Source organism: Pantherophis guttatus, chromosome 3, assembly GCF_059756535.1.
Source record: "Pantherophis guttatus breed Tessera chromosome 3, ASM5975653v1, whole genome shotgun sequence".
Classification (NCBI taxonomy): domain Eukaryota; kingdom Metazoa; phylum Chordata; class Lepidosauria; order Squamata; family Colubridae; genus Pantherophis; species Pantherophis guttatus.
In genome coordinates this window covers 179,140,693-179,249,310 of record NC_142065.1, presented here as the reverse complement: position 1 = coordinate 179,249,310, position 108,618 = coordinate 179,140,693, and the positions used below count along the sequence as shown (strand labels likewise).

The 108,618-nt window shown below is 37.3% G+C and overlaps 1 protein-coding gene across 7 annotated transcripts; it reads right to left on the bottom strand.

Annotated features, from left to right (window-relative positions):
• Window positions 1-1,464: 1,464 nt before the first annotated feature.
• Window positions 1,465-103,878, bottom strand: SULF1 (sulfatase 1). Of its 7 annotated transcripts, none has more exons than XM_087890663.1 (23): window positions 103,335-103,878; window positions 100,846-100,900; window positions 94,727-94,784; window positions 91,484-91,641; window positions 57,711-57,947; window positions 53,478-53,717; window positions 45,739-45,890; window positions 44,051-44,220; window positions 29,884-30,034; window positions 25,885-26,060; window positions 25,183-25,311; window positions 24,861-24,917; window positions 23,315-23,444; window positions 19,564-19,780; window positions 18,377-18,668; window positions 17,248-17,344; window positions 16,191-16,285; window positions 15,590-15,658; window positions 11,978-12,150; window positions 11,092-11,234; window positions 10,054-10,177; window positions 8,073-8,106; window positions 1,465-3,898 (listed from the first exon to the last, which is right to left on the bottom strand). In XM_087890663.1, the coding sequence occupies exons 5-23, from the start codon at window positions 57,880-57,882 to the stop codon at window positions 3,868-3,870; spliced, it is 2,652 nt and encodes an 883-aa protein (XP_087746789.1). In that variant the 5' UTR covers window positions 57,883-57,947; window positions 91,484-91,641; window positions 94,727-94,784; window positions 100,846-100,900; window positions 103,335-103,878; the 3' UTR covers window positions 1,465-3,867. The 7 variants fall into 7 exon arrangements, with proteins under 7 accessions (XP_087746789.1, XP_034285830.2, XP_087746790.1 ...); XM_034429939.3 differs by having other exon boundaries at window positions 103,235-103,666; XM_087890664.1 differs by lacking the exon at window positions 103,335-103,878 and adding an exon at window positions 102,205-102,804.
• Window positions 103,879-108,618: the final 4,740 nt, after the last annotated feature.

Sequence of the window (108,618 nt, the reverse complement as noted above, 5' to 3'; positions counted from 1 at the left end):
GTATCTGATACATTTTTGCCACTTATTAACCAATCACTAATGGAAATATTTATGCAATATTTCATTAAACTGTTTAGATATAATTGGATGTAAGCTGGTCAGTTATTTGAGCCAAATACCATGCAACTGATCATTTCCAGGAGATGGTTTAATCATTTTCACTCAGTTTTAAGTATTTCTGTTGTTATTAGTCTTGAGGTTCTTCTAGATATTTCCAAAACTTTCTTTTTTGTTTGGTTTTCCATTTTCAGCATTTCTATTGCCATTTATACTTCGGAAGAATCACCTCTGGTCTGATTCAACAACCAATATTGCTTAAATTGAATGATTCATACTTCATAGTGCTCAATTTTTCCAGCTATTGCTGTTATTTGTTGCTTTATGATTTCCAAAGTTTCTTTAGTTTTTCTTGTGCTAAGCCAGTACTTTTAATTAGGCTTGTGTTGATCTTTATATGCTTCCATCTTTTTAAAAATTATTTGCATCTGATGTTCTACTTTGGGATTGAATATCATTTTGCATTTATTTTATTTTATTTTATTTTTATTTGATTTATATGCCGCCCTTCTCCGGAGACTCAGGGTGGCTTACAATGTGTTAAGCAATAGCCTTCATACTTTTGTATATTTATACAAAGTCAGCTTATTGCCCCCACAAACTGGGTCCTCATTTAACCTACCTTAGAAAGGATGGAAGGCTGAGTCAACCTTGAGACTGGTAAGATTCGAACCTGCAGAAATTGCAGGCAGCTGTGTTAATTACAGGGTGCATTAAACCACTGTACTACCAAGGCTTTGATTTTCTAATTCCAATACCCAGTTCTGTACTGCTCTACTGCAGGGAAGCTGGTTGGTCTATTGATAAATGTTCATCATTACAAATGCCTTATTTACACCCTTCATTATAGGTGTCAAGTCTTCTTTGGCTCTACCAGTGCTGGCAGTATTGTCTTTCTACTGTTTTTTACATATGCCAAAATTTTTCTTTTAATTCTTCTTGGCGATGGTTGATCAATTCATGGATTCTTCTAGTGCTGGCCTGTAGTGATTCTTTTAATATTACTTCTAAGTTATTTCTATATATCATATCAGCTTTTCCTTTGTATATGTTAATTGTATTTGTTATTCTACTATTGGTTTTTTAGTCTTTCCATTTTCACATTTTTTCTGATTATTATTATTCTGGTTCGCCTCACAATGAGCCAGATGTTCAGACTGGGTTTGACATTATTGTTTACCTATTTAATCCTTTTCAACAACCTGGAATAGGCAGATCTGGACATTTGCTGATGTTACAGATATTGTCGCAGGATGTTAATGTCTACAACTTGTATCTGAGCTTAGATAGTTATTTTAAATCAAATAACTGCAAAATATTACATAGTAAAACATTTCTTATTAGTTTATAGATGAATATATTGAATTAAAATAATTTAATACCTTTATGAAAATTTGACTTGATTGATTTCTATAAAACAGGTAAAGTATTTTTTTATTTGAAGAATTATTGCTTCTAGACTTTCCTGAAGCCAGAATTGTTCTATAAAAGTACTGCAGAAAATTCTTACATAAACAGTTTGTAACCTAATGAAAATCTATATAAAAATTCATTCACATTGTTAAATAAATTTGTTCTGCCATTCAGCTTGAGACATGTAAATGATAAATATTCATGTTTACAGAATCTACTAAAAGCTTTTCATGAAAATTACTGAAATGCCTTCAAACAGTAAGTAAATGTTACATAAACTATAATACAACAAGGAGCACACAACTGAAAATTAATACATAAATATCAAGACAATTGTGTCTGAGAGAAAATGGAGCAATTGCAAGTTTGTACATAAAAAAAGAGAAAGTAGATTAATTTGTATACCTTGGTAAAATGTGTATTAAATGAATGGAACTATTTTTTAAAGATGTGCAGATGTTGGTAGAAAATATATGCTGTATGGAATGAATGACAGAAGAACCAAAAATGGCTGTATATGAGAATGTGCTTGTCCCCACATTGTTATTTGGAAATAAGGAAAGCTAGGAGTAACCTAACGGTAAGTTGAAATTGGGAACTGAGTACTGCAAAGTGTGTGAAGAAAAAGAATGAAAGAAAAGGTCAAAAGTTAATATATTCTGAATGTGGATTGAATGCAACTTCCCTGATGTTTCTGTGAGCAGCATTCATTTCTTTGAAGAGTAGAGAAGCACTTTTGCACATAATATTATTCCCTGTGTACAGGACATTGCTGTTTAAAAGGTATACCTACAATCCAGTATTCCATATGGCTACATACAGATATGGCAATGCAATTTGTAGTCTTACCTTAGATTGTGTTTAAAAAGGGGTATGTGTTGTACTTCTGCAAGTGTGCCAAGATGCAATATAATATATAGCATATTTGTATACAGAACCTTTCTTTGGACTAGATTTTATTCTAAAATGACTAGAACTGCTGTGAATACATTAAGACCTTTTGCAAAGTGGAAATCAAACTTTCCTGAAAAAATCTTAATAACAATTTAGTCCCTATCTACTGGAAAATGAACTCACTTTAACTCTTTCTGTTAAGTTTCCTGTTTGTTATATCTAAGAAAAAAGTTACTGTGAATTGATTGGAAGATAAAGATTTTAAATCAAATATGAAAATCTGCTCAATATACCAATAATTACTTTTTACCATCCATGTATATAATGTATTCTCTATCAACTTCTTTTATTGTTTTGTAAATTACATTCCATTAGCAAAATTAAGAACATGTAGACGAGTCAGATTAATAAAGACTATGGCACGATGATTACAAAAGGGCATGTAAATTTACTTTGACAATATGAAATTTCAATTGTTCAAATTAATAAAAATTACTCAAATGGGATAAGAATATTTGTTATGAGAACAGAAAAACAAGCTTATTTCCTTTGAAGGTGCGTTTACACTACTTTAAAAATAGGGCTCTGCTAAAAAGTCACAATGGTGCCTTTTTAATTCTCGGATTTTAATAGCTGTAGCCATATTGACAAGAATGTGAATGTAAAATATACACTACTGGAATTTTGCTGTTTTGTTGTTCCATTTGCGAGCTTATTAATAGTACCTGACTTGCTAACCCAGCCTAATTTGAGGAGAGTGGATTTGAAGCACTGCCTTCTTCATTCAGAAACTGTGGAGATTTCTGGAAACCTTCCCTTTTTCTCAACATTTCAGTTTTATGCTGCACGACAAATGTATTTAAAGCCCAGCTGATTATTTTTGTAGCAGAATTCATGGGAAGGTAGACTTGCTCTTCAAAAATACCCTGTGCAAAATCTTTGTCTGTCATAGAGGCTTTCTGAATAATGTTAATTGGTTGCAAGATGAAGCTGTGTCTGGACTCCAGTTCTGTCAAATCGTTCCCACTAAAATCCATTTCTGAATTAACTGGCTCTTCAATCTTCAGCCTTGTTTTGGCTTGGTGGCCATTTGTACTCCTTTTTGCAGGAATATCATTGCTTAATTCAAGTCTGCCATCCTTGCTTGACACTACTGTGCTCAAGGTCAGGTCTCCATAATAGGTTGGGATGATAGGTTGAGCCTCTAGGGTTGTCAACCCACTCGAACCTTCATCTATTTCAGCAGAGCTCATTCCCAGCAAGGAAAATGATGTGGATGATTCATCCAAGTCTCCACTCGTATTAACAGTGGGAGTCTCTGCTCTTTGATTTTGCTTAGAGTAACTGTTCAGCAGTGCAAAGATTCTATCTACATCCTTCAAGTAATTTCTCCAGTCATCAGAATGAATGCTGTAGTTGTTTCTGGTTTCATATAAACTTTCATTCACACTGTACAAATCCTCCAGTCCTTGCCAGCTGATACTTTCTGTAAAATTTGGGAACCTAGCCTTCCCATCCATGCCATAAGTGTCCTCTGTTAAAAAGAAAAAAAAAAAGAAACAGTAATACTTGTAATATTGGAAATCAATCATGTGCAGCTTAGCTCGGATCTGATTCAAATTGCTTTGGTTCAAATCATAATTTGGAAAGTCAAATCCATTCCATTTGGCACTTCAATCTGATTTTCCAAATTGATTCAAGAATATATAGTTTGATTCAAAGTGATTCATAGATACAGAGTGATTCAAAGTGATTCATAGATACAATTGAAAAACCAGTGATTTGAATTAAATATCAATCTAATCTTTGCACAGTCGTATTTAATAATTGCCTTCTTCGAAATTGAGTAGCACAATACAGGAAAATCCTTACATGCTCTTTTTCAGAATTTTAGTATATTGGTTGCAATGATAAAATACCAACTCTTTTAATATTAGGCGGGGATATGTAATCAATATTTTACGCAAAGAGCTCAAGTGTGACATGAGTGGATTAATACCAGGCAGCAACATTTTCTTGCATTTGTTCATAGCAGGTCTCATTCAATATGATGAAAGTGAATTTGCTTTAGAAATTCTTCCAAAAAAAGAAAAGCATTACAGAAACATTCACATGGATTTCTTGCTGTTATAGTGATTGACATTTAGTTGCAAGATAGCCAAAGCATATGTATGAAGAGTCATTATACACTCATTTCTCCATGGCTTAATTAAATCCTAGGGAATTATAAGGAAGCTGCTTTTATTGGAGAGTACTTCTAATTTGATGTTACCAAATCTTTACAAAACATAGGGCTTATAACAAGATGCTCAAATATAGTGAAATAGTTATAAGGTAAAAGTAAAGGTTCCCCTCGCACATATGTGTTAGTCGTTCCTAACTCTAGTTATATCTTTAAGCAAAGCATATGGTTCATAACAAAAAAATCAATTTCTAAGCAGTAAATAAATAAGTTGGTGAATATGTTCAACAATGCTTTTTTCCCACAGCACCTCCCACCTTCAATTGGGGCACCACAAGGCGCTTCTCTTGAGAGGATCTTCTGAGATGAGGTTAATCTGATTGGTGGCCCTGCAGGTACCTAGGGACCAAGCCATATAGAGAATTCCTCTTTTCCCTGGAGATGTGGATATATTAAGACAAAGCAAGAATCGGCTTAACTTTTTTTTTAACTTAAATAGAAACATTTTAAAAAATTAAATGCAGTAGAAGAATCACTTAAGAGTAAGTGCTGTTGTACACTTCTATAGTGTGTAAATTGTTTTACGTTTACATTGCAGATAATAAACTGTTAAGCTAATTCTTGCTTGTCTTCATAATATTTCTGAGCTATATTAACCTAGCTTTGCTTTAAATCTGTCCAACGTCTCTGGCACAAAACTGGAAAAGCTATTGATGCTCAACTCCAGAAAAAGAATGACCACATTATCTAATCCTGTACCTTTCAAATGGATTGAGCTACAATGATTGTCAATAATGAGAATATACATGGAGAAAAAATGGGTTAAGACAGAAACATAGCAGGCATTTTCCCACCAAAAGCACACATTTGAAAATTTCAGGGAAGTTCTCATGTAAGGCATAATAATTGATACCAAGAGTTATTTTATCTCTGTGTTATTCATAATTGTTATAAAAAGAAATACTTTTGTGGGGCATAATAAGATGCTTCAAGATCTATCCATGTTGCCCAGTTGACTTGTCTTCTGGAAAACTTCCATAAGTTTTTAGCTCCAGTCAGTAATTGGGACGGGTAAAGAGTATATTTGTTTTATATATTTTTTTGAATGTAACAACAAATGGAAAAACAAATGGCATTTAACTCATAAATATTCTTATAGGCAATAGCAATATTACCAATACTCTGAATTCATTTGGGTGCTCATGGAAATAACATCACTAAACTAGCTGATGAGGACTTATTATAGACACTAATTGAAAATATGGTTGCATATACGGACTATACAGGGGAGTCACCCAGAAAGGCTTGCTTCAAGAATCTCAAAATCTGTGAACAAATGCCTTTCCTATCAAAAAGGAAGCAAATATTATACAGTGAAGATTCGGTATGCCCAAATATTTGGGGAATTGGAAAGAGAAGCAGAAACTAATTTTCAGTGCTAATTCTACAACATTTAAATGATTTAATGCTAATCCCTTTATTTTCAACAACATTTCCTGCCTTATCAGGGAATGCAAGACAGTTTAAATCTTTCTATCATTAGCCTCCCAATTCATGACCAGTTGACCAAGAAGTTGACTTATTGATTTTATTTTAAATGATAACAGAAGCTTTGGTGAATAACTAGCTTATTTTAGTTTCCTATTGATTAAAACTGTGTCTCAGTTTGATCTGAAGGCAAGTTGATACTGGCCCTCAGTCACCTCTGGCTTAGCCTGAGGCAATCTGATCTTTGGTGAAAGTCATCACTGAGCCATCAATTTGAAGTGTGTAAAGACTGGTAATTGTTGCCACCAATACCACAGTAAGCAGAGGCAACTTGAAGCAGTTTGACAGAGTAACAATCCTTGTGAAATTAAGGAGAAGAAGATTGTAAATGCCAAAAGTGAAACAATGTAAGTGATTATTTTCTATTTGACTCTAAATATGTAACAAAGCCCAACCTCTTACTGAAGTTCTGCAAAACAATCCAATAATCCTAAGAGTTACTCTTCTTTGAAAATTGACTTAATAATTATTATCTCATAGCATTCTATATCATCTGGGTCAGGGGTGAAATGCTACCGGTTCGCTCCGGTTCGGGCAAACCAGTAGCTAGCTACCGGTTCAATTGAACTGGCAGTTTAAAAAGCTGCCGGTTCCTCCAAACTGGTATTTCCGACGATCAGTTGGGCAGTGGGGTTTAGCTTTGCTAGAAAGCAGGAAATCCTGCTTTCTAGCAAAGCTAAATCGCGCACCACAGCTGATCCCCCACCCTCGTTCTACTTACCTTTCCAAACCTCCTTTTGGCGTGTACTGCGAATGCGCGGGCACAGCTCGTGCCAAAAGGAGGCTTAGGAAGATAAGTAGAACAGAGGGGGGAATCAGATTTAGCTTTGCTAGAAAGCAGGATTTCTTGCTTTCTAGTGAAGCTAAATCGCATGCCACAGCTGATCCCCCCCGCTTCTACTTACCTTCCCAAGCCTCCTTTTGGCACATACTGCACATGCGCAGAATGCACATTTGGTGCGCACTGTGCATGTGCACGCAGCACACGTTTGGCATGCACTGCAAACGCACACAGCACATGTTTGGTGCACATGCGCGGCCAGCAAACTGGTATCAAACTGGTTCGGATTTAACCACTGATCTGGGTACTGATCCAGTCCACATTGCCTTAACTTCAACAGCTTTATAACTGGTGCAGAATTACATAACCCTTTTTTGCATTTTATTTGGGAAATGTGCATAAGTGTCTTATAGACCAGGTCGCTATCTTGCAAGCTGATATCAGTTTTATAAAACATAAGTTCTACAGGAGAAAAAGTGAACAAGTATCCAATCATGTTTTATAGGAGAAAAAGTGAACAAATATCCATTCAAATATATGAACATCTACATACAATGTAAGCTCAATTGATTTTGCTTTGCTGTGCAAAGGTAAACATATTTAAGCACCCTCTTTCGGGCATCATGACCTACAATACATACAACAGTACAAGAATGTATTCTTCATTCCAGGTTGCCTAAACACATGGAGATGCCTGATGCCCACAGAGAGTGATATGTAAATGTTCTAGATCAGGGCTGTCAAATTCCCGGCCCATGGGCTGGATGCGTCACACGCTGGCCATGCCCACACCCAGTTTAGCTATGGGGGAAACAGTTCCGATATGTCACGTGATGCTGCCGTGACAATGTGAGTTTGACACCCCTGTTCTAGGTGGAAAGACAGATGTGGGTGGATTGGTGAATAAATGGCTGAGCATTCTTTCTGCACTATACCTTCTCTCCCTTCCTCTGCTTAAATATGAGGATGAGAGTGAATTTCCTAAGGTGGAATAAAATAAAATGAAATTTTGATGTAAAAATATTAAATGTCATGTGAAAATGTAAACACCAGTGGTTTCATGAACAGCATTAGCGCTTGCATGCAGCAAAAGCTATATGATGTGCAGCAGGCAAAGTAGAGGCATTAGTTGAAATGGACCAGGTCATGCAATTATTTGGAAAGAAGCTGCTGAGGAGAATAATAAAGTGTGGATACCTGTGTGGATCATAGCTTCCTCCATCTTTATTTCCTGATATAGGAAAATACAAGAGTAACTTTTGTTAGTGTTTAGATTTGGTAAAATCATTCACAACGTAGCTTTCCATGCACAGCATCTAATTCCTAATAATAATTTTATGGGGTTATAATCAAGTAAAGAAGCAGTCCAACAAAGATACCTGAGTAAGGTATGTTCTGAAATAACTGAAATGGGACAAAAAGATGATTAAGTTACAAGAAAAGGGAAAATGTTTATTGTAAAAGAAATGAAACCATAAAAAAAATGGGAGATAAATCTCCAAGGAACAAACCCATGATTTCTAATTATATTACAGATGATAAAAGAATGGACATCTTGCCCCTTTGGGAGGAAGTGAGAGCTGACTCAGCTATGCACGTCTGTAATAGGAGTTGATGTTGTGCAAGACTGATGCCAATTCAAATTCCTTTCTCCTATTGGCAAGTTCAGGTTGCTATTGCTATGGGATTGAAACCCTCCTGGTGGTCACTGTAACTTCATCAGGACATCTGATGGGCCTATTTGCTAAGAATCCCATCCAACCCTACTGCATTCCTTCTTTGACTGAGGGCTTTTCTGTATAGTTCTGTACAGAATTCTGTGCAAATAAATTTGTTTAATAAGTAAAAGTAAAATCTACTAACCATAGGTGGAAAATATTTTATTTGTATCAACAAGAGTTTGAAAGCACATCACATTCAACTCATCCCCATCACAACACAGAGGCTGCCTGCTTTCCTGCTGTGCTTCAAAAAGAGTGTTTTCCAACTTATTGTAGCACAACCTGGTAATGCTGTTTGAGTTGCTGTGTTTGATCTAGGTCCGTGTGGCGAACCTATGGCATGCATGCCAGAGGTGGCACGCAGAGGCCTCTCTGCTGGCACGCGCGCCGTCGCCCTAGGTCAGATCTCCGTGGCGTTTCTTTCGTGAGCGTCTGTTTCCCTGCAAACGACGAAACAGAAGCTCACGAAAGAAAAAGATCTTGCCATGCTGCAGTGTTGGGGTGCCCTGGCTCCTGCGGCCAGCTGGTCTTCAGGTCTCTGCTGCGCATGCCTGCCTGCCTGCCCATGCGCATGTCCATGCATGCACACCTTTTAGTTTGGGCATGCGCGCGCAGTTTGGGCACTCAGTGTCTAAAAGGTTCGCTATCACTGCTCTAAGATATGTAAAAAGAGGCACATTTCAGGCTTTGTCCATCTCCAGTAGATTTCCTAGTCACCAAAAAGCTCTAAAACCAGCTAAAGAAAATATTTTAATTGACAATACAGAGGATATGCAACATCAAACTAACATTAAGGAACACATATTAAGGTCTCATAATCTAATCATCTTAATGGTTATTTGTATAATAAAAACATGACCACTGTAGGTCATTTATTTTTATTTTATCATTCTCGTATCTCAAATTCCCAATGGATTTTTGAAGAAAATAACCTAGCTTAATTTATTGATAATGGGTAATTATTATTTAAGGTAGGGATGATTTCTTAAATCTATCCTAGCTTATATTGACAAAAAATAAAAATAAAAAAAAATGCCCGTCTGTTAGAAATATGTTAGAGCAAACATATGGGTAAATAAGGAAATTGCAGGTTTTTCTACTCCTTAGATGATTGAGCCAATCACTGTCACTCAGTCCAACCCACCTCACAGGGTAATTGTTGTGGGGAAAATAGAAGAAAAAAATATTAGATTGGTTTGTCACCTTGGGTTATTCATAAAATCAATAACGGTGGAATATAAATGAATAAAAATAAAATATTTTGATATGTATTATTCATATGTTCAATGAAGTGCATTTTTTTCTTGAGCTTTCCTTATCTGAAAGTCATTGTCAGGATCCATATTTTGATCCTTGAATTATTGCACAGCAAGAGGTTTCACAGACAACTTAGCTGCTCCTTGGACTAATTAGGGGAAACAAAACACAATATGCCAGTTTTTAAACCATAGTGTTACCTGTGTCAAGTCCCTTAGGTCTTGGATTGCACTGCTTATAACCTTGACAACTTCGTAGCTCCATTAGCTGAAGATGTAGCTGGTTCAAAATGCCTCTTTCTACCGTATGAACCGAATTTGTTAGCTGGGCAGGGAAAGAAATAAATGAATGCCTGCATCTGCAAAAGTTGTGAACTTTAAATTATTATGCTTATGTATGTGGACTTTCAGCAAGTTATAACTGCTTCTCACATTTCTTTTGTAGTTATATTAATCTCCTTGGAAGACCCCTTGGAAACCTGGCTAGGTGGCTCAGTGGCTAAGAGGCTGAGCTTGTCGATCAGAAAGGTCGGCAGTTCGGCGGTTTGAATCCCTAGTATAGGTCTCCTGCGTGAGCAGGGGGTTGGACTAGATGACCTCCAATGTCCCTTCCAACTCAGTTACTTTTACATATGCAAGGATGTACAATAATCCTTGATTTACAGCTCTAATGCAGTCTGCCTCTGATGATCATAAGTTGTGATGGTCATAAATCAGGTCACCCACATGACCAATCCAATCTTTTTTGAAGTGATCATTACATGAGCCAAGGGGCTGCTTTTGCCAAAAACTGGAAGTAAATGCCAATTTTTGGCAAAATCATCATAAAAGGCAGTTATGTGACCATGGGAGCAAAGAGCTGCAAATGCAGGGAGCTTAACATACAGCTATATGACCCAGTTGGGGGGACAACAGCTTTCAAAACTTTGGAACTGGGTTATAAGTACCCCAGGGAAGTCTGTCATAACTCTGAACAGTCATTAAGCAACTGGTTTTAAATCAAGTGCTACCTGTAATATTTTCTCAGTGCCATATCCACCATGTACTAAGAGAACTGCAAAATACCCATGACTGTATGCTTGGATCAAAACCTGGATGTTTTGGGGGAGTTTTTGGGGAGACCAGCTTACATTATTTTGAGTTCCATCAAGATATAAAATGGGATATAATTGAAATGTATTAATAGTGGCTTAGCTAAGGTAATGTTCCACAACTGTATCATTTTTAACATACATTTACCTGATAGGGATCAGAATTCATATCAAAATACTCCAAAAATCCTGTAGCAAATTCACAGAAGAGGAAGTTGTGTGTTTCATTTACTGTTCGCAAACACCAGTAAGTGTTGTTGTTGGAGCTTGTACAAGCACAAAATGATCCCACTGTTATAGGGAAAAAATAAATTTAAACATGCATGTATTCACTTCACTTGAGCAAGGGCAATCCGTTGATAGTTCCATAAGCATATCACAAGCTTCATGCAATGATATTGCATATTAATGGACGATGCTTGCACAAAGTACAGATATAGCTGTTACAAGTGCACAAAAACATTTCTGCAACCCATCTTATAATGTTAGAAAACAACCTCCTGATGATAAGACCAGTTTGGAATTCAAATTAGCCAGCAGGAGAATTTTCTCTCCTAGGAATTCTTCAAAGCAGAGCCTAGGCAGCCCACCACTGGATGAGTTTAAGCTCTAGATTTCTTGAATGGAGCAATTGATTGGCCCGTTTGCCTACGAGACCTCCGCCAGATGTATCACTAAATAGATAATGGGCACTGCTAGGTTTCCTAGCATTGTCACATATGTTGCTGTCCCTTTTGCCCTTTTGCACACCATCTATTTAATCAGGCAAATCTTTATACTCCTACTGAGTCACACGAGATCTCTGGTTTCATTTACTTGGAAACTGTTTTCACTCAGAAATATGTAAATTAAATCTAATCAGTTCAGCTCTAAATGTAATTCTAGTTTGAATTAACATACCCATTTTTAATGAGCTCATTGTCTTTTCCTCTCCTCTCCATATGAGATCCAGAACAAATATGCCCTCCAACTCCCTAAGAGCTCACATCAATTCTTATTCCCATGAGCATGCATCTACTGGAAGTGGTTCTCACAGTTCCAGAATGGTGCAGTCTGCCAGTGATTGTTGTCATGAGTAAAGCAAGTGAGTCCAGGAAGGCTGCATTCGTCTCCTTTCTTCTGGCGCTTTTTCCCTTTCCTTTCTTTTTTTCTCCTCCGATTCTCTTTGAAGAGCTGAAGTTTACCATCCACCTCTTGAGCAGCTTCCCTAATCATTCAAGAATATTTAATAGATGTTAAACAATAGCATACTTTAATAATCGAGGCTACAATAAACTAAGTCTATGTACATGTAGATTTTTGACATATGAATTGACAACTATAATTTGGCTTATAGTCTAGAAACATTATGTAGTATATTTTCCCTAGTTCTGGAAGAGTATCATCAGTCACATTGGCTAAGCTCACTACTGCTCATGAGAACTACCGTGTTTCCCGAAAATAAAACCCAGTCTTATTTTCTTTTGGGCCCCGAAATAAGCACTGGGGTTTATTTTTGGGGATGTCTTAATTGTTTTGAGTTCCACCTCTGAGAGGTGGGGTGGATCTGCCTGACGCACACACTGGCTTACCTCAGGGCCTCATGGCTCCAAGCCCCGACAACTGCCTGGCAGCGGCAGCACCAACTATATGCAACAGAAGCCCATGTCATCGCTGGCTCACTTCTTCCAGCATCAGTGCGGCACCAGAACAGGAGACCAAGCAATGCAGCCAGGCAAAACACTCTGTTCCCAAGCGACCCATAGACATCCAAATACTTTTCACCAGATGGAAAAATAAGGGAGAATCAAAGCTTTATCTGCTTGCAAATGGGACACTTTGAAACAGAGCATCCCACTCACAAGCAGACGAAGCTTCATCTCCCTCTGGGCGAAAAGTGCATGGCGGAGGCTGTCTCCCACCCACCTCTGCCTCTGTGCTTGGATTTATAGGTATCTGCACTGCACCAAGGGGCCAGTGGGCCACGTCCATTCCCCTGAGCTTATTTTTGGGGTAGGGTTTATATTAGGCCCACTCCAAAAAATTCAGGCTAGGGCTTGTTTTCAGGGTGGGTCTTATTTTTGGGGAAATGCTGTATTATGCAAAATATACGGATTGCACCAGGTTTTGAGAAGTTAATCTGTTTCATCCAAGGGTGGGTTCTAACCGGCTTTACTACTGGTTCTCTTTGTACATGTGCTTCGTGCGTGATCGCCTCTTCGGTCACGTGCTTTGCGTGCGATCATCGTGTGGATGCTGGCTTCGCTCGCATGTGCACCAAACTTGCGCTTTGTGCAAGCGCATTGCGAATCTGCCAGATGAGGTGTGGCAATCTGCTCTGCCGCACCTCTCAGGTGGGTGAAAAAAGAAGAAATATAAGGTTGGAATAATGTGGGGGCGGGTGGGAGGGCCCAGCTCCCAAAGAAAGAGAACCGGTTCAGTGATGTAATAGCGTCACCGCTACCGGCTCGGCCGAAGCAGGCCAAACCGGGAGCAACCCACCACTGGTTTTATCTAACCTCTGTGATTTTAGTTTTGCTTTTGCTTTTTGTTTTTCCCCCAGAAAAGAAGAACTAGCTTATTTCACAGTGGAACACAGATATTACTTCTCAGCTACTCAACTCTATCATTAAGAATATAAAGACATAAAATCATGTTCGGAAACCTATATGCTAGAAACCTGACATAAACAACGCTTCCTGCTGTTATAGTCTGCTTTGTCAGTGCTGGAATATGGTTACTGAGGTTTATTTTCCTATTCTTTACTTATGCATCTATCAGGTAGTTAATAACTTAATATGCATTTTTAACAATGGTATTATGCTTCAGAATGGCCCTCTCTAAAATTTAGGCTGATTAACTCAATAACTTCCTCTTAGAAGCTGTGAACCCTGAGATCTTACAGATGATGATTGGGATATGATACTTTGCCATATAATCACCATCAGTCAATTGCAGCTTTACTTGGAATAGCCTGCATCTTGCAATGATATCCTTAATAGCATCAAACAACACCTGCCTATCTCAGGTCCTTGGAAACAACTTGATCGATAAAAATACCAAATTCAGGTCTAAACATCTGTCTTATTGCAATCAACCATAATAATAAAATCCATTGAATTGAGATACGTATATAGAAAATACAAACAAAACACATTAAAACCTAAACAGCTTTAACCCTAAGGGAATAGTGGAATACAAACAGATAATCACTTTCTTTAAAAAAAGAACACATAAACTAGACCCTGTAAAACCTACCAACAAATTTATAACTAATTAAAAGAAAGTGGACAGCTTATTTGAAGCTGTTAAGTGAGGCCATCTGTGTTTTGAATCTATATCTCTCTTGGTTGATCTAGGCTTCCTGGGAGATGATTTGCAGTAGTGGTGAATGAAGTATTATGAGATTAGGTGGTTTTGCAGGCTCTGAAGGAGACAGTGGTCTAATCACCCCAATAAACTATGATTGGATCCTATGAAACAGACAATTTCATCCAGTCTCCAATCTTCCTTTTTTAGAAGGAGGTTGTGTTTCAGCAAAAGGCCCTGGAGAAAATGAATTAAGTGAGAGCTCTTTCACTTGGTTCAGCTGGAGATGTAACCAGAGGTGGTTTCAGCAGGTTCTGACCAGTTCTGGGGAACCGGTAGCGGAAATTTTGAGTAGTTCGGAGAACCGGTAGTAAAAATTCTGACTGGCCCCGCCCCCATCTATTCTCTGCCTCCCAAGTCCCAGCTGATCTGCCCAGCTGATGGGGAGGAAATGGGGATTTTGCAGTAACTTTCCCCTGGAATGGAGATTTTACAGTATCCTTCCCCTGCCACACCCACCAAGCCACATCCACAGAACCGGTAGTAAAAATTTTTGAAACCCACCACTGGATGTAACCCTTTTTGATGAACCTATTGTGTGTGTGTGGGGGGAGAGAGATATCTTCCTTCTGACTTTCTTTGATCTCTCAGTAACCTTTAATACCATCAACTACAATTTTATTGGGGATTAGGAGGCACAATGTATGGTGGTTTTCCTCCTATCTCCAGAACTGATTCCAGCTGGTTTGCTGAGGAGAGATAGATCTCCATGGTGGGGTGGCTTAGTGATCCACTCTCTTCCACTTTTCTTTAACTTAAGTTATATAAATAAAATTGCTAGATGTGGCCATTCATTGGCCTAGCTTAGGGATCATCTGTATGCCTTGACAGTAAGTTGAATATATCCATCCTGATCAACCAAGACAAGTGATGCTTGGTTATAGTCCTAGGAACATGGAGTAATTATAGGCTCATTGTATTGTACACAATTATGATATTTAACCTTGTAAGTTTTAATGTGCGTCTAAGTCACCAATAGAAATAGATGGGAATGTACTGCATTCAGGTAGATTGAAAACAATGTATGTTTAGAAACTGAACAAAATTGAAGTAAAAAGAATTGGGTACATCACAATTCCAGTGAAATGAACAAAAAGTTAAGCCATCAATATGAGATACAACAAAAAAATTGAAATGTAACTAAGGAATTCTTTAAAGCTATTTACTTATTCCAAATTCCACATTATTAAGTGAAACATTTTTTTTGACAAACTTCCCATAGTATGTGAATGACAAGATGATTGGAAGATAGATCTCATGAATATATGCTGGAAAGATAATAAATTAACAAGACTCACTTGAATGGATGTAGATGACTTGTCTTAAGCTTTTCTTGAACTTTTGCCCCCTTTTCTTTGTGGTAATAGCTATAAAGAAATATTATAACATAAAAAACTTTCTGTAAAATGCCCATTTAAAGCAAAAACATGTCTGATGTTTTAAAATCTGATTATGAGCAGCACTGATACAGTGGGCGTCTTAAAAAAATATGGATCTGGAGTAAAAATTTCTTGGATTTCAGAAGCATTTATTTTGACCAGAAACTTTTTGGTCAAAGTTTTTTTATATTAACAATATAAAACTTAATATATATTTTTTTATATTAACAATATAAAAGATCTGGGACTATAGCAATATGGTCCTAAATTTTGTTTTAAAAATGCCTCTAAGATTACTTACTTCAAAAATCTTCTGAAATTCTACTATATAAGTAGAATTCCATCAAATAATGAAATTATATAATGAAACAAAATCCAATAAAACAATACTTTGTCTAACAATACTGTATGACTTTTTTTATATGCTGTCATAGTTAGTTACAAAATCAACTTAAGAACAATCAGTCATGCTCCCAAGTTAGATGATAATACGTTAAGTTATTGAGAAAGTTTTATATACCTCTTTTTGCTACAGTCACATTCATCTGGTTTTCGTCTTTTAAGATGTCCTCTTACTTCTCTTAAATTTTTAATTTTATCCTGGAGAGCTTCAATCTGAAAAAAGAATGTCTGGTTTAATAGCAATATTATATGCCCAATCCTTATATTGTTCCTGATAAATCTTCCCATTAAACTATTTCATATCATTGCTAAATGTATATGAAAATTATTATTGCTTTTTAACTCTTTAAATTATTCATATATTACAAACACATCTTGTAAATCGTTGTGTATCTACACATGCCACTAGAATAGCAAGTTCAGATGTGGTGAACTGCCACTAAACAATTATTTCCAAAGGCCATAGAGTGTTTAGAATGTTCTTTAATGTGATGTGGATTATCAAAAGACATTGACTACTTTCAGTCTATTTGTTTAGATTCTGTAGTTTTCCCATGCTCCATTTCTTATATTAGTTTTTTGAAGTGAACAGAATTGTTGTTACACAATCCCAATCAGTGGTGGGTTGCCGCCCCTGGTTCGGACCGGTAGTAAAACTGGCAGGAGGCCCTGCCCACTGCTCCGGATGTCGTCATCGGCGATTTGCATATGTGTGAGCGAAGCAAGCGCACGGGCGCAATCCTGTTGCGAACTGGTAGTAAAAGTAGAACCCACCCTTGATCCCAATGTGTTTAAAAGTTTCATGTGGGGGAAGACTGGTTTAGGGAATCAAACCCAGAAACATGGCCCATTGTCAGAAGCTGCCTTGTTTGTATCATTATAAATAGGACTACAGTTTGTCCAAATTAGCATTTTATAAGAAATCATAGTGAATGACAGTGGGGATCTTCCATACAAGAAAAGATACTGGAAAAGAGAGAACCACAGATAAGTTTCAACACTGAAACAATAGTTTACCATTACCTCCAAGAACATATATTGTGCATATCAATATGCAGAAATTTCTACCCTATTCCAATATCACTCCAAATGTTCATTCAATATATATCTTCTGATAAATTATTCTGTCTCAAAATACCAGTTCTAATTCTAAATTAAGAAAAAGACCTTCCAACCTCCTTATCGATGTAGGCTTTGTGATCTTTCCAAGCTCTGGCTGAATGATATAGCTCCCTTTCACAATGGATGGTGTCATTTGAAAGAATAAAACATCTGTAAGGAAAGAATGAAGAGAAAAAATAATAAAGTGTGATATCTTTGAGACACTTTGCCCAGTCTAAATTCTAGGACTCTGCACAGCAATAAAAAAAAGCAAATAACTCTCATGGCTTTAACAGTTAACTGTGGTAAGTGCTTGGCCTAAAAACTTTCTATACAGAAAGCAATACCAATGTTTTAGGAAGTGTATCTAAACATTAAATCTGAGCTTATGAACACTTAAGTATACAGACAGTTCAAGAAAAGGTATTTGCTTTCGAATGTATCTACCGCATTTCCCAGGGCTTAAATGATACAAAACTATCCCTAGAATTGTTATTTTTCTCCTTCTATCTCCATCAAATATTTATCCTACCTTTTAAAAGCTCTCCATAATATTCTCCTCTTTATTATACAAACTAGTCCTATTTCAAATGTGCTTTTCTTGTCCTCTTGGTTCTCAAATATCCTGTATTAAGCATAAAATGCTCTTGTCCAGATTTGAATAAAATCCTCCATGCAATCATAAACCTGTTTCATCTTGAATTTTCACTCAAGTAAAAATAATTTCAGACCTTCCTGCTCAGTGAGGGAAGTTGAGAAAAGAGGGAATGGCCACACAGGGAAATTGGCAGAAGGGCTTCTGTGCTGCTGTAGCTTTAATGTTTCAGATCTTCTGTAGTTCTTCTAGATCAGAGGTCTTCAAACTTGGCAGCTTTAAGACTTGTGGACTTCAACTCCCAGAATTTTCCAGCCAGCTATGCTGGGAATTGAAGTCCATAAGTCTTAAAGCTGCCAAGTTTGAAGACCTCTATTCTAGATAAACCAAAAGCCTCTTTGGCTTTAGTATTTGATATTCATCCTAAAATGAAAAGCAGACATTCTTTTTGCTCAAAATGTATCCCCAAAGATCTTCTCTCAAAGATCTTCTCTTTTCTATCCCTGAAATCTGCCCTGGAGCTATCTTTACTTCTGCTACCTGGGATAACACACATAGTAGATGGTTCTAAATAAATAATGAAAAGCAATTAAGTAAAGCACTCCTACTTATGAGTAACTTTGACAGAATCTGGCTGGCCAACTGTGTTAGTCCCATCAGCAAGCATTGCTTTAATTCCATCACCATCTTCTGGATGATCTTCCTCTGCTTCCTCTTCTTCCTCTTCACTGTAACTTCCATGCCGCTTAACAATGCTTTTGGACTGAAGGATGTGCAACTCCTCCTCCTCTTCCTCCTCCTTCTCCTCTTCTTCCTCCAGATTTATACTGTATATTTCCCCTTCAAATTCCACAGATAAGGACCGAGTTTGGCGAGTATGGACAAACCGGGGTTTGTATTCTGCATAAGATCACAGATTCATCAATAGGAAACTATAAAATGCACACCAAGCTAACCAAGACATTGGAACTAGGCCTGACATTCTTACAATGCTGATGTCTATACAATCCATATAAATAATATAAATAGTGATAGCTATTTCCAATTCTGCATTTCAGGGCAAAGGTTTTCTAAAGATGGTTTGCTACATTTTTAAAATTATTATTTATTTAAAAATAATTGTAATCCTTTCCAATCTTGACAGACTCTCGGTGGCTAACAGAAAACAAATATCATTTAAATGGAACGTGAAAATAATGAAAACAACGATATATAAAAATAACTATAATGGTTGTCTGTCCAGAATCAGTTAGGACCATACCAACTTTCACTAGTTTGTAAAATGCAAAAAAGACTGAGCCCCTTAACCATCAGAAAGATATTCCACAAAGGGCGAGCTACCACTGAGAAAGGCTATGATCTCATCCATATCAAATGTACATTGCAAGGAGGCAGGCCTTTCTGCAGGGCCTCTCTAGATGGCTGGACTGGATGGGCAATTTCAATTCAGTTATGTCTTTAAAAGATAGCTAGTATTGAAAGAATATGCTTGTTTTATGCAGATAGAAGAATGAACTAGTAAAATGAATTGCACAAATTCTGCAGGTGGGAAATTTAATTTTTGAATGCTCTGCAATGTAAAACTAAGACATTCTTTATAAGATTTTACCTTTGCTCTTCCAGATTACCACCTGAATATTTTTTTAGGATGATAATTCAAAGATGTGATTCCCATTCTAACAAGTGAGTCTGAATACAGTGGCAGTTTTTTTTTTTCAACCTATAAGGAACAAATGATTCTTTAGCATTGCTGCCCATCAAGATCTCTGGCTTTTTCAAATCTATCATCACCTACTTTGTACACTGGATGTCCTCATGAAGCCTCTTTGATTTTTCCTTTGGGCCCGACTGGTCTGATAATCAGCCTCCCCGCAATCACAGTCATTTTCTTTGCTGCTATATCCCTGGGAATGTATACTCCGTGTTCTTTTTCTCATAGCAAGAATGTCACTTGCCCCTTTGCATTTGTGAATACGTAGTTTTCCAGACGTGTCTTCAATACACTGCCATTTCTGTGTGAAAAGAAAAAGACAGTCCAGTGAAATACAGATGGCAATAATAACCTAGAGAACACTTATTTCTTTTTGAATCTTGTTAAACATTAATCTGTGTACTACAGTGACATTCATACTAGCCTCATCTTACCATTACTGCATAGATATTCAGGATGCTGCTCTCAAATACCAACCCTGCTACAACATACAGGTTAGCAGATTGTGTGCAGCAGTGCTCAAAATTTGTCAGATGATGACCAGTGCTACAAACTATGGTAGATTTAATGAGCACCTAGTTAGTTATATCATAATGCTCTGTAACTTGACCTAGACTTCCACATACTGTATTAACATTTTAAGGTCCCCTACACCTCATCTAAAGCATCTTTTAGATTTTTGTTTCTATATATACTTTGTTTTTTAAATTCATATACATTTTATATTTTATAGCTTTTAAAAGTATAGAATTTTATTTTTTAACTCTGATTTAACTTCTGGTTTTTAAATGACTATACTCCACCCTTCCTATGACAATAAATAAATAAAAAATTAAATGTTTTTAGGCAAATTAGTTTTTAAAAAAATGAAATGCAAACAAGGTAGAAATCCTTCAGGTGAATTTTGTTGGGAGAGGATACATTTATAATTTGCCAAATTCAAAAAGTACTTGCCTGATTGAGGCTGCACTTCTTGCTGTTACCAAAAGGGGTCGGCAGAACTCTGCTCATAATTTAATGTTTTGAGATGCATACAAAGTTTCTTTATTCTGAGAAAGATATCCACAGCTACTAGTGGAAAAATAATTCTAGTAGAAAAGTAGTAATCTGTTTTATAAAGTTACAGCTCTATTCAATGAGAAGTGTTTCATTCATGATAACCAGGAAGCTACATCATTAACAAGAAGATCGATCCATCAAGTCATGTCAACTCTCAGTGACTACATAGATACATTTTCTCCAGGGGGATTTATCCCTAACTTGGTATTTCAGATCTTTGAATGGTGCACCTGTCACCACTGTTAGTTAGCCCAACAAAAGGACTAGAATAACTACAATTTATAGCATCTAATCTGGTGCTTAGCATTTCTTGAGTTAAATAGATAAAACAACCCTCTGTTGACTTCATCCTTGATGAGGAGTCACCCTGAGTATACAGGATACCTCACTGAATATTGAAGCCACTACTTGAACTGCCAGAATTCTATATATAATTTTCAGAAAATAGACAGGTAATTAATAAGTAATCCCATCTTTATGTTTTTACACTCCGATATAAAAGTAATACACTCATCTCAATCATGGGAGGACTACTGGGTAGTTTTATATTGTAATAGGAGGATGTAGAAGTGAGGAAAGATAATTCCCGTACCAAAGTGATAAAGCATGTGCTATTTGCTAAAATTTGAATTTATTTATTTATCATTGATTTTTTAGAACGCCTGTTGGAAATAGGCAAATTATTCCTATATTATAGACAGAGAACCACATTTTGCCCAAGATCATCCATTAAAATAGCAAAGAATTTTACTGATTTTCTCAGACACTTATTGCTTAATTCTGACCGTGAAACCTAAACAATTTATAGATGTAAGAATATATAGGCATGTTTATCTTGACTGTATGTATAGTAGCTTTCTGATATTGCTGTGTTTTCTCAGAGTAATCCTGGACCTTGTGCTTCCATCTTCCTGCTACATTCTTTTCTAAAATTATTTTCACAGACTAAGCTATCTGGAGAAAAAAAAACTTTTCCTGTCTGTTGAAGAAATTACAGAGAACCAATGGTGACAAACATAATTCTGGAAAGATTTGCAATAAACCACATGAGGTAGATTATGATGATCTCCCTTTATTGGTTTTTGTAAGAGTGTTAATGTAGCTTTGTATTCAACATCATTAAAGTGCAATAAATGTCCCTCTGAAGTCTAAAAAGTGAACACCGTATATTTAATATGCTGTGACAGCTTGAAACAGCCACAAAAGCCTTTCGTGTAATAAGGAAATTAATTACATCGTCTACAAAATATGTCTCAATGATAGGCACGCCTGAAGGTTAGGGAAAGAAACATTGCCAGCTGACAATTCAAGCTTTAAATATGCTGGAAAGTTTGACTGCCAAGACATAAAAAGTGCAATACGGAGTAAAGAACTTATTCATAGGCTTCAGCAAGACTTAAATTTCCTCAACGTGGTAAAAGAGGGTAGTTAAGAATGAATAGATGCTGAGTGAAGGTAGTTGGAATACACAGGCAGTCCCTGGTAACAGGCATTCAATTATGACTGTTTAAAGTTACAAAGGCACTGAATGAGAAGTGGCTATGACCAGTTCTCAAAGTTCCAGCACCCCCACAATTACATGATTATGATTTGTGTGCTTCGCAACTGGCTTACGATTATGACAGTTGCAGCAGCCACCTATGTGACTGTAATTTGCAACCTTCCTTGCTGGCAAAGGAAGCAAGCGAAGTCAAGGGTCAAGATGGTAGGGTAGACTGCAAATTGTTGGGGTAAGTCCTCCCCACCAATGCACCCAGCCCCTTTGTACTGCCACCATGTCCCCTGGTCACTCACACACCATCACACACCTTTGCCCATGTGGCAGCAGCCACCCCAACCCTGCTGAACTCCTGCCATAGCTCTTTTGCACACTCTTGTGCATTTTTCTTGCCAGCAGCAGTGATCTACTTAACTGCCAGCCTGCTTATAAGATAAGTGGGACTTGCAACTTCTTGTCAGATTCCCCCAATGCCATCATAACTCAACCTTTAAAAGTAAGTGATTAGAGGAAATAAATATGTTACAATTGTTTGATTTTACAAGGAGAAGAGGATTGACTTGTGACTGTTTATATATATGAAGGTTGGGTAATGGGCTGAGATGAAAGGGAAGTCTGAGAAAGTCATGGTAGGATGGAGTTGATAAAACTCATAATTGCTAGGTTTATCAGGAACCTCTTTAATGAGTCCTACATACCTTAATTAATTGACTCACAAAAAGTTAATCTCTTTTGTTTGTTTGTTTGGGTGGTCTATATCATCCTTTTTTCATTTTATATTGACCCAAATGCATTCAAGACGGTTTTCATCATTGTTTTGCTCTATTTCTGTAGATAAATAATTATTTCTTATATATAATGGAACTCCACCTCCTCTTTTATTAGGTCTGTTTCTTTCATCCCTCTAGCTGTATATTCCATTCATGGGTTTCATCCCACCAAGTTTCCATAATGCAACAATAGCATATCTGCCCTCATGTACTTGAATTTCTAGATCACCCTGTTTATTTCTCATCCTTTGGCATTTTTGAGTGACCCTGTATTTACTTTCTACATACCCTGTTTGTATCTGAGTTCTCCTTCTTTCTTACCACATGTTTGATTAGTGCACATGCTATGGCACACACTATCAAAAGTTTGATTTTACTTGGTAGTAAAAAGTCCCTTAAAAAGCTGGTTCATATGACATGTGCTATCAAATCAATCACTGCATTATCACATCAGCTCTTAAAGAATTATGAGGTATAATTAAATATTATGTGATTATCTGCTGATTACCTGACCAGGTTGCTCACAAGCTGTTTGGTATCGCGTTTGTTGACATAATTCTTTTACTCTCTCATATTTAGGCAAATGATTTGATTGCTGGGTATTTTTGCCCAATTCTTCCTTCTTACGCAAAAATTTGCTTTAAAAAGAAAAGAGACAGTACTTTTGAGAATGTATGAATAATATACATGAATCAAAACAGAAGTGTCTCTATAAGGTGGAAGTAAATCAACAAGGACTGACAATTGTTTATCAGAGAATTAAAATGCAATGCATTTTAAACACAGGTCAGGGTGAGGCATGAGAAGAGCTTTAATCTAAAGCAGTGTTTCCCAACCTTGGCAACTTTAAGATGGGTAGACTTCAATTCCCAGAATTCCCCAACCTGCATGGATGGACTTCAACTCCCAGAATTCTCCTGCCTCCACACTGAAGTCCACATATCTTAAAGTTGCCAAAGACTGAGAAACACTAGCATAAAGAGATCTTTGAGCAGTCTTATATGATTTATATATGTTCACCAGGATATCTAAAAAGATCTTCTGCATGCTCAGTTCTTTCCATGTACAGATTTCCAAATTTTGCAGGGAGATCCGAACACTGGAGGGGGAACATATTTTAGTGTAGAACGTGTATATATATATATATATATATGATATATTTGTCTATGTTGGACAAAGGTGACTGGCAGGATTCAATGCTGCATTTCATGCAGTTGTTGTCTCCTAATGAGAGAATGCATGGATGGAAGAAAGATATATGTTCTACATTAAAATATGCAGGATAAACTTAAACAAGGATATGACATTTGCAAAACCCTTTCTATCATTTCTTGGCAATGGCTGAAAAAACAGGGCAGAGTATGAATTGGCATCTGGCCTCGCCTTTAGTACTGCACTGGATGATCTCCCTAGGCTTGTTCACTACAAGCTTTTAACATGGAAGCTGTCAAAGAGTTGGAAGGATTCCTTCCTCAGCCCATATACTTTGGCAGGCCCCTTCTTATGTACTTCAGTTGTGATAATATCTGACTGGGGCAAGGATGAAAAGAGACAAACCAGCAGTATCTTTTGTCAAATGACAAAAAAAAAAAAAAGAGAGAGAGAGAGAGAGAGCGGGGGGTAAAAGAACAGATTCTCTTCTCTAGGCATGCTGGTTTGTGAGGGACAGTGCAGTCCTAAAACCAAACCAATTTCATTCTTATTAAAATGTTGGGTTTTGCTATTTTGTTCCTTTCCTCAGTTCCTAAAGGGTGCCATTGGGAAAAGTTTGTATTACTAAAACTGAGGAGATGGAAAGCAGCTCACACCCAGTGAGATCTGGGAGGAAAAAGCCCAAATATTGTTCCCGTTTTGCCTTCTTCCAAATCTCTAAAGCATCCAAGGAGATTTTCTTTTACAATTCGGGTCAACCTGGCATGGCAAGGAATCAGCTTCATAACCTGCGCTGTTAATAGTAGCAAAACAAGGTTGAACAAAGGAAGTCTTTGCATACAAAATTAAGAGGATTGCCCACCAGGCAATTTTCCTAGAACTCACTCAACTTCAATAATTACCCTCTTTCCACCAAGAATGTATCACGCCAGACTTTGGTTTTCTTGTTTGTTCGAAACCTAAAATCAAAATAACAATAATTTACTGTTGGCATTCATGGCTATGTTTGGCTATGCAATTAAAGATGACTAATTTATTTTTACTCCAAGCAAATTATTTGTTCACAACTTCCACAATTTTATAAATATGATCTTTAAAATTGTTTCGTGTGCTGGGAAAGCAAGGGTCACTTATACTTGTTTAGACATGTTTCATTTTCCATTTGCTTCACAATCTAACTCAGGCACTCCTGCCAAATAAGCTTCAAGAAAGTGTTCAGCTCACCTGTTCCCTGGTTTTTCAAGGTCCAGAAGTTTAAGAATAGATTTGCCATCCATATCTGGAGGTGTCTCGAGTCCTGCAATATCCAAAACTGTTGGAGCAAGGTCAATATTCAGCACCATGTGAGATACTCTGCAAATGAACAGAAAAGGTCGGAGCTGTATTATGCACATTAGAAGAAACATCTTAAATCTTTGTAGAATTAAAAGAATCTGAGTGTCATTTTATACAAGTACAGCACCTTAAAACAATATTGTATGCAATGGCAGTTTCAAGTTTCTTCCAAGTTTCCCTTACCGGACAGTGAATTAGGACAAGGCACACTAATTTCATGATGTACTAAGTTATGCAATGAGATAAAGCAGCCATGCTATTTGAGCCAGCAGACTTGTGGCTAAATATTTATATACCCCATAAAGCCACAGTAAATGAAATATATCCTCACATGACCCCATTACAGTCTTAGCAGCAAGCTACAAAATAACTGTCCAAGACTATAACAATAAAAAAGGAATATGCCATTATATTTCTAGCAAAGTTGGGAAAGAATAACATTTACAAAGTAACAAAAAAGATGCTCTTCTTTGTTCATGCTTTGCAAATAATCTTGATGAAATAAATCATCCACAAGAATGACAATCAAATGTGCTTACAAATATTTTACATTAGGTACAACAGCTGTGCTGCAGACATAGGAGAACGTACACTGATCCCGGCTCTATACTTGGACCACGAATAAAGAAAGGAACACGAATATCAAAATCATATGGCATTGACTTTCCCTTGACCAGTCCAAACTGTCCAATATGGTAACCATGATCAGCAGTGTAAATAATGTAAGTATTCTCCAGTTCTCCAGTTTCCACTAGCATATGATATAACTGAAATGCAATAAATGGAAAAAAAGATCAATGCAAACCAATGCTAAATCAATCATTATAAATACACACAAAGCAGTATTTACAAATTTTACATTTAAACAATTCTGTTAGGGCTATATCACTAAAACCAATTAAAATCCAGCTATCATGAAACATTCACCATATGCTTCTAGAAGAGATTATACAAATTCCATCAGATGTAAAGCAATATTGAAATGCCACATTTTAGAGCTTGAAGTTTCAAACAAAATGCATGCATTTCATCAGTGGTTTCCAGATTGGAACAAAGGGCAGTAGTTTTGTCATGATTTTGGAAACGAACTAGTTTGTTTCAAAGTTGAAACAATTGAGGCTTTCAACCATTATAAGAGTGACAATTGGACTTCGGTGCCGAGTATTTATTTTTTCTCTTTTTAATTCCTAGCCTCCCAATTCAACAGCAGGATTTTGGCTTGACTGATCTGAAACATTCTAGGCCACTTAAGGAAAAGTGGCCATTCATTTTGTAGGCCCAGAGAAAGAGGGGAACTGCTGCAACTGACCACCTGCAACAGGGCTGCTACAGCTGTCTGCCTTCAAGGCAACCCCATCTTCCTGATCCATCCTACTTTAGCAGGTTGTTGCTTTTTAATGAGTTTATGCTTCACTACAATGTACTGTAGTAAGCATTAGATGGGGAGATTGATTCTCCCTCCCCTTAACCCTGCTTTTCGGTTAACTCACGCACATAAAGAAACAACTTACAATGACGTGAAATCCTTTCTTTTTGCTTTCTTTTTCTTCCACCTTTCCTTTACAGTACCCCTCCAGTTTAAGGCTAGATAACTAGATCCAGTTTATCTGCCCTATTAAATTCTACTCCCCAAAGTCATGATAGGAAGAAGCAGAGGAATAGCTAAAGAGAGAGATGCTAATCAGAAAGAAGAGAAGGACCAAGGCAGAATTTGCTGGTCAGGGTGGGCAGAAAAGAACTGCACAGAGGCCTGACTTAATAATACACTCTTCTTGTGCTACATCAGCTAGCATCATAACAGAACAAGCCAAGACAAAGCCCAGGATCAAAGAATAGGCTCTTCCCTCTTCACAAACAGAAAACTCCATTAGCAAGCCACTGGCCTGATCATCATTCCCTACCCATATATGGTTATTGGTGCTCCATGAAAGCTGTTCTTCAGATACCAATTCACTTGTGTCTAGCACTAGATGTAGAGGGTGGAAAGAAGAGCTGCTACCAAAAAACAGAGAAAAGGAGCCTGAAGCCAGGCCAAGAATTTAATGTGAATAAAAGTTTAAAACAAGTTCTTCCCTAGCTCACATGAAGATAAAGGGAAGGATGGGAGAATACATTCAGACTTGTAAGATTCTATTATTGCACCTTTACAATAAAAGTAGTACTGATCTATGAGGCATTGGTTTCCTAGACTGATCTACTTTGAAGGGAGGACTATATTCTTCCCACCCTTATTGAGAGTATTCAGTGGGACCCTGATTGCTAATTATCTTGCAAGATAAAATGCACTGGCTCTGAGACCACACACACTTTATTGCCTTAAAGACATAGACATATTTCTTGCAGCAGCCACAGCCCAGTCAAATGAAAAAGACAGCTAACACAATGTCTTCATGCCTTTGCCTGCCTATTTGGTAAGTAAACTATTGCTATTTTTAAAATTAATTCTGTTATGGTGAAACTTAAGTTCATGATATGGATAGTAGGCAGGTAAATACAAAGTAAGTGTGTTTGTGAGAATGAGGCCTTGTGAAGTAATGTTGCTGAGATTAATTTGCCTTGAATGATTTGTTGGGCCTATTTGGAAGTGGGCAGTCTGTGCAAGCTGTTATGATTTGTAGAAGCTGAGTTTCCAGAGTGTATTCAAAAATACACCGACTAACATTTGGAATTGTTTGATGAACTTTTGATTTCTCTTCTGTTTAACTTTTGCTGATTCGGTTGTGGTTATATGAGTGATATATGTTTGTGAATATACAATCAAATGCAAATAAACACATGAGTACATAATTGTCCCGACTATTGCTTAATCAGAGTTTTCAGAAAACATTCTGGTCTTGTTTTATACTCAACCAATATTCTGTATTTTTTCTGCGAGAATTATAATTAAGCATTTAAAGTAGCAAATGGTACTTAGTTTAAAAATTATCTGGAAAGATAACAACAAACCTGATAGGTAGCACCCATAAAAAAATAACTTTTTGTCTATGTCTGCATCTGATTACTTACTTATAGCTTAGCTGGTTGGTTTTGTATTTGCAGGCTGGCTGTTAACTGTTGAATATCAATGAGTCTTTCTAGCTTCCTCTCTTTGGTTTGTATTGTGTTGTTGAGCATCCCAGGGATGTGTTTAATTGAAGGCTTTTGTGGCCTTTCCTGAACACCTTAAGGATTTTTCTAAGTTAATGGTTGGGTGAAAATGCTTTAATTATGATTTTTATAAATGTTTTTATTCGCCACTTTTCTCAACCATCATGCGAGTTCATTGGCCAGCCCAGCCATCACCTACTTTTGTGGTCCTGGGCCATAAAACAAGCCAGCAGCAACAGCACTTAGACTTACTGTATATACAGCTTCACAGTGCTTTACAGCATCTCTAAGCAGTTTACCCAGTCAGCATATTGCCTGCAACAATCTTGAGTCCTCCCTTTACGGACCTCGGATGGAATGCTGAGAAGGCAGTCAGGTTCTGATTCCAAGTTCTTATTCTTCTCTTGGAATCCCAGAGCATACAATTTATTTTAAGTTTGATATGATGAAGACTGAATCTGGTTTGAATTTTATTCTGTTTGATTGTTTCAAATGGGGCTGTTTGTTTCAGGCTCGAAACAAACCATCTTTTCCATTTTATGTACACTCTGGGAAGCTTTTGTAGGTCTCTGCAATTCTGATATTCTCCAGGTCATATTAATCTATTTGGTTGCAAAACAAGCAACTATGACTGTATAATTAAACTTTAGAGACTATCACTGACACAAAGTCTCTTGAAATGTGTTCAAATACAATTTGTTTAACTTTTCTGTCTTTTCTTTTTCATCAGCTAAAATGAACCTATCAAATTATTTGCAATGAATATTTCAAACAACCCAAGGAAGCTTCTATTATATAATGTTTTCAATTAGTACAGAACACAGAGTGACTCATACAGGTAGTTCTCGACTTACAACTATTTGTTTAGTGACCATTTGAAGTTACAACAGTGCTGAAAAGTGACTTATGATCATTTTCCCCATTTATGGCCATAACAGCATCGCCATGGTTACATGATCAAAATTTGGGTTCTTGCTTACTGGCATGGATTTATGACAGTTACACCGTCCTAGGGTCCTGTGATCACCTTTTTGCAACCTTTCCAGCTGGTTTTTGACAAGCAAAGTCAATGGGGAAAGCCAGATTTGCTTAACAACCACACAATACACTTAACAACTATAATGATTTAGTTAACCACTCTGGCAAAAAAGGTCATAAAATGAGCTTAACACTTAACAACTGCTTCGCTTAGCAACAGAAATTTTGGGCTCAGTTATGATCATAGGTTTCGGATTACCTGTACACTACAATGCTTCACTAAACAACCCTTGTGCATATACTGACTATTTTACCAGATGAAATTGTACCCTTTTTCATGCACTTGGTTTGCCTTTTAATCGGTACTGTTGAAAGAATCAATGGAATAAAAATTGGGGTATTCATATAAAAATGGAATGTACTGGTAAGTAGAATTCTGGGAGAAGGATTTCCTACCACAGCAATATTCAAAACAGAGCAGAATGTAATACTACAGAATGGCTTTAAGCATTTTTATTTGCTTACCCTTTCCATGGAATCATCAACTGACAGCAGAGTTTGAAGTCTTTTGCGTTGCAAGGTATTCGTAAATTCCATATGGATGGGAAGCATAGGCCCTGTATACTGCATGATCCAATGCTTATCCATATTGGGTGCATAGTTGTAACTAGGAGTTCTACAGGAGAAGATAATATAGATTAAGCTCCAGATGCAAAATCTGCCCCTTTTGCTATTATCTACTGCACATCAAAATAACTTTCAGAAAAAATGCAAGGTTATGAAATGCATTTATAAATTACCAGTTGAGAGTAAGCAATCATAATTAAGTAGGTAGTTTATTTCATACAATTCTGAGATCTGACTTCCAGCATATTATTTATAATCCCAATATTATAATCACCTGATCTTTTCTGAGGCCGACGTTTCGCTTCTCATCCAAGAAGCTTCTTCAGCTCCAGAGCTAAAGAAGCTTCTTGGATGAGAAGTGAAACATCTTCAAAGAAAAACTAGAAAGTCCAGTTGCCTCTTGAAAAAACACCTTTGGGACAACTATGACCTGGTTGACTGAGAATCTCCATAGACATTAATTGATGTTTTAAATAATAAAGGCAATATGCTCCTAAGAATCAACTTTCTCGGGATATGAGTGTTGTTCTGTGTGACTCCCAAGGTCTAAACTAATCTCTTCCTTGAAAGCCATAGACTAGTGTTTTTCAAACTTGGTCACTTTAAAAGGTATGGACTTAAACCCCAAGAACTGCCCAGGCAGCATGCTTTCAACTCTCAGGCTTGCTGGCTGAACCACAGCAAGTTTTTTTCCACTAATTTCTGAAAATTAACATTTTTGAAATTAATATATAGGTAAACGTCTGTACTATATGTATATCACAGTCATGAGAATTAGGAAAATTAAGAATAAATATTATTTTCCTTACTCGATAGCAAAAAGAAAATTTCCTACTGGTGCAAGAATGTCATGTAATTAAGCAATTGCTTAATTAACAGACATTCCTCATTAATAGACACTGTATCATAGTTCTTTAGTAAAAATGATAATTTTTCATCTAACTTTTGCCAAGTTATCAAGCAACATTTGTTCTGCTTTCCATTCTTTGCTGCAGACAGCTCCTATGGTTGCACAGCATCACAATTTCTGCCACTCGCATAAATAAACAAATAAAATAAAACTAATACCATGCCACTGTCTGCAGCACTGTTATCTTGATTTCTGTATAACTGCCATGATTAGAGCTAGAAAATAGTGTTTATCTTCCGTTTTGATTACTAAAGAGTCTATTGATGTTTGGATGCTGTCCACAGAAAGTCAAGCTGCCCCAGTTGCCCCTAAGACAATGGCTGCAGCCATCATTACGAAGGATGTTATGTCTGTTCTCATTATGATATGGGAGAATATAACACTAATGCTACTGTTTGTGCTGTAAATATTTCATTGGGTGTTGCTGAAAACAGAATGCCCCGAGTCAAAGATTTTAATGTCCTCTGAGACATCCATAACTGAATTATTGAAGGCTAATACTCTTCAGGCCATAATAATGTCTTTCAAATCTCAGTCTCACCAGTGTAATTTACACATGGTTGGAATTCCACAACGAGCAGAACATATTAGGTGGGATATTAGCTCTGCCAGAAGATTATCAGTAGAAACCGAGAGGGGTCCCTGCATTCCACCCTTCCTTTTTCTATAGCTGACAAGCCTTTGCCATTTATTGGGAAATATCTCCGACTGAGATCCATATTATGTTCTGTCCAAACTACCTTAAAAAATTATAAGAATGTAAGAAGGTTTATTTCCCAAATCGTATCTCCCAATACGATTTGGGAGATAAATTTTAAAATGTTATTGAATTTTCAGTCATTTTTGTTATCTGTCAAGCTAAGGGCATCCAGAAATCTTGTGGAAGCAGGAAAAAGCAAACTGCATTTAAAAAAAATTTCACTAGCAAAGTCACATTAATGCAGGGCTGTCAAACTCGTGGCCCATGGCCAGATGTGTTACACACTGCCCATGCCCATGCCTGGTTTAGCGAAGGAGGAAAAAAGTCCCTGATATGTCATGTGATGCCAGTGGCAGATTAAGGCTCACTGGTGCCCTAAACACTGACAAATCTTGGTGCTCCCCTCCTTTGTACATACTATACAAATGAAGCCCAGCTTAGGCTACATAAAACTTTGTGGTACCCCTTTGGGCCTAGTGCCCTAAGCACGTGCTTAGTCTACTTAATGGCCACTGTGACGCCACAAGTTTGACAGGCCTACATCAGTGGATTGAAAATTTTCCCCCTTTTCTACAGAATTTATTTCTAACTTCAAGCTCTTTCTCTCTAATTCATGATCATACATTTGTTTGTTTTGCATACTGTTAGAGTTTGGAGCTACAAGGAAAAGTTAATAAACTGTAGTCCTTTTTAAGATGTAATTTATTTTTTCCTCTTTGCTCTTCTCCTTTTTCTTAATCTTAATCTGGCCTTCCAAAAGATATATATTCAATGGCAATAAAAAGTTTACTTCATTTTTGTCTCCTGTTCAGTCTGTATAAAATTAATAATAGTAATATAATTTATTAATGTGTTTAGGGGAAATTAGAGATGCTTCATAATACTTTTAAGTTTGACGCAAGTTGAACCATTTTTAATTTTTTTTCTCAGAGATACTGTGTTTGCATATTTACAACAGTCAAGTCCTTTGTATCCTGTCTTAATTAATCCTTGTGGCACTTCTCTTTGATTGAACTTTTAGGGTCTAGATCAGGGATGTCAAACTCACGTCGTCATGGCAGTGTCATGTGATGTATCGGGAATTTTTCCCCCCTTCGCTAAACCAGGCATGGCATGGCCAGCATGTGATGCATCCAGCTTGCAAACCAGGAGCTTGACAGCTCTGGTCTAGATGATCTTTATATAAAACTCATATAGTTACAAGCAATAAATAAGTCCTACATAAAGCTTGGGTGAGGGAAATATATATATGAGACAATTCTGAATGTGCAAGGAACGTTGCAACTTGATAGATTTTTTAAAATAAGATTACTTTTATTTACAGTGCATCTGATGATCTGATGATCTTAGTGGTTTATAGTCCTCCATTCAGTACAAAGATTAAAAACAAAATATAATAAAATGATGTAAATAAAATAAAAACTTTTCTTTCTCTTCCTTCCAATTTGGTTTCAGAACATCTCACTACTTAGAAATTCTGAAAAAAGTAGATGGATGGCAGTTGATGAACAGTGGTAAGATTCTGTGGTGTCCAGATTATAAATTACATTTCTTACAGGAATAAGAAACCTTATTGTATATGTCTAGCTGCATTTTGCCAGTACAGGTAATCCTCAACTTACAACAGTTTGTTTAGTGACCATTCAATGTTATAGTGGTACTGAAAAAAGTGACATGAGCAAGTATTCAAAATTTGGCAACTGACTCATACTTATGATGGTTGCAGTGTCCTGGAGTCATGTGATCACCTTTTGCGACCTTCTGACAAGGAAAGTCAATGGGGAAGCCAAATTCACTTAACAACTGTGTTACTAATTTAACAACTGCAGTGATTCACTTAATGACTGTGGCAAGAAAGGTTGTAAAATGAGGCAAAAATTACTTAACAACAATGTCACTTAGCAACAAATTTTGAGCTCAATTGCTAAATCAAGGACTATCTGTGTATTTGTCTGGTATCCTATCTGGTTATTCTGAATTGCATTAAATCAGCCAGAAGTAATTAGGTTTCAATAAAAATATTTACATAAAAATATTTAGGCTGTATTCTGAATTCTTTATTTATCTTGCTATAAAAATTCCATAGAAGTTCAATTTAAATTTGTCTGCAACTTCAAACAAACATAAGAATATCTAGTTCTCAGACTTGGAGGTAAAATTAATATTATTAAAATTAATTTAACTCGAAGATGATTTATATTTTAAAAGAACTTTCTATTTATATTCCTTTTATATTATTTAATAGCGTTAATAGCTTACTACACTATTACATCTTCTAAAACACTTTCTCGTATGCTTTAAGATTTTTACTGTGTTAGGATTCAACTGTCTGCTGACAAAGATCATTTTCAAGCCTATTATTAGGTATTTTTTCCAGTTCTGGGCACTGTATAGAATAAAGAATTGCAAAATTCAATTCCTTTTGGGCCTCAGTTTCAAAAGTTCTATTTGACCTCAGTAAAATACTGATGAATATTATCTTTATTTGATTTATCACTTTCTTACTTGCATTTAATTCTGCAAAGTACAGTCATGTGGAAAATAAAGGACTGTGGCTAAAATTTTGAAGGTCTTAGCCATGAACAAGTTATATTATTTTCCCAATGAAGTAGCAAGGAATAAAACTTTCAACAATTTAGTCATTTTTTATATTTCTTTTGTACATAATATATTTTTTCTAGCCTTTCAATCCTTTTGTCTTTCATTTTAATATTACTTCCCATTGTTAACATTATACAAATACATTTGTTAGTCTGACTTAATACAAACTAAACCAAAAAAGAAAAGTCAGACAGCTTAAATTTAAACCCATTACCCAGAAAAAAATGGTACCAAAATATATTTGACCACCAAAAGAGAAGAATCCTCAATAGTTAAATATTCAAATGATGACACTTCTTACCAAATGATTATATTACTTTTGCCATTATTTTCATGAGCTATGCCAAAAGAAAAGTCAGGCAGACATTGGATTTTTCCTTTGTTATCTGGCCATGATAAGCTGGCAGCATATTAAACTGCAGAAACCATTCCTTTAGCAATTTAGGCATGCAAACTGGCAGTTTATCTTCCATTTCTTCTTTTACTCCTCCAGATAAAATCTTACTCTGTTTAGTCTTTCATTATTAAAACAACCTGCAGCAACCACTGAATAAAAGTTGTATAATACTCCCAGAATTTCAAGACAGCTGGGTTGGGAGAAAATAGTGATTTCTGATTTGTGCTTTCACACTTTTTATAATCAGTTAAGCACAAATAATTTTGACTTCAACTATTACCGTACATATTTGCAGGAATGCATACGGAGTTTAACAAAAGTTTCCAAGGTTACCAAGTTCAGATATTAATATCATACAGTGTTCAGTGCAGACGAAACTTCTCTCAATCTCCTAATACAGAAGAGTGGAAGTGGCTGCTAAGTTTAATGCTTGAGAGCCTTCTTTGATCATTTTTAAAGTGAGCACAGATTCCACATGCAAAATGCGGGCAAGGGTGAAGACAAACAATTTAACTCTGCTTTGCCCTCCATCATTTCCAACAGGTAACAAGCCACTCACTGCAAAAGAGGGCTTCCTTTGTCTATGAAGACCTTTCATTTAATTGGAAACCCTGGTCAATCAGAGCTCTCAAGTGTGCAGACAGCCTCCACAGAGAGTGGAGTCTCTCAGCTGCAGACACCCCCTCCCCCATATGTAAAGGGCGATGGGAACAGTACAGCTTACATGCTTTAAAAATGATTAAATGGGGCTATTACTTGGCCTTAGTTTCAACCACTCCATGAAATCTGCTTCTAATTAAATTTTTAGAACACAGCCATGTCTGAGAGGCTTCAGGCAAGTTCTCCCTCCCCTTCCTTACTCCCCTGCCTCATCCTGCTATCCTGTCTGCTACCCTGTTTATTTTTGGGGTGGGGGAAGAAACGTTAGCTGCTGAACTGATAATGCATACTTTTTTAAGAAAGTCAAAAATTTTAGAAAGTCAACCTTTCAGTATTTAAAAAGTAAGTGCTCTGGCCTAAATAGAGCTGTTTGCCTTTCCAGTGGTGGTGATCAAAGACTCCCTGCTAAGAGGGACCATAGAAGCAATCTGTTGGCCCAACAGTCTGTTAAGGGAGTGTGGCCACAAAAACTTAATAGAGAAGATAAGCAAAATGCGGACTGGATTTTGATCCCAGGAGATGGATACAGAACTCATTACAGTTATAAACCTCTATGTGCCTACAAGAGTGGCTCTCAGTCAAGCGGAAAGAGGTGTTGAATGGTAACACTACAAAGATCCCAGGCTCTGTATTGTTAATATATTTATTAATGATTTGAGTGAGGTCCTAGAAAACATAACGTGGGTGACATATACATAGGGTAGATAGCGAATTATTGCAGTTTCAGAACTTAGGATGGTACTGACAAGCTGCAATAATAGGCTGAGAGCAACAAGATGGATTTTAACAGGAGAAAATATGTAGTACTTAATTAATTTGGAAAGGAAAAATCAAAGGCGTAAGTGTAGAGTAGGGAAGACCATGTTGGGAAGCAATATTCCTGAGAGAAACTGGGTGTCTTGGTGGATTACAATTTGAACATGAGCCAACACTATTGATGGAAATAAAGCGAATGCAACTCTAGGTTGCATCAACATAAGTACTGGGAAAATATCAAGTCATTTGTGCTCTCATTTCTGGGCTGATGGGACAAAGTCTGACACATTGGAGCACATCCAGAGAACAATTACGATGATTAAGAGACCTGGAAGAAAATCTTTTAAGAGAAAACAATTGGAGGAGTTGTGGATATTTAATTTGAAGAAGTCTGTGGGGAAATGTGATAGTTGTTTTCCAAAATCCAAAGAATTCTAATGTAGAAAATGGAATAGTTAGGAAGCAAATTTTGATTAGATATCAGGAAGTGTTTCATAATGCTAACAGCTGTTAAACAATGGAACAAATTGCTTCAGGAGATGGCAGACTCTTATGGGAGGTGTTTAAACAGGGTGGACAGCCATCTGTCAGAGATAGCTAATGCAGTAGATTCCTGCACTGGAAAAGGAATTGGACTAGATGACTCTTTCTAACCATTCGGTTCCATGACTGCATGACTATGGTTGGTTCAGCTTATTTAGGTTGGGAAATTTTTGTATCTTAAAATTAGGTTTGTCTGCAACTTCAGTCAACCAGTCTGATATATTTGGTATATATTTATGTACTGATTATTTGTTAGACATTTGGTGTCTCAAAACTAGCAATAGACAAAAATAAATGCTTGGAAGTTGGAATGTCCCAATTTCAAGTACAAAAATAAGCTCTTTTAATTATTTTGAAAGTATTTCAAGCTAGAAACAGAGCTAGTTTGAAGATGTTTTGCACCTGAAATATTCAAAAATGATGAATTTTACGAAGTTTCACTTAAAACAGTTTAAAATAAAGCACTTCACAAACCCTTAAGAATTGTGTCTGTCAGATGTAAATGCCTTATTCCCTAATGTGTAAATAATGTATATATGGGATATCAGGGGTTAACTTATTCTTTGTTTCTTAATGTATTCATAATTCACCACTCCCACTCTTGGCTCCACCCTTTGTATATATAAGGAGCCACTTTCGCCATTTTTCCTTGCTTCTATCTGTGAATATTCAGTGAATATAGAATGCCTACTATGATTAAAGAGAACTATATTTGAACCTCTAATTCTAATTATTATTATTGAGTCTGATCCTAAAAATATTGTAACAAACTGGTAGCAGAGGATGGTTAATTGACTCAATAAATAACTAAAAATGTCTAAGAAAGATAGGCCCAACACCAGGGCCTACAGCAAAGAAATAGAAACTGAACAAGAAATAATCAACGAATCCACAAACGCGATTTCGAGAGAATCCGAAGAATACACCACTGAAGAAGAAGAACTAATAAATGAAAATGATGGCCAGGAAGAAATCGAAATAGAAAATAACGAACTCAGGTCAGAGATACTAAAGATTTTGAAAAGCCAGAAGAATGATGAAAGCCTCATCGCGAACCTCCAAGAAATGCTGAAGAACAGCGGAGCAGCGAGAGAGAAAAACATCGCTAAAGAGGAACCCAAAGAACAAAAAACTGTGAGTGATATGACTACAGAGAAAGTCGTTACGAAAAAGAAAAGATGTGATCCCGCGCGAAATTTTGAATGGCAGCCATCTTGGTTTCAACAAGCCTCCAAAGTGAGCGAAGCAGAGCCAATCAAAATGATCAGTTCAAAATTTCTGGCGCGAAAAACGTTATCAGACAACAAAAGTGAAAAGGAGGATTCAAACTCTTCGGAAGAGCCAGAATCAGAAAATGAAAACGATTTAACGAAACCACAAGTAAAGTCAGCAATGAAGACGCTTTTTGCCGCATTCGGGCCAAAATTAAAAATTTCCAAAGCGCCAACGAAGAAGCAAGCAAACAAGCCGATACTTCAAGACCTGCACGCTCCCATCCTGACTTCGAGAACAACGACGCCCGAGCCCAGAGAGCCGTGTCGATTCCGACCTACACCGCAGACCGAAGCAAGTACCAACGCACCCAAAAGAAAGAGAAGAACAGTCGCCGCCATCAGAACTCCTAAGACCAAGCCAGAGACCGACTCATCTGAAGAGGAACGGAGCGAGCGAGCTGCGACGGAGAGAACCTTCCACGACGAAGTCAAAGAAGAAATGAACAACGCGCATGTGCGAAACTACGTAGACGGTCCGGAAAGACTTGAACTGGCCAGAGAACCGCGCAGACTCGTTGCGAGCATCCCCTTGCCGTTTTGCAATTTTCTACACTTGCGAGACCACGGACTGCCTCAGGTTGTAAGTAATGGACAAAATTATGTGGGTAACTTACCCAGTGACTTCCCAAAACTTAGAGTTGATGGCATTAATTTACAAGAATGGTATCAACAGCTCCAGGTTGTCTTTATGAAAGAAAATTTACTATTCTTTATCACTAGTCCCCCAAGAAGACCTTGGACTTTAAAAATAGATTGTTTACACCATAAGGCATTTTTCTTAATAATATCTAGCGTGTCTCCTGCAATGTATCATAGCATCAAACCAAATCTAACTGTCTCAGAAATAATTCAATGCATGTTTAATTTGTTTCACAGCGATAGTGTAGCTACCACCACAAGAATGTCTAAGGACTTCTTTTCTTCCAGAGTAAAACCAGGGGTTTCCATAAGTGAGCATTTAATATCTTTAAACAAAATAAGAGCTGAACTGCATTTGAGGGGGGAAGTGATTTCAGATCAAACAATGAAAAGTGTCATTATTAACTCACTTGATTCATCATGGGATAGTTTTATGTCACACTTAGACACCATCAATCTAGGATATTTATCAGTAGAAAGTCTGTCTAACAAATTGATAGCAGAAGACAATTCAAGAAAAAATCGTTATAGCAATCACACAGAATACAAACCTTTTAGGAAGGTAGCTTTCCAAGAAAAATATAATGAAATCTTTAAATGCCACAATTGTGGGTCCAGAGAACACAATAGAAGAGATTGTCCCAAAATTTTGAAGGAAAGACACAGGTCAGAATATAGGAATAAATACAATTATAGACAGTCTTCCACAGATAGACATAAATATAGAAGCCCACCAAATTACAGAGAAAGTAGAGGGGGCAGGGAAAATTCAAAAGAGAGAAAATCTGGTTCATTGAATGGACTAAATAAACAAGATAACACCAAAACGCAACCAAATGAGAACAATAATTGGCTTATTGATTCAGGAGCAACTAATCACACCACTAATAACAAAAATATATTGTCTTCATTTACAGAAGATAAATTTGTAATAAAGGTAGCTAATCAAGAAAAAGTTCAAGTACTAGGCAGAGGGAATGTGACCTTGCCTGGTCTAGGAAAAATAGAGGGGGTATTGTTAATACCAGAAATACCTCATAACATACTAAGTGTCATAAAATTAAGCAGAGATTCTGACATCAATATAGTTTTCTCAAAGGGAAAAGCAACTTTAGAAAAGAATAAAACAAATGTAGGCACTGTGATGATTAAAGGAGGCCTACCCTATCTGATAACAAAAGAAAGATGGTTACATAACATTGATTCAAATATGGAAGATTGCATTGAGGCAGATGATGAAAATATTAGTAACAGTGACAATGATGAATGTAAAATATCTCATGATCACACAGATACACACAATGAGAAGAAACCAAAAATAGGTAAACCAATTCATGACGAGTGTGCTCATATCTTACATAGGAAGTTAGGACATGCAAGTTTTCCTGTAGTACAAAAAATGACTGAACACGCAGAAGGTGTCAAAATAAAAAATTGTGAAAATTATTTGGAATGCTCAGTATGTAAATCTACTAAATTAAAGACTAGTCCCAGACCAAAAAAATCCACCAGATCAACTAACAAAATTTTTGACTTAGTACACATGGACTTAGTTGGTCCATTAACTCCATCAATCACTTATAGAAAACGTTACTTCCTAACAATAGTAGACGATTACAGTCGCTATGGTTTTGTTTACACATTAAAACACAAGGATGAAACCTTTCAAAAATTTAAGGAATTTTACAAACGCATAGAAACACAACATAATATCAGAATAAAACAAATTATGACAGATAGGGGATGTGAATTCATGTCTAAGGAATTCTCCCAATGGTTAAAGGATAGAGGAATGTTACATTACACGTCTAGTCCATTTTCTGCGTTCCAAAACGGGATTGCAGAGAGAAAGAATTCCACATTACAAACCATGATTAGATGCACATTAGAGGATGCTGGTTTAGGCAAACAATTTTGGTCAGAAGCCCTACATTATTCAAATTACACTCAAAATAGAACTTGGTCCAGTATTGTGAATAAGACACCATATGAGGTGATGTATAATAGGAAACCAAAATTAGCACACATGCACATATTTGGGGTCACTGCAGACGTACACATACCCAAACAATTGAGGAGAAAAGGAGAAAACGTATCCAGAAGATTAAGATTTATGGGATATGAAACTGGCACCAAAGGGTACAGATTCATTGATAATAATAATAAATTTATAGTTTCCAGAACAGCTGTGTTCCATGAACAGGCCAACTGGTCTAAATTACATCTTAATGAAATATTTCCAAGTAAATGCAAGGATACCAAATCTCGTGAGGAAGGGACGATAGAAAATCAAAATATTAATAAAAGTAAAAGAAAAACCAAAACATGGACAAATAGCCAACACAAAATAAAGACAGACACATTAACAAAAAAGGAAGCAAGATATTTACATGACTACCATAGCAAACCAGAAAGAGCTATTAGGAACAACAGAAATCAAATACCAAATAAATACAAAGATTACATAATGCACATGGATGATGAACAAATAACACCTAATACATATGAGGAAGTATTAAAACTACCTCGTGAAGAAAAAGAAAAATGGGAACTAGCTATGAAAAAAGAGATGGAGAGTTTGCAAGGATTAAATGTATTCACACCTGCGATTGCACCCAAGGATAAAACAATTATTGGTACCAGGTGGATTTATAAAATTAAGAATCTAGAAGGAGGCAATACCTTATACAAAGCTAGATTGGTTGCACAAGGTTATGCACAAAAATATCCGGAGGACTATACTGACACATACTCCCCCACAGTAAGGACAGAGAGTGTGAAAACAGCTCTAGTAGTAGCATCCACTCTCAATCTTGATGTATTTCAATATGACATACAGACTGCGTACCTACACGCAAAACTAGATAAGGAAATATACGTAAGAGCACCTCACAGTCAATACACTAATAAAAATGAAATTTGGCTATTGAACAAGAGTTTATACGGGTTAAAGCAATCTGGCAAAAGATGGTACGATTGCTTGGTAAAAGTACTTAAAACCATGGATTTCAACGCTACCACTGCTGATAACTGTTTCTTTGTCAAAAAGAGTGATGATCACGTTGAGTTTGTATTGATTTACGTAGATGATATTTTATATATAGGAAAACACAGAGAGAGAAGAGAAATCTTTGTAAACAAGTTAAATGAACATTTCTCGTTAAAATCTCTAGGTAAAATAAACAAATACCTTGGTGTACAAATTAACAAAACTAGAAGGGGTTTCAAACTTACCCAGAAAGATAAGATTATTGAACTTCTAAACAAATGCAATTTAAACAATGCCAAACCCTGTGACACTCCTATGCAAACTGATTTCCTCAGAAATACTGATGAATCTTCCCCTGAATTCAAGGATAATACATTCTATAGATCAGTCATAGGTTCACTTCTTTATATATCCAATTGGACCAGGCCAGATATTGCATTACCACTCAATTTATTATCAAGGCACGTTAGTAAACCAACAATGTACCACTGGGAAGCTGTCAAAAGAATTTTAAGATACCTGAAAAATACATTAGACTTTTGTCTAGTATTAGAGCCTAGTGATAACAAAGAACCAAGACTTACATGTTACGCAGATGCGGATTGGGCTGGAGATACATCATGCAGAAAAAGTACTTCTGGTTATGTTTTCCTGTTAAATGACTGTCCAGTTTACTGGTACACTGGTAAACAAGAATTGGTAGCCACTTCAACCACAGAAGCGGAATATGTTTGTTTATCCAAAGCTGCAAATAACCTTGTATGGTTTAATGATTTAATTTCAGATGTTTGGAAAAAACCTGCTTTGCCTTTTGTTATGCATGAGGACAATAAAGCGGCCATTGAAATATCTAGGTCCGATGCCATTGGACAAAGATCTAGGCATATAGATATAAAATTTAAGCATGTGAGACAATTGTCCCATGATGGATTTATCAAAGCAGTACATTGCGATACCTCTGAACAATTAGCTGACATATTGACGAAGCCTTTGCCTTCTAAACAGCACAAATACTTAACTTCCAAATTGTATGTCTTATATTGTCCTGAATCTGAATGTAATTGGTGTTGTATAGCGAACCGGCATTTAGAGGGGGATTTGTCAGATGTAAATGCCTTATTCCCTAATGTGTAAATAATGTATATATGGGATATCAGGGGTTAACTTATTCTTTGTTTCTTAATGTATTCATAATTCACCACTCCCACTCTTGGTTCCACCCTTTGTATATATAAGGAGCCACCTTCGCCATTTTTCCTTGCTTCTATCTGTGAATATTCAGTGAATATAGAATGCCTACTATGATTAAAGAGAACTATATTTGAACCTCTAATTCTAATTATTATTATTGAGTCTGATCCTAAAAATATTGCAACAGTGTCTTTTATCCAGATTTACTACTCCGACAAATTTTGGTCTGAATTCATCGCATCAATTAAGATATCAAAGCAAGAGCAGAGGAGTTGTGGGTGGGATGGGATGTGTGTATAGATGTCAAAATATAGCATTTTTTTTATTTATTGTTTTAAAATAGTGACATAAACTGGCTTTTTTTCTTGTGCAACCATTTATCTCAGGCATAGCTTTATACATAAAGCATAACCTGGGGGAATTATGAAATATATTTTCTGAATACGTTTTAGGCTACAAATGTGTCTACCACATTATAAACACATTAGCAAATACATCAAAAGAAAGATCACCGTTATATTAATTCATACCCATTTTGTAGATTCTACTCAGTGGTTTTTAACAGAGAAAGCATGAAAATATGTGATCTGCATCTACCACCATGAATGGGTAAAATCTATTGTACAATACCAAGACTTTACTGTTTCTCTTCCATCAAGCTTTAGTGCAAACTTAATATCAATTGTACAGAAATGAGACAAAATGTTCAGAGAGAAAATTGAAAGAAATCCAAGCAACCCCAAGGAGAAAAAAAGAAAGATGGAAGAAAAAGAAGGTGTTCCAACTGCTTTAGGCATCTATAGTCCAGACACCAAGCCAAATGACAACTCAGTATTTCTCACTGCCAAAGGTGTTTACAAAGCTTTCCTCAAACAAAAAAGTAAATATTATGCTTTTCAAAAAGTAGAAAATATGGGATCCGAATATGGAATATTCTAGAGCAGCGATGGCTAACCTTTTCTGGACTGAGTGCCCAAAGCACGTACGTGGCATGCCTGAACCTCCAAAATGCAATGCACGTGCAGCCCCCACGCATGCGCACGTGCCCCCCCTTTCATGCACCCTGCACCCGCACATGTCCCACCCCTGCAGATGTGCAACAGAGACCTAAAGACCAGCTGGCCAGCAGGAGGCACGTGCACATGTGCAGCGGAGCTGAACTGGAGCAACGGCTAGCGTGCCATCAGAGAGGACACTGTGTGCCACCTCTGGCACGCGTGCCATAGGTTTGCCATCACGGTTCTAGAGTATTTCATTGAACCTCAAAGAACTGAAGCAGGGCAAGGAGGTAACTGGCTGAGGCTATGCAGGACATCATCTTTCCATTTCATTACACACCTGAAAAGGGCAGTCAGCAATGAAGTGGCAAACCCCCAGCATTTTCACAGTATAAAGTTTCACTTACATGTGCTGAGAAGCGTTTGCATACAGCTCAGAGAATTGTGGTGCAGAGTCTTCTGGGCCATGGGGAGCTGCATGGCTGATCACCATCATTATAGGTCTATGGGGATATGTCCTCTTAGACATTTTGAAATAATTGATACTGTCGTTAGTGATTAAATCTGTAAAATAGTCCTGAAACAAACATTCAACATAAGTGACAATTTGCCAACTGCATCCAATATCACAAGGTCATATTATAGTGGCTTAGTCCAATAGGCTTTTAAAGGATATCTAGTTTTAGAGGCTGGGCACAGTTCCCAGATCAAATATATGCAGATGAATGGCTGCATTCCAATAAGCTTATCTGTGTAGGTAAGGAGGAATAACATCTTTTAAGTAGAAGACAAAGACTTAGAAACATTTAAATCACACCCAAGCTCAGACACTATAGCCCCTTGTCTATAATTGAAATTAAAAACGAATATTTGCATTTCTAAAGAAGTCAGCTTATTTTAGAACAGCACAGCTACTAATGTCAAAATCCAATCATACCAACTAAGCACTTAACCTATAGCCAATAGTAATAAAATGAAAAATCACACACACACACACACACACACACACACACACACAGAAAGGAAAAGGACTTTTTTTTAAAGTTAGGAACTAAACTATCTGCCATCTCTAGGTTTGCAGAGTTTTTGATCAAATAACTGGCATGTACTTCAGTGAGGAGTTTCAAGGTAACATGAACATACAATTTCAACCATTTCCAGACAAGACTAATCAATCAGATGATGTGGACTCAGGGTCATGAACAGCTGCAAAAGCAACAGTGAAAAGAAGTGCAGGATTTTTTTCACATAACACTATTAGGGAAGCCCAAACAGCTGTGAACACTTTGTCCTCATTCCAGGATGGTTTCTCAGACTTCTAACGCCAAAAGTACTTTGCAGATACATGTGAAAAAGTATGAAAGAAAGTATGTCATAATTCTAGAGTAAGAAGTCAACTTAAATGTTGTAAAAGAAAACCATAATTTATTTCTTTATATTTCTTTTTCTCTGAGCTTTTGGCTTTGTTCTTTATATTTTTAAAAAATTCTCACCTGACTTATTAGTTTCAGTTAGTTTTTATCCTACTTGTTTAAAAATTTAATAAAGTTATAAAAATCAGTATGAAAGATAAATTTCACTGATTTTCAGATATGTTTTTCCATTAAGCCACTCACACTAGCACTTCTCTCAAGAGTGAAAGACTTACTGGGGAAAAGGTATTTTCTGAAGGAGGAAGGTTTTTTTCCAAATTTCAAATGCCAAAATATTACAAGTAACATAGAGTCATAGACAGTACTGGAAATGAGAATCTTTTGCAAATTATATCTCTCCCAAAAGATAAAAAGATAATTGCTTTTTATGGGAAACAAATGTGCTGTGTAATTTTTGTTGTGTGTGTCTGCATGTTTGTTTGTTGCCACAGTCAAGTTTCCAGGATTCAGTACCTTTCATTATTTCTTCTTCATAACCAGAAATCCATAGTGTTAACTGACCTTCTATGAAGATTATGTGAAAAAAATTCTGACCGTGCAGTAAGAAAAAAAAAATTAAGACTATTATTTCAATGAAGTAATTTTAAAATATCATTTCTTCTATCAAGAATAGGTTTTACCTACAGTATGTGCATAATAAGATAAATGAGATTATTCCTTACCTTTGAATATTCAAATCCATGCTTCTCTTTAAGGCCATTGCGACAAACAGTGTAATTATAGAAACGAGAATTTTTTATTAATCCAACCCACTCTCGCCAGCCAGGGGGGATATAGCTGCCATTGTATTCATTGAGGTATTTTCCAAAAAAAGCTGTGAGAGGAAAAGAAGCCACATTCATTGGCACTTGCTGAACAGTGGTGTTTTATGAATAAAGAAGTTGGTTACAGCAAGGGTTGGCAACATAAGGACCCACATTTGTGTGTAACCCAGGGGTGAAATGCTACCAGTTCGGACCGGTTCAACTGAACCGGTAGCGATGGTGGTGGGTGGTTCAGTAGCAGTGGCAGCACAAGGCTCTGCCCACCCACATGGTTATTACTTCCTGGTTTTAACCAGGAAGTAATCTGTTTTTTACCCTCTGGGCATGCGCAGAAGGGTTTGTGCATGTGCAGAGAGTCCAAGTGTGCACATGAAACGCGCACGCACAAACTTCTGAACCGGTAGGGAAGATAAGTAGATTTCACCCCTGGTGCAACCCTCAATTTTGTGGCAATTGGAGCGTTTTCTATCTACAAAACCAAGAATTGAGGGCACATTCTTCATCATTTTGAAGCGGATGATACACAAATATGGATAAATAAAGAAAATAGCAAATCAACAAATGTGGGTTCTTTAACCCTTTCCCTTTCTCCATAATGAGCCCATCCCAGTCCTTGGTTCTTGGGGAAAAAAAGCTAATCTTACACTAAAGATAATTCTTGCTACCTATTCAGTGCGACAAGGAGTGGGAATGGTGAATGCATGCTTGAGAGAGGAGGTGGTTCTGCCAGGTTTTTAAAAAAGTGTGGTCAATCCTGTGCTGTAGCCCCTGTCCTTTTGAACAGGGGTCTCCAACCTTGGCAACTTTAAGACTTGTGGACTTCAACTCCCAGAATTCCTCAGCCAGCAAAGCTGAAGTCCACAAGTCTTAAAGTTGCCAAGGTTGGAGACTCTTGCTCTTGAATATTCTCCCTTCAGATATCAGAATGACCTGTGCCCTGTTGGCCTTTCACAAGGCTGTGAAGACTGGGTTGGGTGCTAAGGGACCCATTTTCTGTCTGTATTAATGTCCATAGTAACAGTTTTATTTGGTCCCATATTTTGTATTGTTTCATGATGTGTGCCACCCAGACTCATTTGTTGAGCTAGGCTGATACAGAAATAAAACAAAACTAATAAATTTCAGGACAGTACTATATTGTACTGTCAAAATAAGAATTAGAAGGATGTTTTGAAAAAAACATTAGAAGCTAAATAATTAAAATAGATTTGAAACTATCTTAGTCACTGTATATAATGGCAATAGTTGCAATAAAAATGTAATATCAATTAATCTGTGATTTATAATATCACAGAGAGTTAAATGCTCTACAGATGTGTTGACTTTTAATCCTCATAATCCTCATACAAAACCAAGAAAAACACTCCAGATGGCTGCTCACATCTTTGCACTATTTAAAATGCCCCTGGCCAATGAATGTATTTAAAAACAGAGGCAAAGAAAATTAGGAATTAATTTATGTATAATTAATAAGCATACAAATACAGCTGAATTAATAAAGTCTCATTAAAAAGCAATATCACTGCCCATCTTTTCATTATTGTAACTAATGGTGCCCACAGGAAGAATTTTAATTTGTAAATTCTAATGAGATAGAAAAACAGTCGGTACACAGAGGAAATGGTGAGCAAAAAACCTCCACATTTTCATCTTTTTCTGCCTTAGGATGCTAACATGTTATAGTTGTTTTCATGCTATGATTCAAGCAGTCAATAACCTCCCAGTATCATTCTGGTTTTTGTAGACACATCCTCTGAATCTGAGAATGTGACCAATTTTCGCGTAAATTCTATTCATCTATCCTCAACCTCGTGCTCACCTGATACCTGAGACTTCAATGTGTATTACCCTGTTGAAAGATTATGCTGATCTGGCAGATGCTAGAGGGCACCATATTGACTAACACCATTTTAATGACAATACTCCAAATATTTTTAAGTCTCTCTTTTTTTTTCCAGAGGTAACACAATATCTTCAAACCAGGGCTTGCTAAAATTCAGGCATTGGTGAATTAACTAAGAAAAATGTTTTTCTGGATCTGCCTTGTCCAGTGAAGTGAAGTGCCTTATGAATATCTGAACATCCAAACATCAAAAGACGTGTATGCGTGAAAGTAAAAGTCTCCAGTATTTAAATTAACGTGGCAAACAATCAAGGATATGTAAGAATATGTCTATAATTGATGGAGGTGATTAATGGCAGTTGTAGTCACAAACCTGATGATAGCAATGATGATAGCAAAATGCAAAAATGCATCAAGGTAACAACAGGCAGACTTCTCTGTTTGGTTGGTGGAATGGTAATATGGATCTTAGACCCAATGCATGGGTCTATCAAAAATTCTTAAGATGGAAGGTTCTGAAGAACCTTTAATGTCTTGAAGGGATATACATACATACATACATACATACATACATACATACATACATACATACACACACACACACACACACACACACACATAGTTCAAAACCTTTGATTTATACATGTGCTATCTATTTCTACTGCTTTTTTGTTGGTTGCTTTATAATTTTATCCGCAGTTTAAACTGGGTAGCTGCTTATTGCTAAATAACTGGAACTGTATCTGGATACTTTATTGTAATAATTGTAACCTGCTGAGAATTTCTTGACTATGGTGGGCCTAAACCAATGAACAAATATTTGGACTTCTGAAACAAGACACCCAACCTTGTCTTGAGAGGGAAGTTCCTTTGAAGTTGGATGGAAAAAAAGAATAGTAATTCCCATTACTGCCTTTGGTTTAGCTTACAAGCTGTCTGGAGGTATTCCAAGCCATAGTGGCTTGTCCTTACCTCCACAGAATGTTGAGCCCTTCCAAACAAGTCTCAAAGGCCAGGTTCCAAAGGCCATCTTAATGGGCAAAAACTCCTTAACCCAAATAATGTAAGACTTTTCTCCAGAATGGAGTAGAGGTAATTGACGCAAAGTCTCGAAATGTTTGGAGTTTGTAAGAGAATGCCTTTGAACAATTTTAATACCTGAGGAGTTGCCAAACCAGAAAGGTTTCTATCTTTATTAGATCCATCTGAAGTCTTTCTAGTGAAATGTGAAGGCATAGAAAGTCAATAGTGGCTACTTGAATTTAAGTTTTTTAATTTGATCTATAGATAATGCTCCTGAACCCACTGTAAACTGCCTCAACATGACATGTGTATATCTCAAGGGAGAGAAAATAAATTAGAGTGTAATCCAAATAAATAGTATCAAATTGTTCCATGAAATCCCACAAAATATCATGCCTTAGAGCAGAGGTGGGCAACTGTGGCCCTTTTACAACCTGTGGACTTGGCTTGGCTGTCTCAGGAATTCTAGGAGTTGAAGTCTACAGATTGTAAAAGGGCCACAGTTGCCCACCCCTGCCTTAGATGATTAAAGACAGAAGGGATATTGAAAAACCTGAAAGCTATTATGTATTTTCAAAATAACTATACAGAGTACAAAAGGAAGTTTTCTTTCAAAGGCTATTCTAGATACTTCTGCATAGCATGGTATCCTTCTGCCAAAGTGAGAGTGGCCTGCCATGCATTTTCTGTCTATGGGAAAAGCATTTGTATGGCAGAAAATGGTTCTGGCGATGTCACTCCCTGTGAAGGAAGCATAAGGAATACCCCTGTCATTGTCCATTACTGCCTCCTTCTCTTTGGAGTTCAGCTCATCACTGGCTAACCAAGTGATGCTGACAAGGTCTTATTCCAGTGGCCTAAAAGCTACTGGGATCCTGGATGGAATCCCTATTATGGATAGATTGGGGGTCTCCACGTTGTTGGACCCATGTCCATCCTGGCTTGTTGCGGCAACCAGAGAGGTGACCGGTGACTGGGTCTGGGCGATTGTCGATGATTCATTGAGGGACGGGGTCTTCCCTGCCACCCTTAAGGAGGCGGTGGTTCGACCCCTTCTCAAGAAGCCAGCCCTGGATCCGGCCATTTTGAACAACTTCTGTCCCATCTCCAACCTTCGCTGTTGAGTCCGTGGTGGCACACCAACTCCCATAATTCCTGGAGGAAATGGATTATCTAGACCCATACCAATCGGGTTTCAGGCGCGGACACAGCACGAAACGGCATTGATTGCTCTGGTGAATGATATCTGGCGGGCCCGGGATGGGGGTTATTCCTCCATCCTGGTCCTACTTGACCTCTCAGAGGCTTTTGATACCATCGACCATGGTATCCTTCTGCGGTGACTTGGGGGGTTGGGGGAAGAGTGCACCGTTTTACAGTGGTTCTCCTCCTACCTCTCGGTCACACGCAGTTTGTCTGGGCGGGGGACAGAGATCCTCCCCGAGGTCTCTCATTTGCTTTTGTCATTTGATGGACTCATGGAATGGACCTTCTCTGCCATTGTGCCTAGCTCTGAAAATGTACTCCCAGATGATCAAATAACCATCACCTCGCTCCTTTTATATGAATCCTTAAAATCTGAGTCTTTTCCCACATTTTGCCTTAGGATTGGTAGTTGGCTCCTTGAGAATGTGACTGTGATAGAACAGGGGTCTCAAACTCAAATGAATAAGTCAGGTCACATTACTTTCAATGTGCTAACTGGTGGGCTGTCTGCAAAAAATGCAAGTACTATTAAAACGAATTGAAACTTATTTTTTGATTTAAAACCTGTTGGTTAACATGTTTATACAACATGTTCCTACTGTAACAGGAACCCACATTTCCATTTGTCCACTGACTATATAACCTATCAGCCAAACCAGACACATTTGAGAGTGATGGGGCACTAAAATAATAAAATCGTGCAAAACTATATGATTTTTTAAAAAGCATTTATTATTCCCATTTCCCTTCCTTTCTATATCAGCAGCACCCCCTGGCAGTTTGATTCTTTATGCCATTAGCAGGCAAACTAGCTGGCTCAGATAAGGCAGGGGCACATAAACTGGCACTGATTCCTGCTATTACTTCCTCCTTGTGAGCTCCCACCTTCTCCCCAAAGCACTATGTTCTCCTCTCTTGTTTTCCTTCTGCCCTGGTAGCACCAGTTTCTGCAGAATTGGCTTTTCCCCTATGGTGCCTTGCAAGCCATTTAGTGCAATAAATGCACTTAGCACTGCACACTGGCACTATGGGAGAACAGCTTATTCTGTAAGGAAGAAGACAGTGGGGTACATTTTGCCTAAGACTTGAAAATCTAGGACAAATTTAAATTAGGAATGTACAGTCACCCTATTGATAAGTTGCTGCTTGGCATGGCCAAATATGTACAGGAGAGAAGCTAAGACAGCAGCTCCTGAGAGGTAACCACTAAGGGCTGCACATGGCCCATGAGCTGCAGGTTTGAGACCTCTGGAATAGAAGACTATGTCGTTTTCCTTCTCATTTAATTATTGTCTTTTACCGATTTCCTTGTTTTCTTTCCTGTTTTTATTCTTGTACACCATATGGAGTCACCTGTAGTCTGATCATCTTATAAATATGCTAAATAAATCAATAAATAGTGATAAGGTACTACGCTGTGGATGGCTGCTTAACGCAGGCCAAGTCGTCAAGAATTTGGTCTCCAGGTCTTTATGGAATGGATCCGTTCATTCTGCTCCAAGTCTTGTCAAAAGCAGGAAGTTATTTAAAGGTTCTGCCACTAGGTGGTGTCCTTGTTGCAGCGTTCTGATCTGGTGATTGGCAGATTTAATGGGGTGCTCAAGTATAAGGCAATAGAATTGCACATTTGGCCACTGCTCCTACTACTTTCTGTCTACTTCGTTAGATAATCTTCAGGGTGTTGCAAATGTTGGAAACTAGTTGTGACATCCCTCAAATTTTTCAAGTATGGCTACTGAACATTTGTATCATGGAGGGATTGAAGCCGTCAACAGGTTCAGCTGCCATGGCAAAGCATCAATCAGAGCAATTAGCTGGAACAGCTGGGCTCTCAACTGAACATACTCTATTTCAGCAGAAAAAGCTGAAAGGAAGGGGGCCTTTAAGGACTGGCAACAAATTCTTCTGTTCAAGGTAGAGCTGAGAGCAGGTGGGAGTAAATTAGCATCTAGGTTTTAAGTACTTCAATTACTTTAGCCATAAATCAGTTCAATGCATAAATAGAGATAACACACAAGCTGATGGTTGTAAATCAAACTGAGCCTTACACACAATGGGAGGCTCATTGACAGAATCTTGCCTATGGATTAGAGTCTCTCTGTGGAAGTAATGGGGGGGAGATAAAACCTGAATTATTTAGACAGAAGTCCAGAGCCAGTGGAGTCCAAAAACCAATGTCAGCCCATCGAGGTCAGGAAATGGATGTCACAAGAAATGTACTTTAATGCAGTTAAGCTTTTGGAACAGATCTTGAAAGCCTGCCAAAATCCCTCTTTACTTCAGCTTGTATCTAACACAGTCAAGGCAGAGTTGTTTTGAATTTATTTCTACACTTTCTATTTTTCCAAGACTCAGATATCTTTTCTGTAACAGCCTAGAAATCTCCTCCCCTGTCTTTGAGTCAAAGCCACATTCCTTCACAACTGAAAACTGGATATCAATCCACAGGGCAAAAAACTAGGAGGAACTAGGAACTTGAAGCCAAAGAAATTCAGATTAGGAAAGCAGGAGTTGCTTCCAATAAAGGAGGTTAGAGAATGTTTTCTATAGGAAGAGTCAGCAACCTTAATTAAGTTGACATCCTTTCCTCTTTCAGGGTGACACAGATATCTACTGCTCAGCTGTTTTTAACTGTCACCTTGTTATAGGACTTAATATTCAACCAAAATCAGGATCCAACTCTTTAATACCAGAGTCAGTACCCTATATGTGCCAGGAACAGTCTCATTTGGCTGAAAACCCCAGATAAATGCTGGCAGCCCAATAGATTCTCTTCTCCACTTCCTTCATAACAAGATGAGGGCCTGGTATCCAGTGGTGCATTGCTCCTGGTTCAGTCTGGTTCTATAGAACCGGTAGTAAAACCGGCGGGAGGCTCACATCACCCACATCATCATGGGTGATCTGCGCGTGCGCAGAAGCGCGCGGGGTCCCGTTGCGAACCAGTAGTAAAGGTAAGTAGAACCCACCCCTACTGGTATCTATCTGCAGTTTGCATTTTCAAAAAATATTCTATTTGTTTCAATTTAAATTTTAGGACAATGCAAAGGACAGATAATTGGTTCTATGATCTGGAATACAAGGATTAAAAGGCAGGCTCCTTATTAAGAAAAAAAAATCCTGTATTTTTACTTGAAGACCTTCAAATTAATATGGGTCCAGGTTGACTCTCTAAACCACGGGTGTCAAACTGGCCATGTCATGTTGCCATCACGTGATGTTTCACCATGTTTTTTCCATTTACAGAGCTGGAATGGGTGTGGCCTGTGTGTGATGCATCAGGCCCATGGGCTGCCAGTTTGACACCCCTGCTCTAAACTCTGCTACCACAACTTCCCTCTATCTACTAAAGCTACTACACTTTAATAAGTTTAGTAATTGGTCTTTTATACAGCTTTCTGCTGATTTCCTACCCACAAATTAACAAGACACAGTACCATTAAGCTTTGCAAAATTGCTGCATCAATGTTCCAAAAATAATTCTGTTATTAACAGCATTAACAGATTGAAAACAAGCAACTTTTTAAAAATCAAAATGAAAAGAGTGTGAAAACTAATTCCTTACCAGTTCTATATCCAGTATTGTTGAGATACACAGCAAAGGTGCGTGGCTCATGTGTTGCTTGCCAGGACGGAGAAGAGCAGTTCTCATTGTTAGTATAAACATTGTGATTGTGAACATATTTTCCTGTCAACATCGAGGACCGAGATGGACAGCACATTGGAGTGGTTACAAATGCATTAACAAAACTGGCACCTCCATTCTCCATTATCTTCCTGGTTTTATTCATCACTTGCAAGGACCCTAAACATCAAAAGCAAACACATAATTAACTCACATACGGCACACATTTAAAGCAGGGGTGAAATCTAACAGGTTCTGGAGAACTGGTAGCAAAAATTTTGAGCATTCGGAGAACTGATAGCGGAAATTTTGAATAGTTCGGAGAACTGGCAAATACCACCTCTGGCTGGCCCCAGACTGGGGTGGGAATGGAAATTTTGCAATATCCTTCCCCTGGAGTCAGGTGGGAATGGAGATTTTGCAGTATCCTTCCCCTGTCACGCCTACCAAGCCACGCCCACCAAGCCACACCACGTTCACCAGGCCATACCCACAGAACCGGTAGTAAAAAAAATTGGATTTCACCACTGATTCAAAGTTTATATAAACTATGATCTTGCTCCCTGATATTGCTAAATACAATTTTCAGTGTTACATCTTAATTTATCCCAAGAAATTTCCATTTATTAAAGTATTTCTTGTATATACACTATTGTTTACAATGAGTGTGATTTAATTACTTGATTGTACATTTCTTAAGTTTTTTTCTCACAGTAATATAAATCTCATAAAGCAAAACATTTTTAGATTCCAGAAAGATTAAGAAATTTGAAAAGATATTTCTGTCTGGAATTAAACTGAAACAGTGCATTTGCAATAGGAAGGCTTTTGCCCCCAAAACCTGAGCTTTATCGAGAAGAAAAGAAGAATCTGATGGGAAAAAAATGGAATGAGCAATGGGCACAAATGAATATAGATGTGGCTGTCTGAATAGGAGTGGGAAACAGCTGTTACTCATGTTTTTTTGACCTGATGAGTTTAAGCCTTTTATAATACCTAAGAAGAATTCCTCTTTTCCCTCCCCTTTCATCCCTATGGCTAACTTAACAGGAGTTGAGTTACTTGGCTACCATCTAAGTGTTTGTCCAGATATTGGATAATATTGTCAGATACTAATCTCTGGCAAATCTGTGGCAAATAAAGCTATGGCAAATCTAGACAGCATACTAAAAAGCAGAGACATCACCCTGCCAACAAAAGTGCGTACAGTCAAAGGCTATGGTTTTCCCAGTTTCCCATTTATGGCTGTGAAAGTTGAACCATAAGGAAGGCTGAGCGCCGAAGAATCGAGACCTTTGAACTATGGTGCTGGAGAAGACCCCTGTGAGTCCCTTAGACTGCAAGGCGAAATAACCGATCAGTCCTGGAGGAGATCAACCCTGACTACGCTTTAGAAGGCCAGATCCTGAAGATGAAACTCAAATACTTTGGCCATCTAATGAGAAGGAAGGACTCACTGGAGAAGAGCCTAATGCTGGGAACAATTGAGGGCAAACGACGAAGGGGACGACAGAGAATAAAGTGGCTGGATGGAGTCACTTAAATGGACTCCGGGAGATGGTAGAGGACAAGAAGGCCTGATGGGGTCGCGATGGGTTGGACACAACTTCGGACTAACAACAACAACAATTGATCTCTCTCGCACCCACAAACATACATAATATCCTTGGGTGGAAGATAAATATCCTGGATTGGTTTCAACTGGAGTTGGAAACTTTAGGTTGATAATGTGGGTATTGCACATAATTTTTGTCTGTTTCATAATCTTTGTTTGCTTATTTTCTGTAGGAATGTTCAACTCAAGTGTTTTCTTTTCAATAAACACTACATTCTTTTTTAAAGTTCAGTAATGATAAATATGCCATCAGTTTTTAACTGAACAAGGAACAATTTAAGCTTTTAAAAAATGTCTTCGAGCACTACAAACTTCCATTCTTAACATTTAATTTCACAGGGAAAACTATATTCCATACTGTAGAAGCTATATTGTCACATTTTATTGCTTTGAGGTAATAGCAAAGTATTAGGTTTAAGCCCAGGAGCCTTGTAATTAGTCGCTATTTACATATAAACCAAGTGCTATTAAAAACATGCAGTTAATTTTTAAACAAATGCACAACCGAATGGCAATCCCTCAGGGCCATACTTTACATATCAACACTGTTCAAAGGGATTTCTTTCATTTAAATTCTGTGTTCAGAATTTGAACCTTTTTGGTATTGGCCTATGATATACACAATTGCATAGAAGTCCCAGTTGCACTATTCCTAAGTAAATATAATCCACTTCCCAAAATAAATTAGTATTTTATTCTTGATCTCAGTTCAAGAGACACAAATTATTAATCTGTAATCAAGGATTTCAGAGTAATTTTGAATCTATCTATCTATCTATCTATCTATCTATCTATCTATCTATCTATCTATCTATCTTTCTCATCTATCCATCCTACCTAATACTCCTGCCTCCTATTTTCTCCATAACAGCACTATGAGATTGTTTGACCTGACAGAAAGTAGCTGGTCCATTATATCCATTTATGTCAGCCCTTGTGGTTCTTGTGAACCAAAGTACTTTGGTTCATCTCTTGAGGACCATCGTCATGAGCTAGCAAAAAAGATGAAACGAAAAAGCTCAATTCCTTGTAGATGTAGTGAAGAATAAACAGTTAAAAATGATTCAGACAAATGCTATAGATTCAGAGATGAGCAAAATGGATAATTAGAGACTAGATCAAGACATAAAAAAAGAGTGCAAAAATGGGAAAGTTTAACTTTAACAGAAGAAGACTAAGGAAGGATAATACTTTCCAAGTACCTGAAAAAGTGCCATACACAAAAAGATCAAGGCACATTCTTGTTCCCATTGTTTGAGGGGCAGGACATGAAGTAATGGCAACATCTGATTGACTTTGGCTGATCTCAAAAAGATAAGCAAGGTTTTGACATGTTTGACATTTGGTTGAGCTGCAGGCCATATTGGAAAATTGAAAGCAAAATCACTTCTCTATTATTGTCAATAGATTTCATGGAAGAACCCATGAAATCCCTGACTGTTAAGCTCAACTCAAAGCATAATTTACTTATTCACCATTTGCTTACTTTCCAGAAAATGTTGATTCCCAGAGGGCTAATTGACCCCACAGGTGGAATACTTTATCAATGCCAGATTACCTTGGGATCTATATTGTCCAAAATGAGTCTGACTCTACTCTTAGATCACTGAGTCACATTCTGCTCTATGAGTGATTCTCCTGCAAAATCTGTCCCAGTTGTGACCCCAATTCATGGAATACACTGACCTTAGAGATATGCTTGGCTCCTTCATTCCAGACTTTTAGGAAGATAGCAATAGCACTTAGATTTATATACCGCTTCACAGTGCTTTACAGCCCTGCATACAACGGTTTACAGAGTCAGCATATTGTCGCCAACAATCTGGGTTCTCATTTTACCCACCTCGGAAGAATGGATGGGGAAGTCAACCTTGAGCCTGGTGAGATTTGAACTGCCAAATTGCAGCACCTGGCAGTCATTCTTAAGATTCTTAAAACCTTCTATTTCAAACAGTTTTTGGTGCTCTTGTGGGCCTCACTGGCCTTTTGATTGCTTTATATTAATTGACAGATTGAATTTTGAGACTTCTTCCTGAGATACTTATATAGCTAGAGTGAAATTGGGCCATACAGACAGTGCATAGTAAATATTAATAAATATATAAAAATAATCAGCTTTTAATTGTATACACAGATAAAATAGAAGTATAACTGCATCCAAGAGATTGTGTTTTCAGTGTTCCAGATATTTAATGTTTTACACACATTCATGAATGGCCATTATTAGAAAATTAACAGCTGTTGACAGGAAACTTCCTCTTTTCCTTTGCCACCCAGTCTTAAACAATTCTTCATTTAATCAGAGGTAGCTGAACATTATCTCAATTCTGCAGTTAAATAGGAATAAGATATATCACGTTGAAGCAAAAAACCCCAGATCATTTTGTTTCCTGGGAATGGGTTGTCCAAATCTGTCAAACAGTTACAATAATGGACAGGAAACGCTGCTATATAGAAGGATTATTTACAGAGCAGAAAGTGATTTTCAAAAGAACAAAACAAAGCCAAAGAAAATGGTGATGGTGGTAAAAAGACGCTGCAATTCAAAACAGACTTACCAAGCTCCACATCCTGGTCATCTGTAAGCACAAGTATAATATTTGGCCTAATATTTTTTCGTTCATGCTGCACCCGACCTCTGAACCTTGGGGATTTGACAGGGGTACCAAAGCTCCTTAGTAATTCAGTGCCAAGCACAGTGCACATAAAAGCAATGTAATAATGATTCATTGTTATCAGTCCAAGGCCACCGTTAAATTCTTGAGCAAATATTGCTTTTCTTTAGTTGTCAGATTCTGTACAATAAAAAAGGGAAATGGAGAAATCAATTCAATCGAAAACATAACTTTTAGACAAAGCAGCCAGAAATCTGCAAGATACACATGAAAAAAAAGTACCAGCTAGTCAAAGTGTTATGTCATTAAACTTCTAAGTCTAGGATAATTTATTTGGGAGGAAACCCTATACAATGAGACTTACAATTGATATAAGAAAAAGATGAATGGATGGAGTGATAGCATCAAAAGCTGGTCTTGAAGCTTCAGATTGGTGTTCAGAACTGAAGCTAATATTCTTCAACAGCAATATGTTTTTCTTTTGCCAAATGTCCATAACTTTAACTGATCTGAATTTCGTGTGTCTGCATGAACAAGTCCATTTTGTTTATGGGAGAAATTTTTTAAAAAAATAAAGCTATTTCCCTCATAAATTTAATAACATCATTTTTAAAAAAAATCCATTGTATTTTCCCAAGGTATTATTTGATAGCAGTCTAAGTATTCTTAAAAATGCCTATAAAGATAAACTCTTAGTTTTCTGTTAAAAAAAATAAATTTCTCATCTAGCATAATGAACTTCTATATTGTACAATAAGCATGCACCCTCATTGGAACGATTCATATTTTCTTAAAGGGAGAAAATGAGGAAAATAAGTGTTTAAATAACTCTCCTGAGTTTTATTACATTTCTTAAAACCTTCCAAAAGGGCAAGTGCTCCTTTGAGTCCCAGGCTGCCCATTCAGCATCCATCCTGTTTTAAGTAAACTCACCTGCGTTTCCCATATCGAAGGAGATGGCTTGGCTGCTGGTCTTGATATGCAGCAGAACATTGATGTGTTCTATGATGAGTTTTATTTTTCAATGTAAACAGTTTGTTCAGATGATCCTACTTACTGCTATGAATGCCTGCATTACTATCCTTCTTTGGTCAGTAATGGGACTTAGTGCATCATCTATTATGCATAGAAGCTCTGAGAAAACCCTTGTCCCCAATTCTCTGCTTCCAGATTCGGCTCACTGAGCCTATCAGAATCATTTCTCAGGAAATGTCAATCAAATAGCATTGCTATTGTGAGCCCTAACGTACTCTCAGGAGTCTCTGTGCTGCAGCAGACCTAAACCCACAACAGAAAATGATTGATTGGCCTTTTAACTAAAAAGGTTAGTTACTAGCATTCTCTGACTTGTTGACAGACACATCACCAGCAGAACTAAACTTGCAACGGGGCTAACTTAATTCCCAGTTTAATTGTCTGTATTTATAAAACAACTGAAGACTCATTGGTCAACAAAGTTAGTAAAATCTGGTCCCATGGGAAAGTTTACTTGAAAAGGATGCAATACTAGATTTAATGAGAATGAGATGCAACTCATTAGACCACTGGTACTCCCACACCTGAGACTTCATATTTAGACATGCAACATTAACCAGCAGGAGATAAATCAGCAGAACTAATTAAATGGAAGCATAGCAGAGCAGAGAAGGGGTGGTGGTGGATGAGGGGAAAATGGCCCCATTGCTCATTGCAAAATACAAAAAACAGATAGGAAGATAGATAGATAGATAGTGATAATGTGTGAGTTTTCTTTGTCCCCCTCTTACTTTTCTTTATTCCAACTTGAAGCTTCATAACATACCCTATAAATGGTGTCATGTATCTCACTCTTCAGGCAGATAATTGCCCCAGGAGACTGTGAACATTTCAAAACAAAACTTCAAGCTCTAAGCAGAGAAATTTTGGCTCCATTGTCTGAACAAACATTCCAATCTCTGATTGACAACTCAGAAACTTGTAAGCAGGATGCTGGAGAATTCAACATTCTGAGTTAAATGCCACTGCTCTGACCAGTGAGGTTTAGATAAGCAGATTGGACACTGGTAATTAGTTTAGGGAGTTCTGGATTTCCCCCTTCTTTCTTAAGAATGTTTTGGGCTCAGGAGAAATAAGATAGACCCAATAAGCATTTTATTATCTAATATTACACTGAGACTACCTAAATTTACAGGGTGGAAAAACCCTAAACAGACATTTCTCCCAAGGTTGTTCTTTAAACAACCTTGTTGATGATGTGTACTTTAGGGCTCACAATAGCAATGCTAAACAATAAATCTTAGACAACTCTTGCCAAAAGGAAGAGCATGTAAGAGTAAAAGAAGCAAATGCTTAACATTTCCTGGATCAATTATTTTGCTTAGAAAAGTTTCAGATCATGTTGTCTCAGCAAAATATATTTTCTAAATACACCGAGCCAGAATTTCCCAGCTTGGTCCTTTCCAGATGTGCTGGGACGCATCTTCCAGAATTTACAGCCAAAATTGGAGGAAGATTATCGTAAGAAAATACTGGGAAAAATCCTAAGGCTTCAGTTTTGTCATGGGATTATTAAGTAGTACGGTGAGGTTCTCTTGCATCCATGTACCTCAGTTGGCTTATCTGCTGCAATATTCTCAACAGCTAGCTCAATGTCTCCAATTTAATTTCCTACAATGTCCTCAAGTTACTTTATTTTAGGGCATTCTAGGAGATCTAAAATATGTCAGACTGAGTCACTCAGTACTGACTGAAGCTTTATATGCCGGGGGGTGGGGGATTAAATAAGACCCAGGTGTTAGCTATGCTCAGTTGTAGCACTGATGCCAGCCAGCAAAGAAACAAATTTTTAATTCCGAACATTTCAAATTAAAGGACTTCTTGCACTTGAGTATACTGAGGACTATCCTAGTAGTTATAAATAAACAGATGACCATTTGCGTATTAGCATCCCTTTTCCAGGAAGAACCATCGTTTTCCAGCATCTAAATTGTAAACAATTCTTCCTTTCTCTGTCTGTAGTTTTGTTGCAAATAAAAGTACTGTTTAGAGGCTGACAACATCATTAGTGCCTAGTAATATTTGTCTTCTCCCATGATATTACTTCAAAGTCTGTAAGAACTTGTTACTTTATCATAGCATAGAATATTATTTATTTAAAAAGATTTATGTAGTCACCCATATTGTAATATAACTCAGAGGAATGGAGAATGTTGTTGAGAAGTGGATGCTTTTGGCTTCTCTCCATATCTTCTATTATTCTCCTTTCTTTTTCTCCCTCTTGTTCCCTATCTGACCTTCCGCGTTGGTTCTGCATCTTCAATTTAGGTTAAAAGCTATGATAATTAGAGGATGAATCATTTTCCGTATTTAGAACAGTGTGACTATTGCAGAAAAAATATCTTTGTGAAAGTACCCAAATGCCATACAAACTGAATCCTATACAAGGTATTTTCTATTGGCATTAATAAAAATACAAATTAGGAGGCATGTTATCAATGGTTAAAAGACTTGGAAAAGATGAAGACTGGAACACAAACCTCACCATATTTATAATGACAGAGAAATGAACTTGTGGAGATATATCTATAGATTCACATTAATTCCAAGTCATGGAATGATTTAATTTTGAATTGTAGCCACATTGTTTATTCATTACACTAGATATTAGTCAAGGAAGCCATACAGTATTACAACTTAAAGCAATGTCTGAACTCAATATCAGGCTTTCCACCACTCATACCTTGATTTCCTTAGCCTTAGCCTATAGTAGTGATAGCTAACCTTTCCAGACTGAGTGCCCAAGGTGCGCACATATGTGCACAAATGCATGCACGCATACCTGAACCCCAAAAATGCATGTGCACCCCCTGCACATGCGTCCCATCCCCCATGCATGCGTGCACACACACCCGTGCATGCACCCTGCCCACGCATAAGCACGCATGCCTCCCACACGTGCCCCACCCTCACGCATGCATGGCAGAGACCCGACGACCAGCTGGCTGGTGGGAGGCACGCCGCATGCACAGTGGAGCTGAACTTGGGTGATGGCTCACGTGCCCACAGAGAGGACGTTGTGTGCCACCTGTGGCATGTGTGCCATAGGTTCACCATCATAGGCCTATAGAATTCATTTTCAGTAGGGTCCCCAAAGATTCAGTATCAACTCCCAAGGTTTGATAAGGTTACTCATTATTGTTACTATTATTATTTGTAACATTATGAAAGTAGCATATATTAAATTATTTTCATATAAGGCAGGGATGTCAAAATTGATCACATCACGTGACATATTGTGACGTTTTTTGCCTTTGTGAAGCCGGGGTGGGCGTGTGATGCATCCAGCCCACAGGCCACCATTTTGACATCCCTGATATAAGTGTTTGGCGATGAATGAACCATATGAAATTTCATGAAGAGCTGGATAAGCTGAAGACTTTGGTAACCCCTGGTTTACATTGTAGATGAGCATCTCTTGCATGATCACACATCCTGAAAAAAATTGGTTTTCTAATGACATGCTTAAACAGGTAGGGCTGTATAGGACATTTTTTTTAAAAAAAAAATTGATTTATATGCTGCCCTTCTCTGGAGGTTCAGGGCGGCTTACAATGCGTTAAGCAATAGCCTTCATACTTTTGTATATTTATACAAAGTCAGCTTATTGCCCCCACAAACTGGGTCCTCAATTTACCTACCTTAGAAAGGATGGAAGGTTGAGTCAACCTTGAGCCTGGTGAGATTCGAACTTACAGTAATTGCAGACAGCTGGTGTTAATCACAATGCTATCAGTCTGCTGAGCCACCAGGCCCTTGGGCAAAGAATGACAAAATAGCCTGCTACATGGATTTGTATATATTCATTTCTCCTATCTGTTGTTATTATTATTTATTTTATTTGTATACCGCCCTTCTCCAACAGGACTCAGGGCTATGAACAGCCATGGTAAAAACACAACATATAAAATTTAAAAACAATTTAAAAAACATTAAATAATTTTGGCCATCAATTTAAAATAACCCAATTAAAACCAATTATAAATTTAAAACCGCAAGGATGGGGTCAGGCCAGCCCGGCTAGATGGAATAGATGTGTTTTCAGGGCCCGACGAAAAGTCTGGAGGTCTGGTATCGTGCATATCTCTGGGGGTAAGTTGTTCCAGAGGGCAGATGCCGCCACAGAGAACGCTCTCCCCCTGGAGGTTGCCAGCCAACATTGTCTGGCCGACGGCACCCTGAAGAGGCCCTCTCTGTGTGAGCGAACTGGCCGGTGGGAGGCTATTGGGGGCAGAAGGCGGTCTCGTAAATGTTCAGAAAAAAGCTACGGTTTCATACAAAAACAAAGAGTTAAATGGCACAACCTACCATGACACATTTTTCCGTTGCATGGGGATTTCTCTATTCAACAACAAGCTCTTAAAAATGTGTCACCTCTTTGCAACCTGTCTCCCACCTCTTGAAGAAAATGAAGTAAAGAACCACTCCTAAAAAATCTAAGGCTTCACAGTGGAAACAAGAATAGAGTATGTGCAAGTGTTCTCAGAGACACTGCAATTTATCTTTGAGAAACAGTCAAAAGCTGGAAAAATTAAAGAGGCCTTTTTCCTTCACACATGGTATATTAACATAAAATATTGTGCGGTGTCCAAGATTCAAGAAAAGACTACAAGTTGTCTTTCTTCCCCAGGGTAAATGAAAACAGATTTAAGTGTACTGAAAAATATGCTACATGGAAATTGTAAAGGTGTTTTTGTAGAGACGAGCAACTGATCTCAGATGGAAAGAATGAGAGTAGTTCCATTTTGAGACCTTTCACTGACAAATATTCCTTTGCCGTACACATACTACATCTCAAAAGATCAGATCTGCAGCAAGTCCTAAGAAATCCAGATATTTGATGTATTTACACAGGTCCACATCCAGACTGAGCCATTTTTGCCCTATAAAACTGAACAATAGAATGAGACTAAGCAGAGTCTATTTTATGAAGACTGGCTTGAGTGAGAACATTAGAGCCTTTAGCTGAATGCTGCCAGCACTGCCCAATACTGTGGTAGTTTTTTTAAAAATGCTTAAAGCAGAACTCTTTTTAGTCCTACCTAAAGATTCCAGAACTTATAATTGGGACTTTTTGCATGCAAACCATGAGATCTTTGATTGAACTATGACCTAATCCTATGAATCATTACAGTTCAAATTGCATTATAAGCTTTTCACCCATAGACGAAAGATCTGGGAAGTACAAATCTGAGAATCATTATGCTATGTCAATAATTTTTGTCCAGGATTTTGTCTCTTTTTTTAAAAAAAACTTTATTGTAATTTCCACAACGTAACCCAATCCACAACAGATAAAGGGTTTGATAACTTTCAGTTTAAAGCACAATGTGAAGAAATTATAACAGACCATTGAAACATCTGTAAAAATCAACTGATCTGATTGGGACTTTGATGCATGATATTGATCTGGAAGCATAATTTATTACATTTATTCACTTTGGAATTTTGTTTTTGAAGAAGTATTGCTTGAATTGAAGCTTTTGTCTTCATTAGTCATTGTAGCAGGTAAGCACCAGGGGTGGGTTCTACTTACCTTTACTACTGGTTCGCATCGTGCCCGCGCATGCATGCTCGTTTTGCTCGTGCGCACACACTCTTCTACGCATGCGCAGATCACTTCTGATGACGTCTGGGTCAGTGGGCGGAGCCTCCTGCCGGTTTTACCACCCGTTCTATAGAACCGGTCTGAACCAGGGGCAACCCACCACTGGTAAGCACACAGAAAAACATTTCCTAATACGTGTAGCAATTGCAAAAACCAAGTTGGTCTGAGCACAAATTATCTGTAAGCAGTTAAATCATACATTGTTCACAATTTAATTGGTTACCCAAGAATATCAGGACTGGATAAACTGATGCAATAAATGACACAATAGCCATTTTCTATCCCATATGTCTAAAACAAGTTTTTTTTAAAAGGCATTTTTTTATAACCAAGAGAGACTTGCCTTCCATAAAGCTCAAAGTATCAGATTTCAGAGGTTTTATTGATTTATGTCAGTTTTTTTAAAAAAATTGGAATTAATAACCGGTATCTACGATTATGTGAAGTAATTCAAACATATTTCAAGGTTGCAATCACCGGCTTGTTTTCCACAATGCAATTCCTTCTGCCAAGGTAGTTTGTAATGTAAAACCCTAAAGACTTACACACACACACAGTACCTTCAGAATGAGTTTGAGAGAAGAGGAATCTAATTTTCCTGCATGAATAGCTTCTACAGATTTTAAGTGAATTCATTGTGAACAGGTGCTCTGTTGGAATCTAATTTAAGGTTACATATAGTTTTGAAACATTAAAAAGACAAAAACATATACAGTTTTCTGTTGAATTTTAATCAAAAAATGTCCAATGTTTAGGACAGTTCCTTTTGGAAATGTACAGTTATTGACAATCAAAAGTTCTGTTCAGTCACAGAAAGTTCAAAATATACTGAATGTCAAATCAAAATTAAAAGGGAGCAATAATGCTTTTAAGATCCGGCATTCATATTGCATCTCTGAAAAACAGAGATAATAATCTTTTCAGCAAATCAGGAATAGCACAGTGAAATTCCATTTCATTACTCAATGGGGTATCCGGCATTTACCCATGGAAAATGCATTTACAGTAAAACAAAATCAAGAAACAGCAGGATCTATTGCCTCCTCTTAAAGGTTAATCCATTAATCTTAGTTGTAAAACATTAGATTTATACTGAATACAAAGAATGCAGTTAAATGTCTAAGTCTAGCACTTATCTCTCCGATCTACATATTTACCAGTCAATCAGAATTATTTGCTCTCCTCCAAACATAATCTCCCTATAATTACAATGTTTTAACCCATGCCTAGGGATAAATCAATGCACCTACCAATTATAATTGGTTAGACTCCAGGCACAAGAATTTGTAACCTCATAATAAGCAAATTATAATTTACATAAACAGCAATATGCAGGTGATTGACACATATGCTCCTTTGAAAAACAATTCCTACATGAACAAAAAAGCTCATATGTTTTAATCTATCATAACCATGTACATACCCAGCAGTATCATAAATAGCAAAAAAATTGAAACCAATTTTTTAGTACCAATGGTGTTGTTTTATACACCTTTAGGATATAAAAATAGTTTACTCTATGTATTTGTATACCAGAATTACCATACTGTATCATGTTGCTACTTTCCAAATGGGCTGAGACTACCATTTCCAAATTTTTTAATTGGCACTGTTAAATAGCATATAATGTGGAATTCATTTGTTTATTAGAAAGTTATATTGGTACTGCATTTGCATTCATTAAACAGTCTGAATATTTTAAATAAAAAATTCTGAAGCAGTTTCCAAGAAAATAATCAAAATATAATAATCTAATGCAATTCTATTATTAAATCAATAAATGAAAAAAAATAAAATTAACATTTTTTTAGGTATATTTGCTGATTATCTATTTAAAAGAATACTCCAATAAATAAGTTTTTCCTGCTATAAGAAGCTTCAACATTGGGAACTGCAAAATTTCAATAAAAGATCATTGTATGTAGCAGGTATAATTCAAATCTGCTAAACATCCACTAGTTCAGACAACTGTAATGGCTGTCAAAATATATTGTTCAAGATGGTACTGTTCATTTACTGTTTTTAAATTGTTTCAAGGTTTGGGGCAGTTAAATCTTTTTAGTCTTAGTCTCTCAGATGAAACCATATTAACAAGCCAAATCCAAATTGTATTTTATTTCTTTACAAAAGCAAAGACTCATTCAATGATGGTTCAGCGAAGAATGTTCCACGGTGCCAGTTTATTGAAGGCATGATCAAAAGTTAAAACATATCAAGATTGAGGCTTATATTAACCACATGTCACATGAAACAATTCAAAGGAATGTTCCAATATGTATCTTTCAGCAAAAGGAGCTTTTACAAACAATTCTGGCGTAAGCTTTTAACACGCTCTTTCCCAATCTTGTTTTCTCACTGTCTAATTTGCTTTGTTTCAAAGCTTCATATTTCAGCTTGTTAAGGATTGCACTTGTCACACAAAAGGATGTTGATATAATTAAGCCAGATGATGTGCCCCACAAGTAAAACCAGCCATTCATGAAAGCTGGTCATCAGAGGCCATTTCAAACAATGCATATTTCAGGGTAATCTAAAGTAATCCCTTCTCTCTGCTGATTTGGTTTCCAGGCAGTCTTAAGTACATATGTGGAGCAAACAGGAGTCTTATTAAAACCTGATGTTATATTGGAGAATGTAAAGCAATGGACCTATGATTGAATTCAGTGTTTCTTACCCTTCAAATCAAAAATATCAGATATGGAGATGTTTTAAAATGGAGAAGTGAAACCATACAGCAAATGAATTCTTATCCACTTCATTAAATAAATGAGCACTTTGAACTTTATGGGAAGGGGAAAATAAAAGAAAGAACATCATAGCCCGATTTAGCCATTATCAGAAAATCCATGGCAAAATTCTCCCATGACTTTTGCAGCCATAAACAATGATCTCAATGTTTACAGGAATGTAGGCTATTTTCATATTCCCTTTGTAAACCATGTCCATTTGCTATTATTCTCTCTGAACTGCTCAGCAGTGTACAACTGACGAATCTGAAGTCAGGATATCAAAGCATTAAGTAACAAAGTGATCCTTTTTTATATTTTACAAAATGCTAAAAGTTTGGGGAAGGTGGAGTGAGGAGACACTTTAAAGATCTTCCCCAACTGGTGCCCTCCAGAAATGCCCTCCAGACTACAACTCTCAGATTTCTACTGTTGCATGCCTTCATACCGGTAGATATGATGTATCCATGACATTTTTTAATGATCTTTTTAATGTGTAAAATAATAAACTGAGGCAGTTTGATGTAGTAGTTAAGACAATGAGTGGGCTAAAAACCAGGAAACCACAAGTTCTTTCTTAGGGTGACTTTGAACAACTCACTTTCTCTAAACTCTAGGAAGGGAATGCAAACCACTTCTGAAAATATTCAGCATTTGCCAGGAATCAAAACTAATTTGGAGGCATCAATTTGTTTGTTAAATTGAACTTCCATTAAAGATGGAATGTCTTGGGATAAGAAACAGCCATGGAAGAAAATCCTGCAGTTTTATTTTAGGAATTAATGCCCCTTATTATTTGTCACAGATAAAACTTCTCCCATTGAAAAAAATCATTTTTAAAAGTTAAAGCTTGTATCTGCTATACGTTTTGTCTGCAATCCTGCTACATTAAAATGAGAATCCTTTTTTATTATATCCAATAATAGCAGAATTGTACCTCTTTTGAGACCAAAACATATTTAGGGAAAATACCTGGAAGTCAAGATGAAGGGCTCTTTTACTCTTTATAATATATGTACCAGGGGTGGGTTCTACTTACCTTTACCACCAGTTCACAATGGGATCGTGAAGTTTCTGCACATGCGCAGATCGCCGATGATGACATCTGGGGCAGTGGGTGGAGCCTCCCACCGGTTTTACTACGAGTTCTTGCAAATCAGTCTGAACCGGGGGCAACCCACCACTGATATGTACAGATGTAATTTTCAAAAGTATATTTTGCATCAGTCCCCCACTAATATATTTCTATCTAAATATATTTATATATTTATAAAATACAATATTTTATAAAAGTTTACTGCATAAATCCCCTATATTAATTAATTTATTAATTTATTGGTTCGATTTATATGCCACCCTTCTCCGGAGACTCAGGGCGGCTTACAATGAGTTAAGCAATAGCTTTCATACTTTTGTATATACTTACTTAGTAGGGCTTTCGATCCCCTCTAAGCGGTGTTCTTTTTTATACAAAGTCATCTTATTGGCCCCACAATGATTTATATTTATCAGAATTTTTTTCAAAGTAAAGTATTTGTCTGCATAAAAGTCCATGCAAACAATAAAGAACTCATAACTACTTCAAAGGACAAGCTCATTTTAGCAAACTTTCTTAAGAGATTGAGTTGGGGCCAGAGATTTGGGGAAATCATTTGCATCTTGAAGTCTGTATATTTACTCCACTCTTCTCTAGGTTCTTAAACCCTAGGCGAGAGCTAAAAGTTCTGAAGCTGGCAGTCTGCAACCAATCAAGTAATTACAAAGACCATTGGCAAACAGTGATCATAGAACACATTTGTTATCAAATAGTGATTAGTACACTTACTAGCAGCAGCATATAAACACTATTTGGGTAGAGAAAACTGGAAAAATTGTATTATAAATATTTTTCCTTTGGTGTTCCACTGCTATTTGACAAAGAGCTAAGAAAGAGCCAGCTAGAGACTGCTATTTCTCATTTGTTTTTCAGGAAACAAGGGCCTCTTGATTTGCAATATCTGTGCGATCACATCATAAAGCCACTGAAGTTTAGCAGTGGTTGATGAATAAAATCAGTTGCACCTGAACTGATCTGGCTGAAATTGATTTTATAAAATCTGGTGTGGAGATTTTATATTTAGAACATTGCTTTCACCTCTTATATTTTTAAACTTTTGAAACCTAAGGATTAAAAAACCTTAAAGGCTTTTTTACATGTAATATACAGTAGAACATTGCCCATCCTGCGTGTGAATTCTGTCAGACATGGACAAGGATTATGAATCCTTGATCAATAATTCTTGAGAAAGAACCATTACATCAATGGCATGAAATATTTTATACTGTAGTCATTTTTTTGTTAAGTGCAATTAATACTTTAATGCCCATTTATCATATTGAATGATATAAAAAAAGAAAACAACTTCTCAAATGCAGGCATGATGATTATTTGAGTCTATTCCACTCCTTTACCAGGACAGAAATATATTCACTTCAATAAAAATCTTACACTTCAGCTGCATATATAGTGTACAGTTATATTAGTCCTCCTGTAAATTTAGCACATTTTCAGTATACTTAATCAAGTAACTAGGAGACAGGTTTTTTTTAAAAAAAATTAAATATGAATGTGTTGACAGTAAGGCAACTAGTCATATTAGCTGACTAGTTAGCTAATAGAATACCTGCATCAATAAAGACTTGAAATGAAAACAAGAAATATGTGTTATAGTACCAGTTATAGTGAAATGTAACTGATACTGTCAGAATGGAATGATGGCCTTTGGTCTAATTCACTATAAGTCTGATAAAATGACATGGAAATTCATCATGTGTAGAATGTGGTGGATAAAGTGTTGGTCCAATCAGAATATATTCTACAAATTGTTTTAATTACCAGAGAATGCTTTCAGGGGGTTTTAAGTATTTTAAAGTTATACTTTAAAGTACCGTCTGGGAGTTACAATTTTAAAAAATACTTCGACAGCCAAGAGATGGACTTGCAAGGAATGCATCTCCAAAGTCAGTAAATCAGGGAATATTGGCCTTTGTCTTTGCTACATAGTTGTTGTAACATTTATACTTTATCCTTGGGTGTTATTTGGCAGTTTGGGTGGATTTAATATTGAAAACTGCTTCTAAATACAAATATCAACTCTAATAGTTCAATTTATTACCTGTGACAAAAGATATTTAGATTAAGATTTAGCGGATGGGGAGAGATGATAGATGATTTTTTAATAAATAAATGTTTACCATGTCAGAAATCAGATAGATTTATTCCTCAAATGTAATTGTAGTAACTTTAAAGATGTTAGTCTTTAAGTTTAAAAACATATCTAAACCTGACCAGATCTTTTAAGAAAATTTTCATAAATAATTTATGGAAAACAGATGTTTCAGTACTCTGTTCCATAAAAGCTATTATTATCCAGGAAGTAACTGACATAAACATATTGCCATTTGTAGTGAATTTACTTATAGATGTTTTTTTTTTTGTTGTTAGTCAAATTAAACTTCCAGAATGACCCATTTTCAGAAGTTTTCAGAATAATTCAATATTAGAACTCTTATCTCCATACCCTACATTGTTGTAGTTCTTTCTGTGCTAAAATAAGTTTACTGTTTAAGGTAAGTATAATCTATCAATTTTGTGAAGAAATATCCCATGATATGGAATTATTCTGCTGAAATAAATACAAGAATGTATCTCCATTATAATCACACTCTACTGCCACAAGATATAGCAGGATTCTGAACCTGGACAGTGGAATAGTCAATATATATGCATAAAGAAATTCTTCATTTCAAATGTTCCAATTTATACCACCTAGCATAGATGTGTCTTAAATTGGGCACATCTTCTTTGAAAGAATTTAGGTTGCCTGAAATCTCAGTGTTCTGTGCCTTGTTGAAGCACTTTGTCATTAAATTGTAAGGCTTTGATATTCAGGCTTTTTCTAGCACCCATACCATAATTTTTAAAAAAAGAAGTCATGCTTTTCACCAGTGTTTACCAGCATCAATACTTTATTGGGATCAGGATGGCAAAGTACAATCTCCAAGTGTTCATAATTACAGAGAAAAGTTTGGTATTTTAAATGATGTATGATTTGAAATAGATTGAACTCAGGCTTTCACCAAGTCTGACTGTTTATTAACTGTGACAGGCAGCTGCTCCCAGGAGATTTTAACAAAAGACTTTCTTTTCCTGAAAAGCTTGCATACTATTTTGTAAACCCTGAGTTTGCCTAATAAATGTTTTGGCTCAACATAGAGTGACACTTCTTTTCCCCTCAAAACCCACAGTCAATCAGGGAGTCAGCATGAGGTTACATAAAGGTTATCTGGCTAAATATGAGACAGCTTATTATGTATTTGTGCCTTCAACAGGGATGTATGATATGTTTATCATTAAACAGAGATATGTTTCTCCCAGGAATTATTCTACTAAGAAATGCAACATTGTGCCCACAGGTCTCAGAGTTTTGCAGAATCTCCAGGTAATGGTAGTTCCACAGACCTAAATTTTAAAAAGTAGAATTTTTGAACTGCATTACATTTTGGCATTTTGGCATGAGATCTCACACAAGAATATTGCCATTTTGCAGGCTTTGGAATGGAAAATCCAGAGCATTACATGAGATCACACAGCTGTACACAGGTCCAGAAAAGCATGCCAACTATGATGTTATACTTTTAACAGTCATTATCTCGATATGTAGCAGCACCTGGCTGATCTAGTTTGGGTGAGACCAAATTAGTATTTGGGTGGGGAAACTACCAGGGAACGCTGGGGTGTAGGCTAGAGAGTGAAGTTGAAAAATATTCCAGAGGAAAGCAGTGGTAAACTGCTTCTATACTGCCACCCAAAAAATATCATGGGGATTAAGTCACAGACAGTGAGCTAAACTCATTGGATGCTGTGCCTTTATCTTTCTCTCATAGGCTGAACACATCACACATAATGGCATATTTCCAAATCTTTCTTGAATGCCATTGTCCAGAACAAATTTTTGGTGCATTTTTTCCCCCAAGAAGCTGTTAAATTTGTTACATGATGCATATCAAGTAACATGCATATCAGACCTGGCTTGCATTACGGAAACCTGGTTGGGCTCAGAGGTGTCCCTCTGACTGAACTTTGCCCACCAGGTTTGTGGGTCCTGCACCAACCGAGGGCCCAGGGAAGGGGAGGCGGTTGTTATCAGGGAAGCCCTTAGTCCGCGGGAGGTCACTGTTCCGCAGATAGACGGATGTGAAACCCTCCTCATGAGATGGGGTCCACAGGGTCAGTTGGGCCTGCTGATCACGTACCTATCTCCCAGCTGCATGGCAGCGGCCCTGCCTGGCCTACTCGACGCCCTGTTGGGGTTGGTGGTGGAGCTCCCCAGGTTTATGGTGCTGGGGGACTTCAACCTGCCTTCCCTGGGGGGGGATCGGGGGTGGCATCCATGGCGGCCATGGACCTGACTCAGATCATTCAGGGACCGACTCATGAGGGAAGGCACACACCCGATCTTGTTTTCATCTCAGAGCAGTGGCGTGTTATGCTCGGAGGGGGGGGGTATTTGTCGTTTCCCCCCTGTCATGGATTGACCATCATCTCCTCCAGTTGACTTCCAAAATGCTGCCCCGCCTTGCTGGGATGCAGAACAGACCATCTGGTTCCGCTCCAGGCGCCTGATGGACCCTGAGAGGTTCCAGACAGAGCTTGGGATGATTCCTCTCTCTCTCCCACACCCTGGTTGAGACCCTGGTGGAGGCCTGGGATAGGGCGGTCGCTGGGGCTCTTGACTGTGTTGTGCCTTTGAGGCCTCTGACCCGGCGCAGACCCCGGCTTGCCCCTTGGTATACTGAGGGCTCCGGGGGATGAAGCGCAAGAGGAGAGGCCTAGAGAGCTGTTGGAGGACTAGTTGTTCCAAATCTGACCGAGCCCAGCTAAGATCGTTCACACGGTCTTACCTGGAGGTGATGGCGGTGGCGAAGCGTACATCTCCGCCCTCATCGCGTCCGCAGATAATCGCCTGGCTGCCCTGTTCAGGGTATCCTGCTCCCTCCTGTATCAGAGGGCAGGGGAGGACCCTTTGTGGGGGCGAGCCGAGGAGTTTAGCCAACATCTGCGGGACAAGATCGCTCAGATTCGGGACGGCTTGGACTCTGACTGGGCAGGGTCGGACAGTGGGGAGGCGACAGGTCTTGTTGTCTGGGAAGAGTTCGATCCTGTTACCCTAGAAGAAGTGGACAGGATCATGAGGAAGCTGAGTGTGACCACTTGCATACTGGACATGTGTCCCTCCTGGCTGGTTTATGCAGCTCAGGAGGTGACACACAGTTGGATCCAGGCAGTGATAACGGCATCCTTGGATGGAAGGAGTTTTCCCGCCGCCTTGAAGGAGGCGGTGGTTAGGCCCCTCCTTAAGGAACCTGCCTTGGACCCAACCATTTTGGGTAACTTTCATCCGGTCTCCAACCTTCGCTTTTTGGCGAAGGTTGTTGAGAGCATGGTGGCACATCAATTTCTGGTGGCCCTGGATGAAGCAGATTACCTCGATCCGTGCCAGGCCCAGTTACAGCACAGAGACAGCATTGGTCACACTGGTGGATGCTCTCTGGAGGGCTCGGGACAGGGGTCATTCCTCGGTCTGGTCCTATTAGATCTCTCGATGGCTTTTGATACCATCGACCATGGTATCATGCTGCAACGGCTCGAGGGGTTGGGAGTGGGTGGCACCGTTTTATGGTGGTTCACCTCCTACCTCTCAAGTCGTATGCAAGCTGTGTTGGCAGGGGGGCAGAGGTCGGCCATGAGGCCCCTCACTTGTGGGGTGCCCCAGGGGTCGGTCCTCTCGCCCCTTCTGTTCAACATTTACATGAAGCCGCTGGGAGAGATCATCTGTGGTTTTGGGGTGGGGTATCATCAGTATGCTGATGATACCCAGCTTTTTATATCCACCCCGAACCAGCCCAGTGATGCCCTTGACGTGATGTCCCGGTGCCTGGAAGCAGTACGAATCTGGATGGGGAGTAACAGGCTTCGACTTAATCCGGCCAAGACTGAGTGGCTGTGGATACCGGCATCTCGGGCCGAGCAAGAGGTTCCAATGCTGTCTATTGGGGACGAGGTGTTGCCCCCCCCCGTAGACAGGGTGCGCAATGTGGGCGTCCTCTTGGACTCACGGCTGAGTCTGGAGGATCATATCACGGCCGTGACCAGGGGGGCGTTTGCCCAGGTTTGCCTGGTGTTCCAGTTGCGCCCATACTTGGACCGAGATGCCCTACACACAGTCAGTCAAGCACTAGTCACCTCCCGGATCGACTACTGCAATGCTCTCTACCTGGGGCTGCCCATGAAGACCACCTGGAGGCTTCAGCTGGTGCAGAATGCGGCCGCGCGGGTTGTTGTGGGAGGGACCCGATACTCCCATATTACACCACTCCTGCATGGCTTGCATTGGTTGCCGGTTGCCCTCTGGGTGAGATTTAAGGTGCTGGTGTTAACCTATAAAGCCCTTCATGGCTTAGGTCCAGGCTATTTGTCGGACCACCTGCAACTAGCACCAACTTCCCATCGCCCGGTACGCTTTCACAGAGAGGGCCTACTCAGGGTGCCGTCGGCTAGACAATGTCAGCTGACGACACCCAGGGAGAGAGCCTTCTCTGTGAGCGCCCCCACCCTTTGGAATCAACTTCCCTTGGGGCTCCGGTTGATCCCTGACCTTCGTACCTTCCGCCGTGAATTGAAAACTTGGCTATTTATGTCCCCCAGCCTGGACTAATGGGGTAGTATTTTTTAATTTTTTTAAAATACTTTTCTGATATTTTTTATGTATATTTGTTGGTTTTAACAGTCGCTTGGTCGATTGTCGTTGTGAGCCGCCCTGAGTCCTCGGAGATAGGGCGGCATACAAATTTTATAAAATAAAATCAATCAATCAATCAATCAATCAAGACCTTTTTTTCTTCTCATTTTTGTGCATTATTGTAGACTTTGAAACCCATGTTTCAAATGGCCGAGCTGAGGACTTTGTACAGTATCTGGATGATAAAATAACTCAGATTCGGGAAGACTTGGCCGCCGACTGGGTTAGTTCAGACGAGATGACTGAGGCAGGCCTTGAGAGTGTTATCTGGGAGGAATTCGATCCTGTGGCTCCCGAGGACGTGGACAGGATCTTGGGATGGCTGAACGCGACATGTTTATTGGACCCGTGTCCCTCCTGGTTGGTGCTGGCTTCCTGGGAGGTTACACGAGGCTGGCTCCAGGGGATTATCAACGCTTCTTTGAGTGAGGGTGTCCTGCCGGCCGCCTTGAAAGAGACGGTGGTGAGGCCTCTCCTCAAGAAGCCATCCCTGGATCCGGCTGTTTTGGCTAACTATCGTCCAGTCTCCAACCCTCGTTTTATTGCAAAGGTTGTTGAGAGTGTGGTGGCGCAACAGCTTCCCCAGTACCTGGATGAAGCTGTCTATTTGGATCCACTCCAGTCCGGCTTCAGACCTGGGTACAGCATGGAAACGGCATTGGTCGTGTTGGTGGATGATCTCTGGAGGGCCCGGGATAGGGGTTATTCCTCTATCCTGGTCCTATTAGACCTCTCAGCGGCTTTTGATACCATCGACCATGGTATCATGTTGTGCCGGCTGGAGGGACTGGGAGTGGGGGGCACCGTTTTGCGGTGGTTCTCCTCCTATCTCTCCGACCGGTCGCAATCCGTGTTGACAGGGGGGCAGCGGTATACCCCAAGGCACCTTGTTTGTGTGGTGCCACAGGGGTCAGTCCTCTCGCCCCTCCTGTTCAACATTTATGTGAAGCCGCTGGGTGAGACCATCCGTGGTTTTGGGGTGGAGTTCCATCAGTACGCTGATGATACTCAGCTGTACGTTTCCACCCCAGACCATCCCAACGATGCCTTGGAAGTGATGTCCCAGTGCCTGGAGGCCGTGCGGGTCTGGATGGGGAGAAACAGGCTTCGACTCAACCCTTCCAAGACTGAGTGGCTGTGGCTGCCGGCGTCCCGGTAAAGCCAGCTGACGCCATCGCTGGTTATTGGAGGTGAATCATTGGCCCCCATGGAGAGGGCCCGCAACTTGGGTGTCCTCCTGGATGCACGGCTGTCTTTAGAAGGGCACATGACGGCCGTGGCCCGGGGGGCTTTTTATCAGGTTCGCCTGATACACCAGTTGCGCCCCTTTCTGGACCGGGACTCCCTACGCACGGTCACTCAAGCACTCATCACCTCTTGTCTGGACTATTGTAATGCTCTCTACATGGGGCTCCCCTTGGGGTACACCCGGAGGCTCCAACTGGTGCAGAATGCGGCCGCGTGGGGGATTATGGGAGTGACGGGGCGCTCCCATGTGACTCCTCTCCTGCGCGAGCTGCATTGGCTTCCGGGTGCGCTTCAAGGTGTTGGTGATCACCTTTCCAGTGCTCCATGGCTTAGGGCCGGGGTACTTACGGGACCGCCTTCTGCCACCAATAGCCTCCCACCGGCCGGTTTGCTCCCACAGAGAGGGCCTCCTCAGGGTGCCGTCGGCCAGACAATGCCGGCTGGCGACCCCCAGGAGGAGAGCCTTCTCTGTGGTGGCACCTACCCTTTGGAACAATCTACCCCCAGAGATACGAGTGATCTCCGACCTCCGGACTTTTCATCGGGCCCTAAAAACTTACTTTTTTCAGTTAGCTGGTCTGTCTTGATTTTAGGATTGGTTTTAAAATTTTGATACTGATTTTAAATTGACAAGTTTTAAATTATGGGCCAAATTTATTAATTATTTTAAATCTATTTTTAATTGTAATGTTATGTATAAATGTTTTTATTTTGGCTGTTCACCGCCCTGAGTCCGAAAGGAGAAGGGCGGTATAGAAATTTGAATAATAATAATAATAATAATAATAATGATAATAATGATAATAATGATGATGATGATGATGATAATAATAATAATAATAATAATAATAATAATAATAATAATAATGTCCTTGTGAAATGATCATAAACAAGATAATCTAAACAACTTGCCCATTTGGTACTCTGAGGGTATTTGTTTTCCATGCTCCATGAAATATTTTAATGTGAGTGGCTGCAGAAGTGATGTGGTCTATGGCATGGATGCTGCTTGCTAATTATGTGTGACATCAATTTTTGCCAGTATAAATACAGCAACCACTAAAAGGCTATAAAATTAATACAATCAGGTTTGCATATTAGGTTGCTGAAACAGTGTTTAGCTTTTATTCCCAGTCAGTCTTTATTTTTCATCTTGTGAAAAAAAATAAAAACTTTATGGTTAAAACAAATCTTTATCACTCTAAAGCAACACAATCCATTGCCATGGAAAAATTCTACCATCCTCATCTTTCACCTGCCAAAACAAATATAGGTCAAAAGTTCCTGTTTGAATATATTTAAATCTTATTAGTCATATAGTTAACAAGTCTGGGGAATAAATACATTTGAAGTCTAATGCACAACACTAGGATTTATTTATTTTTTCTTTGGGTTGTTTTTTTTTACCACAGAAAAATTTAGTATCAGAATTATCTGAGCTTAGATACAGATTCTCTGATCCCAGAAGAGTATATGTGTAACATTTCTGTGAGCTTAAAACAGCATATCTATTGTGAGTAACACAAATCAATATACAACAGTAACTGCACAACTATACCTAATGTCTTAACATCATTCTTTTTGTACTCCATATCATGAGTGTTCAATTTGAGATTCACTCACTGCCCCTCAGAAAAAATAATACATTTGGATATTTTTTTTTGTCACTGAATTTTAGAAACCTGGTTTTTATTACAGCTGGGAAGTTCCATGTGCTCACAGGCTACCCAGCCCCTTCTTCTCCATATATTCTATAAAACAATAAATTCTCATATGACACAATCAGGCCCAGTAATAGCACTTGGTACTATGGGACAACACTGGAACTACAACAAGAAACAACAGGTGGAAACTAATCAAGGAGAGAACCAAACTAGAACTAAGGAGAAATTTCCTGACAGTTAGAACAATTAATCAGTGGAACAACTTGCATTCAGAAGTTGTGAATGCTCCAGCACTGGAAGTTTTTAAGAAGATATTGGATAACCATTTGTCTGAAGTGGTGCCTAAGCAGGGGGTTGGACTAGAAGACCTCTAAGGTCCCTTCCAACTCTGTTATTCTGTTTTCACAACTCAAACTAGACCTCCTGGTAAAACAGTGGCAACAAGTATAAAATTCTAGAACTGTTAAAGAACAAAATGCCAGTATGCCAGAAAAATCAGGAAGTGGCCAATACTCTTGAATATGAGAAGTTAACAACATGAAGTTGATTTTCAAGATTTATTATTTTTTTGATATACTAAATCAGCATATAAAAAGAACATGAAGAATTCTAGAGAGTCTAGATTGGAGAAGGCTAATAAAGACTGATACAGTGCCTTAGCTAAGTTTAAATAAGAAGCAAAATTGGTAAAGCTTTGGATTCTGGATTCATTTACTACCTTTTTTCTCCTAACCATGACTTTACTTCCATACTGTCAGAGTCAAGCATGTTTTTATTCAAAAACACTTTATTTTTCTGCTATATTAGGTCACTGCAGTTTACAAAATTGAGGCTGAACTACAAGATAAGGGGTCAAAGCCCACTTATCTCTAAGCCTTTGGCAGGTAAGATCTCTCTATCCTTCTGCTTCAGTTCCCCAACTTAACTGAAAATAATTAAAGTCATCAGCCAATTGGGGAGAAAATATCATCATATGGTTTGAGTCTTCTAGCTAATTAAATAAAGGAAGATATTATCATTCCAGGATTTTAAAAAGAGGGTTTTTTTTAAAACTGATAACATATCTACGGTAGGTTGCAAAGTTACAATTCCTAATTCCAGATATACAAAAATGAAATGCCTTTAAAAAATAGTGGAATAGCCACTTGCAATTTTTAAACACTTTTTTAAAAAAGTAATTCATAAAAGCTCAATTATTTATAGATCCCCGAATAGCAACTGAAAGCATTTTTGCAGCCAACCAAAATTAATCCAGTCACTTTAAATACTGCAGCTCCAGCCATCATCGTGAGCTAATTCACAAAGTTAATTAAAAATAAACATTCATGGAAACTATTATTTTTTGTTTATTACAAGAGTACACTGTTTTGTCCTGGGAAAACATGCATTCATGGGTATGTCAAAAACCATATGCCACAAAAGCACCACTAGTCCTCAGACTAAAGACTGAAGAAACAAGGTAGAGGCCAGTGGATATTTTTTTTTTTGGTATGGTGACTTTTTGAAATATATTTTATAAGGTTACAGATGGTTACAAATGGTATTATTTGACTGAATTAGGGTTATTGAAAGCAAGGGTAAAATTGTACGTTAAAGTAATATATTAAAAATAGAATCGGACAAAAGGAACAGCAAGAATTGTCCACTATGACAGGGTCCTAGAAGGAGAATCCTAGTGAAAGATTATGCCACCAGGCTTACAAGGTTTAAAAATACATGGTCACAAGGCCCTAAGGATAGCACAATATATGAAATCTAATACAAAATAAATGAAAAAAGGAGAATGTAAAAAATAATTAAGAATTGCATGCAATGTTCACGTATGGCATCATATTCAGAATGTTTTGAATTCAGGTTATACTAGGCTGAGTTTTGTGGCTCAATGTTGGTTAACAGGAGGAGCAGGTGAAGGTGGTGGTAGTGATGGAGGTACAATTGACTATTTCTGTTTCTCTCTCCTCCAAATTCTTCCACTTCTTTTATATTAACTGAAAATTAAACAGTCTATCTGTAAACTTTGTTTCCGTTTCATTTTCAGTCATTTGTTCTAAATAAAAATGAATGCATTTATTGTCGTTTGCTCTAAATGAAATTAATGAAACATGACTTTAAGGCAACAATAGCAATTTCTGCATTATGAATAATAATCAAGAAGAAAATGGAAGGTCATGTGATAAAGGGATGACAGCAAAGGAACATCTTACCCAGGCCATTATATAGCCTAATTTTGACTAACACCAGTAATCCAAAATATTATGTGGTAAAAAAAGAGTTGTAACAAATCTTTGTCTCCACCACCAACTTCCTCTAACAAACCTTCCTGTTAGAAGGTAATAAATGAACTGTTTTGTTAGATGAACAATTGCTTTTCTTTTCTTTGTCCCAGCTGTTGATGCTGTAAAAATAATTGTAGGATTAGGAAGGAAGCAATTGAGCTATCTAGTGATTTTCAGAACTCCTGTAATGTCTTTGATGTTTACCTCCTGTCATAAGAAGATGTCTTTCAGATAGACCATTATCCACTTATGGCTCTGGGATAAGACCTCACCTCTACTTTCCCTTCTAAGTTTACTTATACCAATTGGGCGATATTGGTCTGTATCCCAGCTAAATTGCTAGAGACTATTAAACATTTTGCAGATTTGCAAGCTTTAAACAGGAACTTGTTTTATGTCATTAAAGCTTTTTTTCAGCAAAAAGTATACTAGACCACTATCATTAATTTAATTTTTTTAAAAAAACACTTCCTTACATATATACATGCATAATGATTCCAGCATGTGAACTTTTGTGTCATATTTTTCAGCAAAGATTATTAAGTAGTTTGATTTATTATTATGTTATTTTATAATCTACCTTTTTAAATATATAACTCAAGGTGGCAAACATATCTAATACTGCTGTTTTCTCCCCCCACTCCCCCAACAGACTATTTAAAATGCAATCCCTCTTGAATTGAATGGGGAGTGACTCTGCAAATTTCCATGCCTAAAGATGTGAACCTCACTCTCTCCCTAATCCAGCATGACACTATATTGGTTGTATAATACTACAATCCAACTCTTGCCAAAGGTTGTAATGCCAGCACTATATCTTAATTCAGAATTTAATCCCAAACCATTTTAAGAGCAAATATTGTATGCTTCTGCTCTGGCAATAAACCTGAAATTAAATCCAACATACAAATCCAACATATCTAATCCAATATATGATGGAACCACCGTTTAATTAACAGGGAAACCCCATTTTCTTGCCAACCTTTGTTAAATCTTACCATATCTTAAAATCTAGATTAATGTGCTGGTTTTAAATGTTCTGTAGTGGAAAATAGTGGGAAAAATGTCAATCACCTCCAAAATCACTGGAATTAAAAACTATATTTTTCATGAATGATTGGTCAAGTGTACAGGTTTGTTATTTTTACAGTTTAATGAACTTCTCAAGATACTGAAGATGTGCAGTAAAGTTTATTAGCAGAAAGCCTTATATACATTGAAGGAAAAATTAACTTTGTGAAACTAGGTCACTCTATAAATTCTCTTTTCTCATGGAATAGCTTTTCCCCACCTGATACCTCCAGATGCAACGGAATTACATTTCCCAGTCATTACAACAGCTCAAACTCATTGTGTTGTACTTTATGAATAAATTGTGTATACAAACATCACCATGACACACTCTGCATACTGTTAAAATCTAATGGGCCAAATTTAACAGGCAAAATAATCCTAAAAGAATTATAACATTCCATATAGGCAGTTCATGCCTAGATCATGCATAAAAGGACCTGTCCTAAATCAGATTTTTGGGTGGGGATAGCAAGTTATGATTGCAACAAATCTTAGTAAAATGCAGAATACACACTATTAGTGCTTTTGTTACAAATGAATGTAATAGTGATAAATATAGAAAAGTGTGGTACATTAATTAGAATACAAAGGCATGGATCAATTTTTGGAAGCGAGATAAAATGACACTGATTTTTTCCCCACCTATAGGAAATAATTAGCATATATTGTGTCTTTCAATACAAATATGTGGTGCATTTCAAATTGTAAGAGAGGCAGATAGGTACCTCTTACAATGAACTATTTTTTCCCCCTATATAACATTGTTCTATAGATGGCCATGTCTGCTGGGCACCGAAGGAGCATCTTATTTCAACACATGCATTTATTTATATATGAATATATAGGCATAAGAACTTATACCTGGTTTCTGGGGCCATAAGGTTAGCAAAACTGATACTGCAGTACATATCTAATATAATAATGTATATAATAATGTTATATCTTAGAAAAAAATAGAAATGGTTTTTGTGAATAATTTTTCACCTTGTTACTGAAAAAACAAGCATTAGCCCATTTTAGTTGGTTAAGTTCTTGTTCAGGCAAGTAATTTCTCTTTCTTCCCAAGATTTGGGTCAGTTTTATTTAATCAGATTACAAGACTTCCCTTCGTTCTGCTATATGAAATACATTCTCTTACAAACTGAAAAGGTTCCTCCAATGCCATTTTGTTTATAAAGGAAGAAAGAAAAGAATAGCCATTTAATCATGCTGTGCAACAACTCGGCCTGAGAGTTTTAAGAGCTATAATCCTTTTTCTCTTCAATCCTCCAGAAAGAAAGTGTTAAATCATAAACACGTAAGGCCCGGTTGTTCCTATCAATGAACAGGAAACAGTTGTTTTACAATGGGACTTTAAAGAATTAAGTAAAATGCAGAACATATAAACTTTAGATTTTCGTGATTCTAAAACATCAGTGTTTCAAACTTATTAAAACACTTCCTTTATACCCCTTAAATGTATATAGGTATCTCATCTCATCTATTCAACTTTCAATTGTATTCTCATGTCAATTTATAAAACAGAAACTTTGAACATAGTTACATGAGAATGATCATATGCATTTAAATTGAACACATATCTAAATAGGTGTGCTTGGCTTGCATTTCTATATATTTCTCCTTAATTTTTTAGGTCCTTTCCTCTTCTCCTTTCCTCATTCATACTTCTGGAAAAAAATAATTTGAAAATATCTAAAGCTGAACAGTAATTAAGGATTTTAATAAAATGAATCTAGTATGCTAACGATATTCAGCCTTCAGTGACTTTTGTTTTTTATAAATGGAAATATATCCACACATTTTATCCAATCAACTCCCCCTAATTCTGAAAATTCACTCCTCTGGTAATACTTTAGTTTATCAAATTTATTACAGCCACCCACTCTATTAGGGATGGGGTGACTTATGGAATATAAAAGATAATAAAAACAATTTTATAAAATTAAATACACCTACTCAAGTAGCCTGGATGAAAACAATAAAAACAAAATAATAAGCTATACAAATGATTGGAAATTCCCCCCCACCCCCAATAGATCAATAAACCCATTAACTGGTAACAGAGGTAGGTTTAAGTGGTTTCTGGAGCCCCAGAAGAGTAGGTACCATAAGCATTTTGGTGAAATCAAGACGGTCTTTTCAATAGCTGCTCCTTCACTGTCGAATCCTTGGGCCCTAGTATTAAGATGCCAAAACCCTTCTGATATTTAAAAAAGCCTACCATGGTATATAAAATCAGCATGTTGATTCTGTGATGTCCTAAAGGTATTACTTCATCAGGTCCGCCTGATTCGCCAGTTGCATCCCTTTCTGGATCGGGACTCGTTAAATACGGTCACTCATGCTCTCGTTACTTCCCGCTTGGACTACTGCAATGCTCTCTACATGGGGCTCCCCTTGAGGAGCACCCGGAGGCTCCAGCTGGTCCAGAATGCGGCCGCACAGGTGGTTATGGGAGCGACATGGCGCTCCCATGTGACCCCCCTCCTGCGCGAGCTGCACTGGCTCCCGGTGGTCTTCCGGGTGCGCTTCAAGGTTTTGGTTACCACCTTTAGAGCGCTCCATGGCATCGGACCGGGGTATCTACGAGACCGCCTTCTGCTACCAATAGCCTCTCACCGACCAGTACGCTCCCATAGAGAGGGGCTGCTCAGGGTGCCGTCGGCCAAACAGTGTCAACTGGCGGCCCCCAGGGGGAGAGCCTTCTCTGTGGGGGCACCTACCATCTGGAACGAGCTCCCCCCAGAGATACGGAAGATCCCGGACCTGCGCACGTTTCGCCGTGCTCTCAAAACTTTTCTATTTCAGCAAGCTGGCCTGGCCTAACTCCCCTCTTTTAAATTATTTTTAAAAAATTTTAATTCGTGATTTTATAAATTGGGTGTTTTAATCTGTGTTTCGGCCAAAATATTTAATAATTTTAAGGGATTTTTAATATTTGTATTATCTGTATTTTATCTTGGCTGTTCACTGCCCTGAGTCCTTCGGGAGTAGGGCGGTATAGAAATTTGATTAAATAAAATTAAATAAATAAATTACTTTGGAGGGCAAAGTAAGACCAATAACATACAGATAAAATGGCTGTTCCATTTTTATAATCTTATGTTCTTCCCTTTATTTTATAAAAAAAAGTTCCAACATTTATATGTCTTGAAAGCCTACATCTAATTTAAATGTTAAGTAATTCATTTACATCCCTTTTCTTATTCTTGCTAACTATCTCAGGCAACCTATGTTAAGACTAAGCATTTTTGTTAAAGCAAACCAGATGGAAGGAAACTGTTTTTCCAAGTCTGTTTTAATTTCTATAGTTCTTTTTTTAAAAAAAAATTGAACTGCACGCTGGAAGATTGTTGAAAAGAAGAGATCATACACTTCAATCTCCTGTTCCAGGTTGGATATACAATATGTGAACAGCATTTTTGACATATAGTTATAAATCTTCTGTTTAAAATCTGTAAGATCTATCATTTCAAGAATTAGACTGAGCCCTGAGAATCCATACCACCACCACCCTGAAGAGGTTGTATTAGGTTCTCTTTTGCAATGCCAAGCCCTGTAATAACCAAATTTGATCCAGAAACCAGCTAACCTCCTGAGATCACCAATGGCCTAGGATTCAGAATCCAAAGGCTGTGTTGTAGGCACAACCAGTTGTAAGGAAAAGTTCCTGAAGAGTCCATATGGCAACAATGTTTATACTGTCATGTTTTTCTACAATTATCTTAATAAACAGTTGCTAGAGTAAGGTTGTAAAAACAAGGGTGTTATTCAAAATAGACCACTATTAAAACATTATATCTTGCCACCTTATTGCTACTGTCTATGTGTTCAGCTTCATACTTGAATTTCTTTAACCTTATCCCCTATGTATTATGGGTAGACACTCTGTATGTCTTCCCAGCATCCTATTTGCAGATCCCAAAGAGGTGAATGTCTTGGAAACTTTGTTTTAGGAAAGACTTTTTTAAAATAGGCAGAGAAATGTAGGAGGGAGGAATCCAGCAAACAGTAGAAGGAGAAGATTTTTTTGGGTTTAGGTGTAAGCTCCATTGTACTCAAAGGGAATTTGTTTTGAATAGATGCAAATAGGATTAAGTTATCAATTTACTGCCGATCAGAAAAGGTTGGGTACAAAACAATAGGAACATTCTTCACAATTTAGTGAAAACCCCAATCTGCTTAGAAGACCGTCTCCTTGCTTTCTTGATTAATCTGAGTATGTTGGTTCCTTTTTTTAAAAGCAAAAAATAACATTCTCATTTCACTGCATAATCAATAAGCCAACTTCTTCAGTAGCTAAGTTCAAAATTCCTCACTGTCTAGTAAAAGGTACACAAATTCCTGAGTGTGGGGTGTGGAGAGAACTAAATGAAGCTATATAAATTGCAGTCTAGTGGATATTTGTTCTATTCCCTCTGACACAATCTTGGAGGCCCATTGCCTCTCTCAAGTAGACACTGCAGATTGCTAAATTTGTTGAATGTATGCTACTGTACTAGCGACCCTCCCTCATCAGACTTGGGAACAACTGTATTTACCTCCACATCTATGCCTGAAGATGTGATCTCTGCTGCTAATGAATAACACTGTCTCACCCAAAGGCATCTTCAATTAACTCCCTTCATAGTCATATTGACCCTATAATTAATCTATTGTTTCTGAATGTTGTATAACTACATAGATTATTATGCCAGGCATTGCATTAGAGACATATTATGAATGATTACTTCTGTACTATAATTACTAAAAACTGCAAATATAAGATTAGTATTGTTACTGTCCATTAAATCCCTTTCTGCTGAGCTTTAATTAGTATGGTCTTAGAATTGGGCATGGTTATGTTTTTTGGTTGCGGTGCATCAACTATTTGCATTAATGTGAATGGTTTTTAATGATTAATGATTACATGTTAGTTTGGAAAGCTGGCGATGAATAAATTAATAACATATAAATAAACATTTGGTTTGTGTTGAGATCCTTTCCACATGACTGTTCCAGAAGAAACTGTATCATTATATCTATATATATAGAAATATTATTTCAACCTCTTTCACTTATATATACACTTGTTCAGTGAAAGGCAATGATGATGATCAAGGAATTCAGAGCCAAGTCCAGTGAAAAAAATTGAAGGAACTGCAAATGTTTATTCTTGAGATGACTTAAAATACAAGAAAAGTTTGACTGCTTTTTTAAAAAAATCATCCCAATAATAAAAAGAGAACTGATTATCCAGAAAGGTGATTGTTTCCCCTTCATTAGATACAAAGAAACGACTAATCAGCAATCTGTTGGGGATGTTTTAATTCATATTCTTGAATGAGCAGTATTTTGGGCTTGAGAGTCTAAATAGTCGCCTCTGTGATTCTAAGTTTGACCACAAAAGAGGACAACACCCTGCTGCCATATAGGCTACTTCCATGAGTTAATCTATATTCATCTAGGTGCCCTAACCCTTACTCCAAGGTTAACATCATACCAGCAATTAAGTAAACAATACCCCAATCAAGGAACTGCCAAACAAGCCAAGAGTAAACAGCCCAACCAAAGAATCTTTAAGATTGTTCCTCCCCACCAACACAGACAGGGCAAGCCACTAAAATATAAACTGAGAGCAAATCCCATTGTTTACTAGCACTGATTATGTCACCTGGTTTGGGTAACGAAACTTTCGCAAGAAAACAGCCAAGATCAGAGAGAAACAAGGACTTCTCATTTCACCCTGAGCTACAAATATTCTCCTTTATTGGTACATCTACTAATACTTTTATTCTATTCATTAAAATAAAGAAAAGTCCTTATTTTAAAGGATGTCTATTCGCCTGAATCTATAATCTATAAAATTGAGGATTTGTTGTGATGAAAGTCTGGCTACTTTTTAAAAAAATCCTCCAAATCAGATGGGTTGCTTCATTTTTTTTCCTAAGTGTTTGGTCATGTATGTGCTTCCTATCATAAGGAAAAAGGGAAAATATTAGTATGCAGCATAGGGGTTAGAATTACAATCATGCTCTGCTCATTAGTTCTGTTCCCCACATATTTCTATATACATCGTTTCAATCTTCTATATGAAATTTAATCAAAAGGATCAGACTTATAAGAACTAAAAGTGAGCAAGAAGAGGTAGCATTCTTTGGAATATCCCAAAATAGATAAACCTTCAGGGATTCTATTTGTTAATTTCCAATGTCTCCTATCATGTCTCCTACTTGCGATTGCTGCTTATTTGTTTCCATATTCAAATATATGGGGACTTAAGTGGGGAGATGTAGGATTAGTTAGAAGTAGTAAAGCTATAGTATCAATGAACAGACAGCTGTGATAGTAGAAAACAGAATGGTCCTTTAGAAAGGAAGGGTAGTAAGAACATTTTACTTGAGGGCTCTTTGAAATCTGGAATTAATATTGAGAATAATCATTTTCTGTGCCATAAAAATACTTTCACAAATAGTGCTTTTGTAACAAGATATCTAGCCATCAATAATAAAAACTAGAAAATCTGTATTTTCTTAAATACATTTCATGGTAGAAAAAAAAAAGATTGAAATTGTTCCTATAGCATTTCTCTTAAATCTGCACATAAAAAAGATTGCATGAATGAATTTACATAGTAAAGGGCACAAGTTGTAGTTTCAATGCTGCCCTTTCATATAGTGTACTTATATATTTTGCTTTGTTCTCTAATATATTATGAAATATGTCCTCTCCTTTAACATATAATTACTGAAAAATTCAAAAGGTGAAAGGGTAGCATTGAAAATTAAGGACCTTTTGATCTTTTCCATCCATTAGTCTTCCACAAAATTTAAAAAAAAAAGAATATTTCAAAAATGTATGCAAATTGCGATATAGAATCATCTGATCTTATTAGAACATCCATGGACAAACTACTTATAGTCTCACATTTCCAAAAGGGTTGGGAACTGAAGGTAGAAGTCAATGCTTTTATACAAAAACACTAGTGCTTTGGAACAGCCTCATGATGTAGTCCTCTTCTTGCTGGTTTTTAGTAAAATGTTAAGGATCAAACTATTTTGTAGAGTACTTTCTTAAGTTTATATATAAACCTTTACTCTTTTTGCCTATTTGTGCTCCCCTTATTTATTGTTTATAAATAAATGTTTATTTTTATATAAATTAAAAATTTATACATATTTTTCTTTACACTTCTTTTTTTGCATCTTTTTTGGGATTTTAATCAGAGCATGGACGTTTAATATTCGTTAACATTCGTTTTATATTCTATGTATACCACCGACAGTAATTTTGACTATAGCAGTAAAGAAATTGGTAAATTTAGGCAGCATATCTGCTCAGAAATATTATGTTATTTCATTGTCATCATTTAACAAGAATCTGACCAGTGGTAAACTTTGATTATGCAACAACCTGAAAAGGAAGTGAATTTCCTCCCCAATATATTCCATGCAGAAATTAGTACATAGCTATTTAATCTTCTTTGCCTGTTTTACAATAATGGCATTCCTTGCATTCCAAACTTAAGGCTTAATCAACTCAAATTTGCCACTATAGTGCTGTATTGTTTAGTTTGATACTGATGTGGTAAATTGTTTCTATTCTGGATTTAAGCCAGAAAAGGGATTTCATTCTCTAGATTTTTTCCATGTTTTGAATACGTAGTTATAATCCAAATGATGCTATTGAGTTTCATTTATATTAGAGAGCTTGAAATACAACAGTCCACACTGGGATCATATTACTGACAACTGAAGCATGCGGTTGACCAAAACATATTCTTTCTCTACTTTTATGTATGGAGGAAACAAAATGTGATCACCTTGCAAAGCCCTATATTTATAAAGGAACCTTCTTAAAAACATTGCTTGAAAAGTCTGATTCAAGTACATTTAAGTAACAATAGCAGTTGTCCATTAAAGTGCAGCAAAAAAATATAACTTAGATATGCAGGACAGAAAAAACTTCTGGTAATAGTTTCTAGGTGTTCTAGAAAGATTTAGCTTTCCATCACCACATTTTATATATTTGATTACAATTTGGCATTTTTAACCTACAAGTAGAGCAGGGCTGCCAAACTCCTGCCCCTTGGGCCGGATGCATCATGCACTGGCCACGCCCACACCCTGTTTAGCGAAGGGGAAAAAAGTCCCGATACGTCATGTGATGACGACGTGACGATGCGAGTTTGACACCCCTGCACTAGAGTGATCACAAATGTATTTGTTTTTTATGCCTATTAATCAACTCCTTAGAGTTGATTGTCCTCTTTAATTTTCAATCTGTTTCTACAACCTTTGGCTTTTTAAAATTAGATAATAACAGGATATTATCAATGTGCTGTTGTAGTGGGCACTAAATACATGCTTTCGATACAAGATATTTTGAGGATTTTGATATTTAATATCTTTACCAAGTTGTCCAATGTGGTTTATACCCAAGGCATACTATTATTTGGAAAAACGTCTAATGCTTCCTCTAAGATTAAAAAAAAATCAACAAATCAGCATCAAAAGTTGGATTTTACAATTTGCCTGAACTGTATAAAATGCTTGGAATGAATTTCCTTCTGTATCTTAAAATACGTTGAATTATACCTAAATACATAGATATGATTGTATTGGATATAAAAGTTAAAATTACCTTTGAGCCTCTGAAGTAAGATTAATGTAATCAAATTGTATATAGCATTTAGAGTGATATACACCTTCAGAGGACTATTTATGTTAATTTCATTTAGATATTTAATATATAGCGATAAACTATTGAGAAAAAGTTTATAACAGACAAGGCCTTTCAATTTATTTTGGCTAAATTTGCCTTATGATGATGGTGGCTAATTTAGGTTTATCAATGGGCTTTTATTATGGAATGAAGCATATTGCTTCCTTTGGGCTCATTTAAAAAGCCAATGTGTGATTCCTTTCAAGTTCTGGAAAGTTTATCGATCAGATTTCAGAAGAAAAGTCTGATTCTCCGAGCTTGGGAAGTTACTAAATATATTTAGATATTAATTGGGATACAGTTAATCTTTGACCCACATTCACATGAGATAATGACATTATGGAATAATCCTAATTTGAAGACAGAGGAAGTAAAAATGTTTTATTTGGAAGTCTTGAGCCAAGAAAAGGATTAATACCTTGAATTAATTATTTAGTAAGATCTATTTTAAGAATCTTGAAACATTACATTTTAAATATAATCTCTTTGAACCATTGCTTGGCACTATATATAATTGAAACATATACTACCAAAACAATATGGTCCAGATGTTTTAGCAGATTCAGAAGCACCATAATATTTGGATGTTAAAAATACTGTATCAGAAGTAAAATAAAAAATCAAATTCCATACAAAACTAAAAATATGACACAGACGAATATTGGAAAAATATATGATTTGGGTATAAGAAATCAGAGTATACAGTCTTGAAAAATTTATGGGGCCAATTTTTCAGAAGTACTAAACACAGTTTTAATGGCCTAGGAATGAAGTTAATTCATCATAAAAATCTTGATCTGAATCAAAACTTGACATCCCCAAAACCATTTTTTTAAAAAATGTGCAACACTAAAGAAAATTTGGGGGCATTCTGACTCATACAATCTGGTCCTGTTTGTTCCGTCTCTTCTTTGGTTTCAAGGCATCATATAAGCTAATACAACTTTGAGGGAAAATATAATATAGCTCAGTAAAGGAATAAATATTTTCAGCTTATTAATGCTGAGAAATTTCAAATTCTATTTATCAAAAAGTAAATGATTTCATTCAATAATAAATTCAGTTTACCACAAGAGTTTAAGATGGCTGTCCTTTACACTTGTATTTCAAAACTCCAAAAAATATTTTTAGCATGTCCATTCCAAATTCTGTGCAGCACATAATGACTTTGTTCAGTTTCATATGTTACAAATTTGCTTAATTATTCACAGTGCCCCATAGTACAGGAACTTCCAGCAGAACATGGCATTCATATATTAGAATATATTGGCCAGGCTAGCTATATCTAGTTAGAGAAAGTTTTGTTTTTTTTTTAAATAGACCCAGAGTTCTATCGTTATGGAGTTTTTAAAACAAACCTACGTCCCATTCACAAGTGCCTGAAGTTATTTTCTCTATGGAGTGGTTGGTAATGGTAATACTTTTCTGTGTGTTGAAAAAATTGATACATAAAGTGTGATCTCAATTAATAAACACTTTCTAGATGAATAATTACTTGACTGCAAATGAGATACAAACTATGTTTGTGTAAAACAACTCACCAAATCAGCTGCCACGGAAAATATTTTCTACATCCACCAGCAAAACATAGTCATAGATGGTCAGTCAAGTGGGAAGCAATCATATCTGATCAATTCCCAGCCATTGCCAACAGGGCCAAGATGCTGTTATTTCTGAGAGATTTTAAAAAAACTTTTGCCTAAAATGTAAAAAACAACAACAACAATTTAGTGCTTCAACTACGAATATCACAAGTACAGATGCTGTGGAACTGGTAGAGCTTTGCCAGCTCCCTGTTCCTTTCTTCTCCTGTTTTATATCCCTTAACTAATATGTAGATCAATTGGTGACAGCTATAAATAATAGTTGTGCACTTTTTTTAACAGAGTTGAACAGAGCTTTTTAAAATTTTTCTTAACTTGCTGAGTGGCAACATTTGTGGCACACTGTTCAGGAAGGGAGACAAATTTAAATATAAAGTAAGAAAGAGCAATACTGAACATGTTATACTTATATAATTATAATTGTAGATATTGTATTCTGGGGCATCCTTAACATATATTTAGACTGCAAGTCAAAATGGGTATTTATATTTCTCTTGTTCATTTAAAAATTAATGAACTGATAGTTCATTAATGAACCATCATTAATAAGATGGTTATACTCTTATTGCTGAATTGCATAAGATTTTATGTGATCACTTGACATAATGTAAAACTACTATACAAAAATATGAAAATAAATCAGAAGCAAGTCCTGTAATAGTAATTCAACTCAACAATATGAAAACACGAGGATACCTGTGATAGCATCCAACACATCCAAATACTTTCTTTATACTTAAGCATCTCAATTGTGCTCTTATCTTTCTGGCAGATTTTAGTTTTTTCTCATTAAACACTCAATTATAAGCACTGCATAAGACATAACTCTTGTCGTTGAAAATTTTGCCCCTTCAGGAAGATTTCATATTTCAAGTACTATATTTATAAATTTAAGATACAGTTACAAATTATTTGCTTGATATTTTCCATTGGCATTTTCAATAAAATGTTTTAAATACTAAAAAAGTCAGTATTTTAAGACATATAAGGATCAGTCAAAAATAAATAAGTCTTTCATGGACATGAAAATTATAGAAAGCCAAGCTAATCCATTTGAATCCAAGTATACTAAAGTGTTGGACCTGCAATACAGAAAGCTCTCAGGCCCAGTTACAAATCTTCACTTTTCCTATGAAATTATTAGGCATATTACAGATAGTCCTTGACATACAACCATTCATTTAGTGACCATTCAAAGTTATAATGGCACTGAAAAAAGTGACATGGTAATTTTTCAGACTTACAACCTTTGTCACATGATCCCCTTTGTCAGCATCCCCATTGTCACATGATCAAAAATCAGATGCTTGACAACTGGTTCATATTTATGACAGTTACAGAGTCTCTGACCCATGTGATTACCTTTTGCTATCTTCCGGTAAGCAAAATTAATGGGGAAGCCAGATTTACTTAATAGCCATGTTGCAACTTAACAACTGCACTGATTCACTTAACAACTGTGGCAAGAAAGGTCAGGAAATGGGGCAAAACTCATTTAACTATCTAAATTAAGGTAAAGGTAAAGGTTCCCTCGCACATATGTGCTAGTCGTTCCCGACTCTAGGGGGCGGTGATCATTTCTGTTTCAAAACCGAAGAGCCAGCGCTGTCCGAAGTCATGACCATGTCTCCATGGTCATGACTAAACACCAAAGGCTCACAGAACACTGTTACCTTGCCACCAAAGGTGGTCCCTATTTTTCTACTTGCATTTTTTACATGCTTTCGTACTGCTAAGTTGGCAGAAGCTGGGACAAGTAACGGGAGCTCACCCCATTATGTGGCACTAGGGATTCGAACTGCTGAACTGCCGACCTTTCGATCGACAAGCTCAGAGTCTTAGCCACTGAGCCACCGTGTCCCTCATAAATTAAAAAAATAAAATAAAAATAAATTAGGAACATACATTTTTGGCTTAATTGTGGTTGTATATTGAGGACTACTTGTATTCTATTGGCCTCAGTCCCCAATTACTCCGCAATCGTTTCTGACTCCCTCAAGCATGGCTGTTGTTATATGGAGAGAAATGAAGGATATTCTTTTTCACTAAGATCATTAATTTATCTAGCCTTGTATTATTGATAGTAATTGACAGCAGTCCTATAGTTTTAGGCAGGACTTTTTCCCACCCTTAGATTGGGACTTACCCCAAGCAACTTACTGAAGCCCAGCTCTTAAGATACTACAACCTGATAATGCAGGTAAAATACTTTGAACAAATGCAAAATTTGTAGTCTACTTAAACTTTTGAGCCAAAATTTTTGCTTGGATTTTTATAGTTGAACAATAGATAAATACAAGGGACTGGCCACCATATTAATTTAATAAAAGTTCATCTTCCATAATATATGCAGTTCTATCAGAATATGACAGCTTGGCTTTCAGTTGCACGCTAACAGAAAAAGAAATAAATGCTATTGCAAATATTCTTGTGTGTTTCCATAAGATCTTAATGTTTCTTCTGAAATTGAAAGCATGCATTAAACCAACTTTCCTCAGTGTGAATTCATTTAGATCAATTAAAACTTCCACTTTTATGTTAACACAATAATAGTGGAACATTTGAAATATATTTCTTGAGGTCTAAACAGTAAGAAACTAATTCATTCAATTACAGTAATAGCCTTAAGCCATGTATTAATAACCACTTATTATTTAATATTGAAGGAGTGGCTTAAGGTAATTAGATACATGTTCAAGAGTCTTAATTTAATTAACTACACCACCAATATTTCCTCAAGTAGCTTTGGCTTTTTTTTTTAGCATTGTTTAACTGGAAGCTTTTCATTTGAAGAGCTAAAACCAATTGTGTATCCTAGTCAGGTCATATAGTATTCCACAGCATCCTAAGATTACAAAGTGCATGGAAAGTTTGGCCTAACCAGAATAAATCAATTTCTTAAAATAAAATTAAGAAAGCACCAACTTTGGCCACCCAAGATGAGGATGCCTTAAAACAGCCTTTCCCAAAGCTGGTGCCTTCCAGATGTTTTCTCATACGCCCAATGACCATTGCAAGTTTGTGTCCATTCTCTAACCATATACTTTTTCTCCATCCACAACACGAATAAAATATAGCAATACGCAAAGTTGTTTAGTGTGATTTCATAGGGTAACAGAATACGTTAACACCAAATGAAAGTTACTTCCCAATATTCCCTAGGAAACTTATTTTGCTTACCTCGCCTGTAGTTTGAAACAAACAAAACATCAAGCTGCACTCTGCAGTGTGCAATCAACTGTTGGAATAAGAAAATTGCCAGTAAATAAGAGTTTTAAGAATTATTTTTAAAAAAAAAATAATCAAAGCACCAACAATCTCATACAAAGATGTACGAAAGAGATATGTATGATTTGCCAGATGGGAATAGGCCTTTTTCATTACAGGATATTAGAAGGGGGTGGGTTGAAACTCTTCTATCTCAAGTGCCTAAAAATATGATAAAATGGTAGAACTGCATATGCATACTGTACATATATAGAGCATATGTTGGCCAGAAGTCCACCCATATGAAGGAAAGTAATTGGCAATTACTGGAGTAGCACAGCAACACTGGCCTATGCAGCTATTCCCAACATAATTCATAGCCCATAAGTAATTGTGTTAAGAGATACAAACAAGTTTAAAATGCCTTTACAGATCAAAAAATTCTCAACATAAAATAAAGTAGATAAATACAAGGGACTACAATACAATATAATCAGCCTCTGCAGCTTTTCCAAAATTTAAATATGGTAACAAATTCCACTATCTTTATACTAATATCAAACCCACTACTCTAATATCTCCTCAGCATCTCTAAACATCCTGAAATAAATAGCAAAATATCAAATATTGACTATGCTGCATAGAAAGGTTCATACTGGAGAAGGCAACCTTCCAGATAATCTGGACATTTTGAGCTTGACACATAACCAACATTGTTTTTGTGCTAAAACAAATGAAATGTATTAGTATAATATGCTGTAAGAAATGAATACAAAACCACTGTAGCCACTGCAGTACACAGGCTGGAATTTCTGGAAACTCTCATAGAACAGTGCATTACAGTACTCCAATCTATATGTGAACAGGATAGCAGTTAAGCTTTCATGAAAAATGGCTAGCAGGCACACATCAAAATTCCTAAACCAAGCCAGATTCTCTATGGATTAGCTCCTGTACCTAAATAATGATTCAGGACTTTCATAGTTGATTTGGCCTTTACAAGAACCAAAGAGAAAAGGTTAGGCATTTGCTGCATATAACAAACTCCAAATTGTCCATAGGTCCTGTCAGACATTAAACAACATAATGAACAAGCAGATCCTTTAAAATTAAAGGAATTTCTTCCACTAAGATTAAGTATATATTCCAAATAATCATGTATTTTATACATTAAAAATGAACACTTTTAGACATTTCAGCATTGTAATACCACAGTTCATCTCTTCTCAAAAAAGAAATTGTTCTTATTATTGATTCACTATTATTTTAATTAAGTCTACCTTATTCACGTTTTCAAATTTCAATTGCATAGACTATTTGTGGGAAGGAAGGCAATTCTCATCACTTAGACTGATTATTTGCTTAATATGTTTCAATGAATTATTATTTCAAAGTTGCATGTTATAGTAACTTAGTGAGGGACATAAGAACAAAAAATGTTGAGTGTGGGGTAGTTGAAAGGTGAGTTAAAAATCAGCCAATAAGTACTGCCTTTTCAAGTTTTAAGGGTGGCAAAGAAAGTCATCATATTATAACCAGGTTTCCCCCCCCCCCATTTTACAGGTACTTTCTAGCCACTGTAATAACTGATCTACCATATGAGCATCTATTTATGCAAGAAACCAACCAGATACATAGAGATGATGTGATCTGATCATACAGCAGGTATAACATAATTTGAAATATAAATTGGGAGAGGTTTCCCCACAAAATGAATAACAACGATAGAAGAGGCATTTTCTTCTGAAGAGCAAGAGAAAAGAATAAATTCCCTCCACCTGTCTTGTTAATTACCTGTTAATTACCACATTTCTCAAGGTGGACCTTTTGCATTTTTTTCTTTGCTATATGCCTACTTTGTCCCTCTTTATTACAGGAAAGTGGGTCTCAATTTGAAAGCCACCTCAATTCCATGTCACAAAAAACAGAGCTCTATCTCAATACCTCTGTTTTAGCCAGCCAGTTCATTTTAACCAAAATGTTTTTCCCATGCTGGATACCTCTTTGAAGAGCTGCTTCATCAAAGTTTTAACAGAAGCAGAAGCACCTTTTCAAATCTTCACATAGACTAATTAATGAATCCAGAGCTGTATGATTTTATCTTGGCAATTGCTTTCCATAATAATTGGAATGGAGAATTTACATTTATAATGAATTTGGGACTGAGTAATCTTCAATACCCTGGGCAACAGAAAAAGGTGTCACAGTATCAAGAAAACTTGAACCTTTTTGTAGCATTTCTCTTGTTTTGCTTTTTAATTTTTACATTAAATGTGCTGAATTCAATTCTGTTATTGTAAAAAAGATTTGAAGATCTCAGAAGAATCCAAACTTTATTTTTCTTTGCTCAAGTTTATATTTGGGGCAATATTACTGCCCTTTATATGACCCTGTAATCCCTGATTATTAACTGGGATATTAACTGAAGAAAAGAAATGGTTAATAGTTTGCTTGTTTGTTTCTTTAAAACACATCCCTTTAGGATTAAAAAAAAGTATTTGTTAATGTGAAATACCTATTTTTGTAGTTATTGTTTAAGATATTAGACTTGCACCTGTAGACTTTCTTCTTTAGGAATAATGCATAATTATTAATAACACATAAAAATAATTTCATGTATTAGGATTCTATATTTCCTCACACAAAATAAGAAAAGACCATGTCAAGTCCAACCTCCCTGCTATTTTCAGACATCTAAATTAAAGATTCTTGAAGGTTGTCAGCATTTGCTTGAAAGTATCTCCAATGAATGACAGCTTATCACATCAACTATCTTCTTTGGTAAATGGTAAAACTACTGTTGAACTACTTTTACTGTTAAGAAGCACTTATAAATCAGTGATTTCTTGTTAGTAGGCAGGGTATTGTAAAAGAGGTTACTGTTGAGATATGAAGTATTAATGTTTTTACCAATCAAAAACAGTTTCTCAACACAATCAATTTATAATGCTGGGTTGTGAAGTTTTGAACTGATTTTGTAATTAAAGGGGAGGAAGGAAAATGCAGGTGACTGCTTAACATCAGTAAGCTTATTAAAAATCATGCTTAAAAGGAATAGGCCAGATATTGGATCCAAATCTCAAAACATTGCATTCATGCGGGTTTAAGCTTAAAATCAATTTCAACTTTTAAAGTATAACATTAGTGAAATGTTCTGCCCATATATTAACGTGTTTATGTGAGAGAGAAAGATAGCATAAATGCTTGAAAATTCTAAATGTTGCTGTTCTACTATAGGTGGAAAAAGCTGTAGATTATTGCTGTTATATTTTCTTCCATTGCAACAAGAGGATTAAACAGCACATTATAAACAAAGGTCAGCAAATGCAGGTATTTTGACCTACCTTGAATACCAACACTATCCTATCTTCTTGGATTCCTTTAACCTGCTTATAGCATTTTGACTAAACATCAGAGATGATGACATTGCTTCTACTATAGTCAGAGAACAAAGCCAGCTCTTAAAGCATAGTATGCAGTAAATCCAAGGATAAATCCTTGGGTATCAAGAAATCATCCTTTTATTTTCCAAACCATGAGAAATCAGAACAAATAATCCAGTTTAATATGTAATAATATAACAGGATCCAGTATCATACAAGCAGGCTTGCATGAGCATGATGGATTTTTAATCTGCCTAACACTTCACATTGTCAAAATCTATTCTAGAAAGATGAAAGAACATCTGCAGATTTTGAGAGTGGATGGGAGCTGAAATCAACTTGCCTAGTTTCACTAGCAAAAGCACATAACTGGACAACAACCAATACATCCATTTACCACCCAGTAATAACATAAGAAAGCAAAATATGATCTGCTTAGACAACTATTTGATTGTGACTATGCAAGTTTCAAAACATTGATAATAATGTCTTTAAAATCCTTTTTAATAGAAGACTTAGAACAGTATTTGAAAAAGATTCAAAAACCATGATTCCCATGGTTGACTAACTTCCTTTGAGAGCTTTGGTTTATAATACCTTCCATATTTGAAAATACTAAGCCACTACATTTCAATGTATTTCATGATCTCTTTTCATTGAATCCTGCTCTGAGTGAAAACCATAATTTGATATAATTATTCTCCCAATATTTGCTGCTATTTCAAAGGAGTCAGTAATTTCTTTTCAAGTTCTCTGGGACAGACACTTGGCAAGATGAGATGATATGTCTGCATCACTGGCTCTGCACATTTTAAAAATGTTTTTAAAAGTAAATATACTTGTATAGATTATTCAGCAAGAATTAATAGGCTAATAGAAAGCTCAAATCACAAAAGTATCAAGCAACATATGATGAGTAGAGCAGTCTCATCTACCTTGACAATGAAGTGCCAAAAGAAAAAATATCCTGCCAAGTAATAAACTAATGCACAATTAAATGAACATACATCAAAGTACCTTGTTCCTCAAAGAAGTTACTGCATTTGCCATTTGCCTGACATTAAGGTGGGAGAGGGAGGGGAGGAGAAATGAGCTGGGTTAAAGCAACTACTACTATTTGGTTCAATTAAATTATATTTCTGAATCTAATCACAAGTGGGTGGGTGTGCTAGACTATAAATCCTAAACAAGCATATAAAAAGCATATCAAAGCTTGTTTTACTTCAGTTCAACTTTTCCCAGACGTGCCTGTGATCACTCCATTATTCATATCCCATCATTCCTCAGCCCAAGAAATTTGTCTTCAGAGCACCAGTGTCAGCTATTTCTATTTAGTGTTGAGGAGGAAAGAAAACCTCATAAAGTCTGGAGAACTTTTACTTTTCATAGCCAGATGGCTATGATTTGATTAAGTATAAAGCTTCCTATTAACCTAGGGGAAACAAGCAGCTCAGTAGTCATGCCAATAGTTTGGCATCTCCAGATAGAAGTAGGAAAAAATCCTGTCTAAACCATGCCAATACTGAGTCTGTGCTAAGCCTCCAATGTACTATGCCATGGTTTACTAAGCAAACCACTATTGGTCAGGATCACACCACAGTTCAAGCAACATGTTTAGCCACAAACTACATTTTGTCTGAGCAGGTTATGTAAACCCAGCCAGTATAAGGCAATTTCCTGTATTCTTAACTCATCTACCGTAAAACCATTTAATAAGTTTAGCAGTGTTTTGACACTTTTCTTGTCCAAATTTGGAGATTAGCCATTCAGCATAAAAGCTTTTGACTCATCTGGTATATTCGACTTTTCATTTTAAAAAGGATCATGCTTCAAAACTGAGAAAAATAAATTGAAATTGAAAGATCTTTTTGCATACTGGCAGCTTTGCCAGCCACAAGTGGTTTTCCCTAGCATTTGAGAATATTTTTCCTTATTCTTCAAATAATGTAGTATTGTAGCATCCTTTAGGCTCTCTAAATAGTTTTACAGCTGTTAAGTTACTAATGGGAACTTCATGTGTTTGTGCCCAGCATAAGTGCTGTCAGGAAGGAACCAAATGTCAACCAGAGGTATGCAGCAGTAGCCATAAATATTCCTTTGAACATTTACCATCTGGAACCCTAGATTACAGCTTGACAAAGAGCTGGACTAGCTTAAGGGCATTTTCCCTCCCCCTCTTTTAAAGAAGTCCCATCAGGTCAGTGATGTAAAAACATGGTTTCACATTCAATTTCTTCTACCGTGTCTTGTCAAACAGAAATACAGCACCCAAGTTTTTTGGAATTTGCAAAGAATATTATAAGGTTGCAATGATTGATACATTTAGCATCAGATGAAATTCCATCACTTATACTGCTTAGATTTGCATTCTCTGTTATGCCATGGTGGATTTTTCTAAGTTTGAACTTTATGCATTGTGCCAACCTTGCTACCACATGCTGAACTGTAAGGTGTGGGTTTTGGCTTAAGTTTTGTTTGCACAATGTGCTAGCCTTTAGTTAACTATGACTGATGAATTAACAGCAGAAGACAGTGACTCATAACTAGCCACATTGATCAACAAGGCAGTCATGTTTTAGCCTTGTGTTTTGTGTAACCCAACCAAACACTTTTTTAAAAACAGAATGTTTTTTGCCAGACCACTTTTCAACAGAATGTTAAAAAAAAAAAAAAAAGAACACGCCTTAGCACATGTAGTAAGAGACTTACCTTTGAAATATATGACACAAGACACAAGAAAAAACTTCAGTTGTCCGGAATACACCTAGAAAGAAAGTTACACTGCATCAGTGCACAAATGTCAGGCTGGTAATCTTACCATTCCTGCCCTTGTTTTAACAGTGTGGTATTCAAATTCTAAATTTTCCACCAAATTTAGGCTGTTTGGAAATAACTTACTATGTTTCTGTATATCTCTCATTGATGCATGGATGCCATACATTTACAAGTTGTCTTCTTGTCAGTGTTAGTATCTAGGAAAGTTTACATCACATCTTTGACTGGAGTGGAAAACTACTTCATTTTAGTCATTTAACTCAAATAATTAGCAGTTTCTCATACAAACACAAACACATACTTCTGGAGGAGTTGTTTTTAAGGATATTTTCTTCCAATGGCATGCATCAAAAATGAAAGCCAACAAATATATTTGGAAGGGGAGGCTGATATATCAAGTTTCACCTTCAAGCTGCTGTACGGATTCTTTGATGTTTGGTCAAATGCCAGAATCACAGAACATTCAACAGACCCATATCCCATAATCTAGCTGACTAAATAATTTTTCAGAAAGTACACAATCTTTAACATCTCATGCACAGGAAATTCAAGTTACAAAGGCAGAGAGAGATGTTGGGCTTTCTTCTGTACTCATGGTAAAATGCAAGAATTGTATACATTTATCTTTTGGGGGAATTATCATTTAGCAACACATTAATAGGTACATTAGCTTTTGTATTCTCTACATGAATACCTATCCTAATTCTAACCTGTCCAATTAGCATCACTGAGAATTCTACTTAAGCTCCCTTCACCTCTTCCCTCCTCTGCAACCGCTTGTTTAATGAGATATTAGAACACCTTAAGAGAAAGCAGTGCATCACAAGACATCTAGTGGAAGTTCAGGTAACCAGGCATCCATGCCCAGTTAAGTTTCTGCTTCTTCTTTAATCACCACGTTAAAAAAAATATTTCAAGTTCAATTAACACATCAGATAGATTACTTAGAATCTATAAATACAGCTAGGTTTTAATGACCGTTACGATGATGCTATTTAGTTTGCAGACACTGGTAAAACTTTCAGAGACCTTTATATGAATTACATCCCACTGCTGTGTAGCAGCTGCCTGGGGAATTTCTCCACGCGGGGCGGTTGCTGCCTTTAATCTCTCCCTCCCTTTACGTGGAAAATCACGCGGAAGCTCTGCCAAGACCCCGGCATCCCCTCCACCAGCCTAGTCCTTTTCTTTCTCTTTCTTTCTTTCTTACGGGGAACACTCTTTCTATCCTCCAAAGTCAAAGAAGAAATGCGCGCTGCTCTACTGCCAATTTCAACAGCCTTTATAAATTACCCTCTCTCCAAAAAGGGCCCTTTCCCGGAGAAACGTGATGATTGGAGATAACTCGTTTTAGAAAAAAACTGCGTGCACTCAGTCGGAAGACGTATCGCATCCCAGCAAAACCAGGGGCGAAGTGAAGTTTTTTGCCCCGCATCAGAAAGCTCAGATAAGCAAAGAGAGAAAGAGAGAGAGAGAGAGACAGAGAGAGACAGAGAGGGGGGGAGGGAAAGAGAGAGGGAGGGAAGGAGAGGAAGGGAGAGAGAGAGAGAAAGAGAGGGAGGGAAAGAGAGAGAGAGAAACAGAGAGAGAGGGAGGGAAGGAGAGGAAGGGAGAGAGAGAGAGAAAGAGAGGGAGGGAAAGAGAGAGAGAGAAACAGAGAGAGAGGGAGGGAAGGAGAGGAAGGGAGGGAGAGAGAGAAAGAAAGAGAGGGAGGGAGGGAAAGAGAGAGGGGGAAGGAGAGGAAGAGAGAGAAAGAGAGAGAGGGAGAGAAAGAAAGAGGGAGGGAAGGAGAGGAAGGGAGAGAGAGAGAAAGAAAGAGAGGGAGGGAGGGAAAGAGAGAGGGGGAAGGAGAAGAAGAGAGAGAAAGAGGGAGAGGGAGAGTAAGAAAGAGGGAGGGAAGGAAGGAGAGGAAGGGGGAGGGAGAAAGAGAGAAAGAGAGGGAGGGAGGGAAAGAGAGAGGGAGGGAAGGGAGGAAGGGAGAGAGAGAGAGAAAGAAAGAGAGAGAGAGATCAACCGAGGAGCGTGTGCACGCGGGAGACACGCGTCGTCCACTCCTGCCCGCGAGCGCCAGAGCTTTCTTAATCGACACCTTCCCTGGCCTGACCTCGAACCGCTTCGCGGAGCGCGTTTGGTCTGCGGGGACAGGCGGGCATCTCAGGCTGCCCAATACTCCTCTGTTCAAGAGTTAGCTCCACAGCGGCGGCACAGAGGCGGCGTTTGACAAGTGGACCACGCGCACGTCCCATTCAAACAGGAGGGGGAGGGAGAGACACGGGAAGGAGGTGAGGGAAGAAAAAGGGGGGCTCGCTCTGCGCCCCTTTACCTGAGGAGGGTCTGCTGCTGTGTGCGGAGGGGGGGAAGGCGCCCTCTTTCGCGCCCCGCTCTTCACCCCCCACCCCAAGCGATGGAAAACAAAAAGGCACCTTGGCTGATTAAGTTGGGAAGAGGAGACCACACAGCTCCGGGTCGGCAGCCTTCGGCTCCCCTAATCCCCACTCGAACGAGATGACACGCTAACCCCGACCATCTGTTGAAACACGTCCTCGACCCTTTCCGCGCGGCGCTGTGTCAAGACGCTGCTGCCCAATCGCCGGCGCTGGGTGGCTCCGGAGGCCAGGCGGGGTGGGGTGTACGCGTGTGCGCGCGGGGAGGTGGGGGGAGAGGACAGAGGGAGAGCGCGAGAGAAACAAAAACAGGCTGGCGATCGGAGCTCGCCCTCCGTCAAGTAACCTGAGAGTCGCCGCAAGAAAAAGGCGGCTGTTAAAAAGAAAGTGGGCGGGTTTTTTGGGGGGGGGGAAGGTAGAGGGGAGGGGAACCCGCCTCCCGCTGCCGGGGCGGTCGATGAGGTGGGGGGGGGAGTGGAGGGCGAGCGGTCGGCTGTAACGCGGTGTGGCGTCTCCCCAATTCTTACCTTCCCCGGGGATCCGCCGTGTTGGCTGCACGAGAGAAAGAGCGCGCGAAATCCTCAGCGGCCGTGGGGATGTGCGGAAAGCCCATTGAGAAAGTGACGAAGAGAGGGGGGGAGGGTAGGTCAGGGAAAACGTCCCTCTGTGAGAGGAAATGAAAAACTTGGAGGAGAAACTTATCCTGCTGCTCTTTTGCGCCAACCTGGGGATATTAGGATTGCAAAATCCTAATCCGGCCGCTTGCCCTGCATGACCGCGGGCGATACGTCCTGATCTTCCAGGAGGAAAGGGGGGTTGGGAGAATCAAGTTGGCTCCCTGCCCCATATACAGGTGTAAATTCAACGCGATGCGCTCCCAACGTCAATCCGGCTAGGACTGATTTCTGCAGTTGCATTCCTTTTTCTTTTTTCTTTTTATTTAAAAAGTTTTAACAATCATTACAGCAATTTTCCCCCCTCCCAGCCCCCCATCCTCCCTTTCCCTCCAACACTCCTCCCCCCCCCCGACACCCACCCCCACTTCCCAGAGCAAAAACAGGGTATAGCATAACAAACATAAACTAAAATAAGCTAACTTTCTGTGGTCTCCAAACTCCCCCTTGCTCTTTAACTCCCCTTTCAACTAACTAAACATATTCAAAAAAGAAATATAGATTTCATTCATAAGCTATTTGAAACTCTTTAGTCCGATATTTGTTTTGAATATAGTCAATCCATCTTCTCCATTCCAGTATATATCTTTCATTTGAATGGTCCTTCAAATATGCTGAAATTTTAGCCATCTCTGCTAAATTCACTACTTTTACTTCAAATACGCTGAAATTTTAGCCATCTCTGCTAAATTCACTACTTTTAGTGTCCATTCTTCAATAGTAGGCAAGTCTTCCTTCTTCCAGTACTGTGCCACCAAGAGTCTGGCTGCTGTTATTAAATTTAAAATCAACTTAGTCTCTGTAACAGTACAATCTGTAATTATGCCTAACAAAAAGAACTGTGGAGTAAATTTTATCTTCTTTTTGAGAATATTTTCAATAATCCACCATATTTTTATCCAAAATGCCTTAATTTTTTTACATGTCCACCATATATGATAATACATGGTATCATCACATTCGCATCTCCAACGCTTAGGTTGCACACTTGGATACATACAGGCTAGCTTTTTAGGATCCAGATGCCATCTATAAAACATTTTATAAAAATTCTCTCTTAAATTTTGGGCTTGCGTGAACTTCACATTTCTAACCCATATTTTTCCCCATGTTTCCATCATTATTGGTTCTTCAATATTTTGTGCACACTTTATCATACAGTCCTTAACTAACTCCGTTTCTGAATCTATTTCTACCAAAGCATTATACAACCTTTTTATATGCATTTGACTTTGATCTCTAATCTGTTTTACCAAGTTCTCATTTTGCAGAAAACCAATTTTCTGATCTCTCCATCTAGCTTGCAACTGTACATATTGAAACCATGTTCGAATTGTCTTTTCTTCTCTTAGTTGATTCAAAGATTTTAATTGTAGTATACCTCTTTCCTTGTTAAGAAGCTCTTTATATGTTATCACATCCTGCCTTTGCTCTACACTTATATTCTCTATCGAGTGTCTGGGTATTGCCCACTATGGTAACTTCTCGTTTAGTTTATACTTGTACTTTTTCCAGACACGCAATAGAGCATTCCTTAATATATGTCTTGTCCACTTTCTTATCATATAATAAATAAGCATGCCACCCGTAAACCAAATCATATCCCACAATATTCAATATTCTTTCTTCTGTTAAATTCGTCCAATCACTCATTGCTGATAGAACAGCTGCCTCATAATATAGTCTTAAGTTAGGCATTTTGAGACCTCCTCTTTCACGTATATCCTGCATTATTTTTTGTTTTATTCTCAGTCTCTTCCCTGCCCAAACAAAGTTATTAATACCCTTCTGCCATATCTTCAAATTCTCATCTTTTTAAAGTATTGGTTCATTTGAAAAAGAAACAAAAACTTAGGCAAAACATTCATTTTTACTGCTGCTATTCTTCTTAACATGAATAATTGTAATTTTTTTCAGTTTTCCATCTCTCTCTTTATTTTTTGCCACAACGGATCATAATTATACTTAAATAATTTCACATTTGATGTCATAATATTGACCCCTAAATACTTAACTTTTTATACAATTTCAAATCCTGTTGGTCTTTCTAATTCTTCTTTTTGATTTATAGTAATATTTTTAGTTATTATCTTTATTTTCCCTGCATTTATTTTAAATCCAGATACTTGTCCATATTGATTAATTATATCCATTAGACCTACAACCGACTGTAATGGTTGGGTTAAAGTAACAATCAAGTTGTCTGCGAATGCTCGTAATCTATAGTCATACTGCCTAATCTTAATTCCACTTATTTTGTCCGACCCACGTATCTTACTTAACAAAAATTCCAAAGTCAAAATAAACAATAATGGAAACAAAGGGCATCCTTGTCTTGTTCCTTTTTCTATATTAAAAGTATCTGTTAAACTACCGTTAATTATTATTTGCGCTGTTTGTTTCTGATATATTGCCTTAATAGATTTTGTGAAATGTTCCCTGAACTGCATCTTTTCTATTATTTTCAATAAAAATTGCCAATTCAATCGATCAAATGCTTTCTCTGCATCAAGAAATATCAGCACCACAGGGATTTGGTGTTTCTTCCCCAAATACTCCAGTAGGTTAACAACTTGCCTTACATTACTCTTCATTTGTCTACCATTTATAAAACCAGTTTGATCATTATGAATCATTTGTTGCATGACTGTCATTAACCTATTTGCTAATATTTTAGCAAAAATCTTGTAATCTGTATTTAAGAGTGATATAGGCCTATAATTTTTTGGCTGGATGTGGTCTTGCTCCTCCTTTGGAATCAAAGAAATATAAGCTGTCCTCCAAGATGGGGGTATATCTCCTCCAGATTGTATATTAGTAAATAATTCTTTAAGTGGTCCCACATTTCTAACTGCAAATGTTTATAATAAGCAGCTGTCAAGCCATCCGTCCCAGGAGCTTTACCCACTTTCAACTGCTTAATTGCAAACATAATATCCTCAGTGGTTATTGGTTGATTTAAACCCTCCCTTTGCTCTTTTGTAATTGTAGGAATATTCTCTTTCTGTAAATATCTATCTATATCTGTACCTTGAATTTTATCACTAGCATACAACCTCATATAAAATTCTAAAAATGCTTTTTTAATCATATTTTGCTGATAAACCTCTTTACCTTTATATTCTATTTTCTCTATAGTCCGTGACTTTTGTTTTTTCCTTAACAAATATGCTAACCACCTCCCTGGTTTATTAGCATTACAAAAAATATTATGTTTAGCATATTGCAAATTAGTTGCGACCTGATCTGCCATTAACATATTAAATTGCCCTCGCAATAAATTAATTGCCTCTTTTATTTTCTTATCTGCTGGATTCAATATCAAAGCTTGTTCTTTTTTTCTGATTTCCTCTTCTAAATCCTTCCTTTTTTTTCCTGTTTGCGTCTATATTTATTATTCAAATGTATCAAAATGCCTCTCATATATGCTTTACTTGCATCCCAAACCATTTCCATAGATGTACCCTTATGCATATTTATAATAAAAAATTCTTTCATAAATTTTTTACATTCTTTTACATTTTCCTCATATCTAAACAGATTTTCATTTAACCTTCAAGACCTCTTAGATCCCCTTCCATACTCTAATTCCATCCCAACTGGACTATGATCCATTAAAACTCTTGGACAAATCTTCGTCTTCTTCTTCATTCTGGAAAAGAAATCATTTGTAATTAATATAAAATCAATCCTTGAGAAAGATTGATGTCTATCAGAAAAAAAGGTAAAGTCTTTTTCTTCAGGGTTTCTCTCTCGTCAGATATCTCTCAGTTCCATATCCTCCATCATTTCAAAAAACGATTTTGGCAATCTGGCACACATTGAAATGTTCTGCAAGAGCCCCTTCTTATCTTTTTTAGTGTCCAAAACTCCATTCCAATCACCCAATAAAATACATGATTTATAGTCCCATTGTAGTAACTTGGAATGTAAAAACTTATAAAATTTTTCCTGTTGTTGGTTCAGTGCGTAGACTCCAATTAAACGTATTTTTTCTTCTTTTATTAAAAGTTCAATTGCTATAAATCTTCCTTGATCATCTGCTTCAATTAATTTGGCAATTAAGTCTTTTTTAATGGTATATAACTATACCATTCTTCTTCTCAGGAGCAGACGCAACAAAATGTATACCTAACCTTGCATTTATTAAGTATTTTTGATCTATTAAGTCTTTTTTAATGGTATATAACTATACCATTCTTCTTCTCAGGAGCAGATGCAACAAAATGTATACCTAACCTTGCATTTATTAAGTATTTTTGATCTTTACTTCTAATATGAGTCTCTTGTAAAAAAATTACATCATTTTTAAACTGTTTCAAATAATGAAATATTTTTCTCCTTTTTTGTGATGAATTTAGGCCATTAACATTCCAGGTCAAGAATCTAGTTGCCATTCTTGGCTCCCTGAAGCACTTGGAGCATCTGCTGGAAATCTCCATGCATTTTACTTTTTGGCCTTGCTCCTCCCACTGCTTCTGTTTTTGTAGTATCTTGAATCATTTGAAGTTGCTGCACTCTTAATTCTTCTTGACGCTTGGCTGCTGCTTAAGTCTGTCTTTGATCCTTAGGTTCTTCTATCTCCAAAGCTTGAACAGTAGTCGAAAATTGTATTAATTCTTCTTGAATAATCAAATCACCCTTTTGGG

Coding starts and splice junctions, on each gene's coding strand:
- SULF1 (XM_034429936.3), bottom strand. CDS start 57,882: ATGAATCATTATTACATTGCTTTTATGTGCACTGTGCTTGGCACTGAA. Junction 45,891..53,477: donor CAATACTGGATATAGAACTG/GTAAGGAATTAG, acceptor TTCCTCTCACAG/CTTTTTTTGGAAAATACCTC. Junction 30,035..44,050: donor GCAAACGCTTCTCAGCACAT/GTAAGTGAAACT, acceptor CTTCTCCTGTAG/AACTCCTAGTTACAACTATG.